Source organism: Pipistrellus hanaki (assembly GCF_964339955.1).
Source record: "Pipistrellus hanaki genome assembly, chromosome: 15".
In the NCBI taxonomy this organism is placed as follows: Eukaryota; Metazoa; Chordata; class Mammalia; order Chiroptera; family Vespertilionidae; genus Pipistrellus; species Pipistrellus hanaki.
The window spans coordinates 29823673-29955226 of NC_140517.1; the positions used below are offsets into that span (position 1 = coordinate 29823673).

The following is a 131554-nucleotide window of genomic DNA, read 5'->3' on the forward strand; positions in this document are numbered from 1 at the left end:
TTTGCCCCATTTCCCACAATAAGAAATGGTAGAATGGGGATTGGAACCCAGGCAGCCTAACTCCAGAGCACTTGATCTCAAATACTCCACTCTATCACATCTCACAGAGGAGGCAGGAAACCCCCACCCTCACCAAAACTTTAGTCTGGAGATGACCAGTGCAGCAGCCATTAACATGTAACGTAAATTAATTTAAATCAAATATCTCATTCCTAAGTCACACTAGCTGCCTTTCAAGTGCTCAATAGCCACAGGTGGCTGGTAACCACGGTACGGACAGCACAGATTTAGAGATTTGCCCAAGTAGCAAAGGTAGGATTGGAATATAACAAGGTTGATTCCAGAATCCATGTTCTGACAACTGCTCTGCTGAATGATGGTATGAAAGTCACTTGTTACTGTGGTTTGGGGTTTTTATAAGTTTACTAGAGGCCAAGTGCATGAAATTCATGAACGAGGGGGAGGGAAGGGTCCCTCAGCCTGGCCTGCACCCTCTCCAATCCAGAACCCCTATGGGATGGGGCCTAAACTTGCAGTCGGACATCCCTCTTGCAATCTGGGACTGCTGGGTCCTAACTGCTCACCTGCCTGCCTGCCTGCCTGATTGTCCCTAACCACTCTAGTTCCCTGCCTGAGCACTCCTAACTGCCTCTGCTTGCCGGCCTAGTCGCCCCCTAACTGCCCCTCTGCAGGCCTGGCTGCCTCCTAACTGCCTCCCTGCTGGCCTAGCCACCCCCTAACTCCTCCCCTGCCAGTCTATCTGATCATCCCTAACCTCTCTACCTGCCTGCCTGATCGCCCCTAACAGCTTCTGCTTGCCAGTCTGATCATCCTTAATTGTCTCTGTTTGCTGGCCTGATTGGCCCCTAACTGCCCCCTGCTGGCCTGGCCATCCCCGAAACAGCTCCTCTGCTGGCCTGATTGCTCCCTAACTCCTCCCCAGCACTTGATCTCGAGTTGTCTTAATGGTTCCGTATGTTCCAGAATTTTTAAGTGATCCATGGACATGATAGTAATAAACCACAAGGAGGAAAAGCATTACTGAGGCACAATGGCAGTTTGGGAAGGGTCTGTTCTTCCTTGAGCCACTCCGCTCTTACAATAAGTGTAAAGGCCCAGAGGTTGGCATGGTGCCCTGTAAACCTGGAGCACTATACCCCTTCCTCCCGAGGACCTGGGCAGAAGTGTAGGACCCTAAGGGGAATCTTCAAGTGCCCCACTTTTCCCTGGCACCGAGCAGGCATCTGGGCACTCACATCACCACCTTTGATGGGAAGACTGCCCTGGCACTTATTGTACGATCGGAGTCGCTCAAGGAATTAGGCAGACGCAGTGAGCAAGAAAGAGGGGAGTTTATTAGTGGGAATGGGGGATGGAGCCACAGCAGGGCGGTTAGGACTCAGCCTCCGCTGTCCTTGCGGTTGGATTTTATGTGTCAAAACCGCAAGGGGCGGAGGCCGGGGGATGCCGCGCTCTAGTCTGATTAGATGGAACTCATTGTCCTTCCACCGAGGCGCCTTGTTATCTGGGCCTGCTGTCTCGCCCTCAGTGCGCTGCCTCCTGTTGAGCCGGTCAGGGGGACTGCAGGCCGCTCCACAAAAGGAGGCTGGGGCCACCTTCTCGTCAGGACTTCCTAGTCCGCCTGAGCCACAGTCCTCTGCTGGCCTGCACTTACGCTTCTGTCTCTACCAAGTCCTTGACTCCCTCTGCTCGTTGACCCTTTTCAAGGTGGAAGTTGGGAAGGAGAACAGGTCCATTTCAAAGACGTCTGTCCAGGCAAGCGGGACCCAGACTGTCCGCAGAGAGAGCCGTGACCTGACTGAGGTAAGCACTCATTGGCCTCTAGAGACTCTTGGTTTGGTTGAAGCTAAAGGACATGCATTGGCTCAAGCTAAGTAAAACCACGTGACACACATCCCAGTGCCGTGATCCTGGGTCCATGGAATTTCTTCGTATAACAGTTTAGCTTTTCTTGGTCATAAATAACAAAACACACATTAAAACTCACTCAAACAAGTCAGATTTCTTTATCCCATAACTAAAAATTCCATAGTGAACCGGAGCGTGGTTTGAACGTGGTGCTGACTCTGCTTCTCAGCTTTCTCTTGGTCTGTGGCCTCTACAGCTTTAGCTCTGTCGTCAGGCTGCCTTTCTCGTGGTGGCAAAGTACTGAAATTTCCCCGTCTCCAATGTGCATTCCCCATTGTCCAAAGCAAACCCCAAATCTTTCCTTTCAGTTACTAAACTAGATCCCCGTGCTGCACTTTGATTGGACCCCCTGAGCCAGTGTTGTGGCCCAGAGGTTGTCTTAAAGGAATCCAGTGTTAGCTTCGGAAGCTGCAGGTGGGAGAGATCCCCCAACCCACACAGCTGCCCACGGCAGGGACAAGGATTTCCCAACCAGTATTTCTTGTTGCAGAAATCCTGCGAATTTACATTTATTTACAAAGAATGTGAATGCCCAGGAAGACGTGCCCTCTGAGACCTGAGGCTTTTATCTGGAATCCTCGGGGTGGATGTAATTTTCACGCCTGAGTTCCGCTGCCTACAAGCATTCCATTGTTAACTGTTGGCATTCACAAACCTTGCCCCTCCCACCTCACCCCTTCCAGGAAGGGGACAGCTTTCAGAATTAGTCATGCTGTCAGCTTCCCACACAAAGGGCAGCCTGTAGCATGAGTGCTATTTTTATCCCCATTGCACAGATGGGGAAACTGAGGCCAGGAAGGGAGACTTGTTTACCCAAGATCACATAGTGAGAAAGTGATGGAGCTAGGATCTGAATCTAGGCTTTCTGGCTCTGACTTCCTTCCCTCTCCATCTGTGGACCTCACAGGTTCCCTCAAAGTGTGATCTACTTAAGGAGAGTTGGGTACCAAGTTCATCTGTTATGAGGCCTGGGATATAGTGACTCTCAAGAATGGTTTTCATTTATTCACTCAACAAGTATTTCCTGAGCATGTACCATGGATCAGACAGACCCTGTGCTCAGTGCTGGGGACACAGAGGGAATAGAACGACCAAGTCCCATGCTCACCAAGCTGGCATTCCAAAGGGGGAGAGAGAGAGACAGTAAACATAATCGGTATGTGTATAATCATATATTATGTCAGGAGGTGATAGATGCCAGTGCTATGAAAAAAATAAAGGGCAGAACAGGATTGGGGGGGGGGGTATATTATAGGTGGAAACTATGGTTAAATAGAGTGACCAAGGAAAACTTCATCAGGAAAGTGATGTTTGAGCAAAGCCCTGAAGAAAGGAGATGAGATGGGATATGGGTACATCTGTGGGAAGAGGAAGTCCCTAGAGGAGGGGTAAGAGCAGAATTCGGAGGCTGGAAGGTAGCTGAGGGGTTGGAGGAACAGCGAGGGGCCAGTGTAGCTGGTGCTGAATGAGCAAGTGAGTGAGAGGCTGAGGCAGAGAAGATGAGCCCAGGGGGGCGACAGACAACCAGCTGGAGGGGACTTATGGGTTGTGGTGAGGACTTTGGCTTTTTACCAGGAATGAGGCACAGCGAAGAGAGCTGAACCAGGAAGGCCCTGACCTGACCCAGCGGTTCACGGGCTACCTCTGGCTGTGTGTGGGAGCAGATTGCAGGGCAGGACAGGAGCAGGGGACCAGGGAGGAGGTGGCTGTAATGTCCAGGAGGCAGGGGATGGAGGCTGGCCCAGGGTGGGGCAGTGGAGGGGCGTGGCAGTGGTTGGTTCTGAAAATATTCTCTGGGGTCTTATTCCCTCTTCCCACCCTGCTGTCTGTTCTTCAAAGTTATGTGGGGCCCTGTTGTCCTTTGTCACCCCCACTCCATTCCCCCCCTCCCCCCCCCCACCCGATGTGAAGGCAGCTTGGAATTCCAACTTTGACCCTTAATTAACTGTGTGACTGCGGCTAAGTGACTGACTCCTATGTGCCACAGCTTCCTCCACGGAGAGAATAATTGCTGCCTAGCAGGCAGTGTGTCCAGCAGTTGTACCCACCAGGATTGTCCTTTGAAAATGAGAGAGAGACTGTGGGCAAATGACTCAGGGATGTGCAGGCCTATGAGCTGGCTCTCAATGGCACAGCACCTCCTTCTTGGACACTGAGGTATGGGAAGGGGGGGGTGTGGGGACGTTAAGATGTCAGAGGTCTGGCTGCCAGCAGGCTGCTGGGTCAGTGCCTCCCATGGCCACAGAGCCAAGCTCTCAAAACTGCAGACTCATCTCACTGCCTCTGCAGCCAGGCAGGAGCCTGCCAACTCTAGGGCCAGCCACAGAGCCCGGGGCCCCTCAGGCCAGGGCTGAGCAGCCAGGAGTGGGAGGCACCCACCACTAGGAAGATGCATAAGGGATCAGGGACTGGCAATTGATCCAAGAAGAGAAAAAGGAAGACATTTTGGGAGGGCAAAAAAGAATACAGGCTTTTGTCTAAAAGGATATATATACTAGAGGCTCAGTACATGAAATTCGTGCATGGGGTGGGGGGTGTCCCTCAACCCAGTCTGCACCCTCTCCAATCTGGGACCCTTAGAGGGATGTTAAACTGCCCATTTAGAGCCAATCATACTGGCAGTCAGACATCCCTCTCACAATCTAGGACTGCTGGCTCCCAACAGTTCACCTGCCTGCCTTCCTGATTGTCCCTAACCACTTCTGCCTGCCAGCCTGATCACCCCTAACCACTCTCATGCCAGCCTGATTGATGTCTAATTGCTCCCCTGCCAGCCTGTTTGCCCCAACTTCCCTCCTCTGCCAGCCTGGCCAACCCTAACTGCCCTCCCCTACAGGGTTGATTGCCTCCAACTGCCCTCCTCTGCTGGCCATTTTGTGGTGGCCATCTTGTGTCCACATAGGGGGCAGGATCTTTGACCACATGGGGGTAGCTATCTTGTGTGTTGGAGTGATGGTCAATCTGCATATTACTCTTTTATTAGATAGGATAGAGGCCTGGTACATGGGTGGGGGCAAACTGGTTTGCCCTGAAGGGTGTCCCGGATCAGGGTGGGGATTCTCTTGGGATGTGGGGCGGCCTGGGAGAGAGACCTGTGGTGATTTGCAGGCTGGCTACGCCTCCTGGCAACCCAAGGGGAGGCCCTGGGATCTGGGATTTATTTATCTTCTACAATTGAAACTTTGTATCCTTGAGTGGAGGCCTAGGCCGGCAAGGGTCTGTGGAGAGCTTGGCTTCCTCTATTGCTGGGGAATCCCAAGCCTCTCAACTTCCCTCTGTGGCTGCAGCTATCTTGGTTGGGGTTGATTTGCATATTCATTCTGATCAGTTGGTGGGTGGGCGTGAGTGGTGGGCATGGGTGGTGGGTGTGGCTTGAGCAGAGTGATGAGTAATTTGCATATTACTCTTTTATAAGGTAAGATATATATATATATATATATATATACACACACACACACACAATAGGAAATATATAATACATACTATATGCATAAACACATTGCCTAAGTTCAATTAAATTGTTCAACTTTTAAAATAATAATTTATTCATTTTTAAAGAGAAAGAAAAGGAGAGAGAAGAGAAACATTGCTCTACGTTGATCAATTGGCTGCCCCCTGCATGTCCTCACCAGCGGTCAAACCAGGAATCAAATCAGCAACTCTTTAGTGCCCAGGACAACACCCAAACAACTGAGCCACACTGGCCACAGCTCTTTATTTAACTTTAAGTTACCCGATCCTAAATTTACTTTTCCTCTAATCTTTTATTGTCATTTTTATCTTGTGGCTTATTATTGATTTTCCCAACTTTCCTTTTAAACGTTTTGAACAACAGAGAAGTTGCATAAAGAGTACAATGAACCCAAATCCCCTGGGCAGATTTAGCAGCTCTTCATGTTTTGCCTCATTTGCTTTATGTCTGTCTGTCTCTATCTGTTTATTACTTCTTCTGAATCTTGCATCTCAGAAATCTCCTGTTCCTCTTTGTGCAGGCATTTCCAAAGACAGTCTTCTCTGTTGTTTGCCTGTCAAAGTCTTTCCAGAGGGAGTCACAAAGCATGACCAATCTTTTTCTTAACTGTGCCTTTTCCCCTGACTGAAACCAGACAATGAATGGGTCCAAGCTGCCTGTCACTATTTGAACCAATTAAGCAGAGACAGGGTTGAATCATATATGAGCATTTTATTTTCTAACTAGAGGCCTGATGCATGAAAATTCAAGCACTTGGAGGTGAGTGGGGGAGGGGAGACGTCTCCTAGTTGATCCTCTCACAATCTGGGAGCCCTCAGGGATGGGAAGCAACCTGGCAATCAGGAGAAGGTTATGCCCCATCACACCTCTGCTGCTGCCACTGCTGGCAGCGCAAGCCTCAGCCGCTCTGGTTACCTGAGTCTCGGTGGGCAGCCGCCATCTGAGGCTTGCCTGTGCCTTGGGCTGGCCCTGGGTGGCTGGGGGGTTGAGGGGACTGGTGAACTTCAGAGGCAGGCATGAGGCAAGGCTGGGCCTACTTGGGAGTGGGCCTGGCCTTGCTGTGTGCCTGCCACCCCACTGGGGCTGAAGGGTCTGGGTGGCACCATCTGTGGCTGTGGGTGCTGCCATCTTTGAGGGCAGGCAGCCAATTAGCATATTCTCTCCTTATTGGCTGTGGGTGCCAACATCTTTGTGATTGCATGTGGGTCAATTAGCATATTCCATCGTTATTAGGTAGGATATTGCAGGCATGGGAGAGCAGCAGGTCATCCACAGAAATTTGCTCTAGCCCTCTCCCCCCATAAACCAGCTATTTATATTGGTTAAAAGGACAAAGGTTACTTAGGTAAAATGGTTACAGGTTACAGGGGATGTGGGCTGGGGGTTGCAAAGGGCAGGCACCTCCGGGACTCCATTGTTTTGGCAACAAGGTTGCTAATCTTTCCATGAAGATAAGCAGTTCTCAGACAAGGAGAATGGACTGCATTTTGAGGTTAACTCCCAGCCAGGTCAGAATGCCCTTTCTTTAATCAGAACAAAACAATCACAGTTAACAATATGATTAATATTTCTCCTAACTATAGCTAGTCCTCACTATACTATTTCTCCCTCCTGCCCCTAACATGACCTGATGACAGTCCTGGCAATCTTTCCTACACAGACTCCACCCTGATCAACTCTCCGGTGTCTGTGCTGTAATGGTGGCCACATGGGTGGAAGGTGGGTCTGAGGTGACGAACCAGGCCTGAGGCCACTGCCACTGTGAGTCTCCCACTTCCTCTCAAGAAGCCTCAAACTAGGGCAAGATGGGGCCTTGGTCATCCCAGGGAGACAGACCTACCCCTCCTAAAACTTCCCCCAAAAGGGGATGGGGTCCAGTTAGGAGAGGTCTTCTAAGAGAAGCTGGGGATGCAGCCTGTTTTGTGGAAATATCCCAATGTTTAAATGTTAGCAACCATTAACTTTCAACACTTTGTGAACTAAAGGAAACATGTAAAATAGTTGGGTTTGGCACTGGAGCTACTAGTTGGAGATCCTTGTCTTAGTGAGTGAGGCAGGCTGGAAGGGGCTACAGGGTCTGCTCCTTGACCCCCATCCCAGATATGCAGCCTTCCCCCTCCTCCTTTCCTGTAATTCCCACTCATACCCAAGACTCCAAGCCATCCCTCCTTCAGTTATGACAAAACTAGTCCAGGCTTGTCAGCACCTGCCCTCACCATCCCACCTCAGCTCCCGCAATGCCACCATGGTGGTTTGTGGAGGGATAAGAGCTCTTTCATTATTTAACAACTACTTCACGAGCACCTGCTATGTGCCAGGCATGGTTCTATAATTTAGATGAAATTCCTTTAGAGCATTAAGGCCTAAGGTTCATGTTTAAAGCAAAATGTGGGGTTTGAGTCTGAGTTGGTGGTCTCACAAAATCGAAGAATGAAGTTGTGGACAAAAACAGCAGAACCAAAGTTTCTTGAGAGAAGCCAGTCCTCGAAAAGGTGCAGCTGGGGGTCAGGCAGTGTCCAGAGCTTCCGTTCCATGTTGTAGCTGGGTGTAGTTCAGCATCCATGCGAATGAAAGTCTGTTAGTCAATGTGTGGACTAATAAGCCACCTGGGTGCAGGGAGCACACCCCACCTCCCCTCGCTTCACATCAGAGAGAAGAGAGAGGAGCACCTGCTTTTTTTGCTAGCTTCTGATTGTTTCTTGTAAAGAATTCTGCCTTAGTAACAATCTTGGAAGCTGTTACTGCAAGCTGCCTGTCTTAGTAACATCCATACATTCTGCCAGCTGGGTTCTCCGGTTTTACTTCCTCCCCATCGTGGTCCCTGTTTCTGTCTACCTAGCTTCTATTTATCTCCTCAGTGTAACTAATGCTTCAAAATGTCACTGGAAAGGAACTGGGACTGAGACGGGTCTGCCCAGCACAGTCTAGAATGTGTGGGTTCTTTTTTTTTTTTTTTTTTAAATATATTTTTATTGATTTTTTACAGAGAGGAAAGGAGAGAGATAGAGAGCTAGAAACGTTGATGAGAGAGAAACACCGACCAGCCACCTCCTGCACACCCCCCACCGGGGATGTGCCCGCAACCAATGTACATGCCCCGGACCGGAATCGAATCTGAGACTTTTCAGTCCACAGACCGACGCTCTACCACTGAGCCAAACAGTTTTGGCATAGAATGTGTGGGTTCTTGACTTTGTGCAGGAAAGATTTCAAGATACGACTCCAGATGATTTTGAGAGTATGTTTATTAAAGCTGGGACAGTGAAATAAAGGAAGGTCTTAGGATGGAGAAAGCAAGAGCACAGCAACCGGAGTAAGCCCAGGCAGAGCTGCTTTTTCACTCACTAAAAGGTTAGGCAGGAGGGTCCTTGGAGATAGGACCAGAGAGTCAGCCAGGGACAAGCTGCTGCTGCCCTCTGCTCCTCTTGTTGCAACTCTAATCGGCACCCTTAGAGCTTAGGAGAAAGAAGGCAAAGGTAAACCCTGAGGAAGGATGGGGAGGGAGGCTCAAGGGGAAGCAAGCACTGGCATCCTTTGTCTTTAGAGGTTTTTTTTGTTGTTGTTGTTGTTTTCTGTTTTCTAATGGTAGGAATTTTAGGAAGGTTTCAGGTTTTAGGTGAGGGTCTCAACAGAATATTCATCAGCTTTCTAGGTGTGTCCTCTGATATACTGGTGAATAAAAATGAGGGTCTTTCTTTTGTCAGTTTCACCTTCAAAGAATGCCGCTGGAAAGGAACCAGAACCAGGGTGGGTCTGCCCCACATGGTCTTGAATGTGTAAACCATTTGTTCCTAAGTGACTTTGGTTAGGAAAGATATTGCGATTTATTATCTGGCTGTAAACTGTGCAGCCATTTTAAAACTATCTGTCTCAGTTTTCCTCATTCCACTTGCCAAGGAATTTTTTTAGCTCCTTACTAATCTCAAAAAGAAAGGCCAATATTCAATAGGTCAGAGTTTGGAGCAAGGAAAGGTTTATTGATTAAGAAGGCCTAGCTCAGGAGGATAGGAGAAATGATTCTTAAATGCATCTTCAGAATCTGCACTCCAGGCATCTTCTATTGTTGAGGGAAGGGAGGAGGGGATAGGCAAAGGGTGGGTGCTCGCCTTACACTGTTAGACAGGGAGGTGTTAAAAGGAATCCAAGGAATAGTGGGACATTCCTCAATCCCTTTGGTCCTTTGATTCCCCTCATTCCCTCTCCTCCACACACACACACACCAAGACACCTCCCCCCACTCACATACACACACACAGAGTCCTCTCTGTTATAATAGCGTAACCCCTCTAATTATTGTGTGAAATGTTTGCTGTATGGAAACGCCCAATACTCTGTAACTTCCAAAACTAATGAACACCCCAATATCTTGATGTAAAAGCTCTGAGTCCTTAAAGTGTAAACGCCCTGCTCCCAGCATAAGGCACACCGTTTGGCTCACAATGATAAGGATACAACTTGTTTTCGGCAGTCTATATAACCCCGGGACCGTCTTCAGTTGTGGTCTCCTGCCTGATAAGAGGAGAACTCCACGTCCCAAAGAGAGATAAGCCCCTGATTGCTCTGCTGTGTGAGCCAGAACCAACTGCAGCTTCCTGCCTGTCTCTGTTTTCATCACTGTCCTTCAGTGTGCACTGCCGGGTGGCTTTTGCTGGAGCCTAGGACCCACTAGGAAACCTACCTAATATAAAAGTAATATGCAAATCAACCCTTACTCCACTACACCCACCAGTCACGCCCACCAGCCAGAATGCAAATAAACCTAACCAAGATGGCTACAGCCACACAGAGGAGGAGGGAAGCTTGGGTTTCCCAGGCAACGAAAGAAGCCAAGCTTTCTGCCTGCCCTTGCTGGCCTAAGCCTCCTTTCAAGGCTACAAAGTTTCAATTATAGAAGGTAAACAAATCCAAACAGAAATAAATCCAAACAAATCCAAGCAAGCAGGAGGCTTGGCTCTGCTCCAGGCTACAAAGTTTCAATTGTTGAAGGTAAATAAATCCCAGACAAGGGCCTTCACTTGGGTCACCAGGGGTTGTGGCTGGCCTGAAAATAGCCAAAGGCCCCTCACCCAGGCCACTGTATGCCCCAAGGGAACCCCCACCCTGATCCAGGACACCATTCTGGGCAAACCAGCTGGTCCCCAGAAAAACCAAGATGGCGGCATAGGTAAACAACTAATCTCCCACCCCATACAACAATTTCAAAACTACAACTAAAAGACAAAATGTCTATCACCCAGAACCATGGGAAAGCTGGCCAAAAGAGAAAGGAGCACAAGCGCTGAAAAGCTTAAAAGCCTAGGTACGGAGGCACATGAATCGGGCTGGTGGCGGATGAGTGGGCACACGGCTTTTCTTCAACCCAAAGGGAAACAAGCTCCCGATCACTCTGAAATCCAGTTTCTGGGGTCACTCGGGGGACCCAGACACCTACGGGGAGAGGCTGGTTTGTTGACCATTGGGTCCAAAAGTGAGGGTGACTTTTTTGCAGAGGTGCGTGCAGCAATCATTGTTTACTACACTGGAGCGCAGGGACTTGGAAACACAGAAAGGCAGAGATGGCTGACGGCAGCCATCGCTGTTTGCCACGCCCTAGACTAGTGATGTCCTAGGACCCCGCCCCACCTTGAGGCCCCGCCCTGCACACTCTACAAACCTGCCCAGACCCCACACAGCTGCTTTTGCATATAAATGGCCTATATTGTGGCAGTTTAACAAAATAAACTGCAGCTCCAGCTCCAAAACTGCCAAATCCCAAGCAAAGAGAAGAAAACTGTAGTTCTAGTGGTAGCTCCTGCTGGGTGGCCTCAGACAGTAGCTGACCTACACCCCATTGGAGATCCAGAAACTAGTGTATATAGTGGTTGGTGTGAGACAACACCAGATTTCAACTACTCTCATAAGGGACACATTCAAAAGACAGACTCAGTGAGCACCAAAGCCCTACGGGAACAAGTCCTCTTCCATAAACATGTCTCCAGCACAGCAATTCTTCTATTATAGACACAGCGGGTCCTCACAGCCAATTGGCCTGGAGGTCAATTCCTCCCAGTGACACCAACAACAATCAAGACTTAACTACAACAAGAGTGTACACACAGTCCACAAAGGGGTAAGAGTGTCTACCTCAGGTAATTGGGGAGGCTGACCCATTGAACCATATAGGACACCCAGGCCCACAAGCTACCCTATCACCTCAGGGAAGCAGTGGAAATGCCGAGAAAAGGAAGGAGATCTCAAACAAAAGAAATGGAGGAGAACAAAAGACTGGATATAGAGTTCAAAACCACAGTTATAAGGTTTTTCAATAATTTCCTAGAAAAGGCCGATAAATTTAATGAGACCCTTGAGGATATGAAAAAGAAACTAAACCAACTAGAAATTAAATATGCACTGACTGAAATAAAAAAATATTATATAGAGACCCAACAGCAGACTAGAAGAACGCAAAAATCAAGTAAAAGATTTGGAATACAAAGAGGCAAAGGACACTCCTCTGGAGAAGTAAGAAGAGAAGAGAATCCAGAAAGTTGAAGATAGTGTAAGAAGCCTCTGGAACAACTTCAAGCATACCAACATCAGAATTATGGGGGTGCCAGAAGAAGAGAGCAAGAGAGTGAAAACCTATTTGAAGAAATAATGATTGAAAACTTTCCCCACCAGGTGAAAGAAATAGACTTACAAGTCCAGGAAGCACACAGAACCCCAAACAAAAGGAATCCAAAGGGGACCACACCAAGACACATCTTAATTAAAATGCCAAGAGCAAAAGACAAAGAGAGAATCTTACAAGCAACAAGAGAAAAAACAGTTACCTACAAGAGAGCACCCATATGATTTTCAGCTGATTTCTCAACAGAAACTATTCAGGCCAGAAGGGAGTGGCAAGAAATATTCAAAGTGATGAATAGCAAGAACCTACAACCAAGATTACTCTACCCAATTCTTAAAGTTATCATTAAGAATTGAAGAGCAGATAAAAAGCTTCACAGATCAGAAAAAGCTAAAGGAGTTCATTACCACCAAACCAGTATTATATAAAATGCTAAAAGGTGTTCTTTAAAAAGAGGAAAAAGAAGAAAAAAGTAAAGATAAAAATTATGAACAAATACACATCTATCAACAAGTGAATCTAAAAGTCAAGTGAATTAAAATTCTGAGGAACAGAATAAACTGGTGAATATAATAGAATCAGGGGCATAGAATGGGGGGGATTGATAATCCTCAGGAGGAAAGGGGTGTCTGTGTGGGGGGTACGGGAAGAGACTGGACAAAAATCATATACCTATGGATGAGGACAGTGGGGGGGGGGGTAGGGGAGGGCAGAGGTGGAGTGGGGACCAGGTGAAGAGGAGATATGGGGGCGAGGCGGGGGGGGGGGGAGGAGAAACAATTGTAATAATCTAAACAATAAAGATTTAGTTAAAAACAAAAACAAAAACAGCTGGCCCCCACCCATGCACCAGGCCTCAATCCTATCCTATCTAATAAAAGAGTAATATACAGATTGACCATCACTCCAATACACAATAACTGCCCCCATGTGGTCAAAGATGGCTGCCCCCATGTGGACACAAGATGGCCACCACAAGATGGCCAACAGGGAAGGGCAGTTGGGAGGCACCAGGCCTGCAAGGGAGGGCAGTTGGAGGCTATCAGCCCTGCAGGGGAGGGCAGTTACTGGTGACCAGGCCGCAGAGGAGGGAAGTTGGGGGCAAACATGTTGGCAGGCGAGCAGTTAGGCATCAATCAGGCTGGCATGGGAGTGGTTAGGGATTGATCAGGCTGGCAGGCAGAAGTGGTTAGGGGCAATCAGGAAGGCAGGCAGGTGAGCAGTTGGGAGCCAGCAGTCCTGGATTGTGAGAGGAATGTCTGACTGCCAGTTTAGGCCCGATCCCAAATGGGCAGGTGGACATCCCTCTAGGGGTCCCAGATTGAAGAGGGTGTAGGCTGGGCTGAGGGACACCCCCCCGCCACCCCTCCATGCATGAATTTTGTGCACAGGGCCTCTAGTAGGTAAATAAACCCTGTGTGATTGCATACTAATTCTGTCTTTTGTGTCATGTGTTCTGGTTTGGTTCAGCTGTCTAGACATTGAAGAATGAGGGGACTGGCCGTTATTGCTGACTCCTGGTCACCTGTGTTTGTCCCACTAAGTCTACACAGATAATCAATTATTTGGGGCTTAATTGTAACAATCTCTCTTAAGAGACTCCTATGAAGTCATTACTTCTGCCTCCCTCCGGGTGACCACGGAAATGGGCGGCACCATCACCTGGGGGCGAATTGGGGCACAGCTGCAGCCCTCTGGGGAGCAGGGCGGCAGAGCGGCCCCGGTCCACGGGGCCAGCGCCGGGCTGAGGTCTCCCTTTGGCCGAGGGGACAGCCAGCGGTAGCGGGCAGCGGCGGCGGAGTGGTGCCCGACAGGCCTGTGGAAGGTCCTTCCCTCGGACCAAGCACTGGTGGGAAGGAGTGTGGTGGGTGCTGTAACCAAGGAGGCATTTGCTTCCAGGAAAATCTCCAGGAAAAGAATTGCGAGCATCAGTGGTCGCTGTTGGATCGGGCTCTGAGGAAAGGGTTGAGAGATTCAACAAGTTAGCATGAGAGTTGGAGATAAAGTTCCTCCAGAATACCGAGGCAGTGAAGTGGTTCTAGGCAACAAGAACGATTTCTTATTTGGAATGTGACATTCTAGGAAGTATGTAGACAGAATAAATCACCATTGAAGCGGCATCATGTGACGCTGCCATTCCACTGAAGTTCTGAAACCTTTCATCACGTGAATAATTTCTGTGTCTCTCTTATAATAAACGGATGATATCCACACTAATGACGTCCAGTGTCTCTTAAAATTTAGTTTCACTGTGCTTACAAACAAAAAAGAAAAAAGAGAAGAGAAAAGAAAACCGTCATTACTTGGTGCATATTTCTCCACCCCTTTGCCGACGTGTGCCCAAGCCTCCAGCGGAATTCTCCTCTTAGTCAGCAGATCAGCAGCGGGCATAGCCCCCGGGCCATCAGAGGAAGCCAGCAGGAAAGCAGAAAGTTAAAAAAGCAAAGAAGTTTCCTCGAATATGTTTTAAAGATAGAAATAATGAACAACATAAACAGACCCAGAGAAAGAGAAGCAGCGATCAGACTCTCAAACCTCAGAGGGAAAGTAAGGGAGGATGGGGGTAAGGGGAAGAGATCAACCAAAGGACTTGTGTGCATACATGTGGGCCTAGCCAGTGGCCATGGACAACGGGGGTTGGCGGGGGGCATATCTAGGGAGGGGTTTGGGATGGGAATGAAATATAGTGGCAACCATACTTTGGTAAAAACTGCTGTTTGAATTTTAACCCTGCTAAGTCTGGCTCCTGCCTGATTAAACATGGAATACTTACCTTAGCTTCCAGGTGGAGACCTGGAGGCTAAGGCAATTTTCCCTTGGCTGGTACCAGGACCACAGGAGATTGATTCCCACTGACTCAGTAGCTTCAGGGATAGAAACTGTAGATAACCGCCGAAACCGGTTTGGCTCAGCGGTAGAGTGTCGGTCTGCGGACTGAAAGGTCCCAGGTTTGATTCCGGTCAAGGGCATGTACATTGGTTGCGGGCACATCCCCGGTAGGGGGTGTGCAAGAGGCAGCTGGTCAATGTTTCTCTCTCATCGACGTTTCTAGCTCTCTATCTCTCTCCCTTCCTCTTTGTAAGAAAAATCAATAAAATATATTAAAAAAAAAAAAAGAAGAAACTGTAGATAACCTTTAGAGTCTAACCGCTGAGCTCTGCTTCTGTGTTATCACTATCGCAAGATAGGGCCACATTCCAATGTCCAGCAGGATGTGACTGGGAACCAACCCTACGGGCTGTTCCCAGTCTTTAGAATTTAGTCTTTAGGATTTAGGAACAAAAGGAAAATTCTTGCGATTTAAACCTTTAAAAGGAATTGCCTACCCCTGAAATGGTGCAGTCATTTGGAGTCCACCTGTGTGTGGTGCTCTTGTGACTGTCCTGGCCAGTTCAATAAATCCTTGCCTGCTTTTTTTAAAATTAATTAATCAGCCTCCGGTTGTCTTATTTTGAACCCAGAGTTCAACCCCACAACAGGGAATGGGGGAATAAGGACAATTATGTGAGACCATAATCAATAATATATATATATATATATATATATATATATATATATATATATATAAAATTATATAAGGAATGGAAAAGGCCAAGGGCAGGTATGGTTTTAAATAGGGTGATTGTAGAAAACAGGCCTCTGTGACCTATCTCCAGCACAGTCAACTTTTCATGGAACCGGTAACTGACAGGGCAGACCGGATGTAGGGAGGAGGGAAGAGGACACAGGAACAAAGAACTGTGTATGTGAACCAGCACCTCGGTGGGAACTCCCCAGAACCCAGGATGAAACACCTGCCTCAGCTGGAGCAGGAAGGGAGGGGTGGGGAGTGGCGGGTGGGGGTGGGGGTAGAGACAACTAGAAAAGGCCTCAGCCCCCCCCCCCCCGACCTTTTTTTAATGGCACAGTCAGAGACAATCAGACATAGACCAAGTGTGAGGAAAACTATTAACCCCACAGTGCTCAGCCAATGAGGAACGGAGGAGGAACTCACACCCAAGGGATAAATAGCCTGTGATCGCTGCTCTGTGTGTGCCTGTTCAACCAGACAGATGCCCGCTCTTGCAAGAATGTTTTAAAAGCCTTGTTTTCACCATACTGTGTCTCTGAATTTGGACAGGTGAGCATTTCTCACAGTGACCAGGGAAGGCCACACGAAAAGGTGGCATTTGAGTCAGGACTTGAAGAATATAAGGGAATAACCCTGGTGACATGTGGAAAGAGGGTTCCAGATGAGGAGCAACTGCTGCAAAAGCCCAGAGGCAGAAACATGCCTGGAGTGTCCCAGGAATAGAAAAAGCCTGGGACAGAGTGACAGTGGTGTTCATTTCAAGGCACTATGTCCTGGAATGGCGTCCAAGTTGAGGCATCTCCACCCTCAGCTTGCCTAGTCTCTAAGATGGGGAACACAAACCAGTAAGCCCCAGGGCCTGATCCTACCATTGGACATGTTTTATTTGGTCTTCAAAGTGTTAAATTTTAAAAGTCAGTTGCCAGTACTTAAAAACCAGGAGATAACATCATAAAAACTAACATTTCCAGCTTCTCTTGGTGGGTGATGACATCAAAGTGTGATAGGCAGTTAGACAGACATGAGCAGAGCAAGAACGATGGGCCAGATACAGAAGGTCACCAGAGTGGAAAGCCCTGGGTGACCAGCGAAGGACAGTTGTAGGATGGGACCTCACCCCCAAGGTGACCTTTCCCCCCCAGCATATCGCTGGTCATTGGGTTTGGCTCCCCTGACCTTTCCTCCATAGAGATAACTTCTAGGTCTCAATTGTATTTCAGCTCCAGGCCCAGCAAAGCAGCAAAACCAGCCACAGCTAGCCTTAGGACCAGCTGCATTGGATAATGAACCCCTGCTCTAGCGTAGGCCAATCAATCAGTGGCCACCTAGACCCTGAAAGGACACACTAGGAAAGCTGATGTCTCTTAAGATTTTCCCCTGGGACTGCCCTAAAAATCTCCATCCTTTAAACCCTGGACCCAGCATGCTCCTCCTCCAGGAGCAAGCTCGCATGCACCTTTTCCTTTCCCTTTCCCCTCCCCCAGCCCTTAGGCACATTACCATTATCTTCTTCACTCCCAAGCTTCAAGGGCCCTTCCTTTGCCCCATAACTTGGTTCCTCAGTCCATTTCTTCCACAAATTACTTATTCTACCTCTGTGATTTTATAAGTAAACTAGAGGCCCAGTGCACAAATTCGTTTACTAGTGGGGTCCCTTGGGATTTGGTCAAAACCGGCTCTCCGACTTCCCCTGAGGGGTCCTAGATTGCAAGAGGGCACAGGCCAGGCCAAGGGATCCTACTAGTGCATGATGAGGGCTGGGGAGAGATAGCGGAGGTTGGCCAGTTGGGGAGGGACCATAGGAGGGCATGTCCAGCCCATCTCACCCAGTCCAAATTGGCCAGACCCCAGCAGCAAGCTAACCTACCGGTCAGTGCATCTACCCTCTGGTGGTCAGTGCATGTTATAGTGAGTGGCTGAGCAGTCTTAGCATAGCATTAGCGTATTATGCTTTGATTGGTTGAATGGACAACCGGATGACCAGAACTTAGCATATTAGGCCTTTTTGTATTATATAGGACTAGAGGCCTAGTGCATGCATGGGTGGGATTCCTTGGCCTGGCCAATGATCAGGGCTGATCAGGGCCATCTCGCTCAGTCCTGATCAGGGTTGATCAGGGATGACCGTCTGGGGGGAGGGACTGCAGGAGGTTGGCTGTGGGAGTGCACTGACCACCAAGGAGCAGCTCCTGCAATGAATATCTGCCCCCTGATGGTCAGTGTGCATCATAGCTGCTGGCTGATTGTCTGGTTGTCTGGTCATAATGGTTGCTTAGGCTTTTATATATATAGACTAGAAGCCCAGTGCACAGATTTGTGCACTGATGGGGTCCCTTGGCATAGCTGCAGGGATCAGGCTGAAACTGGCTCTCTGACATCCCCAAGGGGTCCCAGGTTGCAAAAGGCACAGGCTAGGCTGAGGGACCCCACCGGTACATGATCAAGGCTGGGGAGAGACTGGGGAAGGGCTACAAGAGTGTGACTGGCCTATCTCACCCAGTCCCAATCAGGGCCAATCAGGGCCAGCTGGCTGGAAATGGACTGTGGGAGGTTGGCTGGCCAGGGAGGGACTGCAAGAGGGATCCAGGGCATGTCTTGCCCGTCTTGCCCAGTCCTGATCAACCAGACCCCAGAAGCAAGCTAAATACCGGTCGGAGCCTCTGCTCCCTGGTGGTTAGTGTGTTTCATAGTGACTGGTCAAATAATTGAATGGTTGGAGGGACAATTAGCATATTAGGCATATATATATATATATATATATATACACATACTAGAGACCCAGTGCATGAATTCATGCATGGGTGGGGTCCACTGACCTGTCTCCACGGGGGGCATTGGGCCAGGTCGGCTGGGGGGAGAAGCTGTGGGAGGTCAGCTGGCCCTGTCCCCCAGTGAGGAGCCAATCGGGAGTGATGCTGGCTGGGGGAAGTTGGCCAGCTGGCCCCAATCCCAATTGGGATGGGGGGGTGTGATCAGGGGTGGGGTTGGCCAGGGGGAGGGGGTGCAGACAGTTGGTGTACATTCTACCAGGTCCCCCAAGACCAGGATCTACACATGCGCCCCCAGAGCACCAGTGAGGTGTGTTCTTTCCTGCCCTCCCTCAGTCTCCTCCATGAGCATCAGGGTCACAGGAGTTGTAGTGTGCTTCTTCCACAGAGGGCCCTCCTATAGACTGGGCTCTGGGTTTCTGAGAACTAGGCCTCCGGGCATACCCCGAGCCAGGTCGGCCTTATCTGTCAGCGCAGAGTGGGTGACCCAGGAAGCTGGCTGCAACAGAAGGCGGGAATGTGCTTGTGCACTGGGCCAGACTGTCCTGTTAGTCCCAATCATTGTAAACAGGCAGAGGCAGGGCGGGGTAAGAATGAAGTGCCTGAGGCCGGCCAGGGGCACAGCGCAGGAGGAGGCTGTGGCGGCAGTGTGAGTGCAAGGAGGCGGTGGCTGTGGCACAGGTGGGTGGTCACGCCGTGGGCATGCAAGAGGTGAAGTGCATCCCCCTCATGTGCCCGGGGAGCTCTCTCCACACCCACCTCACAGTAGCATTTGTCAGACTGCCTGTGGGGCTGGGCTGGAGTTGGGGGTGAGGGGCATGGCTGCCCCCAGTGTGGGTTCTTCCAGGCAGGTTTTTCCTCAGTTCTTACCCTCTTTGCTGTGCATTCCTTCCACTTCCTGGCCAGCCCTCCCTTGTGGCAGCTGCATTTGTACAATAACTTGGTGCTCTTGAGGTCTGGAGGAGCATAGAGAGGAACTGAGCCCCTCCCCGATGGGGCTTTAGGCCTCAGGGCAGCTCTTGGGCACCTCAGAATGGGAGAGAGGGGTAGGGGGAACTAATCAGGGGCAGGGCCAGCTGCGAGGAGGGGCCTCAGTGGGTTGCGGGGGTGGTGGCAATGGGGGCCTGGATCACACTGGTTGGCTGCTGCAGTGTGCATCATAGCCATCTGTTATTCCAGTCGTTCTGGCCATTCTGTAGTAATGGTCACTAGACTTATATATTGGGTCGGAAACTAAGTAATTGCGGATTCTTTAAAGAAAATCAAAGACAATTTTTTCATGGAACTAAATAACTTTATTCTGTAATGTATTGCCCATTTTGATGAATGACCTTTTGCCATCTTTCAGGCAGCATCATAATCCCACGTTCAAAAAACTTCTGGTTTTTATTAGCAAAAAACTGAATCAGGTACGATTTGACATCATCATCATTATTGAAATTTTTACCATTCAAGGAGTTTTGTAAAGATCGAAACAAAAAGTAATCAGATGGTGCAAGGTCAGGACTATATGGTGGATGTGGCAAAACATCCCAACCAAGCTCCATTAATTTTTGCCGAGTGACCAAAGATGTGTGTGGCCTTGCATTGTCATGATGGAATACAACACCTTTTCGATTTGTCAATTCGGGCCGCTTTTCTTCAACAGCATTGTTTAATTTCGTTAGTTGTTCAATGTAGACATCAGAATTGATCGTTCGGTTGGGTGGTAAGAGTTCAAAGTAGACAATTCTTTTGTAATCCCACCAAACTGATAACAAAACCTTCTTTTGATGAATATCAGCTTTTGATGTTGTTTGAGTTGGTTCACCTGGCCTGCTCCACGATCTTTTCCGCTTGATATTGTTGTAAACAACCCATTTTTCATCGCCAGTTATCAGTCGTTTTAAAAATGGATCATTTTCATTACGTTTCTTTAGCAAATCGCAGCTGCTGATGCGTTGCGTTAACTGTGATTCTTTCAGTTCGTGAGGAACCCATGTATCGAGTTTTTGAACATAGCCAAGTTGTTTTAAGTGATTTTCAATGCATGTATGTGATACATGAAGCTTCTCTGCAATCTCACGTGTTGTACTGTGACAGTCCGAATTGATTATTGCTTTGATTAGGGCGTCATCAACTTCAACTGGACGACCAGAGCGTTTTTCATCTTTGAGTGAAAAATCACCAGAACGAAATTTGGCAAACTAATTTTGACACTGCCGTTCTTTTAAGGCTTCATCACCATAAACAGCACATAACTTTTTATGAGCTTGCGAAGCGTTTTTCCCTTTGCGGAAATAAAAAAGCAAAATATGACGAAAATGTTCCTTTTGATTTTCCATTTTTCAACGAACGCCAAGCGAAAACTACAAAACAGATCAAAAAACTTTTTTTACTGATTAACAGCTGAATAGCCAACTATCAAATAACAAAATGTGTTTTACATTTGTACTACGTCTGCAAACCTAAAAATTCAACTGAAGCCATATATGTGTGAAACCCGCAATTACTTAGTTGCCGACCCAATATATAGAGATAGATGTTTTCTTATAGTTGAAGTCTTGGCTCTGAATTCTTTCCTAGGCAGAATTCAATCACCGAATTCAAGCACCGAGTGTTAGGATCACAGAAGGAGGGTTACAGAGGTGGAAAGTGGTAAAGAATTGTGAATTTACTAGAAGCCTGTTGCACGATATTCATGCAAGAATAGGTCTTCCTTCCCCTGGCTTCACTCCCAGCTGCCCGGGAGCTGGCATGTCCCTGCACTCTGGCCACCCAAGAGCTGGCACGTCCCCGCCCCTAGACAGCCTGAAGCCAGCAGGTTCTCACTTCTGTCTGGAGCATCACTCCAGTAGCTCCCTCATCTGCCCCTTTCCTCTCATAGCAGGCTTTACACTGCTCTGCGCCAACATATGCAAATTAACCTCCATCTTTGTGTTAATTTGCATACTCATTCTGATTGGCTGTGGGCATAGCAGAGTGATGGTTAATTTGCATGTTTCTCTTTTATCAGGTAAGATTAGATCATCTGGACAACCAGAAGGGCTGAGCTACAAAATACTGCCGGCAGCCAGGGACCAGGAATCAGAGATTTTAAAGGACTCTAGATGGATTTTTCTGGGCAGAGAATTCTCTGGGCAAGTACAGATCCTGGGAAAATCCCAAGGGAAAAGATAATGGTCTTAGCAAGTGGAATGTGGTCTTATTGAAAAGGAGTGTACAGTAATGGAATGTCAGTTGTGAAGTGATCTAAAGTCCAGTTCCCAGGGGAGAGGGTATCCATTCAATTATTTAATCCAACCTGTTATAAATAAGGTGAGCCCACAAACCAAGGGTCCTGGTAGGTCACAAAGGTTAGTCAGGACCCAGACAATAAGGCTCCTGCAGGAGGATGTGTAGCCAATAAGAGTCTGGTAGCATGCACACTGAGTGGGCGATCTGCTTGGGTTTTATCTCTGACACAGGCAATCTGTCCCTCTCTTGATTGGTCAGAGCTTAGATTCACATTCCTTTGTGATTGGCTAACTTAAAGGGAAAAAGGGAGTAGTTGACCTTTGCCATTTCAAAATGGTGGTTGCCTACACTCGCTTCTTTGACAGAAAAGATTACTTGTTTATTCTCACAATTCCCCCCTTTTCTTAGGATGTAACTCTTTTCTTCAAACTCGGCAGCATTAGCTGACTTCATGCTCTGCAGTATTTAGAAGGAGGAGATCATCTTGCTGTTTGGTCAGTGTGGTTTCAATTAACCTTTGGATAAGACTCCTCATACATGAGATGATATAACACCCCACTATGGCAACTCCTAACCCAATTATCAAAGAGATGAATATAGACACCATCATCCCCTTCCATTTTCCAAACCATTGCTCTAGTAAATCAGAGAAAGAATCCTCAATTCTAGGATTCTCAGCGAACTCATTAACTAAAGTTGCCAGTCCCTGTGGGGCCTTAGTAATGGTTTTGTCTGGAGCTGTGTTGTTAGGGATGAGTGTACAACACTGGTCCCCCAACATTACATATACTCCTCCTTTTTCTGCCAGAATCATATCCAAGGCCAACTTATTCTCCCACATCATCCTGCTGGTGGCATCTGGTTGTTTGGCTATACCTCTAACTGCATCTGAGTATAGTTAACAAACCTTTGCTGGTTATAGTAAATATAATTAATCCAATCCACATTTTTGTTGATGGTTGACCACCAGAACAGGACAGATTCAAATCCTGCAGCAATCTAATTTTTAACCTTAAACTCCTTGACACTCCTCCTGAACCCAAAGGAATCTCTGTAAATATGGGAGTTAAAGGAGCCCCCTGGACTCTCTTCTTCCTAGTCTGTTTGTCCATCGTAAAAGGTTATGATATGCCAAAGTGAAAAGGATAGTCAACTGTATTAGAGCGCAAGTTCTGTTCCAATTGCTGGGCAAGACCGAACATAATGGTCCCCGACAATACCACCAGACATCAGCATGGGTATCGACAGTGCAGAATAATACACTTCTGAGGATACTCAGCCATTTAAGCATCTGGATAAATTTTTCATAAACTCTGAATACAATCCACCCTTCCCCCACAAACACCTTGAGAGGCAGGAGATATAGTTCACATCGGGGGCTAGATTGTTTTGGGGGACCCTTGCTCTTTACCTCTGTTGGAAACAACAGGGAGAGAGTCTAACAGGAAGTGTTTCCCCAGGTGGTTTCCTCCTGATCCAGGGCAAACACATATTCCATCCTGTTACTGTCTGAGGTCCATCCGAATGGGAATGGGATCACTTGGCCTCTAGTCTTCCTGCTGCACAAGTGTAACAGTCGCTTTTATTTAGGGTGTGTACAAAATATTCAATCTATTTCACCCAAGGATTTGTTTCCTTATATCCTACTTCTGTTTGTATGCTTGTGGTAGTGGTCTAGGGGATCTTTTCCTGTGACATCTACTCCTAAATGTAGTCCTAGGCAATCTCTTGGCCTAAAGGCTGAAATATCTAAGTCATTTAAGTTACCTATAATCAGTAACTTAACTAGGTAAGCATGATCCTGATGCTTATCTAGTTAAATTATACAAATTTCCTCTGCAATTTGTCAGAGCCCTAAAGCGAATACACAGTTTACAGTTTCTTTGGTGTTCATTTCAAGGGGCTATGTCCTGGAATGGCCATCCAAGGTGAGTTATCTCCACCCAGGGAGGCTGGTGGTACACCCCCAACCCGAGTGGGATGGGTCCAACCTTATTCTGCAGTCCAAACAGCAGTCTCAGAGGTAACATAGTCTCCTGGGAACTCAAGAAGAGGGCGTTGAGCCAGGAGGCCTTCTAATCTGAGAGACATTAAATTAGAAGAGATATCCAGTACATAGTTCTGTACTGTAAATTGTCCTTAGTCTCCATTGTAGGGAGATCTTGAGTCATGCCAGGGCCTATTGGAATCACCTAAAGCCAATTCTAGGTCAAGAAAAAGTTTAACTTCGTTTGTCCTTGGGTGTGGTCAGCAAATGACACTAATTGGATTTCTGCTATCTGTCTCTCTAAGTACATTCATATAAACTTTTCACCCTCTTGTTAGAGAGGCAAAATGTAAATCATTTACTCTTAAGTGTCCTTAGTTTATGGAAGATGGGATTTGCTAGATAGCTCCAAATTGCTGCTTAACCATCTCAGTTTCCTCATTCTACTTGTCTTGGCTTACTAGCCTGTATCATTTATATAACTTCTTTTCAAGAGTTCTCCTTACAAACTTTCCTCAACTTTTATAAACCCTTCCTCACAAATCTTACAACTTTCAGAACCCACTTTCTTTTTCCTTTAAAATGACACCAAAACCATAATTTATTTCCAATTAGTTAGAACTCTTAACCCTTAGAAACCTTAAATTTTAGGTGGCATGTAAGTAATTAACATTCCTCAGATTAGCAATACATTCACAATTTTAAGAGATATTTTAAATAAAATACAAGAATTATTATTCATCAACAAATTCAAATCCATCCTCTAGATCAGTGGTTCTCAACCTTCTTAATGCCTCAACCCTTTAATACAGTTCCTCATGTTATGGTGACCCCCAACCATAACATGATTTTCATTGCTACTTCATAACTGTAATTTTGCTACTGTTATGAATAATAATGTAAATATCTGTGTTTTCCAATGGTCTTAGGCGACCCCTGTGAAAGGGTCATTTGACCCCCAAATGGGTTGTCACCCATAGGTTGAGAACTGCTGCTCTAGATTCTCAATATGAGGCAAACTGAGATTAATATTTCAGTATTCTGGTATTTCAAAATACTTAGATATTTAATTTTTTTTCAGGTGATAAAGATTATTTTATTTTTCCCCCCATTTTTTTGATTATGGTATCACATAATTGTCCTCATCCCCCCAAACCCATCCCAAACCCCTCCCTACATATGCCCTCCATCCCCCCCCCCTCCCCCGTTGTCCATGGCCACTGGCCAGGCCCATATGCATGCACACAAGTCCTTTGGTTGATCTCTTCCCTAATATATATATATATATATATATATATATATATATATATATATATATATATATATATTTACCATTTAACCAAGCAAACTCAAAATTTTAAGTTACTAAAACTTTGGAAGTCACTAAAAGTTTTTGGAAAACTATGTTTAGGCATATATAACTATTATCATGTACACTTAATTTTTTTATATTTATAAAAACTTTGAGATTTTAAAGTTAACCATTATTATCCAAGGCATTTTATTGGCAATTTTGTAACATGGACAACTTACCAGCCTTCTGTGGCTTTAATGTGAAAATTATTTTATTTTATTTTATTTTATTTTATTTTTCTTTATAAAAATGGGAGTGACCCTGCCTCCCCCTCTCCCTCCCTCCATTGCTATCTCTCCAACTTGCTAGAGGGTACTTCTGTAGAACTGCTTCTCCCAGTGTTAGAGGCAAAAATCTGGAAATTGTATGCCCCCCAAACCTGGTAGTCAACTTTGGACCTGGGAGTCAACCTTGGAATGTGGTCCATTCATGGAAAGATTAACAATGTTGTTGCCCAAATAATGGAGTCCCACCCAGCCCACATCACTTACTTCCCAGGCCTATAGTCCCTACTTCCTCATGTAATCTTTGTCCCTATATTCATAAACCAGTGAAGAGTAAACTAAGTCCCCAAAAGATAAAAAGCAAGCAAAGTAAATTAGTAACCTAAATTATATTACAGATAAGAACACTCACTAGCTAAGAATTTCAGGTGGCTGATGCCCTGAGAGGGAAAGAAAGAGGAGTCCTCAAGATTAAGAATTCTTGGCAGCTGCTAGATGTTCCTGCAATCTCTGCCACATGTTCAGCCTTGCCACAAATAGCTGGGCTCCCCCAAAGCGGGACATGCCCCACCTTCAAACAAATTAAACCCAAAAACAAAGAGATACAAAACATCAACGAAACACTCTTATATACAACATTTACAGGTGTACACAACGCACAGATAAGGCTTTTCTTCTGCTCCTTGTCTGTCCAGTCAGGCACCGCAGAATGCCCTGTATAAAGCACCCTCAAAGCGGAGCACTCTTTCTTGTCCCTGCTTTGGAGATTGTCCCCCTTCTCCCTGATCCTCAGCATTCTCCTCAATGGACTGTCTGAGGAATGTATTCCCTAGGCCTAGAATTTTTGTTTCCCATCCTCAGAAAGTCCCTTGTGGCTATTCTATGTGTCCTGAGTGCTCAGTACTCCATACCAGAGATTGCTTGCACTCCCCAAAATTAGCTTCATCCCTCTCTGGACATTGCCCTTGTGGGAGAATAGAACTGCAGATTAGAACTCCACACTCACTTTTTGTCCCAGACACAACCCAGTCACATATATTTGACCTCTGAGGATACCTAACCACCAAGGCAGGACTTATAGTCTCGTTTCCAACCGTGGCTCATGCATGAGGTTATCTGGTTGCACAGTGCTTGCTTGGCCCTTCCCACATTGCCGGCTGACTCTCGATCCAGAGCTTCTAGTTGGACCAGGGAATAATGGCCATCCCTCCTCACTGAGGCTGCTGCAACTTGGCAGTGGGACGAGTCTCCTCAGGAGAGGGGTCCAATGGCCTCCTGTAATGACCAATGGAATCCCAGGTGGGCCCCCCAAATTGTTAGAAAGAAGGTGAGCCCCAAAACCAGGGATCCTGGCAGAACACAAAGGATACTTGGGAGCCTGACAGGAAGGCAAATATCTTTACTTCTGGGGAAGGGTACACACTAGCCCAGGGTCTGGCAGCATGCACACTGAGCAGGCAGTCCGCTCGGGGTTTTATTCCTGATGCACGCTGTCTGTCCCTTACTCTTGATTGGTCAGAGTTTAGGCCCACATTCTTGCAGGGAGGAGTTGACCTTTGCCTAAACTCCCTTCTTTGACAGAGAAGAATTCTTGTTTATCCTCACAGACTGAGCATCAAGGTTGCTGAACCCAGGTCCAGTGTGACCCCACCTGGTGCCGTTCCCACCACCACCTACAACAAAAGCAGCACAGAGGGCAGGTTTTAAGGCTGTCCTGTGTGGCACATCGCATGGCTCTGGGAAGTCCACAGCCTCCCCTCCCCGAAGTGGCAGGACTGGGCCACCTGCCAACTCCTACTCTTCTCCCACAGGTGTGCAATACAGAGGCCACAGGGGGCAGTTCCAGAGCCCAGGAGGCCATATTTAACTGCCCAGGGGTCTCTCTGTCCTCATCTTGCCCAGATGAGGAGCTTGGAATATTGCTGCAGCCTCGCCTCCCCAACCTGAGACAGGCCAGTAAGCCAGTAGGGCAAGGGGAACAGGGAAATTGAGATAGACAGCTGAACAAACTGCAGAGCGATCTCCAGCAGGTACAGAAGGTTACCTCCCTAGACATAGCATCTAGACCTCAGTTGTATTTCAGCTCCAGGCCCAGAAAAGCAGCAAAACCAGGGGGTGACACCAGGACCAGCTACAATGACCCCCTGCCCTGACACTGACTAATGGTTAGAGACCACCGTCCTGGAGGTGCACACCTAGAAAACTGATGGTTTGCTGAAGCTGGTTTGGCTCAGTGGTAGAGCGTCGGACTGTGGACTGAAGGGTCCCGGGTTCGATTCCGGTCAAGGCATGTACATTGGTTGCAGGCACATCCCCGGTGGGGGGTGTGCAGGAGGCAGCTGGTCAATGTTTCTCTCTCATCGATGTTTCTAGCTCTCTATCTCTCTCTCTTCCGCTCTGTAAAAAATCAATAAAATATATTAAAAAAAAAAAAAAAGGAAAGAAAAAGAAAGAAAGAAAACTGATGGTTATTTTACTGAAACCTTCCCTAAAAGAAACAAAGCCAGTGAGAAAGGAATAAAGCCTCAAGACAAAGGACCTTGCACATGCTCTCCCTGTGGGGAGCAGTTCCCATCATTTCCTTTCTCCCTTTCCCCCAACTTTTACTCACACCATGCATCTCCTAAACTCTAAGAAACCCCACAAAACTTGCTACCAGAGGAACAATGGGTAGCAACAGCTCATCCCAGGTTAACCCTGAACCTGATCCCAAGGCCCCCTTTTCTCTGACTTTCCAGAGAGCTAGGGCGGCTGACTCTAGACTCTCCTCCTGTGCTACATCCTTTCATGCTTTACTGTCCTCAGCTTTAATAAATGTTTCCTCATAGTCACCTGGACTCAGGTTTGAAATTTCCCCTGCAAGAAGTCAAGAACCCACACACTACTGGCTGTTCCGAGGCAGACCTGCAGGTCTCCTTTCCAGTATAAACCCATCATCCTGGCCTCTCAGTTTGCACCCAGGAAGGTGGGAACTGGCCCAACAAGAACCTCTTCTGAGTCGGGTGCCTCTGGTTCCCACACCCCAGGCTGCCCATCTGGGGCCTATGAGTGTGTCAGGAGCCTATGGAAACATTCACAGACTTAAATGAAAAGCAATACAATTATTGACCCTGAATATTAAAACCAAAATTAATAAAACGGAATAGATGACCATGGCCTTGCTCTTGTATTTTTATTCAGCATTCCTGAAAAGTTTGTGATATTCAGAAACTATCTGTAGGTTTGGTTTTTCTGATTTTGCAAGGATTCCCTGGATACTGAGAAATTGCAGCCAATCACAACTTCAACAGGTTCTTCAGGGCCAAAGGATTTCAAAAGCAAAATGAAGGAGAACTATTTCAAATGACATTATTCTCTATACAATATATATAGTAAACTGTAAAGTTAAGAAACATTCAAACCTATGGAGAATTTTTGTGAGTTTATTTGAGCCAAACTTTTGACAATTTCTAGAAAGCAAAATCTCAATGAATTGAGATAATGTTCCAGTGAATGGCAGTTTGGCACCTTATCCTATCTAATAAAGAGGAAATATGCTAATTGACCATCACTCCATCACAAAGATGGCTCCACCCACAGCTGAGGCCAAGTTCCCATAAGGAGCCTCAATGAGCAATCAGCAGGGATCTGAGGCTATGCCTCCCCCGCCCCATGGGGTTTTGACAGGGGACTTCAGGCTGCACGCGGCCCCCCACCCCCCAGCAGGGCTTGACAGGGGACCTCAAGGTGCACTTCCTGTCCTGGTGCTGGGCTAGGGCAGTGGCCGGCAAACCGCAGCTCTCGAGCCACGTGACTGAAACTTCATGGCCCATGCGCAGAAGTCGGTTTTCGGCCTGGGCGAGTCTATTTTGAAGAAGTGGTTCTAATGCCGAGCCACACTCAAGGGGCCAAAGAGCCGCATATGGCTCGAGAGCCGCAGTTTGCCAACCACTGGGCTAGGGGACCTCAGGCTGCTACCCCTGCCCCAGTGCCAGGCCGGGGGGCCTCAGACTGCACACCCCACCAGGTGGGGCTTGATGGGACCTCAGGCTGCGCCACCTGCCCCAGCACTGGGCCAGGGGACCTGAGGCTGTGCCCCTCTACCTGGCTGGACTTGATGGGGGACCTTAAGGTGCACCTCCAGTGCTGGGGGAACTCAGGCTGCACCCCTTGTCCAGTGGAGCTTGATGGGGACCTGAGGCTGCACCCCCTCCTGGTGTTGGGCCAGGGGATCTGAGGGTATGCCCCCCTCCCCCACCCCCCCCCCCTGCCCGGCAGGGCTTGACAGGGGACCTCAGGCCATACCCCCCACTCAGCAGGGCTTGACTGGGGATCTCAGGCCATGTCCCCCACCTGGTGGGGCTTGACGGGTACCTCAAGGCATGTCCCCCACCCCAGGCTAGGTTGAGGGACCTCAGGCCACGTCCCCTGTCCTGGTGCCAGACTAGGGGACCTGAGCTATACCCCCTGCTGCTGTAGAGCCTAAGACCATCGGAAACAGATATTTACACTACAATTTATTAACAGTAGCAAAATGACAGTTATTAAGTAGCAACAAAAATAATTTTATGGCCGGGGGTCACCACAACATGAGGAACTGTATTAAAGCATTGCAGCATTAGAAAGGTTGAGAACCACTGGCCTAGGACATAACTATCTGCCATCAATTGCTTTTAGTTAAAAAGTTTTAATTTCATACCATTCTTTGTGATTATTTTAGGTCTCTGAATTTGGAAGGCCACCATGAAGGCCTCCCTGAACTTCCCAGGTTAGCATGTATCTTCTTTTATTCACAAAACATCTATCTATCTATCTATCTATCTATCTATCTATCTATCTATCTATCTACCTACCTACCTACCTATCTATCTATCTTAAGGCTAATATGCAAAGTGTCCCCTTATGAGTTCAACCAGGAGACTGAAAGTTCGATTGATAGTTATGACGTGTGCTGACCACCAGGGGGCGGCATGGAATGAAGGAAGTCCCTGGCTGCAGCTGGGGAAGGAAGGCCCTGGCCAGCAGCCAGAAGGCCCTGATTGGCCCTGATCACTGGCCAGGCCTAGGGACCCTACCTGTGCATGAATTTCATGCACTGGGCCTCTAGTGTATCTATACTAATAAAAGCCTAGGTGGTCCTCATGCCCTTGCATGCAACGTCATCACAAGATGGCCGCCACAAGATGGCTACATGCACAGTGGAGGTGGGGCCTCCCGGCCGCTCTATGTAATGAAGTCTGGGGGTCCTGTAGCTCTGCACGATGTGGTGGAGGAGGCTGGTCCTGGTATCTCTATTGCCTCACATGGAGGAGGCAGGTCTCAGTGGAGGAGGTGGGTCACAGCAGGGGAGGGCAGCTGGAAGCAATCGGACCAACAGGGGAGGGCAGTTGGGGGTGATCAGGCTGGCAGAAAGAAGTGGGTAGGGACAGTCAGGAGCGGTTAGGAGCCAGGGGTTTCAGATTATAAGAGGGATGCTTGACTGCTGGTTTAGGCCTGATCCCAGTCGGACATCCCCTGAGGGGTCCTAGATTGGAAAGGTTCAGGCCCAGCTGAGGGACAACCCCCCATGCATGAATTTCGTGCATAAATGGACACACTTTAATACTGTTACCAGATGTACCTCAGCCCAGCCTGTAGGGTGTGGGTTCTTGATTTCATATGAGTCCAAGTGATTTTGAGGGTATGTTTATTTTGAGGGTATTTTGGGGACAGTGAAACAAAAGAAGGGCTTAAGGTAGAAGAAGCAATAGGAGACAGAGCCTATATGGGGTGGCTTTGGCTCACTGGAACGTCAGAGAAAAAGGGGGCCTTGGAGATAAGATGGGCGGTGGGTAGCCTGGGACAAGCTGCCATTGCTCATTGCTCCCCTGGTTGCAAGTCTTGTGAAACCCTTAGAGTATAAGAGAAAGAGAGCAGAGATACATGCTTCTGTAGGCAGGAATCCTAGGGGAGTTCTCAGGGGAGGGTCTTAACAGAATACAGTGGTGCCTCACACAACGAACTTAATTCGTTCCAGGAGCAAGCTTGTTATGCGAAAAGTTCGTTATGTGAAACGCGTTTTCCCATAACAATACATGTTAAAAAAAATAATTCGTTCTGTAGCATAAAATATGCTAAGATGACATAAAAAAATATGCTAAGATGACATATTTTTATTTAGATACATCTAAAAACATAATTTTTTTTAAAAAAAACACACATTTTTTTAATTTTAAGAGAGACTAAGTAGAGTCTACCGAATCTTGCACATCTTCATCCATTTTCTGCTTTTTGGCCGATGGTTTCATGAAAAACCTGTCCAAAGTTCGCTGTGCGAGGCGTTCGTTATGCGAGGCACCACTGTATTCATTAGCTTTCCAGGTGTGTCCTCGAGTCATCAGAATGTGCATATAGGAAGGTCAGTGTTATTTTCTGGTTACTTCCATTTTTCAAGAACATCATTAAAGAGGGACTGGGACTGAGGCTAGTCTGTCCCAAGATGGTCTAGAATGTGTAAACCATTTTCTCCCAAGTGTCCTAGGGTAAGGAAGATAAAATCTTGTGATTCATTAGCTGGCTGTCAATTGCTCAAATTGTTTGGCCTTGTTTAGTTACTTTGTTTCCTTTATTCTACTTGTCAAGGAAATTCCCTCCCTTCTTAGGATCCTGCCTCAAAGTGACTAAAGTCAAATTGGCCTGGAAGACTCACCAATAGGATGCAAGAGACTGCACTACTTCACTCCTTGCAAACTCTCCCCAGGGTCCTAGTGTGCACACTTTCACCCGTCCACAGGGGGTCTCTAGTCCTACCCTCCCAGCCAAAAGCCCCAGCCCCAGTCCAGCTCACTCTTGGGTATGGCATGTTCCAGTCCAGCCTTGGGAGGAAGCTATGGTTGGCCTGAGTTGGGTACAAGCCTCATAAACATTTGGGTATCCAAATGCAAAATCACAGTGACTAAAGATTCTTGAAACGAAGTTGGCAGAAATTTCTAAATGGTGGTCTTCCCAGGCTAAAACCAGCCCTCAAATGTGTTCTGTTTAGCCTGAATAATTAAAAAAATATATATGTGACCCAACTTTTAATATTAGAACTTCCACATAAAAATTCAGATTTCTGATACCTATTAAAAATAATAGCAATTGGCTAGAACCAGGTACAGCATATCCCTTACTTTATTTTTAGTTAAACTTTTTTTCAAGGTAGCACATTTTTAGGATATATTAGTGAGTGTCTCCTCCCACCCTATCCTGCAGCCTCCTAATCCCCTTCCCCAGAAGCAACAATATTTTATTAATATACAAGTATTCTATCTAATAAAAAGGAATATGCTAATTGACTCCCCCTCCCTCAAAGATGGCAGCAACCACAGCCACAAGATTGCGGTGTCCAGTCCTCTCAGCCCCACAGGAGTGGCAGGCACGTGGCTGCCTCCAGAGAGTCCCCCAGTTCCCTCAGACTCCCAGCTGCCCAGGGCCAGCCCGAGGTGCAGGCAAGCCTCGGATGGTGCTGCCCAGCCACCCAGGGCTGCCCGAGGCTCAGGCAACCAGGGCTGGCTGAGGCTTGCACTGCTGGCAGTGGCAGCAGCAGAGGTGTGATGGGGTGTTGCCTTCCCCTAATCACCAGTCGCCTTCTGCCCCAGAGGGCTCCCGAACTGTGAGAGGGGGCAGGCCGGGCCGAGGAACTCCCCTCCCCCTCCAGTGCATGATTTTTATGCGCTGGGCCTCTAGTTTACATATAAATGATTTTCCCCTCACAAATGGCAGCATACTTCGATACATCTTGCTTTTTCCCCAAGGTATCTGGGAAGTATTTCTCTATCTGTCCATGTGGGCTTGCTCCAGTCTTTTTGGCAGCTGCCTGTTAGACAGAACAATAGTTCTCCTGTTTGCTGAATTGTCCCCATACTTTATAATCTCATGCCTGTCCTGCTGTACTCATTCACGATTCTTGCCTGGCCCCTTTGGCATCTGAGTTTGCAGACGGTGGCATAGATGAAGGACAGAGCATACATCCTCCACCACAGTGCACTCAGGCCTTCTCACTCTCACATGCCTGTAGTTTCCAGATTTCCCAGCAGGGGGAACACCACTCCACTCCCAAGACCACCAAAGGGGTCTTCCCAGGGAAGTTACCATCTTCAACTGTCTATGCAGGAGATGCTGTCTGCCCAGACACAAAGACCCCTTAGCTGGACTGGAATCCCCCTCAGGCCTCCCCTTCCTCTGTTTCTGTCTCCACCCACCCCGATTTCCCACTGTGGCTGAGCCCCGCCCTTCCTGAGTGTCCCCTCCACTTCTTGCAGGCACTGGCCCCTCCTGAATGGGAGTGGGAAGAGGAGCTGTCCTAGTCTAGGGCCTGGGACTGAGAAATGGCCTGAGGGAACCACATAAAGAGACCATATAGCTGGGTGAACATTGCTGCCTCCCTGTCCCTCCCTGCTGAGAAGTGGGGGGTCTGTTCTCCCTGTCCCCAGCAGAGCCTTGACCTCCAAACCCCTTTTCCCTGGCCTGCTCTCCACCCTCTCCCTGGCCTGGCTCCTGCGGCCCTCCGCCCCACCCCTGTGCTGGTATTGGGGGTCGCCTGGAGTCCAGCTGGTGGCCAGCACAGAGCCACCCCTTTTCTGGCCCTGCCCCTCCCCATGACCCCAATCCTCTACCAGCCACTCAAAGGAGCCTTGTTCTCTATCCAGCCCCCAGACAAAAGTCTCTCTGTCTAAAAAGGCGGAATTGGGGGGAGGGGGCCCCCCAACGGGGACCAAGTGGGGGCATGCACAGACCCCAGCCGGAAGGAATGCCATGAGGAGGGGTGGGAGGGGGGAGGGTAAAGGAGCCGAGCACGGTGCAGTTGGGCCTTATCCGGAATGGCAGGCAGCCCCCCACTCCGAGGCCCGCTGTGTAGCCCAGGCTCTCGGTGCCCTTAGGAAGAGCCTGGGCTACGGAGGTTTGGACCTGGTGCTCAGGAGCCAGTTCCCAGTCTCCCTGGGGCACAATGGACACACAGAGGAGGGGTCATGGTTTAGGGCCAAGCAGCCCCACCCCTCCTTGGCCCTACCAGCATCTTCTGTTGACCCTCAAACTAAGTCAACAGCAGCAAGTGGCCTGGAAGAGGACATCAGCTCTCCCATGACTGCGGCCAATGCCTCCTCCAAGCACAGCACACAATCTCAGCAAAAACAACTGGGCTATTACCTCTGCAGAGCCCTCGCCCAGCCCTCCCCGACCCCAGGCCAGCGCTCTGCTGTTGAAGACCCTGCTGCCCTCCCTTCCAGGTCCTTTTCTGAGGGGCAGGAGATGGGAGAAAGCCCCCTCCTCTAATGTCAGGGCTGGGGACGAGTTCCAGCCCAGGGAGCTCCTGCCAGTGGTGCGGTGGTGGCTGGAGCTGTCTCTTTAAGAGCAGGAATGGGATGAGAGTCCCAGTGCTTTAGGCAGTCTGACTTGTTCCCTACCTGCCCAGCCTTGCCCAGGTTTGCCTAGGGCGTGGCAGCTGCAGATAAAGGCAGGACTCAGGCGGAAGTGACCGTCCACACTGCCTGGGGAGCCACGCTGGTGAGAGATGGGGCCCCCTCCCTCCACTGCTCTCTATTACAGACCCTAGAACCTGCCCCCTTCCGGGTCCTTTTCTGGGGCAGGAGCAGGAGATTAGAGAAAGCCCTAGAGCCGTGGTCAGCAAACTGGGGCTCACGAGCCACATGCAGCTCTTTGGCCCCTTGAGTGTGGCTCTTCCACAAAATACCATGGCCTGGGCAAGTCTATTTTGAAGAAGTGCAGTTAGAAGAAGTTTAAGTTTAAAAAATTTGGCTCTCCAAAGAAATTTCAGTCGTTGTACTGTTGCTATTTGGCTCTGTTGACTAATGAGTTTGCTGACCACTGGCCTAGAGCGATCCTCCGATTCTCCCCTGGGGCGGTGAGGAGATAAGGAGATAAGGCCTGCAGGTGTGGTGGGTGTCTGGGTAGATCAGGGGCACCTGGGTGGACCAGCATAGGATTGGGGGCATCTGGGAGAACAGGGGGCGGGGGTATGTGAGCGAATGGAGGGATCTAAGTGGTCATGGGTGGTTGGTGGCATCAGAGCAGAGAGGGTGACTGGCTAAACCCGAATGTCTAGGGAGTGGGGTCCTGTGGATGGAGACAAAGGAGCTGGAGGCTCCCGAGGAGATGTAAGATGGGGGGTTGGGCGGGACATTTCAGGGCCCCGGAGTCATTCCTCATGCTGGGAGGCCTGGCCTCCCCCATAGAGAAGCAGAGGAGAGCGAGGGCAGCTGGCGGAGACAGGAGCTCTGTGTCGGGAGGAGCGGGAAGGGGTGAGCAGGGCCTCCATGGGCAAAGCCGCTTCCTGCCCAAGCCTCACACCAGTAACAGGCAGTTCAGGAGCAGCTCAGGCCTCCTCCAAGGACGCCCGACAGGAAAGGGGGGCAGACCCCCAGGAACCATGGGAGCGCCAAGCACAGCTGAGACCACTCCCGGCTCCCTGAGCTGAGGCGCCGGAGATGCTGGGAGGGAGAGTAATGGAGACTTCGCAGAGGGCGGGAGGCAGAGGATCCCATGGAAAAGGCTAAAGAGCTGAGCCTCAGCGTTGCCGCTGACGGCGTAGTTCACATGGGTTACAGGGCTGCGACAGCAAAGCAGGCTAATCCCAGTGCCGCTTTCGTCAAGCTGCGAAGGTGACATGCACAGAGAGAACAGCGTGCCCACTGCCCTCCGTGAGCCGGGCTCTTACCAGTGCTCGTTAGTCCAGAGGCAGCAAAGCCTCCAGGTCGCTTCCAACAGCAGCAGACCTTCCACGGGCCTGTGCTGCCCACACACGCTCTCCACATCCCCCCAAAACGTTTTGGGTTCCTAGATGCATTAGTAATGCTCCCTAAACTACAGGCCCTCCTCCTGAAATAGAAAGCAGCTCAGGTGGGGCTGCCATGGAGGGACTGAGAAGGAGCGAGATGGGGTGCTCTCTCCGGTCATATGGGCTTTCACCAGGGTGGGAGGACATATGTGTTCCCACCATGACATGCGGAAGGTGACAGATGGCCTCCGAGGTGGTCGGGATTACGCGAGTGAAAACCCAGCAGGGCTGTTGGCAGGGCCGGGCGCAGGTGGGTCAGAGGAAGTGTAAGCTCTTGCTGTCAGAGTTATGGCAACAGATGCGTTGGCTGTGGGGCAGGGGCAGGGCAGGGGATGCACAGAGATCGGGTGCTTACCGCAGGCACAGAGGAGGAGGGAGGGTGGACTAACCCTAGACCCAGAGGGGACAGAAGCAGCCTCTTCTGCTGAGCAGGGCTCCCTGTGGAGGGAGAGTTTGCTGCCAGGAGGAGCTTGGCAGGGTGGAGTAGGAGCAGGGGCTGGGACTGGGGTAGAGGCAGAACCAGGGACGGGGGTGGGATGGGCAGGGGTGGGGCACAAATGGGGGTCAATGGTCAGGATGGCACAAGAGATGGAGCTGGGCTGCAGCCAGCCAGTTCTGCGCTCTCCCCACCACACCCAGCCCTGAGCAGCTTGAGTCTATAAAGTCCAGGCAAGCCAGCAGGTTCCGAGCTGTCTATGGGAGACACTCCTAGGAACTGGCCTCTGGCCACTTGGCTTCTAACACCCCATTTCCCAAAACACCCTGAGGCCCTGAGAATCCTGAGTTAGGGACAGCTGCTGCAAAGCCAACCCTGGTTTAAATTCCACTTCTGACAAGGCACCTATCAGAGCCTCGGTTTCCCAATCTATAAAATGGGGTTAACCACAGGCAGCTTCTCTCTTATTTGGTTGCCAGGGTGACTCACTTCAAGCCTCAAGTCTGTGTCCAGTGAGTGATTATTGCTGCTGCCCATCAGGTCTGAGATCTCACCTAGCCCCCACTTCACTCCCCAGCTCTTGTCTCTCAGCCTTCAATGCCAGCCTTCCCACCCTGGGGTGAGGTGTGTGCCCTGGGCGGGGTGGAGAGAGGAGGGGATTGGGAACCAGAGGCCCTGGTGGCATCCCCGCAGCCCTGCAGCCCTGCTAACGCTGGCCCGCCCCTTCCCCTTCCAGGCCAGCTCCATCATGCAGCAAGTGGCCCTGAGCCTGCTCCTCCTCCTCGCAGGTGAGTGCTGCTCCTGGGCAGGTCTTCCCCCGAGCCCCTCTGCTGAGCCGCAGGCAAGCCTCACAGACCCCCCTGTGGGGTGGGACTGTCAGGACAGCATGTCCTTGAGGGAAGAAGTGCTGTACTGTGATTTTAAGAGAACACAAAACAGGACCTCTCGTAGCAGCAGCTCAACCAGCTAGGAAGTGTCTCATGGATGACTTCAAGGAATGCTCAGCCTCGGGCTGTGTCTTTATGCCTCCCTGACACTTCACTATGCGGGGTAACTGGGAGCTGAGAGGTAATGGAGCAAGTTACCAACGGTGCCTCAGTTTCCCTATCTGTAAAATGAGGACAACAATAGCACTTTGTACAGAGTCAGTGTGAGGATGAAAAGAGTTGGCATTCGGAAAGCACTTAAAACAGTGCTTGCACAGAGTAAGCACGAGGTATTTGTACTTGAAATATAATTTAAAATTATTTATCTCCCTTTAACAAAGGAAGAACAGAGCTTAGGCCCCGAGCTCAGGCAGCCGCTGCTTCTAGCCAGAATTTAATCCTCGTCCTTTGCTTTCATTGTGTTTGTTTTTCTGGCAAGACTGTATTCCATTTAGGATGGAGGTGGAAAGATGATTTTTAAATAGAGTGTATGACGTTTATAATTAGCAAGTTGCCTTAAAGAGGAGTGGTGAGCAAACATCAGAAGAGGTGGGTGGGATGTGGCAGAACAGGGAGATGGGCTCTGAGGATGAAGGGACGGATGCCATCTGTCCTGCGGACAAGAACGTTGCTCCGTTTCTGGAGGAGGCGTGGAGTAGCCAGGGGCCGGAAACATCAGGCCAAAGGGTGGCCGAGAGCTACTCAGGTTAAAACCTATTTCAGGAGGCAAAATGCTGGCCTGGCTCACAGGTGTGGGGCTGAGTGAGGGTCCACACCTCCGAGATGGGACGTGCCAGTTTGGGGCTGGCCCATGCACCCTCGGGAGGCAGGAACTGTCCATCAGGGGGCCTTTCTCCAAGCCCCTGGTCCTGCCAACTTCCTGAGACCAGCACCCATGTCCTCTCCTTCCTGCTTCTCCCACCAGGCCTGCCTGCCCTGGATGCCAACGACCCAGAAGGTAAGTCAGGCTGTGCTCTTCTATCAGCCCTCCACCCCTGCCCCAATTCCCCCGGGAGCCCTGTATCCCAGCTATGCTCCTGGATTTATGTTCTCTTTCTTTCCTTTCAGATAAAGACAGTCCTTTTTACTACGGTAAGAGCTGGTGCCCCTCCCTTTGCTCCTCCTACCCCACCCCTCAGACTGTTTTGTGCCGTGAGTCCCACACAGTGTTGGGTGAGGGTCTGATGTGGGTGGAAAGGGGGCAAGGATAGGGTTGGACTGGGACATTGGCCAGTAGCCACAGTGGATTCGGGGAACAAGACAGGCCAGTGTGGTCCTCGGGAAGATGGGTGGCTGTCCAGCAAGGACAGTTACGAGAAGCAGGAATGGTTCACTGGACGCCATTGTTATGTTCAAATCAATTCTGGGTGGATTTGACTTGAGAAAGCTTCCTAGAGGAGCTGTGCCATTTGATCCAAATCCTCCGTGGCCTCCAGATTCCACATGATCTGCTCCGAGTCCCCCCTCTGTCCTCCCTCCCTGTCACTGCTTCCACTCAGGCCACAGTGGCCTCTCTGCTGGGGCTCAGACTCAGCAGGTGCACTCCCTACCTGCAGATCTTTGTCCCTTCTAATCCCTCTGCCTGGAATACTTCCTCCCACACGCCACATGCTCCCGCCCACATCCCCCCACATCTCTGCTCCAGGGGGCCCCCAGAGGCCTTCCCTGACACACTCCCTGAAGAGCTGCCCTCTGGCTTCCTGCTCCCTGGCTCTGCTCACTTGTGTTCAGACCACGTCTCGCCATCCGGCTCTCCGTTAAGTCTTGTGTCGCTTGCCTGCGTGCTAATAGATATGAGCAGGGGAGGCTGGGCACGTTTGCCGCGCAACTGTACCCAGCGCCAGCGCGGCATCGGTGCCCAGGCGACTTTGTTACGTGGACGGGGACTAGGATGAAGAGGACGCTGGCTGACACCGAGGCCCCCTCTGGGTTTCTCCTAGACTGGCACAGCCTCCGAGTCGGAGGGCTCATCTGTGCAGGGGTCCTGTGCGCCATGGGCATCATCGTCGTTCTGAGTAAGTGAGGAGCCGCCGGAGGAGTGGGGAAGGGCAGGGTCCCCTCTCCTGACCATGCCCCTCTCCCCAACAGGTGGGAAATGCAAATGCAAGTTTGGCCAGAAGCCCAGGTGAGCGGATTCCCAGGGTGCACCTCTCTTAGATACCTTCCAGGGTGAAAGAGCTAAGCCTTGCAGAAAGGCCCGGCCGCTAGGCTTGGCCCTGGAGGTTTCCTGCCACTAAGACTTCCCAGGCTTATTCTTCGGAGCTGAAAATCCCCAAAGGGCCCCAAATCTTGAAATGCTTGGGACCCTGGGGTGGTACAACTCTATGACGGAAAAGTAGCCAGGAAGCTAGGTTAAGGAAAGCTGAGAGTCTTCTAGTCTTGAGGGGGAGGACAGAAGGCAAATACAGATCTCACCACTTTTCTTTTCTTAGCCACCGACCAGGGGACGCCCCACCACTCGTCACTCCAGGTAAGACAGGAACAGATGGGGCTAAGGGGTACACAGGATGTGAGAACGTGTGTGTGTGTGTGTGTGTGTGCGCGCGCGCGCGCGCGCGCGCACTCTGGGGAGAAAAACTGCATCTGGCCTGGTCTCACAAGCTGACCTTATCACCTCTCCCAGGCTCTGCCCATAACTGTTGAGGATGGATCCACAAAAGAACACAGAGGGCCTCTCTCTGTCCCCACGTCCTGGTCTGCATAGGAACCTAACTCCAGGATGGAATTCCCCTCCTGTCCTCAAGACTGCCTTTCCAGACCCCTCCTCACGTCATTGTAAGGTCCTTTTGTTCAGTTTGATCTAAAGTGGTCTTGCCTCCAGCCCAAGCAGCCGAGACTCTGTGTGTCCTGGGGTAGGATTTGTGGCGGGCACGCTCGGGAAGCTGCCACAGGAGCTGGCGGCGGAATCTCTTTGTTGGGAAAAGTCCAAAGGCCTAGTCCCTCGGGCGAATGGCATGGGGTTTGTCCTCTATTGCCATGGCCACGGGGGCCGCATGTGCAATTTAACATTTTCTAGTTCAAATGGGGGACATTTGAGAGTGAAAGGGAGCTGTAACCAGAGGAAATGCTGGGGCACTCAGCTGGACACTGGGATCACCCTACCAGAATGTGAATGCCCAAATAGTAAGACCCCTTACGGCTCACTCACTGCTGTGACTCTAATTCCTAATACCCGGGTGTCTCCGTGAGACTTTTAAGTAATTGGCCATGATAACCCTAATAATATATCATGTGAGAGCCTCCAATGAGCCTCAAACTCCCTTGAGACTCCCCAGAACCCAATAAGACCTCAAAATGCTGTCAAGAGGCACCCCTAAGGTGCATAAAAACCTTCAAAACGCCCAAAAAGAGACCCCCCAGAAAGAGACCCACAATAAACTTGTGCCTAATAATGCCCTTATATCCCTTGAACATCCCCCATAATCATGAACCCACGCTCCTTAGACAACTCCAGAAGCTTACCAGAGTACGCCAACATGCTCCCCTGGGACCTCCCACTCTGCAGCACTGCTCCTGGGCCCCTCCCCCATGTCAATCAGGGTACACCCTCTCCCCTGATCCCACAACAACAGCTGGGGCGGGTGCACCACATTTATTGAGCTCACACACCTTCGCCTTCACCTGTCACTCAGGTGAAGTACCCTGGGCCCCTGCAAAAACTCTCGCTTTTTCTCCCATTTCACTCGCACCAGCAGGGATTGTGTGGGCTTCCGCCTTGGCGGCAGGCATGCGCACAAGCAACAGAGGAAGTTAGCAAGCCTGGCAAGAAAACCTGCCCAGCAACTGATAACATCATGGAGGCAAGCACTAAAAGCGATTGGCCAGATTGAGTTTAGTGAAAGAGGAAAGCCATCTCCTCCTGGGTACTTTCACAGGAAGCTGGAGTAGAAGGGGTGGGTGGAGGGGAGGGGGTTGCTCCCAGACCTCATGGAGCTCTGCACATTACTCCACCACGACTTCTGGAATCCAGTTTTATGTCCCAGTCTGAGCGCCCAGCATTTGCCCCAGCCAAGATTGGAGGGCAGTTCTTGCCTTGAACTTGGCCTGTGGCCAGTATCTCACAGGACCAGCTATAAAACCCCAAGTGGGGCCAAGAGGTCAGTCAAGAGGGTGTCCAGAGGCCTAAGACTCCCCATGCCAGCCCCCTCACCAACCATGTTCAGGATCCCATCCAGTGTCAGGCACTGAGGTCTAACTCATGAAGCTGGTAGATCTGTGTGGGGCCCTTGAAGCAAGCAGCGAAGAGGAAGCGTCTGCCAGCCATGGCGATATGAGCAAAGGCCCGGGGGGCCACCAAGGCTGGGGGCCCCAGCTCCTGCAACGGTTCCAGGAGCCCCTTGTCAGGCACCAGGCGGAAGACCTGGCTGAAGGCGAAGTCACTGCCCAGGATAGCCAGCTGGTCCTTGCCTATGAGCAGTGGTTGGAAGACGTGGGCACCACGCGAAGGAAGCTGCTGCAGCAGGCGGAACATGGAACCATCCCAGCGCATGACCTGTGAAGTGTGGCGGCTGGTTAGGACTGGGATCCAAGAGGGCCTGGCCTGTTGGTAGTCCTCTGGGCTTCAGAGGACTTGAAATGGCTAATAAGTAGAGGCCTGCAGGTCCCTAAACTCTCATAACTTTCTTTATAAATGTCATCACCCAGCTGCTCAGGCCACATTCTTGGCCCTTCTTTCTCCTCCCCCACCTCCCCAACATAGAACCCGTCAGTAGTGGAGTCTGTCAGCTTTACTACTATGCTATATATTGCCCCAATCTCCTCTGGCTGCACTCCACCCAGCCAAGGTCGCCTTTTCCCAGGTCACCTGCTTCCATCCTTGTGCCCTCAGTTTGCTCCCCACAGAGGCACTCTGAACTGAGTCAGAGCAGTGACTTATAAGCTCAGACTCTCCCCCTGAGTCCACCTTTCTCTAAAAGAGAGTGCTGGAGGGTGTGGGCATCAGCCTCGGGGATTCAGAGTGTGCTGCTGTGGTTAAATGTAAGTCCTGGAGGGAGTCAGAGCTATAGAGCCAGAGTGTGGGGTTAGAATCAGAATCTTGGGGCCAGTGTCTATGTTGTGAAATGGCAGTAGTTCAGGGTTAGCAATGCCTTGAGGTGTCACAGGCTTGAAGTCATTGTTGGGGTGGGGTCAGAATTCAAGGATCAACACATTAGATGGGGTTGGAGTTTGAAGATCAGCCTGTGAGCTTGGGGCAGAGTTAGAGGCCAGTGTGCAAAGTGGGGTCAATGCTGAAAGGCCAGCCCAAGTTGGGTGGTCCCCATGGCAAAGACAGCCCTGAGTAGGAGTCAACTGCAGGTCAGAGGTGGCTTGTGGCCTTTGCTGCCACCTCCACCTGGTTGGGCCCAGGCTTACCAGGGAGTCCCCGATGTAGCGAGTCAGGCACAGGAACACATCCCCACTGGCCCGGAAGTGGCGTGTGGCATAGACGTCCTCAGCCTCCGGGATGTCTGTGCGCCTCTCAAAGCGGCCCCCAGACCAGTGGAAGAGCACGGGCCGCTGTGAGGCTGAGGCCAGCAGCAGGTGAGGCCGGCCGTCCAGCTCAAAGGCCTCCGCATCCGTGTCCCGGTGCCAGGCGTGGAGGCTCTGGCGTGGGTAAAAGCCAGGCCCGTCGCGGCACAGCAGGGTGGTGCTGCCAGCCTTGGAGGCATCGGCCACCACGAAGCAGGGCTGCCCATCTAGCCACAGGAGCTCAGCGTCATTAGGCCTCAGCAGACGCTTTGGGGCCAGGGCCTGAGTCGGGGCCAGGCGCAGGCCGGGCCCGGGCCGCGCCCACAGCTGTGAGCCTCCCCACAGGCGGGCCGCCAGCATGAAGAGGCGCAGGCCCAGCACCAGGGGCTTGCAGGACACCACCGAGGGAGCTGTGGGGGAGCCAGGGAGCAAGAGGCAGATCAGGCCAGGTGGGCAGGGCATCCCCACTCTCCACTCCCCAACCCACAGGCAGGAAGATGGGATGGGGGCGCTCACCAGATAGCTCTTCCTCAAGCCGGAAGCGCTGCAGGCTATAGTCCCAGGAAAGAATCAGGCAGCGACCAGCAAAGGGCTGTGCCAGGACCATGTGGGGTTCCCCCTGGTAGGAGAAAGTTTCCACGCCCAGCGCCGACTCCCCAACCGTCTGGAACCGGGACAGCTCTGGGGATGGAAGGAGAAAGTCAGGCAGGCCCGGGAGACCCCAAAGGTCTTCATAGCTGAGCCTCGGTTTGCACATCTCTGAAATGAGGACAATCATAATCTCCATCTCATTGGGACATAGAGTGGGATCTTTTTAATCTATAGCGTACTAATTCAAAACAACATGGGAATGCTTTCTAAGCTTCATAGCATCATCAAACAACTTCTTAGAAACAGCATGTTTATTAATTCACTTAACTTAAAATCCCTATAAGGTACATTCCATTGGTATATCCACCTTACAGATGGGATGCGGAAACTAAGAGACACAGGCAGCCAGTTGTCCAGCAAAATCCATCTTCCCATTTTCCATGAAATAGGATTGGAGGTGGGCACAGTCTGCCCAGCTCGAGGACACAGCACCCAGCGCTCCCTCAGGACCCCTCCTGAAGTAGGTGTGGCCATGTCCAAACCACGTTTCCGTGGAACGAGAGCAGAGTGGTGGCCGCAATGCTTGCCTCAAGTGTATGAAGGTGGCTCACCTGGACCCGGTCTCCTTTCCTTACTCCCAAGAACTGGCAGATGGACCTGCTACAAGTCAGTGCCAACCATGAAAACCGGAACCAGCCAGATGTGCTTGGAGTGCACACTGCAGGCCCTCTGTCTTCTTAAACTCAGGGCGTTTTGAACCTCTGCTACAACTTAGCTTTTATGGTCACAGTGCACCCAGGTTGCCCTGCAGAGTGGTGGTGGAGCTAAGCAGTTGACTCTGGGTTATAATACTTCACTCGATATGCCAGGCCTGTTTCTAAGTGCCAGGCTTGCAGCAATGACCCAAACTAACAAGGATGCCAACCCAAAGAGGGATCTTTTAAAATGTCCATCAAATTATCACTCCCTGCTCAAGACCCAGCATGCTTCCCACAGCCTCAGGGTGAAATCCTTGCTCTCAGTGTCCTATGCAATGAGACTCCTGCACCTTTGACTTCACATGTCCTTCCTTTCACTCACTCTCCCACACCAAACCTGCCTTCCTTTGATCCTCAAGCAGGACAGGCTCTGTGCTGCCTCAGGGCCATTGCACATGCACCCCCCGCTCTGCAATGTCCTTCCCTCTAACCTCATGTAGCCACATCCAGATCTATTGCCATCTCTTTAGAAACCCTTATAGATGCCCATGTAAGGCAGAACCCCCTGTGTTTATCGCAATATGTAACATACATCTCTTTGTGCAATGTTTTATTTAATGTTTGTCTCTCCCTTCCTCCCCCTCAGAACGCGAGGCCAAGGCCCAGGGTTATCTGGGTCAGCACAGTGTGCCCATTGCCTTTCATAGGGCTGGGCACAGAGTGGACCTCGGTGAATGTTTGTTAAATAACTTAGTAAAAAGTAACCTTGCCCTAGCCTGTTTGGCTCAGTGGATAAAGTGTTGGCCTGTGGGCTGAAGGGTCCCAGGTTTGATTGCCGTCAAGGGCACATGCCCAGGTTGCAGGCTTAATCCCCAGTAGGGGGCATGCAGGAGGCAGCCAATCAATGATTCTCTCTCATCACTGTTGTTTCTATCTCCCTCTCCCCTTCCCTTCCCTTCCCTTCATATATATATATATATATATATATATATATATATATATATATCCCTTAAGTTAAATTCTTTTGTTATGAGTCTGGCAAACCCAAAACACATTCACATTTAGCTATGATTTTGATAATAGTAGTTATTATTATATGAATAGCCTTCAGATTTGAACTCAAATCCCATTCCTTCAGGAGTATCTGACTCTGACTCTGGCTCTGGGCTCCCATAGCCCAGCCCTTACCCCTCTGTGCCTCCCCTCCCCTGGCCCAGACCCTGATCATTCAGGCTGTCGTTCTCTGCTTTCCTCTGGACTGTGGGCTCTATGGAGACAAGGCCCAGGGCCATTTCATCACTGCTGTGCTCTCTGCATTGCCCAGTACCCATAACGGCACCAACATATGTTTATGGAAAAGCAAAATGATCATAGGAAGCATTTTAGAAATGGCCATTTTTATAATAACAGTAATAAGGGCCTCCCATCCCAGGCTCTGTGCCAAATGTTATACAGGCGTGGATACATCACTGAATTCTCACAGCAGTCCTGTCACTGTTTATCACCTCCATTTCACAGATGAGGAAACTGAGGCTCAGGGAGGTGATGCTGCTTGCTCAGAGTCTCACAGCCAGGAAACGGCAGGAAGCAGGAAGTGAGGTGCACCCCTCAGCCCAGGGCTCTGACCTCTTCTTCTGGGAACCCCTGCTGTCCCTCCCACCCCTCAGGGAAAGCCCCCACCTATGGTCCTGCACTTGAACGTCTTGGGGTCGAGATGGCCGAGCTGCATGTGGGCCAGGGCGGTGGGCCCGGCACAGGCCCCGGTCCCCACGCTGGCGTTCACGCTGAGGATCCACTGCAGCAGCCAGAGCACACGGCAGTCACACTGGAACGGGTTCCCACGGAGGTCCCTGGGGCAAGAGGCCGGGGAGGGGCTGCGACCCGGCTTCCACCACCGGGAGCCACCCCCCACCCCCTCCCAGGTCAGAGTTCAGGATGGAGCCCACGTGCCTACCAAAAGCGGGCACGGATATCCGCTCCCTCCTCACACATCCCCCCGCCCTGCCCAGCCCCCTTGAGCCTCACACATGAGTCAGGGTCTCCAGGCCTCGGAACAGGAATCTGGGAAGGGTCTCAAGATGGTTATTGGCCAGGCTCCTGGTGGAAGGAGAGAAAGAGGAGGAGCCATCAGCAGCTACGAGGACAGCCTGTGCTCGGGATAATGGAGTGAGGGTGCCTGCCAGGTGGGCAGGGGCAGGGGAGGGAGGCCATGGAGGCACATACAGATGTGTGAGTGAGCGAAGTCCTCGGAGAGCGTTCTTAGAGATGGAGCCAATCTCATTGTCCTCGATGAAGCTGTGGAGGGGAAGGGCGGTAAGGGGGAGACCCTCCTTTTTTGCTGTGACCCCACAGTTTTTAGGGAAACTCACCCCATGGAAGCCAGACACCACTGGAATGTGCTGAGTTCTCCCCAACACTTGGCATAATCCTGGGGGAAGCCTCCTCAGAAGCCTCTTCTCACCGAGGCCCCAGCCTACAGTCCTGGGAGCCAAGAACCTGACCGTGGTCATTGCCAGCCTCACAGTGAGCACTGCCACTGTCCCCCAGCCCCCCACTGTTACCACTCATCCCAGCACCAGCATCAGTACCTCCACGGTCATCCATTGTGACCCATACCCAGCCTCTACCATTGCATCAACCTCAGTACTAATAACTGCATTTATCACCAACACCATACTGTGCCACCACTGTCACTGGTACTGCCACTCAGCACCAACACTGACTTCACCACCTGCCTCCACAACACCATCATTGCCAACTCTAATAAGCTTCACCAACACCAAAATGACTGCCACCATCATCACCAACACTGCCACTATCATCACCAACACTGCCACCATCATGACAAGCATTAGCACTAGCACCAGCATTATCCCCCACACTCACCCGTAGCGCCACTATTGCAACACCTCCACCAGCACCACCAACATTTTCATTACATCAACACCGACACCACCATCCTACCCACAGCCATCACCCACACCAACACCCACAGCAGTACCGGAATTACCAGAGACCTCTGCACTGACAATTATCCTACAGCAACCCCTCAAACTTCATCCTCAGTATCACCAACAGCACCATCACCATTGGGTCCGCCATTTTTATCAGCATCATCCCCACTCCATCATCCTCAATAATGCACTGCTTCCTGTGAGCAGCAGCAGCGGGATCACTACCAACACCAGCATCACCAATACCAGCTTTGTCATGCTGTCATCACCACCATCACCATCACCACAACTGCTACCATCATTACCCAACTCAGAGTTGTTTCCTATTAATTTGAAACATTTCCTGTCTCTGGCTCTGTGAGCTCTCCCTGGGTGAGGTAGGGCCAGAAACAGTCTAGGATTTCCAGGTTTTTTGTGGATCATCAAGCACAGACAAGTGAGGTAAGAAGGCTGAATGCCACACCTGAGCAGGAATCCTGACCCCACTCAAGGGTGCAGGCCCTTTGCCCCTCAAGGGGAGATCCTTATTCAGATATTTCCTCCCCAAGGCAACCAGCCCTCCCTCCCGCTATTCTGGGGGTCTCAGAGGGGCCCCTCCTTCCTTTCCCAGGTCCCCATTCTGGCCTATCCACTGGCCACACTCACAGATATTGCAGGTGGGACAGGCCCGCAAATGCGTCATCCTCAATCATGGAGAAGGAGTTGAATGTGAAGAGGCTGGCAAGGGAGCAAGAAAGAAAATTTTCCAGAATTGCTGCCCCCTATCAGACATTTTAACCTTGACCCCCACCCTCAGCCCACATGGGCATGGCTACACACACACACACACACACACACACACACACGTGATTTAAGTATGTGTGCGGATACAGATGCTTTCACACACACACACACACACGTGATTTAAGTATGTGTGCGGATACAGATGCTTTCACACACACACACACGTGATTTAAGTATGTGTGCGGATACAGATGCTTTCACACACACACACATGACACACACGACACACATGTACCTAGCCCCACATGCATGTGCATGAACACCCACTCCCTTGAGCTAGTTGTCAGCTCTGCTGGGCCCCACTCACAGCAGATGCAGTGACGGCACCTTCAGGAAGCTGCCGGCCTTCAGCTGGGTAACTCCAATCCTGACGAGAGAGCTGGGGACACGGGCAATTGTGGGTGAGGAGATGGTCCACTCCCACCCCAGGCATGCTGCCATGGCCCAGGTGCCTTTCCCCTACAACTTCCGCAGGGAGACAGGCATTTGCTCGCCTCTCTTGGCAAGGATCCTGGTGGCTCCCAGCCCACCCCCTGGCTATCCCTCCTTCCAAGCCCCTAGTGTGATGCTGCCCTTTGGAATTTCCCGTCTACCCCCTTTCATATCCAGCAGCCCCCTTTTGGGCATCCCAACATCCTTTGCTGCCCATCTTCCAAGATCCTGACAGGCCCCTGTTTCCTTGGCACCCTGCCCCCAACCTCTGGGGTACCAGGACTCCCATCCCCACCCTCAGGCCCCACAGGGCCTGGCACTCACAGTGACAGCAGGGTCGGGGAGAAGCTCTCGGGCAGGTCCGGGGAGCCTTCACACAGGGCACTGTCTTTGGAGCAGGAGCAGCTCAGCGGACATTTTCCCTTTGGGGGTCTCCAGGCTGCCCCGGCCCCCAACTCAGCCAGCAGCAGCAGCAGCAAAATGCCTGCCCCTCCCATGCCCCCTCACCCCTGCTGAGGCACCAGCTCCCCTCTGCCACCCAGCTCTGCCCAGGCTTTGGCCACTACATCTCCCGTGCCAGGAAACCCTCCATTCCGCCGGCTGGCACACTGTGCCCTGGCTTCTCTCTCTTCTTTCTGTTCTCTCTTTCAGTCTGTCTTCCCCCTGTATCTCTTTGGAGCCCAATTTTCTGTTTATTTCTATTTCCCGGTCCTTCTTCCTGTCTCTGTCTCTCTCTCTCTCTCTCTCTCTCTCTCTCTCTCTCTCTCTCTCCTTCTGACTCAGTGAGTGAGCCTGTTTCTCACTCTGCTCTGTCTCTATTTCTGTCTTTGTCTTTTTTTCTATCTGTGTCTCTGTCTCTCGGTCTGTTGGCCTTTCTTTCGGTGTGGTGTGGTGTGGTGTGGTGTGGTGTGGTGTGGTGTGGTGTGGTGGTGGTGGTGGTGGTGTGTGTGTGTGTGTTTCCCTCTGTCTGTCTTTATTTCTTGTCTCTCAACCCCCCTTCCCAGATCTCTGTGTTTCTTCCCTCCTCCCACACTCCTTCTCCCTGGGGGTTTGGGAAAGGGACACAATGGGCACCGGGTGTGCCCCAAAAGCCGGGTAAGAATGAGGAGGGGTATCAGAGGCCATAGGAAGAGCAGCTCTGGGGAAGGGACTGGATAGCCCCACGGGAGGGGCGGGGCCACCAAGGGCTGGAGACTCCAGGGCCACGCCCAGGCAGCTCCCCCCCCCCCCCCGCCCCGCCCAGATTCCCCACTCAGGGAATGTGAGGAGGGCGCCACCAGGGTGGGCACCTGATGGCTCTGCAGGTAGGAAGGTGAGGAGAGACCACTGAGGGCTGGGGTCACCCTAGTTACTCCCAGAGGGCCCCCTCCCCAGGCTTCCGGAGGGTGCAGTGGATGCTGTACAAGCTTGGAGGGGCCAGTTCAGGTCCAGCTGCTCCCTCTGGTGGCCATACGTGGCAGGGCGCTACCCTAACCCAACTCAGCTCAAAATTAACCCCTCGAGTGCCCACCTCCTACAGGAGTAGGGAGTTAACCCAGGAAAAAATGATGATGATGCCACCCTTCTTCAGCATTGGCTCTGCACCAGGCCCTGTCCTGAAGGCTGATCCACTAGCTCCTCTGACCTCCTCACAACCTTCCGAGGCTGATACAAGGCACGGTATGTTACAGAGGGACACACGGAGGACAGAAGTCCGGGAATTGGAGGGCTGGATGACCCAGCGAGGGCGGAGGCAGCACTGAGCCCAGGCGCCAGCTCCAGAGCCTCTCCGCATGCTCTTGCATTCTTTCTTTGGAGATCTGAGCTCACTGATAGTGGTCATTTTTATTTGGGCTAAGCTTTTATGCAATTTGATAGATTCTGTCCATTAAATAAGAAACATAAATAAATGGCATTTATTATCAAATCCAAAATAATAGTGATAATGCTTACTGAGCACTTACTGTGTTGTGTGCCTGCATATATATATATATATATATATATATATATATATATATATATATATATAAATTGATTTTTTTACAGAGAGAAAGAGAGAGGGATAGAGAGTTAGAAACATCGATGAGAGAGAATCATTGATTAGCTGCCTCCTGTACACCCCCTACTGGGGATGTGCCTGCAACCAAGGTATATGCCCTTGACCAGAATCGAACCTCGGACCTTTCAGTCCGCAGGCCGATGCTCTATCCACTGAGCCAAACCGGTTTCGGCTGTGTGCCTGTTTATACATAGAATTACTCAGTCCTCACAACTGGGTAATATTACTAATTCCTATTTTACAGATAGGGAAACTGAGGCACGAGGAGTTTAAATGATGTTTCATGGCAAAGGACAGATCTAAACCTAGCCACTCCCTGCCACTGAGTAAACACACAGCTGCTGCACACATCCAGAAAACTCTCCTCCTGCTGCACACATCCGGAAAACTCTGGGAACAGCGGCTAAACGCTCAGGCAGGATCGCATATATCTGGGTTCCAGGCCCAGTTCTGTGTGGATTTAGGCAAATAAATCACTCAGCCTCCCCGATCCTCAGTTTCCCCACTTCTCAAATGGGACAATCATGCACCTACTTCCCAGGTGTGTAGAACATTGAGTGAGATGCCCTAGCCCCGTGGTCAGTGAACTGCAGCTCTCAAGCCAAATGTGGCTCTTTGGACCCTTGAATGTGGCTCTTCCACAAAATATCACAGCCTGGGCAAGTCTATTTTGAAGAAGTGGCATTAGAAGAGGTTTAAGTTTAAAAAATTTGGCTCTCAAAAGAAATTTCAATTGTTGTACTGTTGATGTTTGGCTCTGTTGACTAATGAGCTTGCCAACCATTGCCCTAGCCGGTTTGGCTCAGTGGACCCTTCAGTCCACAGAGCATCGGCCTTTGGACTGAAGGGTCGCGGGTTCAGTTCTGGTCAAGGGCACATGCCTGGGTTGTGGGCTCCATCCCCAGTAGGGTGTGTGCAGGGGGCAGAGGATCAAACTCATCATTGGTATTTCTGTCTCTCTCCCTCTTCCTTCCTCTCTGAAATCAATAAAAATATATTAAAAATGAAAAAGAACGCTGAGTGAAACAATAGAGGCGATGCCATTGTGCAGGGTGACATTGCCTAGTGGTTGGTGGGCTTGGGGTGGGCCTTGGACCCAAGTACATACCTGCACCCAAACAGCTGTGTGATTTGAGCAAGGCCCTTAGGTCTTGGTTACCTCAGCTCTAAAGGAGGGATATTAAAGCTCCTTTCAGGGCCTGTAAAAAGATAAAGGACTTAGAGCCAGGGTACAGAGGGGCATGCACCCCATGCCCAGCCCCGCAAGGACGATGATGATGGTCACTTGCTGTGTGCCAGGCTTTGTCCTAAATGTTTTACACGGACCATTTCTGATAATCATTCCAACCTCCCTATAAGGTGAGTGCTATTGTTATCTCTATTTTACAGAAGGAGAAACTGAGCCACAGAGAGGTTAAGTCATGTGCCCAACAACACACAGCTAAAAAGTGGCTGACCAACTCTAATATGGAGCAGTTGGCCCTATGAGGGGAGGAAGCCAAGGACTGGCTAGAGCTGGCCAGGTGCCCCTCTTCTGGCTCACTCCTTGCTCCCTGTCACCCCTCCCCAGTGCTGCATAAACATCAGGGTTATCATTAACCAGGAGCTGCTAGTGACCTGGGGGTGCAGGCCCAGGAGGAACAGAGGCTAAAGGCCCAGAAAGATGGGGACGAAGGAGCCTTTCGAAGCTCTGCAGGTCCTCTGAGGCTGTGTGCACACATATATGTGTGTGTCAGGGCTATACCTGTGCTGAGTGTGAGCATGCACACTTTCCCCTGATTGTGTCCTGCAGAGCCCGAGTCTGGGCCTGCTTCTGACCTTTGACTGAAAGGGAGGCAGTTTCTGTCCTTAACCACCAGGGGGACCCCCAGAGAATTAGCTCCGCTTTGCTCAGCCTAGGTTTGCTCATCTCTAAAATGGGGTTAAGAAGAAGACAATGGCGGGCCAGAGACTTCTGAGCTTGGTTGGGGTTGCAGTATGACCTCAGTTATTTCTCCGTTTTATAGGATGGGAAGCTGAGGAACAGGGCGGTGATATGGACTGCTCAAGTTCACACAACCAGGAATGGCAGAGTCTACACCTGGCCCCAGATTTGTCACCAGTACCTTGTGAATTTGGCCTGCCCATGAGGATGCCAGCTGTAGTGTCCTCCAGGATATCCTAGAGGACACATGAGCTCGGGGAAGGGGAAGTTCAGGGTTAAATACATCAACTCATATTTGACGATGTCAATGTGTAAACAAAAGCACGTAGGCCTATTGTGTCTGTGATAGTGTGGCCAGCTGTGCGTGTGTGTGTGTGTGTGTGTGTGTGTGTGTGTGTTATGTATAAGAGTGGGTGCTTGTCTGGCTGTGTCCTTGACAGTGTTTTTTCTTCTCTGTGTGCCAATGTAGACGTGTGTGTCTGTGTGCATGTGTATACAACTTTGTGGACGTCACATCTCTGAGAGGGTATAAGTGTGCTGGCTGTGTGCCTGTCTTTGAGTGTATTTCTGTGTGGCACCTGTGCATTGGTGTGTCAGAATGTCTTCTTAGGAGTGTGTATCTTTGTGACCATTTGTAATGGGGATAGTGTGTGGCCGTGTCTTTGATTGTGCCTATGTACAGGTGTACATCTGAATGGATAGGTGTGTGTTGTTTGGGTAAGCAAATGTGTTTGCCTTGGTGTTTTGTGACTGGTGTAAGAGGTGCTGGCTGTGTGTGTGTGTCTTTGGGTTTCTCTATGAGTGTGTTATTCTGTGTGTGTCTGTCTCTGTATGTACATACAACATGTGTGTGTGTGCTTTTTTGCCTGTTTATCTGGGTCTGTGGGTTTCTCTGTGTGTGTGCGCACAGGCACATACCTGAGGGACTAAACAGTCAGCAGCAAACAACACATACACACACTGAAATGTCCCGCAAACAGTCCTGTGCTGCTTGCTGACCGGGGCTCCGAAAAATACTGGAACCAGGGCTCAGTGGGCTCCTCAACACTCAGGCTAGGTGGCTGTAGGCGGCACCTAAGCCCAATTCCCAGGAAACAGCACAGAAAATTATCGACACCCCTCAGCCCAGCTCAGAAGCTGTCTGAGATCGGCCTGAGGCATGTGCGTGTGCGTGTCTGCAATCCAGTCCTCTCTGCCAGGACCTCTTTTCTCCAGCTTTCCGCAACGTGGCTGTCTACTGTTCCTCCATCTGAGCGGAGAGAGTTAACCTAACGGGCCAGGGCGGTCTGGGCTGGGGGCCGCCCCCTGGCCCCCCTCCAGCACCAGCTCCAGTTACAGCTGCTGGTTGGGGAGGGTTTGGCTGGGGTGGGGCTGGGAGGGGAGATCGCTGGGGGCGGTGCATCCAGCTCTGGGCCAGGGGGTCCAAAGTGCTTGCCCGGTCACAGCCAGACTTGGGGGCCTGCGTCCAGCAGGGGACAGCCTGATTGGGGTGAGTGTCCCCTACCCCTCCCCTCCCGGCCTCACCCCTCGCCTAGCTGGGCAGCCTATTTTGGGAGCAGGAGTGGCCAGTCCCTGGCTTCACAGGCAGGCCAGACCTAAGAGAAACGCAGTATGTTTGTTTGGGACGTTCGCTTGTCCCAGGGGTGGGAGTATGGGTGCAACTTCTCCCTTCCTTGCTGTTGCCCCTGCCTGGGGTGGGCCGTGGACATTTATGTGGGTTGTGTCACTGTTTGGGTGCACTGGAGGCCTAGATGAGCAGTAATCTGTGCCTGACCGTGTCTCCAACTAGAAGTGTAGGGTACCGGACTGGTGTGGATCCATTTCAGCCCCACTGTGTGTGTGTGTGTGTGTGTGTGTGTGTGTGTGTGTGTGCCCCTGCCCCTGGCATCTGTCTTTTCCCTCATGTCACTTGCCTGGTGTTGTCCGCTTGTGAAAGATGTCACCCAGAGGCGGGTGGAGGGAATATTTTTCTCATTGTTCCCAGAAGAGGAGAAGGGGTGGCCTTTCCCCAGCAGGATTGTGCCTGACCCCAAGGAGGGGAAGGAAGGCTGTTGCCATGGTGGCCTGTACGAGGCAAATTCCTCCAGCGTGAAGTGGGAGATATTTATACCCAGGGTCAGGCAGAGAGCGGCTGTCAGGGCCAGCGCAGCAGAGCTGGGATATTTCGGACACAGCAAGGCCCTGGTGGGCAGCTGGGCCCTTGGGCATGTTCGTCCCTTGCAGTGTGTCTGTCTGTCCATCTGGGTGGGGTGAGGCCTCCCGCTCTCTGGAGAGGGTGGGAAGCTGCGGCCTGCGGTGGGGAGGCCCGGCCTGCAGGAGATCCCCGTGGGCAGTGTGTGCCTCACCCCCGTCCTTGTGGCCACGTGACCCCATTTTGTGGGTTGATTTGGTGACACTGTGTCCTGTGAAGCAGGGGGTGGCCCTGTTACTCAGGGTGCATGCCAAATGCTTTGGGAATTAAGTCCTTCTCCGACTTAACCCCTTGGGTTCAGGCCCCAGTGGTGGGGGAACGAGGGTGCACACTGCCTAACTCTTGGTGTTCCCCAGGACAATGGCATCTCTCGACCACATCTTGGTTCTCTGTGTGGGTCTCCTTGCCATGGCTAGAGCAGGTGAGTCTGGGAGGCAGCCCACTACCCACCTCAGACCCAGGGTGGCAGGAGTTGGGAAACCCTGCTAGAGAACCAAGCCGGAGACTCACCCTAACCTGAGTCAGTGGGGGCACTGGGACAGTGGGGCCCCACATGGAGTCCAGTAACAGGCTAGGAGTGGGGCGGACGGAGGACGCCCAGGCCAGGCTAAGGGTGGGATGGCGGCTGGCTCCCCAGAGTGACGGAATCAGAGACAACCTGTAATGAGATGGGGAGCTGGAGCAGTCAGGGGCTCCCTGCAGACCCCTCCGGGGCGGTGCAGAGAAGGCAGCTAAGACCCGGAGAGGGCAAGGAGTTTGCTCAGGGCCCAACTGTCCCCCAGCTCTCAGCCCGGGAAGGCAGAGCCCCCGAAGGGCCTTTTTATGCCCCCCTTGTCCAAGGAGCCAGGAAGCACCCAACCCCTGATTTCTCTTTCTCTTTCCAGAAGGTCCACAGGAACATGACCCGTTCACCTACGGTGAGGGAGGACGGAGCATCTGTCTTTGGGAATTGGGGTAGGGGGCTGGGTTTGCCTGTCTTGTCCTCAATCTCCCTCCCTCCCTCTCTCTCTCTCTCTCTCTCTCTCTCTCTCTCTCTCTCTCTCTCTGCCTCTGTCTCTCTATTTGATCCCTCTCTGGTTCTCTGGTTCTCTTTCTCCTTTTACCTCTCAGAATCTGCGGCCCATCCCCTGCTGCTTCCTGCCCTTTCTCCTCTCCCTGTCCCTCTCATCCTCTCACCGTCCTCCCTGCACTGCCCACCTCCTCTTCCTTCGCGCTCCTCTCCCTGATCCATCTCCTCTGTCCTCCCATACCTGCTCCTTTCTGACTGATCTTCTTTCTCCTCTCCTCCTCCTCCTCCTTCCTCCTTGCTCCCTCCTCCCCATTTTGCCCTTCTCCTATCCTTCTTCCTCCCCTCCCTGCCCTCACCCTCCTCCCTGCTGCCCATAGACTATCAATCCCTGAGGATCGGAGGCCTCGTAATCGCCGGGGTCCTCTTCATTCTGGGAATCCTCATCATCCTCAGTGAGTGCCCCACTGCCTCCAGCCGGGTTCTCCGGCTTTACACCCGGGCCCCTCCCGGCCCCGCCCCATTCCGCCCTCAGCCCCGCCCTATCGCCACCTTCTGCCCGCCCCATTCTGCCCCGCCCAGGCACTGCCCCATTTGGCCCCGCCCCCATGCCATCCTCGACCCCGCCCCCAGCACTCCCGCCCTTGGCCCGCCTCCGGTCCACCCTGGCAGCGCCAACTGGAGCCGGAGCGCCCCTGGGTGCCGCCCAGATGGGCTCTCAGCCCTGTCTCCCCTCCCTCCCACAGGCAGAAAGTGCCGCTGCAAATTCAACCAGCAGCAGAGGTAAGGCCCCCCGGCGCTCTCACTCCCGCTCTGCGGGGCTCAGGGCGGCGCCGAGGCCCGTCAGCAAGTCTGCACCAGCACCTGCCGGTGCCACGCCCGAGCCGGGTCCCGGACCCCGCAGTGAACTAACCGCCCTCCTGTCCGGCTGCGCTCCCGGCCGGGGCGGCGGCTGCAGGCGCCAGGGCCCCACAAACACAGTCATGCGCGGCGGGAGCGCCCGGAGGGTGAGGTCACCACCGGTGGCCCAGTTTCCCCGGTCCCGTTGCTAGCTCTTTGATTCGTCGTTAAATAAAAACGAGAAAGTACAAGTACCTTCTCCCTGCGGGAACAATTGCAGATGTCATTATAAATAACAGCCAGAGTTACCGGCGGGTCCCACTGCCGGAGGCCGGTGCCCGCGGAGGCCGGCGCCGCTGTGAACCCATTTCACAGAGGCGAACGCCGAGGCCCGGGCGGTAAATGATCCCCCAGAAGAGGCCACCTCGAGGCCCGCTGCCCCTCTGGCCCTATTCCCCCCCGCCCCCCCGACTCCCAGGCCTTCCCGGGAGGTGCTCTCGGCGCCCGGAGGAACGCTCCTGGCGCCCCCGAATTCTGGCGGAACCTCGGCCGCGGGGCGCCCGGGTCCGTGAAGGAGGCTGCCTCGGCGTGGCCGCCTCCCTCTTCCCTTTCCCAATTCCCCCGCCCTCCATTCCCAGGACTGGGGAGCCTGACGAAGAGGAGGGAACTTTCCGCAGCTCCATCCGCCGTGAGTCGGAAGCCTCCGGGTGTTGGGGTTGCGGGCGGCCCTCTCGGGGCGGGTGGAGGATGGGGCCTGGTCTCAAACCGGAGGGCGGGGGACTGCTCTGCCGCTCCCACTCCCCGGAGCCGGGGTGCCCTAACACCGAACTCCGTGTCCCTCAGGTCTGTCCAGCCGCAGGCGGTAGAAGCACTGGCACCCCGGGACGCAGCCAGGTCCTGCCGCGCCGTCCAAGCCGGCCGGGCGGGGCGGAGGGGGCGAAGGGCCGGGGCGGCGGGCTCTCCTGACGCCCCTTTCACCCCATAGGATGCCCCTGGCGCCCGCCGCCCCCGCCCCCGCCCGCCGCCGCCCGGACCGCTCCACTTCCCAGCCGGACCCCCCTCCGCCCCGCCGCCCCCACTGACAATAAAACGTGTTTTTCTCTCCCGACCGCGTTTGTCGATGTCAGTTCCTCCCGCGCGGCAGCCTCGGCAGGCACCCCCGGGCCCGGCAGGGGGCGCCCCCGCCCTCGGGGAAGGGGCGGGGACCTCTGCGGTGGGCGGGGGCGGGGGCGGGGGCGGCCTGGACGGAGGCGGGCTCTCCGGGCCCCCATTGGCTGCGGCCCCCCCCACAGCAGGGCTCCCCCATCTCCCCCAGACAGCAGTCCATCGGTCTTCCAGCTGCCGCAGCCGTGCCTTCACCGTTTCAGCATCCAGCCTCCCCCTGCTCCAGCCCGGCATGGCGACCCCAACCCAGGCCCCCACCAAGGGTGAGCGTCGCCTGGGGAAAGGGTGCAGGGGGGGGGCTCCGAGGTCTTAGGGCTTCGGAGAGAGGATCTGAGGAGATACCAGCACTGGAAAGGGAGGGGAGAGGGGAAGGGGTGTCCGTCCCTCCCCTGGGCGGAGGCCCCTGCACTGCACCCCTTGGCGCCCCCTGGGCCTCTTGGGCACCGTCCCCCGGCGGCGTCCCTCCTGTGCGAGACCCCTGGTGGGAGAGCGGAGAGAAAGGATGCTCTGACCGGTAGCTATGGCAACCGGGTGGCTGATCCTGCACAGTACAGCATGGTAGTGGACTGCGAAGAGATGGGCTTTGAGGGTGGGAGCTGATGGGTCAGCAGCCACAGAGGTTCTCGCCCTTTTCAGGGTTCCGGAAATGGGTAGGGGGAGGGGTTGTATCCCCCTTTTCCCCAGCGCTAGCTTCTGTGGTGGGAAAGCCTGCCAGGCAGGCTCAGGGGGAAAGGGAGGAAAAGGAGTAGATGGGGGATGGAGGAAGTGAGAGATGGAGCGAGATAGAAAGGATTATAGAGACTGACTGAGCCTGAAAGAGATAGAAAAGGATCGGGAGACAGGAGACCCAGAGTCAGAGACCCGGAAAGACAGATATGAGACTCAGAGCGATTCCAGGAGAGTGAAGGGGAGAGGCAGAGAGAAACAGAGAAATGCAGAGAAAGAGAGATCAGAGACGGGGAGAGAGAGAGGGGATGAGGCAACTGTAGAGAGGGACGCATAGAGAAAGACCCAGGAGGTGAGAGAGAGACCCAAAGGCCAGAGCGGAATGAGGAGGAAGGGCAGCACAGGGTGGGGCCTGATCTGCTGCAGCAGCCCCCCAGGGCGGGAATGGGTGACAGGTCCCTCCTTTCCAGCCCTCGTTCAGGGATCTGGTCTGGACTGGGGGGTGCACTTGGGTGCACATAGTTGCTCCTCCCCACCTCCATCCAACCACAGCGATGTGCATTTCACACCCATTAACCCAGTTATATGCACCCGCTTAAACACTCTCCTAAGCGCCTCCTTTCCTTTCCTGAGCCCGTTTCTCCAGAGGAGCAAGGGAAGAACGGTTTAATTGAGGGCTGGGGGCAGAGGAAGGGTTCCCAGCGCCGAGAGCGGGGCCAGGGGATAAGGCTAGCGGTGCTGAGGAAACCCCACTGCGCTCCAGTCTTTCCCTCCCTGCCCCCTTTCCCGGCAGGCAGGGGCTGCTGCACCGAGCCGTATCTGCAGAATTGGAAGCAGGGCGGGGGTGGAGGGGGGGGGGGGCCTGCAGAGGCTGGAAACCACCCTGGGGAGAGGGGGCTGGGCTGAGCCGGCAGGCCTGGCGGGAGCCCAGGGCTTCTCTTCATGGAGGTGGTTAGCAGGATCGATGATAGTGGGCGGGCCAAGGTGGGAGGACAGACGCCTCAGCCAACCCCTCCCCACTTTTCCCCAGTCACACCATCAGAGGGGACCACAGGTTTTGGGGAACCCCAGGAGGAAAAGTAATGTTGTGTCTTGCAAACTGCTTAGGGAAACTAAATACTGGATTGTTGGGAGGGGAAGGGAAGGGAGAGAAAGGCGAAGTTCTCCCCAGCCTGTCACAGAGCAGGAGGGAGAGTTGGGGGACAATCAGGGGATGCAGGAGACTCACTGGGCCTGGGTCCCTTATTCCTGAGAAGGACCCTCAACTTGGCCAGAAGCCAGCCTTGGGGAGGGGCAACAAAGGGAGGTACAAAGGGAGCAGAGGGAGTCAAGATTGGCTCCAGAGTTAGAAACCCAACCCCTAAGCCCCCATGGAACCCCACCTGCCTGAGGTGCCTGAGCCCACTACCTCTCTTCATCAGATGCCCCAGTTACCATAGCAACCACCTCCTTCCTCTTGTCTCTGGCAACTGGCCAGGAGTGGTGCACATTCCTTTTCCTGCCTCCTGGCTCCACCCTTAGCCCAGCCTAGCCCTGAGGACCCAGACTGCTGGGGTAGCAGGAACCAGAAGAACTTGGAGCACGGAGCAGCCAGGGAAGAACCAGAGAGGATTCTAGGATGGGCACTCACCCAGCGGGTTCCTGCTGGTTTGGGTAGGGATGGTGTATAGAAACATAGGCAACAAAAAGCAGGATAATCCCATTGCTCTACCCAAGACCCCCTTCCCTCTTGGAAGACTGACAGAGAATGGAGAAGGGTGAACTTGCACATGGTGTGAATCAGTGCTCTTCAGGGTCTTGCCTGAGTGCCACCTGTATTAGTCAGTTTAGGCTAGAGCATTCAAGGTAACAAATGGTACCAAAAGTCTCAGTGGCTTCTGACAACCAAGGTTTGTTTCTCACTTATACTACTCATCAATCACAGGTCAGCTGGGGACCTCATTCACCAATGAACTGAGTGGTTACCATCCTGAACATTCATGTCACCAGGTCAAAGTCAACAGGGAGATCTTATCTGGGCTCTTAAGTGCTCCAGCCTGGAAGTGAGGATGACATCTCCGCTCACAGTTCATTGACCAGGATTAGTCACATGACTCCTCCCCCCCACATCAAGGCAGCCATCTCTCCCTGAGCCTAGGAGGGGAGGAACCCTAATGACAACACCTGGCATTGCTGGCACCCCTCCCCCAGCGGTGCCCTAGAATTCTGCCCTAGACACAGCAGACTGTACAGAGAGCTGTTGGAGGAATTCAGGAGCCATCAGAGGGGTTCCTGAATGGAAAGGATGTTCTGAGTTCTCCTGAAGGAGAATATAGTTTGGGACAAGGAGAAAAGAAAATCCACACACATAGATATTTTACCCATACATTAACATTTATGAAATCAGGGTGAGTTTTCGAAAAGATGGGTATGTTTCATGTTGTACAGTTACATTCATATTCATGCATAACCCCCACCCCCGGAAAAGCTGCTACAAAATCAATTATGAATCTTAAAATCGGTAATGCCTTAGAAATAAGTAACATAAACACATTATATATAGCAGAATATAGAGTGTATTATAGGACAGCTCCCTGTGCTGGACTTGGTGGCAGAAGCAAGTGGATGAGAGCAGTAGCTACAGTGGCTGCCTTTCGGAGCTCGGTGACTGAGAGGTCTCAGGGAGTGCTCAGGGGAAGGTGACACACACAGCAGCCCAGCGGTGAGGTTGGAGTCTCTTCGCCCCCAGCCCCGTATACACGAGGGATTATCTATATTTCAGGAAATGAATCCATTTGCAAAAGACCTCCACAAGGGCCTAGGGCCAGGACTGTGCAAGGGAAGGTTATCAACCAATGGATTAAGTGGGAGCTGGAATCCATCCTGTGCTTACTCTTCAAACCTTGAATCTCTATCACCCAGCACAAGGGGTCTCTCTTTATCTGATTTCTACACAGAAACCATTAGGCCAGTGGCCCCCTCTGGATCCTCACATATGTTAAGAAACCTAGTGTTGAAATATTTTTTTCCCTCTCTCTCTTTCTCTGCCTTCCTTCCTACAGTTCCTCAGGAACCTGACCCATTTCACTATGGTGAGTGGCAGATTCTGTGATAAGAGCACCTGGGGATGGATGAAGGTGGCTGCTGATGCCCCTGGGTCACTGCTGAAGTGACTTCAGTTGTGGCTGATATGTGCTGGGCTATTAACCATGGGACCATGTGGGTGCAGCTCACAATGGCTGGGCTCATGGAAGGCAAAATCAAATTGGGGTACCTTCTCTGGGCTCCTTCAGGCTTCACCAGGACTCTGGGCTGGTGCATTGGGGTCACCAGAGTAGCAAACAAGTCTGGGATTTGCCTGGATTTGAATCCTGGCTTATCCACTGACTAGCTGTGTTGCCTTTCTGAATCTTTCTGTAAATAAGGGAAAATAATAGTTCCCATCTAAGAGAACTGTGGGAAAGATTTACTTGGATGATGCCATCAAATCATTCCCACAACATGGAAGCTCAAAGAAGCTACCTGCAGGTCCAGCAGACCTGGTCCCTGTTCTCTCTCCAAACAGCCCTCCTGCTTCTGCCTTCGCTCGCTCACACTGTTCTTGCTTCAAGCCAAGTGCTTGCCCACTTCAGGGTCTGTACACTTGCTCTTCCTCTGACAGAAGTAGTCCTCCTCTAGCTCTTCACACAGCTGGTGAGGCTCCTTTTCCTACCTCAGGCCTCAGCCAATACTGACTGCTCTGCTAGGAGAGGCCCTCCTGAATCCCAGGCAAGAGGAACCACACTACAGCTACACGTGGTCACATGACTCAATTTTTGGTTTTGTTTTGTTTAGTGCTTTAGCACAATAATAAAGTCAACTTTCTGAGGGCAGAGGCCTGGACCACTGCTGATACAGTGTGGGTATCCTAAAAATTAATATTTAAAAAAATATCTACTGCAGTATAATTAGATAAGAATAATTCTTATGTAGGAAAATAAAGGAGAGAATTAGATTACAGTGTTGAGAAGATGATGGGAAGTTCTAAATAGGACAGCCAGAGAAGGTCTTACTGACATTTGAATAAAGCCCAGAAGTTGGTAGGGGAGGGGTATTTGGGGGAAGATCTTTCAGGTAGGGGAAGAGCAAGTGCATGACCCTGAGGTAGGACCATGCCTGACATGCTCCAGGAATAGCAGGGAGACTGGTGTGCCCAGGGGTAGGGGTTGAGGGGAAGTGGAGTGGGGTGAAGTCTGAGAAGGAACAGAGAGCAGATCTCACAGGGCCCAGTGGACTGTGATGAGGACTGGCTTTTATTTGGAGTGCAATAAAAATGGGAGGAGGACCCTGACCTGGCTCAGGTGCTACCCTCTGGCTGGGGGAGGGAGACCGTAGAGAAGGTTGCTTGCTGCAGTAGTGCAGAAGGTGACAATGGTGGACAGGACCAGGGAGCAGGCAGTAGGAGGAGGTCCAGAGGATGGGGTCAGGGAGAGAGAGGACAAGGGGAGCTATGTCATCTTCACACTCCCACTGGGGAGCCTCCAGCACAGCCTGCAGCATCCCTGAATTTTGGGAAGCTGGCTGGGCAATATGAAGACCGGCTGGGGAGGAGGGGGTGCTGAGGTGCTACCTCACTTTGATGTCCCCCATTGTCTTCCCCAGACTACGACACAGTGCAGACTGTGGGCATGACTCTGGCCACCATATTGTTCCTGCTGGGCATCCTCATCATCATCAGTAAGTGTGTCCTCTCTCCTGGAATCCAAAACCCAAAGAGGGCCACCTCCGGTCAGGCCCAGGCACAGCATTCCCCTGCTGGCTCTCAACCAGACCCTCATGTCCTGTCTTCTTCTGTCTGTCTCTCTCCTAACAGGCAAGAAGGTGAAGTGCAGGAAGGCGGACTCCAGGTCTGAGAGGTCTGGCAGCAGAGGGGAGAGTGGGGAGACGGGTGGGAACAGAAGGGCCCAGGGCTAGCCTATGTTCCACATAAACCTGTGGCCATTGAGCCTCTTTTTTTAAAAAAAATTAGACGTTACATAACTTACTAAGTGATCATAGATCTCAAGTCCTTATGCTTTTCTTTCTCATCTTTGCTTCCACAGCCCAACATGCAAGTCCTGTAAGTCGGAGCTTCCCTCCTCAGGTGAGGGTGAGAAAGTGCGTGGTCTGGGAGGAGGACGCGTGGGAGCAGAAAAGGGAGTCATTAAAAGGGGACGTGTACTGTGTGTCCCTAAGAATGGGGCCACCAACGCAATAGATGGACATGAGAGATTCAGTAGGAGCTGAGATCCTGCAGATCAAAACGTTTAACTGCGGCTAGTCAGCGGGATGTCAAATGTCCTAGAGTTCACTATGCCTCCCAGACACAAGTGCACAAGCTTATGAAAGCAAGGATGAACTGATTTCCCAGAGCAGAAAGCCAGAAGCCTGGGAGGAGAGGGTCCCCACAGGGGAAATGGACTTCCGCAATCGGAATGAAGACAGAGCTGAGCACTAGAGAAGCAGAAAGACAGATGTTTTCCAGACTTAATTGTTCAATTTGGAAGTCTAGAATGAAACGAAGGAGAGAAGAGAAAGAACTGAGGGTAGGAAGGGGTGAAGGAAGGAAGGGCTTTTGAATAATAGTATCAAAATGACAAAAGGAGAGAGGTATGGAATGCAGATTTTTAAAAACTGATGTAAGTAGTAGGAGGTGAAACAATGGAAAGGGATAAACAGCAGAGGGGATTGAGGGCGTGGGGGTACAGGAGAGGGGAGAGGGGGGGATGGAGGGATGGAGGGATGGGTGCAGAGGGGAGTAGGAAGGGTACTGCAGGGGGAGAGTGGGTGAGGTGGGTGGAAGGTGTAAAGGGAGCTGGAGAGAGATGTAGGCCGTGGAGGGGGTGAGCATGTAGAGACAGACTGCCTCCTTGGGAGTGTTAATTTTAATTATGTAAAAATATCTTGACCTGTTTTTATTGGACCTGCGTCCTCTCCAGGGATATTTAGAAGAATTAGATGGGAATCTCTCTACCTCTTATAAAGTTCTTGTAACTAAAAAGTGGGCTGTGGGGTACTCAATATTTGGGGGGGATTTGGTGGCAGATTTCAAGTGTTTCATGGGACTTTCTTTAATGAGACTTAAAAGCATGAAGGGGACACCCTGGGGGGGCAGGGAGGCCCCGATGCCTGGGCCGTTCTGAGGGTCTGTGCAGGGCTCTGACCCACTCCAGGTGAGTGACAGGCCCATGGGGGTGGGAACAGGAGAGTCCTGTTGTGCCCCAATGTTCCGGAGGCCAGGTGTGGGGAAGGGCGAGGGTGGGAGCATAAGTGGGAGGTGGAGGCTCCCTTTCTGACAGGGGGGAGCCCCAGAGAAGCCCAAGGGGGGCCAGGGAGTCCCCTTACAGGCACAGGTGTAGCCCCTCGGTGACGGTCCTATAGGGCAGGACAGAGACACACGGGCGCCCTGCATGGACCACACATCCGGGAGCGCCGTCTCAGACGTGTCAGTTCTTGGGGGTCTGCATTCCACGGTGGGGATGCGCTCACTGGCTCTGGAGGGGGGGGGGGGGGTGCTCTGGCTACTGACCTAAACTGTGTCTCCCTCCCTCCAGCCCCAGGAGGTGGCGGTGTGTAAAGCCAGCCTCCCCTCCGCTGCTGTCCCTGCCTGATGTGGGAGCCTGCGGACCGGGTGGAGGTGGTGGGGACCCCAGCTGTGCGCTGCTGGGAGCGCTCCCCGGAATGAGCCGCCCCACCCACCCCGAGGCTGGAGCCGCTGCACCCCGCTGCCCCTCCCCAGGCCTTGGCAATGACGACCCCCCACAGAGCCCATCTGCATCCCACCTACGGGGGCTCGGGCCTCCAGGCCCTGGAGCCCGAGAGCCCGCCCCCTGCCCCGCAGAGCTCCCGGTACTGCCCCCCCCTCCCCCCTCCCCTCCTCGTCTCCTCCCCAGAGATCCGTCCTCCTGCGCCCTCGGTGTCTGTGTCCTGAGCTGAATAAATGTGCATTTGGTTTCCCCCTGTTCTGTCTGTGTGCTCTCATCTGTGGGGACCAAATGGGGGAGGAGCAAAGCTGAACCGGGGGAGCCCTCGCCCAAGTCCCCAAGCGGTCCCTCCTTCTTCCTCTTCCCCAGCGGCCTCCTCCTCTTGCTAGGATTCCCTTCCCCTCCCTCAGCCCCCCCTGGGCTGTGCCCTGTCCGCCTCCTCCTCTAGAGACACTAATAGGTGCCTCCCTTCTCGCCCGCCCCGTCCCCAAAGGAGCCCCAGCCAACCAGACCTCCTAGGCCCAGGCCTGGTGGGTGGCAGTCCCCGTCTGGCTTCTCGCCCCTCTCCCCCTCCCCGTCACCCGTAGTGTCTCCCCCTCCAGCTCCCACCCCAGGCTCTGAAGCCAGGAAACCCAAGAGGAAATGACTGAGCCCGTCTGGGTCCCCGCCCGCCGCCCGCCGCCCGCAGGCTCTCTCCTGGCCACACCCTCCGCCTGCAGCAGCACCGCTGCCCTCTCTCCACGAGGCTGCCGGCTCCGATCCCGCTCAGACGTAAGTCTCTCCTCCGACCCTCCGCCACCCTCTCCCCTCTGCCCAGGGCCCGGGCCCAGGTGAGTAAAGACTGGTCTTAGCGGATCCTCTCTGCCACCATCCACGCTTAGCTCCCCGGCCTGCTCTGCCTTACAGGGGTCCTGGGCTGCTCCGCCCCTCTTCCTCCTGCCTCAGCTTTTCTCTCCCTCTCGGACCATCCCTCCCAGATCTGCCCAGCATCTTGTTCTGTCGTCCCTGCAGGGAGGTCCTGACACCACTCACTTTTTCCTCTGAGGTCAGGAGCACATTACTCACTCTTCCTCTTTCCCTTCCTGACTGACTCCTGGGCTGGGAGACAGCCCCAGAGGGAGGGAAGGGGCCCCAGGATCTACCCCTGTGCCCAGGCCCTTCTGGGTGCCCAGCAGGGTCAGTCCCTGGGGGCCGGTGCTTCTCTGCCTCAGTGGTGTCTGTGTACAGTGGCTGCTACCTGAAGCCCAGTTTTCTCTGATGTGCCTTGTTTTCTTTGGGGACCTACGGAAGGAAGAAGGGGGTGGCTGCTAGGGCCCCCACTTCTGAGACTTTCCTGTTAGCCCTGGTAGGGGGTCCTTGAAACCAGAAGTACCTGCTCAGGGTGGGGAAGGGGCTGTAGGGATCCCTGGGGCCGCCCTGGGCCTGCCTCACGGCCATCATGGCTGACCCCAGCTCCTGCGCACCCTACAGATGTCGCCCTCCGGTCGCCTGTACCTCCTCACCATTGTGGGCCTGGTTCTCCCGGCCAGAGGTAAGGCCCAGCCCTTGTCTCCACACTGCTCCGGAGCCCCCAGCCTACCCCGAGGGCCCTGCTGGGTGGGCAGCTAGCGGGTTTGGATGCCTTGTCCTGGGTCCTCACTCCCTACCGAGCTGGCACCAGGAGTGGGGGTCCCCATGAAGGGGCCAAGATTGCATTCCTTTTGGACACCTCAGACCTGGGTGGCCGCCTCCAAGTCTGGCCAGAGCCTGTCCTGCTGAGCAGCCTCCATTTCACTTCCCAGAAGAACTGAGTTTGATTTGGCGAGGAGGTGGGTGTCAGTTTTCTACTCAGCAGCCAGGAGCCCTGGGCTCCCAGCAGAGCAGCTTGCTGGATGCCCGGTGATACACAGTTAGGCAAAGGGGGTGAGCCAGGGCCAGTCCAGGAGCTGGAGATGTCTCCCCTTTGCCTGCGAAGGCTTCTGAAGGCAGCAGCTATGGTGGCATTGGCAGGTGCGTTCTGCATGGCAGTGTGTGGGAGCGGGCCTTCAGCTTTATCGTATTATCTTATACATGTTGCCCTGCCCATTTCACAGTGAAGAAATAGACGCAGCAAAGGGAAGTGCCTGGGCTAGAGGCTTGTGAGTGGAGGCGCTGGGCCCAGTCACGCTGCTGTCCCAGAACCAGAACACACTCACTGACTGCCACAGCTCTCTTGGACACAATGGTTCCTGTGCCTTTCTTCAGTCATGCAACAAGTATTCACTGAGCAGCTACTATGTGCCAGATCTTATTGCATGCACTGTGGAAACAGCAGGGTACAAAACAGGGGCTCACATTCTATTTGGGAAAGACAGAAACCCATTGGTAAATTACACAGAATGCTGGAAGGTGATTCCTGTTAGGGAGAAAAATAGAGCGCAGGAATGAGGGTTGTTTGAATAAGGTGTTCAGGGAAGACCTTACTAGGAGGTGACATTTGGGCAGACACTTGCCGGAGATGAGGGAGTGAGCCAAGCAGGTACCTGGGGGAATGAGAGAGTCTGAGGAACAGCAGGTAGGCCAGGTGGCTGGGTTGGGTGAACAGGGGCAAGAGTGGGACAAGGAGAGGTTAGAGTAGTGACAGTAGGGCCAGGGCGAGGCACTGACAGCATGCTAAGCAGTGGGGGAGACTCTACCCTCATCTCATTTCACACTCTCTAAGGCCTGAGATGTAGACTCAGTCATCCCCACCTTGCAGTTGAGGCTCAGAGTGGGTGACACAGCAAGGGAGAGATGAGGCCCTGGCTGACTCGAGTGCCTGGGTTCACCCAAATCTCCCATCCCACAAAGATGGGGGAAGGGTGTTGGGCATTAGAATTTCTTAAAACACTTCTAAGATCATGCATTGATACCACCAAAGCTGATCAATCAAAGAGCTGTCTACTGAAGGACCTCCTGAATCACACTCCCAAAGGCTTCAGAAGGGAGGGCAAGTGGGGGTGTTGGTGAGAGGAGGACCAGAGCCTGTCTTCTCATCCTTGATTTCTCAGGACAGGAATTGGAGGAGGCCACATCCATTCCTCTAGCAGACTCAACCACTGTGAACATTCATGCCCTGACTCAAACCCCAGGTGAGGAAAGAGGGACAGATCTGGCAAGATCCTGTCATTGTAAGTAACAATGGCAATACAATTCTCAAGCTGGACCAAACAGGTATTTTTGAATTTGTGTAACTGGAAAATCCAGGATAGACCTTCAGGTATGGCTTGATCTAGGTTCTCAAATGATGCTATCAGGAGCCTGTCTTCATCTCTTGGTTCTGTTTTCTCTGTGTTGGCTTCATTCTCAGGCAGATCATCTATTATAGTGCCAAAATGGCATTTAGATACCTGGGACTTCCATCCTACCTGCTAAGAATCCAGAGGGAAGAGAATTTTCCCTTCCTCAATCTAGCAAATGTCCCAGAACTGAGTGTCATTGATCAAGCCCATGTCACATGCCCACACGTGAGCTGATCATTGTGGCCACAGACACAGATTAGCCAGACCTGGGCCTCATATTCAACCTCCAACCGGGCTGGTGCCAGCCTCCCCAATCCCCACCCCCCTGAATTAAATAGGCTGAGAGCTGGGGAAGGATGGTTCCCCAAAGGAAGTCCCAGGGCTCTTACCAGAGGTGGTTGGATGCTGTGAAGGGGAATGGGAATCGGTGGGAGGGCAGGGCCTGAGACAGGGAAGATACTGCCATTGCATTTAGGCAACAAGGAAATGGCTGGATTAATTAAGTCATTTCCATGACATCAAAATTGAGTTGCTATGGAAATACTCCTGTACCTCCATTCATGGACCTTCTCACCTCTTTTCTCTTCTCTCCCTGTTTCTGGACTTCAGATGCAGTTCACCCAGAACTCCAGTCCACCCCTCAGACTTCAACCCTGCAGGCCGGTGGTGAGTGGGGCAGTGATATGGGGGGAGGTAGGCCTGGGATCAACATTGTTTCCCCACTTCCCCTGACACTCTGGGTCTTTGGTTACCCATTTCAGCCCTCCCAACTCTCAGCCCCCCAGTTTGATTTATGGTTGGACAGCCAGCCAACTCATTCACTTCTTTAAAAATAATCTTTTGGACTCTTGAAAAATAACATGCATGTAGAAAAGTACAAAAAACATAAATGTACAATTTAGCAAATTATTCTGAATTGAACCCCTATGTAACCACCACTAAGTCAATGAATAGTTTTGCAAACACCCCAGAAACTCCCTATGTGCCAACCCCATTCGCTTCTTCCTTTAATCTCTTTATCTTTTTCCATTTTTAAAATATTTCAAATCATTTTTGAACTTTTCCTTGGAGTCTAACATAATTCAAAAAGTGGTCCCCAATATTTTCCATTAATGTTTAATGATACAGATGTATGCAAATACATTCTTCTTGGAAGTAATAACAATGTGGTAGGCAAGACGAAATCCCTTTGCTCATTCCCCATCCTTGCTGTCTCTCCCATCTTGGGGAGGCCCCCACTGTTAGCATTAGGTTGGGAATAGATCCCCAATGAGATTGTATCACGTGAGTGTAAACTGGAGAAAATATGCTGACTGGGAGGTATATTTGTATGGGCTTAAGGATGTTGTATGATTGTTTTTCTGCAACTGGCCTTTTCCCCCCCATGAAATAATGTTTGGAAGTTCTTCCCACATTCCCATATAGACACTGATCTTGTTCTTTTCACTGCTGTGTTCTCCTGTGTACAGTTAATGAATTGATGCACATCTTTTTAAAATATGTATTTTTACTGATTTTTAGAGAGAGAGGAAGGGAGAGGGAGAGAGAGAAACATTGATGTGAGAGCATAACATCAATTGGCTGTCTCCTGCATGCCCACAACTGGGAATCAGGCCCCAGCAACCGGGATTTGTGGCCTGACTGGGAATTGAACCGGTGACCTTTTGGTACATGGGATGACACCCAACCAACTGAGCCACACAGGCCAGGCCTCTCTGCACATCTTGATGAGCACCTTGGTCACTTCAGGTTTTTCTGCTACACACAGTGTCACAATGAGCAATCTTGTCCCTTTCCCTTTGATCAAATACAGTACTTATGTGACTGTTTGGGTTTAAATATTTTATACTTGTTCACTTGTTCAACCTTCACACAAACCCTCTAAGGTAGAAATGATTCTTATCCCCACTTTAGAGATAGGGACATGGAAGCTCATAGTAACTTGCCCAAATTGTCACTGCATGTCGGTGACATGGCTGGGATCAGGGTCCAGGAACCTGGCTCTAGAGCCCAGGTTTGCCCACAACACAATGGGGCTAAGGACATGAACACTAACATTTGTTTTCAAAGCCATTTGGAAGTGGCTGCACTGATTTGCCTGCCACCAGCAGTCCACGAGCCCCCCTGTCCCACTCCCACCGTGCCACTGGCTTAGGAGTATCATTGATTTGTGCCAGTGGGAAGAGGGCCCCTTGCAGTTCTATGGATCCATGCTGCTCACTCACTCGTCTCTTGCCCTCTCCTCCCTGCTCTTCTGACTTCAGTAGGAACACTGAACCAGATGACCCAGACGCAGCAACTGAAGGGAGAGACTGTGCCTCTTACCACAGACCCGGGGACGGATGAGAGCAGCACGGAAGGTAGAGCCTCGCACTAGAACAGCAACATGCAAGTTTTGTTTAATTATCTTCTAGGTCAGCTTTTCCCCAAGGGTATTTCTCAGAGCACCCGTTTGGGGAGTTCTTAATACATCTTCCAAATTTTTTATTTTATTTGCCCAGCCTGTGTGGCTCAGTGGGATTTGCTGTCAAAGGTGTTTGCAAAACTCTGAGATAAAGTTAATCACGTTTCCTTCTGGCAGGATATTTTAGAGTCTCAAAAACCTTGTTTGCAGCAAGTGTTCCCAAGACGGGCATCTAATTTGGGATATTTTCCAAGCCTAATAGACTCAGGATCCTCTTTTGTTCAGGTTTTTTCACAGGTCTGGGGCCGGGAAATGTGGCCAAGGTGTTTCTCTTCTGTATGTCTTCTTGTTAGAGCAGGAGCTTTTCAGGTGTAAATTACAGAAAACCCAACTAAAATCAAAGCTTGCTGGCTGTGCATGTGCTGTGAAGTCCAGAGGCACCACTTTCAGGCATGGTTGGATCAAGGAGCTAAAGTCATCATGACCGACTTGCTCCTTCTCTCTGTTGTCTTCATTCTCAAGTGGCTTTCTCCCTCTTGGTGGCAAAGATGGTCCCATAGTTCTAAGTTTAGGGACCAAATTCAGCAGCTAGAGCACATCTCTTTCTCATCATCTGCACCCCAAGGTCTAGAATTGACTTTCATTGGTGCAACTGGGGCCACATGCCCATGTCTGACCAATGAGAACCTGGGAAAGGGGCTGGGTCAGGCCCAAGTTTTGTGCCTGCATCCTGGGGCTGAAGAACCTGGTCAGCCTTGTCTGAATTGCGTAGACCAAGAGTCAGGGAAGAGGTGGTTCCCCTCAATACCAGTGAGCAGCAATGTGACCAGAGATGGGGAAGGGGCTGAGACCAGGTGAAAGTGGCCTGTGTGATGCTCCATATTTGAGGAGCAGCCTCTCTTGGGCCACTCCTCTGCTGAGATACAGCCACAGTGTGCGTTTTGGGCACTGGGCAAGAGCCCCACCTTGAAGGCCCTGCCGTCCCCTATAACAGACTTTGTAAGCGTTAGTTTTCCAGTGATGGCAGTAAACTACCGCAGTCGGACAGAATCTGTCTATTTTATGACTGATGGAAATGAAGGGTCTTGGGGAAGGGAACATCCCCAAGTGGGGTGTAGCAACTCCGCCCACACTTCCCAATTGAGAAGTCACCTCCATGTGCCTCATTCACTTGCTCTGAGCCCTTACTCCTGGTTATGTGTGACTGAAATTCCGCTGAGCCTCAGGGCCGCCCAGATCCCGAGCACAGAAGCCCCCAGTGCCTCTCTGCCACCATCTTTGTTTCTCTTGTACGGGAGCTTGTCTCCCCCTTGGTTCCCGTCATCTGCCAGTTCAGAGCTGCCCAAGCTTCACCTAGCTTCCACTGAGAACCTCTTCTTGGAATTTCCAAGATCCCAGGAAAAGGCAAGACTGGGTCACGTGCTCCCCCTTGTGGCCTGGGTTACCATGGCGAACAAGATAGACTAGGGAAGCCTGAGCACCTCCTCCCCCAAAGAAAGGGGAAGCTGTTCTCAAAAGCCAGGAGGAGTGCGTGCCAAGTAGATGGTAACAGCCAACATTTGCCGGGACTTTGCTCAGTGCTGGACCCTGTGCTAAGCTTTCATGTATTCACTCAATGCTCACAACCACATCGTAACCCCCTTTTACAGGGAGGGAACGAGGCTCAGAGAGGTTACTCTGCTAGCCCTGGGCCACAGCACAAGTGGCAGAACTAGACTCTGAGCAGGCTCTGGAGGGTCATGGTGCCTCAGCACCACATGCCACCCAGGCTGTCCTTTACATTTTCTGTCCCTGCTATTAATCTCACCTACCTCTGGGCAAGGCTTTCCCAAACATGTCAGCATCCTTGGCTGATGGTTCATGTTTGGGGAGTGAGGAGCTTGGATTGGCCTGGGGAGCTCAGGGCTCCATGAGACAGCTTTTTTGCCTATTGACGTCATCCTGGGACATCAGACAGTTCCATTTCACTGGAACCCTTGTCATGCCAGAGGGGCAGGTCAAGAGGAGGATCCTCTGGTATTTTTGGCCTGGGAGCAGAGGCAATATTCAAAATGTTTTATAACAAGTGCCTCCAGGTCCTGGGGGCACCCAGCCTGGTTATGACAGATGTTATCCTTTACTTCCTGGGTCTGGGGCCATCCACAAAGTCCTAGGAGAGGGGTCAGGAGGTTGGGGGAATTTCAACATATTCATTATTCACTGGCTTCAGGGGTCGGAGTGGGGACACTGTGCCTGCCCACTACATGTGTAGGTGTGGGAAGGGGTTTCTCACAAAGACACGTGCAGTGATGCCCCTTGTTTCCCTCCATGCTCGCTCCTGCCTGCCACCATCTTTGGCCGCGCTCTCAGCTGATCCCACCAAAGGCACCACACTCTCCAAGCAATCTCCAGACAAAGACTTCACGGCAGACCCTGCCCACCAGTCCTCTGGTCAGTAACTCCCCAGATTGGAAACAGGCTATTTCCTACTCACTGTGTGTTCTAGCACCTGGAATACTGCCTCAGTAAATGTGGTGGGTGAATACACAACTTCAAGGCTGGCAGAGGGAGGGTACGGGAGAGAGGCCCAATATATGATGAATGAATACATAAATGAATGTTGCATGAAAGCCACCCCAAAACTCAGTGACTCAAAATGACAACCATTTTTTTTTAGTTTTTGAGAAACTTGAGTATGCAATTTGGAAGTTTAATCTGGGCTCAGCTGGGTGGTTCTCCTGCTCTCACCTGGACTTAAGCATCTGAGATCATTCTGGGGGGTCAGCAAGGAGCTCTGTTTCTAGAGGCGCCATGATTCTTCCCCTTGTTCTATCTTCCACTTCCTGACCAGCCAGCCCCAATGAGCAGATGGAAATGATATGCCCATGCAACACATTCATTCATTCATTCAAAAGATATTCACCTATGTGCCAGGCACTGTGCCAGGATACAGCAGTGAATAAAGTAACAAAAATCTTTGCCCTTATAGAACAGGCATTCTAGTGCAGGAGAGAGAGACATAAATAATAGCCATATTAATTATATGTCATGTGGTTTTAAAGTTGTTACCAAGAAAATAAAACAAGGTTAAGTTGAGAGCGTGACTGGGATCATTTTGTAAAGGGCATTGAAGCCTCTTGAGGAGTTGAAGGGGAAGCCATGAGGATATCCGGGGAAGCACTCTGGGCAGAGGGGGCAGCCAGTGCCGAGGCCTGCAGTGATCTGGCAGGCCATGAGCAGGGATGGAGCAAATGATGAGGGAAGTTTGAGGAGGTAAAGTTAGGGAGGTGATGGGAGTCAGATTGTGTGCCACCTGAGAGATTTAGGTTTTGCTCTAAGTGCACCAACACTGGGACACAGGTGTCCCCTCTCCCTGACCCTGTCATTCACTGTTCACTTCACAATGTTTTGCTGAACTTCAACTTGCTTCCTGTCTGTCCCTTGCAGATTCAAGTGAGGATGATCCCTTCTCCTACGGTAAGTTACCCAGGGAGGATTCAAGGGGGAGGACGGGTTAAGGCCTTCTTACCACACTCCTCCACTTTTCTCTCTGCAGATGTGTACACTCTCCGGAAACGGGGGCTGTTGGTTGCAGCTGTGCTGTTCATCACAGGCATTGTGATCCTCACCAGTGAGAATGGGCATTTGGTGGGAGGGGCACCAAGACTGGGAGGGAGGAGGCCTTGGGGTGCACTATAACCCAGGTTGGGGGTAGGTTCATGAAGGCCCCTGGGCAAGGCAATTTTAAATGAGGCATATCCCTTAGTTTTATAGCCATACAAACCACCACAGACTTCAGTGACTTAAAATGGCAGCCATATACTTAGCTTTCAATTCTGCAATTTGGAAATGTAGGCTGGGCCCAGCTGGGTGGTTCTTCTGGTTGCTGCTGTGTTTATTCATGTATCTGAGGTCAGCTGCAGGTCAGCAGGGACCTTTGTTTCTGTTGGCACCTTGGTTCTTCCCCTCATTGGCCTTGGCTTGTTCATGTGGTGGTAGCAGGATAACCAGATGGTGCAGTACCCAAGACTAATAGCAATAGGGAGCTGTAATTACACTGGCATGAAGGGTCAAGAGAGAGAACTGTCAGAGAGGTTTGTAGCCACTGCATCATTGTAACCCAGCCAGGAGGGAGCAGGATGGAGGGGACCAGATACATAAACCTCTCTCTCCGATCCTGCTCTCTCCTGCAGTGCCTCTCTGCCAATGCTGAAGTAGAGGGCGAGGGGCTGGGACTTTGGCGTTTCCAGCCAGCTGGCTCCCAGGGCCCAGCATCACATGGGGAAGGGAGCAGGAGACTAACAAGCAGAATAACTACTTTTGAAAAAGCTTTTAAAATGCTGCACATTAAATAAAACACTAAGGCCACCAATTTGCAAGCTCTCGGTTAAACCACGTAACCTACACCAGTTTTATAACCCCTCTTATCCAACTTTCTCATCAGGAGAATGGGCATAGCCATATAGTTTTTACTTAAGGTAGGAGGCAGAACACTGGCAGTAATAAAAAGAGATTAGCACGTTAACATGTGTCTGAACCTCATTGAATCAGGGGTCAAGCAACATGTGTTTGTTGATCCTGACTTTGTGCCTAGCCTATTCTCTCCCCTGTGGGAAAAGTGGGGCTCAGAGAGTTGGACTGGATCCAGGTCTGTGTGAGGACAGAGCCTGAATGTTAGTTCTGGGGCCATAAATTGTTCCAGAGACAAATATTTTGGGCACCCACCTGTGCCATAATGCTGGTCTTTCTCTGGGGAGCTCAGAACTCACAATGGGATGACAACAAACAAGCAGTAGGTCAATGCCTGGCACATGGTAGGTAAATGCACTAATGAGCAGAGTAAATACAGAGAAAGGTAACAACGACGAGGAAAATAAAGCCATATGATGTGACTGAGAGGGAAAGGGAGAGTTGCTCTCTCTCAAGAGGTGAAATCAGAACTGATTCCTGAGGCTGAGAAGGATGATTAAAAAAGCCAAAGAGGTGAAATCAGAACTGATTCCTGAGGCTGAGAAGGATGATTAAAAAAGCCAAAGAGGTGAAATCAGAACTGATCCCCGAGGCTGAGAAGGATGATTAAAAAAGCCAGAGGCAGCGGGAGGAGCCCCAGGTGCAGTAGTGAGCTGAGCATGTGGCAGTAACTGTGGAAAGAGACTGAACAGGCCAGGAACCTGGGAAGTAAGGGTGGTGGCCAGGAGCTCCCTTTGTCTTCTAAAAATCCCTCTCATTCACTGTGGTCCAGCCTCCTGGCCTCCCTGCTGCTCCTTAAGCCCACCTGTTCCTTCCTATCCCAGGGCCTTTGCAATGACTCTTCACTCTGTGGAATACCTTCCTCCAGATGTCCAAGTGGCTCCCCTATCACCGCCTTCAGGCCTTCTGCCTCCTTTCCTGGCTTTTTCTTTATAGCATGCATCACCTTCTGACTTATCACCGCCTGCACACTTGTCTTGGTTTTGCGTTGTTGTTTTTTTAATCCTCATCTGAGGATATGGTGGTTGTTTTTTTTAATTGATGAGAGAGAGAGAGAAAAAGAGAGAGAGAGAGAGAGAGAGAGAGAGAGAGAGAGAGAGAATAGATGTGAGAGAGAAATATCAATTGGTTGCCTCCCATACATGCCCCAACTAGAGAGAGAGAGAGAGAGAGAGAGAGAGAGAGAGAGAGAATAGATGTGAGAGAGAAATATCAATTGGTTGCCTCCCATACATGCCCCAACTAGAGATCGAACCCACAACCTATGTATGTGCCCTGAACAGGGATCCAACCTGCCATCTTTTGGTGCACTGGTTGACATTCCAATCAACTGAGCCAGCTGGTCAGGGCTAGGCTATTGATCTTATTCCTGTCTCCCCCACTAGAAAGCCAGCTCTACTAGAGCAAGTATTCTAGTCATTTTGTTCCTGGCCGCATTCCCAGGGCTAGGTCAGTGCCTGGCACATAGTCGGTACACAGTAAACATTTGTGGAATGAATAACACACAAGTTTCCAAAATGCTCCTCTATGTGTGGTAGAAGATCCTCCCTTGGGCCCTGCTTTTCTATCTGCTTCTTATCACTTGCTCAGAGCTCCTTGGTGCTTCTTGAGGAGCAAGGTTGATGGGCCTTGTCCTCCAGCATCCAAAGTGTGCGCGCGCACACACATGCACACACACACACACACACACAGAAATCAATATTGTTCCAACTTGTGATTGGATCATTTTCTTCATCCACAGGTGGCAAGTGTAGGCAGTTGCCCCGATTTTGCCGGAATCATAACAGGTGAGTCCATCAGAAATGGGGGCTGATGACGAAGCTGCCACCAGCTTACCATGCCCACCTGCTCCCTCCCCTCACAGAGCCTACAAAGTCACAAAAGCCCAACCTGAGAGGGAAGACCCAGATGGAGCCAGAGCCGATGGCCGGAACCTCCTACCTTCCCAACCCTGACTGCCTTGAGGGCTGTCCAGCTCGCCAGGCACTGCCCCCACATTGACCATTCTGTTCAGAAAAAAGTAAAGCACTGCAATCCTTGTCTCTTAATCTCTGGTCATTCATGACTGGGAGTGGAAGAAAGTGGCAGGAGCTGGGGACAGGCTGCCTGAGGATTAGTGAGGAGGTCACACTGAAAAAACAAGATAAGAGATATAGTGGATGAAGCTAGACTGGGATGAAGCAGGGGAGATGGGGAAAGGGCTGCAGGGGTTCTGGTCAGTGCTGGATTCTACCTACGACAACTTGAGACCATCGGCCTGGTCTAAGTGCAGAGCCTGGTGTCCAATGTCAGCTTACCCCTAACATTAGTAGGTAGCCTTGGTAACTGGGCTAGCACAGGGGAGGTCCCAGCCCCTTGGTGGCCGCCTTTTCTTCACAGTCTGGGTCCCTCCAGCATGCACACATGAATGTAGGCCTTACATGAGTGTGGACACCCAGCCTGCATATCCGAGCTTCATCCACATCACCAGCCACAGATTGGGCTGCCTCTCGATTTAAGAGAGTGCCCACCAAGAAGACAACAGAGACCTTGGAGGGGGCTTAGAGAAGTTTGGATGGGAACTGGGTCGCAGGTTCCCAGAGCATCGTTAAGTATAGCATAGGCTCCAGTGGACACTTCCTGAAGGCTCCTTGGTTCTTCAGCCTGTGAGGAGGGGCTCAACCAGACCAGGCCAGAGCAGGTCCTCTTTAGTACAGGGCTTGGGGCAGAAGCCTCTACCCAGGTTTAAGGGTCACTCTGCCAAAGTAAAGGGATAAGGTCCTGTTCACAGGTGGTTGCATAAGAGTATTTCACAAACTTCAGGTCACAGCCTATTCATGGATTACAAAATCAGTTTAGTGGGCTGTGAGTAACTTAAACGAAGTAATCCTATATAATGAAGAGCTAATATGCTAATGGTTGTGATGCCCTCATGTTGCGCGTGTGGCAGGGCGGAGCCACCACATTGCTCTGGAGACACGGCCTGGGAAGAAGGGAGGCCCCAGGAGGAGGCAGCACCATCCTGTGGGGGAGGTAGGGAGGCAGGGAGGGCAGGGGTGAGAGCCTGTAGTGCCCCCCTCACCAGTCCTTCACCACCCCCTGCTCGTACTCAGCACATCAACCGCCCACCTGCCAGGGGAAGGAGCACAGCCAGGAATCCGGGCTTAAAACTACGCAGTAGGCTTCCACGCTCTTCTCTAGTACCATGACAGGGTGGAGCTGCAGCGATGCTCCAGAGATTGGAGGGAAGCCCAGAGATTGGGGAGGCACCTGGAGGACGCGGAACCAGCCCGAGGTGACTCACGAGACTGAGGGTGGGGCCTGAAGCAGCCAGAGAAGGCCGAAGGGGGCAGGGGTGGGGCCAGGTGGGCTTGAGCTCTGGGTGGAGAGGTTAGGGTGTCAAGGCAGGGCTGCCAGCAGGTGGACCAGGTACGCGCGGGTGGGTGGGGCTGCATGATTTTGTGCACTGGTTCACTGGTAAGATAGAAAAGGAAATATCAGTGTATCAAATAATATAGCCATATATATATATATATATATATATATATATATATATATATATATATCTCCTCTTCTCAGTTTTTGCCACAAGTTCATCCTACCTGCATTATTATTTACTTTTAATAAATCAAATCACTTTAAATCTTAAGTACATTTATTTTAAAAACACTAGCATGTATGGAAAAAATACTGCTTCATATAAAAAGAACATAGCCAGAAAGAAAAACCTAATGAAAACAAACACATAGCTGAAATAGGTTTGGCTCAGTGGATAGAGCGTCAGCCTGCTGACTGAAAGGTCCCAGATTCGATTCCTGTCAAGGATATGTACCTTGGTTGTGGGCACATCCCGAGTAGGGGGTGTGCAGAAGGCAGCTGATTGATCTTTCTAACTATCTATCCCTCTCTCTCCCTCTCTGTAAAAAATCAATAAAATATATTTTATAAAAAGAAAGAAAACAAACACATATATGTGATATGTATCATAAATATGTGACATTCTGTATTATGTATATATATACACATAAATTATGAATAACACATATTATATATGTGATGGACATTGTATGTGATATACATATAGGGAGAATACTAAAAGTATTTTTGATTGGCAGCTACCAGCAACAGAACAGATGCCTAATCAGGAGGGAATATCACTCATATACATATTATATGTATATTACATATGTACACATATACATACATATGGTCAACTCTCTTTTTAACTTAAGTACATTATTTTAAAAGTTACAGTCATATATGGAAAATCACTACGGCTTGATATAAATAGAAGATAGCTATAAAGATAAACCCAGTGGAAAGTAAGAAGCAAAAAGATTAAGTGCATTCTAGCTGGAAACCGACTTGTTGGCGAGGGCTCTGAGCCAGGAGCCAGAGCTGCTCAGTTGGAGGGACCATCAATTGTCTGCTCAAACACACTGCAGAGTTCGGGAGGCCAAGACCGCCCCCACTTCTGACACCAGCTGCGTTTGTCCCCAAGGCCACCCTTAGGGTCAAAGATCCACTCAAAGGACTCATAGATCTCACCGAGAGCTGTTATACCTCAGTTGCAATTTATTACAGTGACAGAAACCAGATGAGTATTTGCCAAGAAAAGAGACACATGGGCAGAGACCAGGAATGTTCCAAGCACAAAGCTTCCAATTGTCCTCTCCCAGTAGGGTCGTGGACAGTGCTACCCACTGGCAACAATGTGTGACAGCTTCCATGAGGTACTGCCAACCAGGGAAGCTCCTGCAAGCCTTGGGTCCAGAGCTTTCATGGGAGCTCAGTCACAAAGACCTCAGAGACCATCCCCACGGTCACCTAGTTTCCAATCCCTTTGGAGGCTGAGCTGGTACCTGTGGCCCAAAGACCGCCCCCCCCCCCCCCTCCGCCGGTCAATCCCATGGTTAGAAAAAGCCCCAGGTAAAGAAAGATGCTCTTTAGAGGCAGGACATTCCAGGGGCATGCCTTCCCAGAGATGAGGGCAAAAGTCAGACCTCTCTTTGGGTAAGATTAATTCTTTACCACACAGAGCCTCCCTCATATCATTTGATGCATTAAAAGATATTCAAAAGTTGTACACTCTCTCATGATGGGATTCAATGTGACTTAGTATTATTCAGGGCCTAAACCATTTCTTGTGCCACCACTGGAGCACAGCCTGGCCTCGAGCATTCACCAGCCTCCAGGGCAGATCAAAGGCAGCGCTGACCCACTGCATGGGGGACTGGGGATGGGCACTCTGGGTCCACTCACTGCTCCTTCCATCTTCCCTGGGATGAGATGAAAAGCTAATCCTGTTTCTCATAGGGGTTCTGGATGCAGCTCCAGCTCTGCTAATTAGAGGCCCCCCTATGAGATTTAGAAGGCCAAAGAGAAGGTCTTTTTGCCTAATTGGCTATATTATGCTGCCGTGTTTGTGCAAGTGATGAGGTTTTCAGTGACACCAGTCCAGTATCCAGTCACTAACGGATGGGACTAAAATGCAGTTTCACACACACACACAAACACACACACACACACACACACACCCCATCTAAATGGTCAATAAACACACAAGAAGATGCTCAGTATTATTAATCATCAGGAAAAATAAATGAAAATCAGAATGAGACACCGCCACACACAGAATAGCTAAGATGAAAAAGACTAACAATACCAAGTTGAAAGAGGATATGGATCAAGTGGAATTTTTATAGATTGCTGAAAATTGTTACAATAACTTTAGAAAACTATCAGTTTCTTTAAAAGATAAATGTAAACTTACCATATGACCCAGCCATTCAATTTGTAGATATTCATCCAAGAGAAAGGAAACCAGATGTCCACACAGAGACTCATACATGAATGTTTGTAGCAACAATATCTGAAATAGCAAAAAACTGAAAACAACCCTAAAAGGCCATCTGTATAGGTGAGGGAATACCAGCTGTGGCATTTGTGTGCAGAGAACTGCTCAGCAATGAAAAGGGGGAGCACTGGTGCACATGACACATGAACAAACCTCAGAAGCTTTATCCTGAGTGAAAGGAGCCAGATACAGGAGTCAGACTGTATAATTCCACCTTCATGAAGTCCTAGAATGAGCAGAAGTAAGCAACGGTGATAGAAGTCAGAATAATAGTTGCCTCCTCCTGGCCAGGTTGGTGAGTTGGTTGAAGCATCATCAAGTACACCAAAAGGTTGTGGGTTCAATTTCCAGTCAGGGCATATAGGGGAGGCAAACAATAGTTATTTCTTTTTCACATCGATGTTTCTCTCTCTCTTCCTTCTCTCTCTTCAAAATCAATTAAAAAAATAACATCCTCAGGTGATGATTAAAAAAAAAAAAAAAGAAAAAAAAAATTAACAGTTGCCTCTACTATTATGTTGCCTCTACTGTGGGGATAAGGGTTGACTGAGAAGGGCATAAGGGAACATTCTTGAAGAATTGAAATGTTCGGTATCCTGATAGTGGTGCAGATTATAGGAATATATATTGTTCAGAACTGATTGAAGTGTACCCTTAAGATCTGTGTACTTTGTAAATAATGCTGCAATGAACATAGGGATTCATATAATATTTCAAATTAGCATTTTGGGTTTCTTAGGATATATTCCCAAAAGTTAAAACACTAGGTCATAAGGTAGTTCCAATTTTAATTTTTTGAGGTATTATAGAATTGTACACCTGAAACCTGCATAATTGTATTAACCAATGTCACCCCAGTAAATTCAATAAGAAGGAAAGAAAGATCTGTGTACTTCACTATATGTGAGTTATATCTCAAAGCAAACCACAACAGAATTGAAAACAAAGGGGAAATTATGTCCTGGTTGGTGAAGACTTTCTGATCCTGAGTCAGAGACAGAGCAAGAGGATCCTGAAGATGCCATGTGCAGTGGGGCCGCCTGATTGGGGTATAGGGAGGTGCTCCCTATATGGATCAGTTTGGTCATTATGAAATAACAAGGCACCTGTTGCAGGACTATTCCTTCAAGACTTCTGGTGGGCTTCCCTCCTGCCCTCGCACCTCTCCCACTGCGGTGGGCAGAGCAGGGCGTGCCCCGCCCCTCCAGCCCGCCCCACCAGGCCTGCTACCACTTCCACCACCATCTCCAGCGGGTGCTGCCACCACCACAGCGCGCCTCGCCCCACAAGCTCGACCAGCTGAACCTGCCGCTGCCGCTGCCTCACCTGCTACCAGCACCCTCTGCCACCTGCCCCGCCCACCTGACCCGCTGTGCCCGCTGCCCCTGCTGCCTCCCGCTGCTGCTTCCACGGCTGCACTGCTACGCACCTCACCCTGCCCCGCCTTGCACGCGCTGCTAACACGTTTTCCCGAAAATAAGACAGTGTCTTATATTAATTTGTGCTCCCAAAGATGCGCTAGGTCTTATTTTCAGGGGATGTCTTATTTTTCCATGAAGAAGAATACGGTACACATTTATTGTTAAATGAAAATAAAGGAAACTTATTACCTGTATACAGTACAGTAGTACGGTAGTTGTCAACACAAACCAGACAAACTGTGAATCCTACAGTATCAAGAATTTACTCATTTATTCAATGACAATCATGTCATCATCTTCTGGAACATCATCATAACAATCCAATTCCTGAATTTCCTGGTGAATTTCTTATGACTCCATTTCTTTCAGAATCAGTGGACCAAATCTCTCATGTTTAGCAATAGTACTGTCTTTAAATGAGTACTTCTTGTCAAGGTAGCCTGCTAGCAGTGCGTTTGCAATGCAACTGTCAGTGATTTTCTCCCATGAATTCTTCACCCAAGTCACAACTTCTTGTAGTTTAGGTTTCACAAAGTTTCCACGCTGATTTTTCTCCATTCTATTTTCAATGTAGTCATTAATTTCCATGCGCAAATTGTCTTTGAATGGCTTGTTTATTGCAATATCAAGAGTCTGGAGATAGGCTGTCATTCCTGTGGGAATCATTATCTGATCTATTTTTCTTTCGTGAAGAAATGTCTTCATGTCTTTAGCGCGGTGAGTGCTGGCTGCATCCCAGACTAGCAGACCTCTTTGGTTCCCTTGCATAACAAGTGACAGTATTAAATTGACCCACTTCCTTATAACTGCTTGTGTAGCCCAGGCTTTTTCAGTTTCAAGAATAAAAATGCCCAAAACACATTCAATCTTTTCCTTCTTGCCCTTAGAAATGATTAAAGGTGGGATTTTAGTGCCATTCAGATGAATTGCCAAAATACAGGAAACATGTGCACCTTTGTAAGCAGTGGAGGGAATGTACACTAAGAAAGCACCCCACTGTTCAATTGTTGTTTGAGATGATTGGCCCATAAACACTGCAGTTTCATCCATAGCAATCATGTTGGAAAGATTGTATTTAGAGAAGTCAGCACCATCAATAAAGGACTTGAATGCAAGTGCTCGCTTAATAACTTGAGTATCTTCCAACCTAAACAATGTTGTAGATCTTCTTAAAGACAGTTCACTTCGCTGAAGGAAATTATACAGCCAGTGTTGTGATGCTTTGAAGTCTTTGGGGGCTATGTCAAACTGTGGTGCCATTGCAAGGGCAAATTCTTGAATCTGAGCCCTATTCACAACCAAAGCCTTTGCTCTCCTGTCAACAACCCATTCACAGATCAGGTCTTCCAGCTCGGAAAATAATGGTTGCCGACCTGATCCACACTTGCGCTTTTTAGCATTTCCCTTGTCCACTTATTCAATGAGGTTACCATATTCTGCTCGCCATTTTTGGACCAATCGGATACTCAACATCTTCTCTTTGCAGAAAGCAGTAAGATTTTGGCCCCAAGAGTCTTCCACGATTCCTTTCTTGTACTCCACGGAGTAGGTTTTTCTTTTTGCACTCATTTCTAGGGGTAAAAAAAAGGAATTGGGGTATCAAGGTTGGGGGAGGGAGATCACTTAAAATTCCACAGCGGTGATCAGAGGGGGGAATCAAAATGGCACAGAAGAATCAGAGGGGGGATTACCATTTTAGTAACCCCTTTTGATCCTCCTGTGTCTTTTTGATTGCCCCCTCTGATCCTCCTGTGTCATTTTAAGTGATCCCCCTCCCCCCACCCCTGTGCCACTGAACACCTTCACCAGATATCCCCCTACCCCTTTATCAGACATTTACCCCCTGGGGCCTGCCTGGGGACTGTCACTGGGCTTGCTGGGGCCTGGATCTGGGCTGGAGCAGGATCTACCACTGACTGAGAACCTTCAGTCATCATGAGGGTGGCCATGAGCATCAGGTAGTGTCACCAGAGACAGACCAGCACTCACCACCTTCGTGTCCTGTCCGCTCTAATCCTCCTGTTCTTCTACAGGCATCTGCGAAAGCCTCCTCCTCTCTCCTGCCCCGTGCTCACTGCTCACTCCAACCTCTGCTCCGCCTCCACACAGCAGTGAAGTCAGGACTCCACGTAACATCACTGGTTGCTAGACACCAGTCGGGCGCGGCCCTAGCGACCAGTTTATGGTAAATTAATTTTCATTCTGAGACAGAGCCTAGGAGGGGGCCTTATTTTCAGGGGGATGCCTTATATTTCACTCAGAAGGAAACCTGTAAGTAGGTCTTATTTTTGGAGGATGTTTTATTTTCGGGGAAACACGGTAGTGCTTTCCACTTTCCCTCCCTCTTCCTTTTATGCTATCTTCAGTTTTCACTCCTCCCTCCCTCAGCATATCAAATTAACCACCATCTTTGTTGGGTTAATTTGCATACTCTGATAGAGCTGGTGGGCGTGGATTATGTAGCAGAGTGATGGTTAATTTGCATATTACTCTATTATTAGGTTAGAAAACATATAAGCTGGATTTTGCCACCTGTTCCAGACATGCAGCTCCTAAAACCTTTCTAATTTCCTAGGCGATAAGAGTGCCAGGAGCATCTTTTGTAATATTTGTCCTTTGACCCCAATTCCTGATGCAGAAACCTTAAATCCCTCGGAATTTCCTGGGTCATAGGAGTGTCTTTTGTTGTAACAATGTTTCATGGGCTCCAGGATGGGGGCTGGAGCCGTGATTAGAAGTTTAAAACTTTTAGCCCCATTCTCTATCATCCAGCAGGGAGAGAGGGGCTGGAAAGTGAGTTAACAACCAATCATGCCTGCATCATGAAGCCTCCATAAAACCCCAATGGTATGAGGTTCAGAGAGTTCCTTGTACTGGGAGGGTGACAACAAAACTCCGTGGGGACAGAAGCTCCTGTGCTTGGGATCCTTTCAGACCTCATGCTATGCATCTCTTCATCTTGCTGCTCATCTGTATTTTTTTTTTTATCATTTTTGCTATCCTATGTAATAAAAAGCTAACATGCAAATGGTCATCATGCCCTCACGCCGTCATGCTGTCATGTCATTACGGCTCAGACACTCAATGCTGGGGAGAGAGAAATGGGGCCAGTCAGACACAAATGAGCTTGTGAGAGAGGAATGGGGGCCAACTAGGTTGTGGCCTAGGAGAGGAACAAGGCTCCCATCCTGCAGTCCCGGGCACCAACAGCTGTGCCTGCTCCTGCAGCCTGAGAGAGGGACAAGCCACCCACCCCACAGTCCTGGGTGCCTGTGGCTGTGGCCTGGGCAAAGCCAGCCCGGGTCCTGGATGCTTGCAACCAGCCAGAGGAGGGAATCCTGGGTCCTGGGTGTGGGTAAGGCAGATGGGGTTAGGGGCAATCAGGCCAGTAGGGGAGCAGTTAGGGGTGATCAAGCCAGTAGGAGAGCAGTTAGGGGCGATTAGGCAGGCAGGCAGAAGTGGTTAGGAGCCATCAGATAGGCAGGCAGAGGGGTTAGGGGCGATCAGGCAGGCAGGCAGGCAGGCAAGCAGTTAGGAGCCAGTGGTCCCGAGTTGTGAGAGGCAGTCAGACATCCCCTGAGGGGTCCTGGATTGAAGAGGGTGCAGGCCGAGCTGAGGGACCCCTGCCCCTGTGCACAAATTTCATGCACTGGGCCTCTATTATATATAAAAAAGCCTAAGCAACTGTCCAACCATTTGACTATTCGACCGTTCAACCGGTAGCTATGACACACACTAACTACCAGGACACTCAATGCACTTTCATGGAAATGTGAAATGGACTTACGAATCTTATGAATCTCAGGGGGAAAGGAGGGGGGTGGGAAGAGATTAACCAAAGATCTTCTATGCATACTGGAAGCCTGGTGCACAGATTCATGCACTGGTGGGGTCCCTCAGCCTAGCCTGCGGGGATTGGGCCGAAACCAGTAGTCCAACATTCTCTGAAGGGTCCCAGATTGTGAGAGGGTGCAGATCAGACCAAGGGACCCCACTGATGCACAAATTCATGCACCGGGCCTCTAGTTATACCTTGAGTTATACAGAGACCATTATTATGATCTCTGAACACATAATAATCTGGCCACTCGTGTGTGTGTGTGTGTGTGTGTGTGTGTGTGTGTTTATTAGTGGTCCAGTGCATGAATTCGTGCATGGATGGGGTCTGGCTAGCCTGGCCAGCAGGAGGGGACATAGGTGGTTGGCTTGCCTGCCTGCTGGTCTAACTCCTGGTAGAGGGGACAATTTGCATATTAGCCTTTTATTATATAGAATATATACTGAGTGGCAGATTAATATGCGTTCAGAGATCATAATAATCTTGCCACTCAGTGTATAATAAACTGGTAAATGTAAGCATTTTCCTGATTCTGTGAGCTATTCCAGCAAATAGCTAAATCCAAATGGGGGAAGTCATGGGAACCTCCAATTTGTAAACAACTTGGACAGAAGTTATGGGTAACCTCGGGACCTGGTAGCAATTGACATCTAAAGTGGAGGGGAGTAGTCTTGTGTGAGCCCTTAACCTGTGGGGTCTGTACTAACTCAAGTTAGTGTTGGATTTAATTTAATTGTAAGACACCCAGCTGGTGTCACAGAGAATTCTTGGTGTGGGGAAAAGAATCCCCTAAACAAAGGAGGTCGCTCTCTTGGTTGCTCTTGGTGTGTTGTATTTGACTCTTAGCTTGTGAGGCTCCTGCTTCCTGTATTCGTCATGGGCCCTTTGAACCCCACCCACACAATAGACTAATGGACTATAACTAGCCTGATGCTGAACTGGATCTAGCTGCTACATGGAACGGAAACTCTAGACACTGGCTTTGCTTCCAGCTCTACTGAAACCCCAGCTACACTTCTATAACTGGATTAAGAGAAATGGGTCTTTGGAAACCCAAGGATGCAATTCCACACAAATAAAACCCACTCATCCTCCTGTGAGAGTCTCAGAAAATTATTTTCCTTGCGATATCATAAGGACTCCACCCCCAGAACTCAGAAGGGAAAGGGACACCTCAATTTCCCCAATAACAATGCCACATTCCAGGGGGAAAAAAGAGGAAAGAGGAAAAGCAAAAGGTGGGGCTTGGCTGCGTAGTTCAGCTGGTTAGAGCATCATCATGATGCTCCATGGTTGCAGTTTCAGTCTCTGGTCAGGGAACGTATAAGAAGCAACTGATGAATGCATAAACAAGTGGAACAATCAATCTCTCTCTCTCTCTCTCTCTCTCTCTCTCTCTCTCTCTCTCTCTCTCTCTCTCAAAATCAATCAATAGCCCTATCTTGTTTGGATCACTGGATAAGAGTTTTGGCCTGCAGACTGTAGGGTCCCAGGTTTGATTCTGGTCAAGGGCACATGCTCGGGTTGTGGGCTCAATCCCTGGTAGGGAGTGTGCAGAAGGCAGCCAATCAATGGTCCTGTTTCATCATTGATGTCTCTATTTCTCTTTCCCTCTCTCTTTCTGAAATCAATAAACATATATTAAAAAAATAAAAATCAATCAATAAATAAAAATTTTGTAAAAGAAAATGATGGGAGAAAGGAGCCACTAGGTGACTCAGTTCCTTTTAGAGAGTTTCTAAGATCCCCTCCCAAAGACTGCTACTTGCTTCTGATTATCCACCTCTCTCTGCAAAAGGAAACTGAGAAATGGAGTCTTTTAGCTGAATCCAGGACATCCTGAGTGCCATCAGGGAGAATAATGCTGGAGTCTGTTGAAACCTCCAGGGACAGAACACTGAATCTCAGTCTTGGGGAAGCATTAGAGATCTCTTCAGCCGTGCCCCCAGTGCGCTCCGAAGGCTGTCATCCGCTGCCCAGACCCCTCTGGCACAGGACAGTCTTTATGTGAAGTTTTGAACTGTAGCCTCTTCCTTCACTCTTACATCAGGGGAGAGATTCTTGCCAAGAGCTAATGGAGTGGCTCCTGTAATGTAGCCAGCCTCCTGAGTACAATGACAAGGTTCTTATTCTGGAAGAATTAAAGCCAAATTACATTAACTGAAAGAAGTCTGATTACTCATCCGAAGCTAGATTGTGCTTTTCTTGGAGTATTGGGAGGGATCTTCAATGCTTGCTTCAGTAAGGTGTGTTTGCTTTAAGGAGGTTGATGAGTCAATGTACTTCAGCTCCTGCTCATGGGAGATTAAACAGGATCTGAAACATCAAACATCTTCTAAGTTGGCTTTGTAATGTGTCCACTTGTCTAGGTTAATCTACGTTTTCCAGAACTCTTCTTCCCATGTTTCTCTGCTTATGGTTAGGGAGGGCACAGAGATGTTCTCTTGGGAGATTTTCTGGGTGGAAGTTGGAGCAGCAGCCTTTTGTGGCTTCCACATAAGATAGCAAGTAGGCCTGCAACTGCTATACTTCCCCTTAGAGCCTCCTTCAGTCTCTCCCATTCCTGGGCCAGGTGTGCGCTTAGCCCCGTCATGAGGGGCCCTGGTTTCAGCAGGACACCTGTACCACCAAGGTAAAAGGCAAAGAGAATAATATGGGGTTCAATCTATACTGATGGACTCCAGCCTGTGCTTGTGGGTTCCAGTTTGCTCTTGATCTCCCCAACCTTACATCATCTTCCCCTCTGCACTGCCTGTCCCATGGACATCAAGTACAAGGATAAGCTCAGAGTTAGCCTTACAGAGACAGCTTAACCAGCTTCCACAGTTGTGAAAGGTCAAATTCCTGTAACAAATTGTGTGTGTGAGTGTGTGTGTGGTTCTGCTTTGCTAACACAGAATTCGGTCTCAGAGTGGCTCCAGAAGAATCTTAAGGATGAGTTCTGGGTGTCTTTTTTAATTGGTTCCCTGATCTAACTGGATTTAAAGTATTATAATTAATGACCCAGTTTCCAGTAGTAAAGGGGACAGATAGTTCATGGCCTAAAGTGGGGAAACAGTTATTCAGATCATTACCAGTAGTTTTCTGTATGAGGTTCCTATAGAAGGCAAAGCTCTGAGTGGCCAAATATTTGCTTCTATAGAACAATTGAGTGAAAATTAAGAGTGTGATGGGGTTGGTTGGTTGCTTCTAAGTGTGGTGAAAACTTAGGGAAAGAAAATGGTGAGCTCAAAGCTTTAAACTTCCAGCTCAGGATATGTATGAGGGACTTGAAAACTTCCGTGACTGCTCTAAAAGAAACTGCTTTCCCATGGCCACATGGGAGAGAGTTCTGCAAAGCAAACACAAAGTCAAATCCTGTGGGTGACTGAATTACAGCACAAATGCAACTTCCAGTCTCACAGGATCTCTTTTTAAAGTTGTGGCATTGCTTGGAAAGGAATGGGATCCTAAAAGTTGGAACAGAGACATATGAGAAGATTCTAATAAGCCTGGGACCCAAAACCCCTCAATTCTTCTGAGTCTCTTTTGATCACAGAAGCAAACTGCACTCCTGGCTGAAGAGGGTGGTTTTCTCTTGCCTAAAGAAATGCAATGGCCTTCCCTAAGGTAGCTGCCTAGCAAGGCCCTGCAGATACTTCTCAGGACCTATTCCCATCATCCCTTCTTGCTTCTAAGACCTATAATTAGGCTCAAATCTCAACAGAATCCAAGGGGGGGGGGGCGGCGGTACAAAATATGACCCACACAGAGATGCAATGTAATATCAAAACAATTGCCAATTTCTCTTTATGTAAACATAAAACTGGAAAATATATGTGGAAATAGATGTTAAAAGTGTGGAATTAGGCAAAAGAATATAAAGTTAGATCAAGCCAAATTTATTGATATTGCCTCACTAAGCAGAGATTCTTGATTCAATGTTTGAGCTTTAGGGGTTAAAAATAGCTTTGACAGTTTGTGTGGTTGACTGATATGTGGACCCAAAGGCGACCTATACTAGGTTGAAATGTCAGAAGTTCTTGGTATATTGTAGAGCATGCTAGCTTTTCCTATAAAAAGCTAGAGAGTAAATGTTCCAGGTTTTACAGGCCAGTGCCAGTTAAAATTATTCAACTTACCCATCGTAGCAAAAAAGCAGCCAGACAACTTATAAATAAATGAGCATGGCTGTGTTCCAATGAAAGTTTACAAACACTAAAATTTGAATTTCATGACAAATTTTTATATGTCACAAATATTCTTCTTCTTTTGATTTTATTTCATTTTCAAAATGTAAAAACCATTTTTAGACTGCAGGCCATACAAAAACAGCTTATAGGTGGTTATGTGCTGACCCCTGACTTAGAGGAATCTCTCTAAAGGCTTAGAACGCGGGGTACAGACACTATGCTAAATAAAGTAAGCCAGACACAGAAAGACAAATACTGAATGATATCACTCATAAGTGGAGTCTAAAAATATCAAACTCATAAAGCAAAGAGTAGATAGGTGGTGGTTGCCAGGGACTTGGGGGTAGATGGGAAAAGTGGAAGGATGTTGGTCAAAGGGCACAAAATTCAGTTATAGAAGATAAATAAGTTCTGAAGTTCTAATGTACAGCGCAGTGACTATGGTTAATAATACTGTATATATACAGAAATACTGAAATTTGCTAAGAGAGTAGATCTTAGGTGTTCTCACTACAAGGAAGAAAAAGGATAATTGTGTGAGGTGATGGAAGTGTTATTAGCTTGACTTGGTAATCATTTCACAATGTATGCGTATAGCAAAGCACCATGTTGTATACCTTATTTATATACATATTTTATTTGTCAATTAAACTTCAATAAAGCTGAGGGCAAAAAACACAGGCTGAGGGATATCAGAACACCAAGTACCTTTGTCATTTAAGATTGCTTATCCACATACACTGGTAGGGTCAAGGGGATGCAGGAGTTTTTCCCTGTGGTGAGAACACTTTAGACCTTCTATCTAATAGATAGTCACTATTATTAACTACCATGTAGCTATCAGAAATAAATTCATGAGGGGAGGTCCTGGCAGCCCTTTGTGGTGGCTCTTTTTTGTAGGTCAGAAATGCTAGTGGAATTGTCCACCATTTAACTGGGAACTCTAAGTGCAATAAGTATAATGAGATCCAGAGGTGATAGGGATGTGGTGGCACTTATATGTCCAAGATAAGGTGGGCATGGTTACTGCTAGTTAAGTCAAAACAGTATTAAGAATAGAGGTCTTTGACATTCATTAATTTATCATGGTAATCTCTTAGAAATGAAATAGATGGGGAGTCTACTAAAGTACTTTGGGGTCTATTGAAGACTGACAACTTCCAGGACAAGGGTTGGCTGGTAAATTTTGGTTAATTTCAGTTAGCTTTGGCTCTTAGCACAGTAGCAGCTACTCACCTCCCAAACCCAGCCTTATGGCAGGCAGCTGTGAATGTGAATGTATATAAGTATAACCAATGGACACAAAACTTTGGGGAGGGAGGGTATGTATTGGAGTGGGAGGGTGCAATGGTAAGATATATACACATATAATAATTTAATTAAAAAAAAGAATAGCATATATATTCTTCTCAAGGACAAACAGACATTTTCCAGGATATATCATATATAAGGTCACAAATTAAGACTCATTATATATTAAAAATAGATACCCTAAAAAGTACCTTCTCTGACCACAATGAGATGAAGTTAGAAATCAATCACAGAAGTAAAACTAAAGAATTAAAAAAAATTTGGAAATTAAAGAATACAATAAAAAAAATGAATGGATCAGCCGGGACCGGTTTGGATCAGTGGATAGAGCGTCGGCCTACGGACTGAAAGGTCCCAGGTTCGATTCCGGTCAAGGGCATGTACCTTGGTTGCGGGCACATTCCCAGTGGGGGGTGTGCAAGAGGCAGCTGGTCGGTGTTTCTCTCTCATTGACGTTTCTAACTCTCTGTCCCTCTCAATTCCTCTCTGTGTAAAATCAATAAAATATATTAAAAAAATGAATGGATCAAAAAAAGAGCACAAGGAAACTACAAAATAACTACAGATGAGTGAAAATAAAAGCACAAGATACCAAAACTTATGGGATGCAGCAACAGTAGTGCTAGAGGGAAATTTATAGCTACAAATGTTTACATTAAAAGTAAGAAAGATGGCAAACCAACAACCTAACTTTACAAATATTTTAACTTTAAAATTAAGATACTATAGAGAGAAGAACAAACTAAACCCTGTTTGTTCCTGCTCTCGGCTGACATCCATTGTAACTCCTAATTTCAAAGCTAGCAGAAGAAAGAAAAAAATGAAGACTAGAGTAGAGATTAACAAACTAGATAATAGAAAAAAAAATAGGGAAAAATCAGTGAAACAAAAAAAATGGTTCTTTGAAAAGATTAATAAAATTGCCTTTAATGAAGAAAAAAAGAGAAGATTCAAATTTAAAAAATTAAAGTGAAAGGGAGAACATTATTACCAATTCTACACAATTAAAATGATTATAGAAGTACTTTGAACAATTATACACCAACAAATTGAATAATCTATATGAAATGGGCAAATGCCTTAAAACACAAAACCCAGCAAGACTAAATCATGAAGAAACTCTGAATAGACCTATAATAGTATGGAGATTGAATCAGGAATAAAAAATCTCTTCCCCCCAAAAAAGTTCTAGACCTGATAGTTTCACTGGTGAATCCTACTGTTAACAGAAGAAATCCCCAACTCTAAAGAAAAGTTTAAAACATGTTCTTAAGTCAAGTGTTGAGGGTCATACCCAGAAGCAAAATCTCAAAGGACTGAGAAAATGCTCTGAGGAATAGCAATTTTACAGTTTATTTTACACATTAAAATGTGTAAGGGGACGATACAGGGAAGACGTGAAATCCATTGGTGGAAGATTAAGAAGGCAGGGGAAAGTAAAGTGGGGACATCCCTAGGATTTCATAACAAGTGAAATGGAGAGATACTTTTTTTATTTTTTTTATTTTTTGCATTGGTGGGTGCCGATACCCTGTGCCGATGTCTGGTGGTGTTATGGGGGACCCTGACTTGTGGCCTTGCCCAGTAAATGGAGTGGAACTTGTGCTCTGATACAATTGGCTATCCCTTTCACGTTGACATATAGGAAACTTTTTTCAATGGACAGGCAGACTAGGAAGAGGAGAGAGAGTCTAGGGGTTCCTTTGATCCCCGTATACACACAGACCCCATTAGGGTTCCAGGGGGAGTGCCAAGGAGTTTAAGGCTAGAGACCAGATTGCCGCGGGGTTTGAGTCTGTCCTGTGCTGGTGGCCCACTGGGAGAATTAATCAGCCGGCACTCAAGAGGATATTCAGAAAAGCAGCCGTTATTACAGATTGCACTAGAGCCTTGCTCAGGGAAGTCAGTCTCCAAATCCTGAGTGATGATGGATGAAGCTTTCCTTTTATACCCTTAGTCTCTTTGTTCCCCAAATATGGATCTGGCTTCTGGACTTTTCATGGGCTTTGCAGCCCCCCTCATGAGTTGGGATGGGGGAAGTGAGATCACACTCAGAGGCTTGCCAGCACTGGTGCCAGCGCCTCCAAATTGTATATAGTTCATAGTTTATGGCCTCTGTAAAATGGGAGTATTCCAGGAAACAGGTCCTGCAAAGCAGGACAGGCATCAAAGATAAGAATGGAGTTTGATAAGAACGGAGTTTATCGGCAAGGAAGAGTGTGTATCAGAAGGCAGGAAACTGGCACAGATTCAGATAGCTAGCCCCCACAAGTCTTATTTTCTCTTTAATCTTTCTTTCACTCTGAAATCAATAAAAATATATTTAAAATATACTCACTGATTGGCTCCCCCTTGTACCCCCATGCTGGGGACCATGCCCACAACCCAGGCATGTGCCCTTGGCCAGAATCGAACCTGGGACCCCTCAGTCCACAAGCTGATGCTCTATCCACTGAGCCAAATCAGCTAAGGCAATAAAAAAATCCTTTCTAATAAAGAGGAATATGCTAATTGACCCTCACACCATCACAAACAATGGTGGTGCCCACAGCCAATAAGGAAGAAATATGCTAATTGACTGCCCCACCCTCAAAGATGGTGGCACCCACAGCCAATAAGGAGGAAATATGCTAATTGGCTGCCATGCCCTCAGAGATGGTGGTGCCCACAACCACAAGATGGTGGTGTCCAGTCCCCTCAGACCCACCGAAGGGGGGTCGGGGCAGGCATGGGGCAAGGTCTTCATGGGCCCAGCCACTCTGCACACCTGCCTCTGGAGTCTCCCAAGACCCATCAGCCCCTCTGCTGCTGAGGGCCAGCCCAAGGCACAGGTAACCAGGGCCAGCCAAGGATTGCGCTGCTGGCAATGGCAGCAGCAGAGGTGTGATGGGGCATCGCCTTCCCCTGATCACTGGGTTGCCTCCCTTGAGGGCTCCCGGACTGTGAGAGGGAGCAGGCCAGGCTGAGGGGCCCCCCTCCAGTGCATGAATTTTCATGCACCAGGCCTCTAAAAAAAATAAAAAATAAAAAAAAACAAATATATATATATATATATATATATATATATATATATATATATATATATATATATTCTCTTTGTATTTTGGTTTTAGAATTTGATTATGATCTGTCTTGAATGGATTTCTTTGGCTTTAACCTATTTTGGGTTTTACTGAACTTCTTGAGTCTGTGAGTTTATGTTTTCTTGCCAAACTTAGAAGGTTTTCAGCCATTATTTCTTCATTCATTAAAAAATTATTTTTTCAGCACTGTGCTCTTACCCTTCTGGGACACAAATATTAGAATGCTTGCTGTCATCTTAAAGGTTTCTAAAGCTCTATTCATTTTTAAAAGTCTTTTTTCCTTCCACAGTACAGATTGGATAATTTCTGATTATATACCTTTAAGTTTACTGACTCCCTTCTATCATGTCCATATTGAGTCCATCAGTGAATTTTTTATTTTAGTTATGTTGTGTTTTTTTAGTGAAATATTTCCCTTTTTATATATTCTATTTCTTTGATGATATCTTTTAGTTTAATATTTGTTTCAAGAATTTTTATAATTGCTCTTTAAGTACTTTTACAAAAGCTTATTTAAAATATTTTTCAAATGTTAGAAATAAAGTGAGCCTCCCAAGTTAGGGGTCCTAGTAGAACACAAAACATACTAGGGAGCCAGGCAAGACAAACATATTTTTTATTTTAATTTTTTATTGATTAAGGTATTACCCTGTTTCCCTGAAAATAAGACAGTGTCTTATATTAATTTTTGCTCCCAAAGATGCGCTAGGTCTTATTTTCAGGGGATGTCTTATTTTTCCATGAAGAAGAATATGGTACACATTTATTGTTAAATGAAAATAAAGGAAATTTATTACCTGTATACAGTACGGTAAATTAATTTTCATTCTGAGACAGAGCCTAGGGGGGCCTTATTTTGGGGGGATGCCTTATATTTCACTCAGAAGGAAACCTGTAAGTAGGTCTTATTTTCAGAGGATGTCTTATTTTCAGGGAAACACGGTACATATGTGTCCTTATCTCCCCAAGGCAAGCATCTTTACTTCTATGTAGAAGGGTGCACACATGGTCTGGACGGATGCACACACCGAGCAGGCAGGATGCATGTGACCTGTTCTTTGCTTTTGATTGGAGCTCAGGCCCACAGTCTTTAGTGATTGGCTAATTCAAAGGGAGGGGTTGGCCTTTGCCATTCAAGATGGCAGCCCCCAGGGAAGCTGCAAGCCATGCGGCCAACATGGTGGTTGTAAGTCACACAGTCCAACATGACAGCTATCTAAATTGTTCTTTGACAGAAAAGATGACTTGTTTATTCTCACAACCCCCCCCCCGCCCCCTTTTCTTTATTTAAACACTTTTCTTCAAACTCGGTTGACATCCATTGACTTTCCTGCTCTGCAGTGTCTAGGAGAAGACTAATTTGCTATTTGGTCAATGTGGTTTCAATTGACCCTTGGATAAGACATGGGATGATGTGATTTCCTATCACTGTAACTCCTAACCAAAAGGGTGAAGTGGACACCATCACTCTAGTGCATCAGATAGAGGACCCTTGATCCCAGGCTCCAGCTCACTCGTCACTAAAGCTGCAGATGCCTTAGGTCCTCAGTGATGGTACCTGTACTGTTTTGTCAGGGATGAATGTACAGCAGTGGCCAAAACATTAAACATGTTCCTCCTTTTTCTGCCAGAATCATATCCAAGGCCAACCTACTCTCCCAGATCATCCTGCTGTTGGCATCTAGATGTTTACTATCCTTTTAGCTACGTCTCAAGTGTAGTTAATGAGCCTTTGCTGGTTCTAGAAAATATAATTAATCTACCACATTCTTGTTCACAGTAGGCCACCAGCACAGTACAGACTCAAACCCTGCAGCAACCTGATCTTTAGCCTTCAACTCCTTGGCACTTCTCCTGGAACCCCAATGGGATCTGTGTGTATATGGGGATCAAAGATGCCCCTAGACTTTCTCTTCCTCTTCCTAGTCTGCCTGTCCATTGAAAATGGTTTCCGATATGCCAACGTGAAAAGGATAGCCAATTGTATCAGAGCACAAGTTCCACTCCATTTGCTGGGCAAGGCCACAAGTCATGGTCCCCCATAACACCACCAGACATTGGCACAGGGTATCGGCAGTGAGCACAATGGGCTTCTGAGGATACTCATTCGTTTACACATCTGTATACATTTCTCATAAACTTTGAGCACTGTTCCCAACATTTCTCATAAACTTTGAGCACTGTTCCCAACATTTCTCATAAACTTTGAGCACTGTTCCTACCCATCTTGAGAAGCTGGAAGTATAATTTATGTTGGAGGGCCAGATCATTTTTTTTGCGGGGGGGGGGGGGGGGAAGGGAGGTGGGTCCTAGCTCTTTACCTTTGTTGGGTGGGCACAACAGGGTGAGAGTCTAATAGGAAGTGTTTCCCCAGGTGGTTTCCTCCTGGTAAAAGGCAAACACACATTCCATCCTATTACTGTCTGAGGTCCATCCAAATGGGAATGAGACCACTTGGGCCTCTAGCCTTCCTGCCGTGCAAGCGTAACAATCACTTTTATTCAGGGCATGTGCAGAATATTTAATCCATTCCACCCAGGCATTCGTTCCCTTATCTGCTACTTCTCTTTGCATGGTGATGGCAGTGGCCTAGGGGATCTTGTCCTGTGACATCTACACCTAAATCTAGTCCTAGCCAATCTTTTGACCTAAAGACGGAAATATCCAAGTCATTCAAGTTATCTATAACCTATAACTTAACTGGGTAAGCATGATCCAGATCGTAGACATTTCTCCAGCCCACATTGTAAGCCCCTGCAATTTGCCAGATTTTTTTAAGCAAATAGATCCCGGTACATGGTGGGATATTAAGACAGCTCACAGTTTTTAGCATCAGTTTCAAGGGGATAGGTCCTGGTATGGCTGTTAAAATTGAGGTGCGTCAGCCCTTACCTCGCTCTGCACTCCGAACAGCAGTCTCTGTGGTAAGCAAGACAGGTAAGGTCCTTCCCAGGAGGGTTCCAACTTGCTTCCTTTCTAAATCTTAATTAGAACAAACGTAGTCTTCTGGTTGATGGCAATGAACCAGAAACTCAAGAGGGCCTTGGGTCAGGAGGCCTTCTAACCTGAGAAAGATTAAAGTAGAAGAGATACCCAGTATATAGTTCTTAAGAAATTGGTCCCTCGTTTCCATTGTAGGAAGATCTTGAGACATTCCAGGGCCTATTGGAATCACCTACAGCCAACTCTAGGTAAAAACAACAACAACAAAAAACCGAACCAAACAAAACAAAAAAACTTTCCTTAAAATTCAAACCTTAGGAAGGTTGTCAAGCTTGATTTTACCAAAAGATTATATATTAAAGTGTATTAGACAGGAACATAGACCAGCAAACTTCAGTTCCTATAATTAAAATATGGTCTTTTTATTAAATACCTGATGAATGTAACATAATTATTTTACTAGAAAAAAACTGACCAAAATAAGGCTTATTTTATAACTTCATTTGTCCTCAGGTGTGGACAACAAGTGACACTAATTGGATTTCTCCTAGCAGTCTTCCTGAGAACTTTGGCATAAGTTATTTATCCTCTGTTTAACATTATGTTTTTGCCTTTCTTATTTTTATGTACATAGACATTTTGAGCCTCTTTTAACAGCTTTTCTGTACTTCTCTCCTTCCAGTTCTCTACCTTTGCAGTTTTATTGAGATGTCAGGCCAACAATTAGTGACAAAATGTAATTTTTAATATTTCTTGGCCAAAAAGGTCCTCAGGATCGGATCAGAATACTTTCTCATTTGATCTTTTAGTCTTTGGTAAAATTTGGAAGGCCTTTCTTCTTTGCCCTGATGACTACTGAATTAGGTTCTGAGAACAGGGAACTTCTCCCCTAATCCTGTTAATTATTAGTTCCCTGAGAGATCTCTCATGTATCTCCTATGGGCCTTGTTGTTAAGGTCCCACTGGGGCTCCTGGGTTTGGAAATCTTACACCTGCTGGAAGCACACCAGGCCAGACAGGTGCTCCCTTTCCCAGATAGCCATAGCCAACTTTAAATCACCCCTCCTTCTGAGCCATGTGGGCCTTCTAACAGTTTTTAACTTTTTTACTGCTCCAACTCCTTTCACAGCCTAGAAAAGCTGGTTTCTGATGGCACAGTGATCTCATGGCGGTTGGAGCCTTATCAAGATAACTCTCCTCCCAAGGGGGAGGCTGGGATTGTCAATCACCATTTTGGCTCTTCCCTCAGATTGTCCTGGGTCACATAGGGAGGGGAAGTCAGGGCAAGGGTCTCATTCCTGTCTGCCCTTGTTCTCTTTTAGATTTTTACTGAAAAGCTTTATCTAAATTCTTCATTCTAGTTACATCTATTTATTATATCTTAACAACTTTGAGATTTTTAAAGCCAATTATTACCTAAAGCATTTTCTTGACTAACTTTGTAACAGAGATAACTCAATGTGAAAGTACCATTTTATTTGAATTATGCTGTTAACTATGATTGCCCTTTCTGATTAAAGAAAGGGCATGCTAATCTGGCTGGGGGTCCTATGCCTCCAGGACCACCCTTGCAATGAGGTCCATTCTCATTCAAGAACCACCCATTCTCTTGATGCCATGTCCCCCAGGTCAGCCTCCACTGGCCTGCACATGTTTGTGACATCACAAGCAGGCATGGGCCACCTGCTTCCCATCCTGGTCTGGTACCATTCTGGTCCCATCCTGGTTAATACCAACGCTGACAACTGGATGTTTAGTGGGTGTGATGCTGGGTTTGTTTTTTTGTTTTGTTTTGTTTGTGTGTGAGTGGATGTTTTGTGTGTGTGTGTGTGCGCACACACACGCGCGCGCGCGCGCGCGTGCGCACGCGCAAATTTCTCCACCCTGTTGAGTTCTGCAAGCACCCAAATACCACCTCCCATTCTGCCACTTTGGAAACCTCTTTTTTTTTTTTTTTCTTTCCTCTCCCACTTTGCCTCAGGTGGAGAAGATAATGGTTTGTTAACCACAAGCAGTCTTGGAACTGGCTGGCCTTTGTTTTAAACTCCCCTGGATTGCAACCTTTACAAATTTTACACTTTTAAATTAACCTTAGAATCTTAAAGTTTTAACTCAGCACAGCAAAATCATAAATCAGGGAAGAGCAAATTGAAGTCCCTAAAAATTAGCCACAATTGCATCACAGACATACAGACAGAAATTTCACTAGCTAAGAGTTTCTGGTGGGCAAACACCCTGCCAGGGAGAACAGGATGAATCACCAAGAGTAAGGATTCTTAGCAGCTTCTGGGATGTTCCTGCAATCAAATTAAACAAACAAACAAACAAAAACCAGACATAAAATGTCAACACACTCTCATACAGGCACGCACAACACTAAAAGTTTACACCAAGAGCAATGTCTCTGTTCCTGGTTCAGGAGCTTGTCTCCTCAGAACCTCGGCATTCTCCCAATGGACTGTTTCAGGGGAATGTATTCCCTAGGCCAGGGGTCGGCAACCTTTAAGACATAAAGAGCCACTTGGACCCGTTTTCGAAGGAAAAAAAAAACCTGGGAGCCGCAAAACCATTGCGACATTTAAAACAAATATAACACTGCATATACTGTTTCTTACCTTAATGCTATATACCGGATTGTGCAGTTAGCTGTCAACCTGAAGAAAAAAAGGATTTTTTCACTTAACAATGTAAAATATATTTTTGCAAATTAATAGCTAATTAAAATATTTAATTTACCTGGTTAATGGGATTTTTGCTCCTGAACCTCAGTGCACAGTGTCTGCACACCAGGGCTGTAAGACGTTACCTTCATTTTCACACAGGCTTGCAAGTTGTCATCTGTGAGGCATAATTGATGTTTGTTTTTAATATAGTTCATGTTGGAGAAGACCTGCTCACATACATATGTGGAGCCGAAGATCGACAGGACTCCAAATGCATACTTTTTCATGTTTATATAAGTGTTGGGGATGGCATTCCATGTTTCGAACACAAGTTTGTCCTGTTTGGGAAGGTTTTCAATATCACTCCATTTATGATTCTGAGCCAGAATGGCCTTCTGACGGGCAACATCCTCAAGAGTAGCGGCCAAGCATTTGAACTTGGACACCCATATATCTTTGTCGGCTATATCGGCCAGTTCCATCTCAAGATCAGGTTGACTTACACCTGCAAATGCAATCATATTCAATAGAGATGGATCGATCGCCAGGGGAGTGACAGGGAAGGATAATGTGTTTTTTTCCTCTCTGAACTCACAGAATCGTTTCCCAAACGAACTTTGCATTGTGGTGATTGCAGACTTCAAATATTCCAAATTTATCATATCATGACTTTGTTTGAACTCTCTCAAAGAGGGAAAGTGAGACAGTGTACCTCTCTGTAAATCTTTGACAAACACTGTCAACTTGCGCTCGAATGCCAAAACCTCCTCCAGCATGTGCAGGGCTGTGCTTCCTTTCCCCTGAAGGGTTGTATTTAGTGTGTTTAGATGTGCTGTCATGTCTACCATAAAATGTAATTTTTCCAGCCACTCTGGTTGTTCCAGCTCAGGAAAGGTGAACTCTTTGCTGGCCAGGAAAGTTTTTACTTCTTCCAAACATGCGACAAAGCTTTTTAGCACCTCGCCTCTGGACAGCCACCGGACCTTGTTGTGGAGCAGGAGGTCAGAATATATGCTATCCACCTCATCCAATAGCAAACGGAACTGGCAGTGGTTTAAACCCTCTGCCATTATCTTATTAACAATCTGAATGACCACATCCATCACTTTTGTGCATTCCGGGGGAAATGTTTGAGCACACAATGCCTCTTGGTGCAGGATGCAATGAAATGACAGCAGCGTTCTACCCAGAGCCTTCTGCAGTAGAGCCACAAAGCCCTTCTGTGCTCCTCTCATGCCCGGTGCCCCATCAGTAGCCACTGAGACCAGGTGGTTGGTGTTTATTTTTTCAGCACTTAAATAGTCCAGGACAGCCTTACAGATCCTCACCCCTTGTTTGGCCGTAGTCCGGGGAGGAGGCAGCGCTGCCACCGGCACTGTAGAGCAAGTCCCCGTGCAGCGCCGGGGAAGATGACAGGGGCGGCGGGGTCGGGAGCCACCGGCAGCACCGCATCCTTGCAGCTGGGCCGCGCAGCCAGGATGTTGTCGATGCTGAACATGCAGGTGGGCATCCCCGAACCCGGGCGGGGCTGGGACCCAGACGGACGGGGGCGCTCGGAGGAGGAGAAGCGCCTCAGCGGGTGGGGGGGTCTGGAGCCGGAGCAAACCGAAAGCGCCTGTGAGCGCGGCTGCTCCCTCCCCACCCCGCCCCTGCGCCCGCCTCAACAAGTCACCTTTTTAAAAAAAAAACCAATTCATCAGGCCCCCAATATTTTGTAAATTAATTAGTGAGCCATGCATGCCATAAAAATAATTCATCAGGCCCCCCAATATTCCGTAAATTAAATTAAGTAAATTAAATTTAAAAATGTAAATAATAATTTAATTAATTTATTTATTTAAAAAATTTTATGTAATAGCCACAAATTTCCTACAGTGTACATCTTACAAAAGGACCTGTCTCCCATGCTTAACCAACAACAAAAATTAGTATGAGAGGTAAGTGATACAGCTCCCCGCCCGCCCCCTGCTGTCGGCCCTGCTGGGAGCCGCAGCAAAGGTTCAAAAGAGCCGCATGCGGCTCCGGAGCCGCAGGTTGCCGACCCCTGCCCTAGGCCTAGAATTTTTGTCCCCATCCTCGGTAGGTCCCTTGTGACTGTGTACTCAAGTCCTCATGTTGGAGTACTCTCTAAGATCTGCTTAATCCCTCTCTGGCCACTTCCCTCACAGGAGAACGGAACCACATATCAGAACTCCGTACTTGCTTTATGTTCAAGACACACCCATCACATACACCCCACCTCTGAGGATACCCAATCACCAAAGTAGTACTCAGTCCATTTCCTACCTCGGCTCATGCATGAGGTTACCTGATTGCCATGGGCCTTGCTTGGGCCCTTCCTGCCTTGCTGGCTGACTCTCGATCCCAAGCTCATAGTCAGCCCAGGGGTAATTGGCTGCCCCTCATCACCAAGGCTGCTGCAATGTGGCAGTGTGGTATATGTCCTCAGGAGAGGGTCCAATTTCCCTGTGGTGACAAAGGGTGTGTCCCTGACACACCCACAAATTGTTAGAAATAAGGTGAGCCCCCCAAGTCAGAGGTCCTGGTAGAACACAAAACATACTTGGGAGCCAGGCAGCAAGGCAAACTTCTTTGCTTCTATGTAGAAGGGTGTGCACACATGGTCTGGAAGTACCTGCACACCAAGCAGGTGGTCTGCTCAGGATTTATAATCCCTGACACATGTAATCTGTCTCTTGCTCTTGATTAGAGCTCAGGCGCACAGTCTTTCATGATTGGTTAATTCACAGGGAGGGGTTGACCTTTGCCTTTCAAGATGGCAGCCCCCAGGGTCTAATAGACTTACTCCCAGGGGAGCTGCAAGCCAGGCAGCCAACATGGTGGCTGCCAAGTCATGTAGTCCAACATGGCGGCTGTCTAAACTGTTCTTTGACAGAAAAGATGACTTATTTATTCTCACACATATAATTTCAACATTTGTACTATTGTAAAAAATATCTATTGATTGTGATTTCCCATGAGAGTTAAGATTTGGTGAATTATTCATTTGCCAAGTATTTTTAATTGTATCCTGCACAGTATGAATATTATATTATGACACTCTGAGTCTTATTTAAATGCTATGAAGATTGCTGATATTTTCTTCTTTTAGCAGTCAATTGACCTAGGTAAATTCATTTTGCATATTCCTATCTGCCTTCTGTAATCTGTGGTTCCAATGTCAGTTCAGTTTTTGAAGCATTTGCAATGCTATTCTAATCTGTCTCACTTATTGTCACCTAGTTGTCAGTCTGGGCAGAAGTCTAACCAATAGTTCAGTTCTCAAAGTCTTTGCTATGTTAATTAAGGCCAGATGAGCCCAGGAGGTTTTTGACCTTAACTTTCCCAAGCCCTTTACTTTTGGTACCTTCTTGGTACTTTCTGATCTTCTGAGCTCCCCTTTAGATCCTCCAGCTATAAACTGGCCACTTCTATGATTGTACGAGGTCTAAGACCACAAGATAAGGCAACAGGGGGAAGAGGGAAGAGCAATAAGGATTGGCAGTGCCCTCTGGAGCCAGGGCTTCACTGAATGAAGAGAAAGGTCTCTTTTGGTCACAGTTTTGGCTTCTACTGTCCGCTCCTCTGCCAGGTACTGTTGCTGTCATGATGTAACCACAAAGGAAAGTAGGCAAATGGGAAAATGGGCAGTTCACAGATATGTAAAAGGGCTGGGACTTTAAAGGGCTGAATGACATGCAAGGGCTGGAATTACCTGGGGAAATAGCAAAATGAGTGCCAGATGGGCAGTTAACAGGTAAGCAAGCTGGAGGTCTGCAGAGGCCTGCAAAGGTATGCAAAAAGGGCTGGGGTCTTCAAAGGGCTGACCATTTTGGTTTTGGTAACAAATCTTTGTTAATCTTTCCAAGATAATAGGGAGCTCCAAATGGGGAGGAAAGGCTGCATCTCTAGGTCAGCTCCCAGGTCCCCAGTGCGGCTGTCAGCCAGGATAAACTGTGCCTTATTTAATCAGTATAAAACAATCATGGTTAACAGAGTATGATTAATGTTCTTTTAAATATATATTTATTGATATTTTACAGAGAGGAAGGGAGAGGGATAGAGAGCTAGAAACATCGATAAGAGAGAAACATTGACCAGCTGCCTCTTGGGGATGTGCCCGCAACCAATGCACATGCCCTTGACCAGAATCGAACCTGGGACCTTTCATTCTACAGATTGATGCTCTATCCACTGATTCAAACCCGTTTTGGCCGATTAATATTTTTTACACTTGCTAGTTCCCTAACATTCCATTTCTGCCCCTTTTCAATGGCTCACTGTGGGCTTGCCTGCAAGAGAGAAAGAAGAGAAACAAAAATTTCCCACTCTCTCTAAGGTGTAGGAATTCCCTTTCCTGCTTCTGGACTCAAGTTTCTCCTAGATTTCTCTCTGTCTGCACCACAACGCTCCCTTCCGAGTTCTGGACTGTGTTGAGTTCAGGTCAGAAGATACAGGGAAAAAATGAAATTGTAAACTCACCATTGATTAAAATTTCACTAAATATCCATGACCCAGTGAGGTGGTTGCTGAGGGCAAAGAGAATATGGAATGACATCTTAGTGCATACTTAGACACCATTTGACAGCTATAACAAAACTAGGGGCCTGGTGCACAAAATTCATGCACTGGGGGTGGGTTCCTCAGCCCAGCCTGTTCTCTCTCACATACTGGGAGCCATCAGGGGATGTCCTACTGAGGCAACTGGGCTGATCAGGGGAAGGCACCAGCCCCATCACCCCACTGCTGCAGCCACTGCCAGTCACTGCAGCCAACAAGGCGTTTTCATCAACACAGACTCCAATCCCTTCACCATGAAAAAATGACAACTTTCTTTAGGCATTTTCAAGATGTGTCTTTCATAGGATATGCATTATTTCTTCTTCTTCTTCTTCTTCTTCTTCTTCTTCTTCTTCTTCTTCTTCTTCTTCTTTCTTCTTCTTCTTTTCCTCAGCTGAGGATATGTTTCTTCCCTCCTCCTCCTCCTCCTCCTCCTCCTCCTCCTCCTCCTCCTCCTCCTCCTCCTCCTCCTCCTCCTTCTTCTTCTTCTTCTTCTTCTTCTTCTTCTTCTTCTTCTTCTTCTTCTTTTCCTCAGCTGAGGATATGTTTCCATTGACTTTTACAGAATGTGTAAGAGAAAGGGAAAGGCAGAGAGCAACATCAAAGTGAGAGGAACACTTTGATTGGTTGCCTCCTGCATGAGCCCTGACCTGGGCCCCAGCCAGGGAGAAGCCTGCAACCTAGGTATATGCCCTTGGTCAGAATTGAACCCGGACCCTGTGGTCAGCAAGCCTAGGCGTTGTCCAGCCAAACTGGGTAGGGCAGGATATGACATTTCTTAGCCCTCCAGCAGTGGACCTTCCTTTTTTTCTCAAGAAGTGTGGTGGAAAAAAACCCTAAATCATCTTTTTGGATTCTTATACCCAAGTTACTAATAATACTACCGGTGGCAAACAGGGAGATTAGCCAATGAGGGTCAGAAAAGGTATTTTCTCTGTAGTTTTAACCATGGATCTTCCTGAGTGACCCCAAAAGCTAATAAGGACTGAAGTTCCCTGGGGTGTATTAGGGTGTTATATGGGATTTAGCTAAGAGATGGAGAGATGGAGGCTTCCTCTGAGCAGCTGTTTTGGCCTCCTGGTCTGCTTTGTTATTTCTCTGTATTACAGGATTGCTCCCTACATAGTGTCCTTTGTAGAGTATGACTTTTAAAGAAGGCTAGAAGAGGGGAGAGAGGTTCCTAAACACCAAGCAGGAAGGCCTGTGAGGCTTTCAGTGATAGTGTCAAGGACTGGGAACGAACCATAGAAATAAAGTCAGTCTAGGTTTCAACTTAAGGACATAAGCAACAAGAGAGAGCCTGGGAGGGATTACTTTAGCTTACTAGGAGAGAAGGGGTCCCTTTGGACATCAGGAGTAACCAGGCCCTGACTCAGTGGATAAACTTTTTTTAGAACTTTCACAAACATTTCTACCCATTCAAAAATAACCAGCTTTAGTCTAAAAGTAAACAACCAGCATTTCTTAGGTTGACATTTATCAACACACTTTAAGCACACTCTTACTTTCAAGAAAATATACACTCAACAAAGTACAAGAGACTTTCTGTAATAAAAACTAAGAGCAGGCAAATTAAAACATGTCTAGCAATCAATGTTTCAATATTTTATGCTATTTTAAAATATTTAGATGTTTATGCAGCAATGCTCCAAAGCCTTTAAGTGACCAAAGACTTTGGAAAATTATGTGTAGGCCTATGAGGTTGGAGAAAAGGGCGAGGGGGGGGGGGGGAGTGAAGGGGGGAGGTGCGAGGAAGCAAGTCCAGCAGCCTGTTCCCAGGCCTCAAGCCACTTTGATTCAAAATTGCCACATTTTCCCTTAGAGATAACATGCTACGGTTTGGGAGGCAACGAGTTCAGCTTCTGATAGTAGCACTGTAAAGCATGTGCAGTAAAGAAAGTTGTTCTTAGGGAAAGGTGGGGTGGGTGTTGGTGAGCAGGCACTGAGGTCAGAGCAGTTTTCAGAGCATTAAAGGGGTGAGAATGTTGGCCTTGGGATCTAAAGGCTCAGTGAGTGGTCCTTTGCTCAGTGGGAGAAGACTAAAGTTGGGAACGCAGAGGTGAAAGTATCCAGCGAGCCCAAGAAAGAAGACCATTTCTTGTTTAGAGGAGGGGATAGTCATGGAGATAAGATGTTTACAGTTCAAGGAATGGCTCGGCCTTGCGGGGTGAGAGTGAAACTGAGATAGGTGACTGTGGTTTGGGACAGCGGGCTTTATGAGGGGATGCATGGTAGCCCTGGCTGGGCACCAAGATAGAATGAGAAAAGAGTGAATGGAGGTATTTAGTAAGATGCAGTGTAGGGGTGAGGTAGCTAACGGCTGTGAGATTAACCCGTCAACCCCCATAATAGAGACTGAGGAGTGGACAAGGGTCCCAGCGAATACAGAGAGGGCAGAATAAGTGGCCCCAGTGTCAATTAAAAGGGGGATCGGCTTACCTGCCACCACAGTCGTTACTCGAGGCTCTGCCCTGGTGATGTGAGACTGTGGGGCCCTGTCAGGGTATGGGCAGCTTCTTTGATGGGAAGTCCCAGGAGGGATCCAGAGGGTGGCCTTGCTATACTGGTTGAAGTCTGACCCAGAGGGGCCAGACTACAGTCTGAGTTCCAGTGCCTTTCCCTTCCGCACCTTGGGCAGGGCCCAGGCCGGGGTCTCGGGTTTGAGCAGGACTTGGCTCAGTGCCCTAATTTTTTGCATTTGAAGCATGGGCCTGGAGGAGGCTTAGCTCCTGACTTACCCTTGGTTAGGGGTTCATGAGAGTGGTGGCTAGGAGCTGGAAGGCCTCCTTCTGGGCCTCAGCCTTGGCCTGATCTCACCTTTGTTTTTGGACTTGGGTCTCCTCATCTCTATTATTAAAGACCTTAAAGGCCAGGTTAATGAGGTCTTTTTGAGGGGTTTGTGAACCTCTGTCTATTTTTTGAAATTTATGGTGTGTGTCAGGGGCTGATTGGGATATAAAGTGGGTGTTCAGAAGAAGGGCTCCCTCTGGGGAGGTAGGGTCTAAGGTGGTCAATTTCCGTAAGGCCTCTGTGAGGCGGGAGAGGAGGAGAGTTGGGTTTTCATTGGGGCCTTGAGTGATTTTATTAAGTTTGTCATAATTGACCACAATACCCTCAGTTCCTACTGCCTCCCTTGTGTGTGCGTGTGTGTGTGTGTGTGTGTGTGTGTGTGTGTGTGTGTGTGAGAGAGAGAGAGAGAGAGAGAGAAATGGATGTGGGTATAGAAGAGGCTGTTGCGGAGGGTGGTCTTTGGGTGGCCCGAGAACAAGTATTAGGTGGGAAAAGGCTGTTTTGGAGCTTGTATTCTTGTGGTGTTCGGCTGTCTCTTGGCTTGCTAATAAACACTCACAGCACGACCCTCAGCTGCTCTCTCTTTCTGCTTCGGGACAAGGCTCAGAATCCGCCTATCTATTCTTCTGCCATTTTGTCTCTCAGAGCTTGTATTCTTGGGATTTGGGCTCTCAGGGGCTGGGGAGAAAGTGGTTACTGGTTAGGAAGGTCTGGATTTGGGGAATCTACTGCAGATTAGGGAGGAGATATGTAAGGGGGTGGAGGTCAGTGGTCTCCTGGGTCAAAAGTAGATTCAGAATTAGAAGTGTTAGGGGTATGATGTTTTGTATGAAGGAGAAAGATCTGATGGATAGTGAAAGATCAGTCAGGAGCAAAAACCAGAATTATAGGCTTTACTAGGGGCAAAACCTGCCTGTCTCGCCCTATTTTGCAAGGGGGAGAACAGCAACCCGTGCAGAGTGGAGCACCCCTTTTGTGGGGAGGAATGGGAAGGAATGGGGGCTTAGCGTACTTGGTGTGCACTGATTGGTGGCTTATGTATGGTGCATATAAGGTACATAGTTAGTCACTCAGGTACTTAGGGACAAGGGCTTAGGGTATTTGGCAGGTGCTGATTGATTAGTCAATGTATATGTCCATACAAGGCGCCTGGTTAGGTTCTCTGGCATTTCCAGGCTGCAGGTTACATCATACTCTGCCCCCCAGTTGGGGGAAGGGAGGATCTATCAGGAAGAGCTGGACTGAGAGAGAGGATTGGGACTGAAGGAAGAAAAAGGGCTGGATGTAGAGAATCTGTGACCATTTTCCACTGCAGTGACAGCAATTATCTAAATTGCTCAGTGTGTTAAAATTGAAAGTGCTGTTTTCAGGCCATTGAGATTTATTATCTAGTGTATGTTGTGGCCAAACAGTGTTACAAAATAAAATGAGGTGATTGGGCATGATCTCCCCCCGAAAGTGTGCAGAGGGAGTGTGGCGTGGCCCATGAGAGAGGAAGGGTGAGTGACAGACCACAAACCCAAAGGTGACTGTTTAGGGCAAGCATCCCTTCTGCTAAACAAATCACCATGAGAAATGAGAGGTTACTCTCTGGACTGGGCATCCCCAATCCAGAAGGTCCCAAAGCCAAATGGCTGAGGAGTCTTCTGGCCTAGCGCTAGGACTTTTGGGACGAGAGACTTTGAAGAAGTCGATGAGAGGGAGTGGGCAGAAGACCCGGGCGAGGGGAAATGTGGAACATAACTTACCTTGGCCGGTGTGGGATGGAGAGTCAGCAATGGAGAAGGAGAGATTCCTTGGCTGACTGGAAGCTGGGGATCCCGCAGGGAGGGAGGCCTGATCAAGCAAGGCTGGCAATTGAGTCACCTGAGTAGGATTTGGAGTTAAGCCCAGGTCGAGCTGCCACTGCCTACTGCTCTCGGAGTAGCAAACTCGGGGTGACCAAAGACAGGGCGATTGCTCCCCATCCGCGTGGAACCCTCCTGGGTTTCGGCACCAAATGTTAGGGTTGAAGAAGGAGGAAAACATGAGGCCAGAATGATGAGGGATTACGAATTTATTCAGTCATCTGCACACCAGGTGCTGAGCCTGGATGGTTCCAGCACCCCAGTGACGGAGTCAGCGGTTTCTAAAGGACTTTTGGTGGCTTTTGGGGGGTGGAGAACTTTCTCTGTGCAGGTTTGGATTAAGGGAAGTCCGAGGGGAGAGAGAATGGTCTTAGCAAGTGGACTGTGGTCTAGACATGTGGAATGTCCACTGTGAAGTGGCCTACAGGTCAGTTCCCAGGGGAGGGGGCATTGATTCAATTGTTCAATTTAACCTAACACATACGAGCTCCTTACTTCACTGCTTTTAAATAAAATCAGTCCCAGTGTGCCAGCAAAGTGCTTTTTGCTCATTATGGTGCCGTCTGACCTACAAGAGGTTGAATTTTATTTATTTTTATTTATTTTTAAAATATATTTTATTGATTTTGTACAGAGAGGAAGGGAGAGAGATAGAGAGTTAGAAACATCGATGAGAGAGAGTCATCGATCAGCTGCCTCTTGCACACCCCCCACAGGGGATATGCTCGCAACCAAGGTACATGCCCTTGACCGGAATCAAACCTGGGACCTTTCAGTCCCCAAGCCGACGCTCTACCCATTGAGCCAAACCAGTTTCGGCAAGAGGTTGAATTTTAAAGTGCAAGTTTTCATCATTAATGAGAAGCACACCAGGAAGAGACGAAGATGTCCTCTCTCCCCTATAGCTGTGTACCTGTATCATCAGTCTAATTTACGGAGTCTGATGGGAGAAGCTGGGAGAGTGGGCATTTACCAGGACATCTCCTATGCAGCATGGAAGCAGCCTTGTATGACTTGCTCTGGCATGAAAACCAAATGACCCCCTCCCCGCCGCCACCACCACAGGCCCTGCTGGCTCGCATCTTCCAGCCTCCTTCACTCTGCTGCCACTTGCTCTCTACTCCAGCTACATGGCTCAGACTCACCATTCCCTTTCTTGATACAGGGCTTTTGCACATGCTCTTCCTTCTCCCTGAAGTACTTTCCCTGCATTAAAAAAAAAAAAAAATCTAGTTAAATCCTCTCATCATTTCTGTTCCCAGAGAAGCCTTCTTAGACTCTCAATAGTATATGTTATCGTAGATTCCTGTACCTTTCCTTGATAGCATTTATCATCTTTACTTTTGTATTTGTGATTATTTCAGTAAGTTATGGCCCCTCTCCCTTTGGAACATAAGCTCCATCAGGCAGGGCAGGAACCAGGTCTTGGTCACTGTTGACGCGTAGTATGCTCATGAATGCTTAACAACTGGCTACAGGGTAAGCGGGAGAGGGGACTAGCTAATTTACAGCATTTGCTGATTTCCTTGTTGTAAATCTCCTACCGTGGCTGATTTCAAGCCACCAATGTGATTTAGACTGAAATTCCTAAAATTTAACAATGGACTCTTGCTGGCTTGTATGAGCTGGCTCCCACTCACTGTATGAGCTGGCTGCAGCCAATCAATACCCCAGCACCCCACACAAATTTGCTGAATGGATAAATAGATGAATGAAACTAGTTCCACAGAATTAGCTTCCCCCACCTGTGCCTATCCATGGCACACTATCCATCTATCGGCTACAGGTTTTTTTTGTTTTGTTTTGTTTTTGTTTTTTTAAAAAGCAAAACAATGATGATTTCATCAGGACAAATGTGTTCAGTGTAAAGGGTTATTCTATAGGTACAACCTTCCCACTTTTTTTTTTTCCCCCTGACTTTAACATATCCTCTCCTGGTCGCATTAGAGTTTTGCATTCTGATCAGTGACTCATGAGATCAGTGCAGTAGGTCTTGGCAAACATTTCATTTTTAATGAAATCAAGTAGAAAAAAAGGGTGTCAGAGTTTGTCTCAGGTGATAGGAAGTGTTGTTTTATGGAACTCGTTGTGATCATGTGTTCATCCTGAGTTGTGACATAAGGTGACCTTCTTGGAGTCAGGAAATTTTGAAAACCACTGTGGTTGATAGCAATGCTTTTTAAAAAATTAATGAATTTTATTTTTTAGAGCACTTTTAGATTATTAGCAAAATTGAGTGGAAAGTACAGAGAGTCCTCATATATTCCCTGTGCCCACACAGGCACAACTCTTCCATTACTAACATCTCACACCAGAGAGGTTACAGTGGATGAACCAACATGGACACATCATTCTCACACAAAGCCCATAGTTTTCATTAGGGTTCACTGTTGGTGTCTTACATTCTACTGGTTTAGACAAATGTATAATGACATGCATTATGACAGTATTGTACAGAGTAGATGCACTGACCTAAAAATCTTCTGTGCTCTGTCTGTTCATCCCTCCCTCATCTGGCAACCACTGATCTTTTGTGTCTTGTTAGTTTTGCCTTTTCCAGACTATCATATAGTTGTGAAATAGGAATTTTAGGGAACTATAGGCAGAATTAGGGAATTTTTAGAATTGGGAGTCCAGGGAAAAACACAGGGCTACAGACTGGGAGAAGTTACATTTCTATAAGACAGAAAAGCTGGGAGAAGGTACATTTCCATAAGACAAATGAACTGGGATTAGTCAAAAAGTCTATAGTTACAAAATAAAGAAGGAGGAAGAAAACCAAGAAGGAAGAGGAGGACAAGGAGGGAGAAGGGCCTCAGGAGTTACCAATTCAAAAGGGAATATTGACCAATCAGAGCGGATATCAGGACACAGAGACTTGCAGCCTTTATAAAGCGTGAAAACAGGAAGTTGGAGGGACTCTTTCTCCCTTCTCACAGGGGAATCTGAACTGTGAGATTCTTTCCTCTTTCCCACATGGAGTCTGTACTTGTTCTTCAATAAATGTCCACCTTTGCACATTGTGCGCAGAGAACAGTTGACTGTGCCACTGGATTGCCCTAGCGGGAAGGAGACAAAAGCTCTGGACTGCTCTGAACCCCACTTCCATCTGCACTGAACCCCAGTTCTGGGCTCATTGGGGGAGAGCCTAGACTGTTTGGTAGCTGGCGAAACTCGAGGGCACCTTTCTCTCAGAGGTGCTTGCAACCAAGGAACACTGAGACTCAGGAACCTCATAGGGCGGGGCTGATGGAAGCCAAGGCTGTAGTCTCTACCCTGAAACTCCGCCCCATCCAAGCTGAGCACAGAGACTTTTGCAATTTTCCAAGTCTAGTCAAATAAGGCTGTCTCTTGGCATTGACACAGCTGATCCTCACAGCCAATTGGCCTGGAGGTCAGTTCCTCCCAGTGATACCAACAACAATCAGACTTAACTACAACAAGGCTGTATGCACAGTTCACAAAAGGGGGCACCAAGAGTGTCTACCTCAGGTAACCGGGAGACTGACCTACTGAACCATATAGGGCACCTTTGCACACAAAGCCACCCTACCAACTCAGGGAAGCTGCAAAAATGCTGAGACAAGGAAACAGATAACAAACGAAAGAAATGGAGGACAAAAAGCACCTGGACATAGAGTTCAAAACTACACTTATAAGGTTTTTCAAGAATCTCCTAGAAAAGGCTGATAAAATAAATGAGACCTATGAGGATATGAAAAGGGATCAACTAGAAATAATAAGGGATCAACTAGAAATAAAGAATACATTGTCTGAAATAAAAAATATTATACAGAGTCCTAAAAACAGAATGGAAGATCACAAGAATCAAGTCAAAGATTTGGAACATAAAGAGCCAGAAGGCACTCCTCCTCAGAAGCAAGAAGACAAGAGAATCCAGAAAGTTGAAGATAATGTAAGAAACCTCTGGGACAACTTCAAGCGAACCAACATCAGAATTATGGGGGCCCCAGAAGAAGAGAGAGAGCAAGATACCAAAAACATACTGAAAGAAATAGTGACAGAAAACTTCCCCCACCTGGTGAAAGAATTAGACTTACAAGTCCAGGAAGTGCACAGAACCCCAAACAAAAGGAACCCAAAGAGGACCACACCAAGACACATCATAATTAAAATGCCAAGAGCAAAAGACAAAGAGAGAATCTTACAAGCAGCAAGAGAAAAACAGCTAGTTACCTATAAAAGAGTACCCATACGATTGTCAGCTGATTTCTCAACAGAAACCATGCAGGCCAGACGGGAATGGCAAGAAATATTCAAGGTGATGAATAGCAAGAACCTACAGCCAAAAATACTCTACCCAGCAAAGCTATCATTCAGAATTGAAGGCCAGATAAAGAGCTTCACTAATAATAATAATAAAAAAAAACTAAAGGAGTTCATCACCACCAAACCAGAATTATATGAATTGCTGAAGGGGGTTCTTTAGGAAGAGGAAGAAAGTAAAGATAAAAATTATGAACAACAAATACGTAACTATCAACAAGTGAATCCAAAAACCAAAGGAATTAAGAAATCTGATGAACAATATTAACTGGTGAGTATAATAGAGGTATGGAAGTGGAGTGAACTGACAATTCTCAGGGAAAAGGGGAGTGGGGAGGGGGGTGCGGGAAGAGACTGAACATAACTGTGCACCTATGGATGAGGACAATTGGGGGTGGGGAAAGGGCAGAGGGTGGGGTGGGAACCTGGTGGAGGGGAGCAATGGAGGGGGAAAAATGAGGAACATTTGTAATAATATGAACAATAAAGATTTATTTTTAAAAAATCAAAATAAATAAATGTTCACCTTTGCTATGCCACCTTCCATCAGTGGATTCATTCTTCAATCCAAGAAAGAATTGGGGGAACCATCCTGCCCAGGGGAACACCCTGTGTTCCAGTCCAAACATCCCCCATCAGTTGGAATCATACAGTATCTTGCTTTTCAGATTGGCTTCTTTCACTTAATAATATGCATTTAAGTATTTTTGTGGCTTGATAGCCTTTTTCTTTGTTAGCACTGCATAATATTCCATTGTCTGCATGGACCATAGGTTACCAACCTGAAAACAGACACAGTGGGTCCAAGGCTGCCTGCCTCTCCTTGAGCCAAATTAAGCAGAGATCAGTTGAATAGCATACGAGCATTTATTCCAATAATGCCGCAGTATGGGGAGAGCAGTCGGTCATCCTGGGAATTCTGCTGTGACACCCCCCCCTGCCCCCTCACCAGTTGGCTAGTTGTATACTCACAAGGGAGAAGATAACTCCATGCAGCTGCGAGCTGCAAGTGTAACGTGGAAAGGGGAGGGTTGGGTCTGCAGTCCAGCCTTCAGAAGCTCAAAATCGGATGACAAGGTGCCTAATCTCCTGTGATGTTACAAACAGCTCAGCCCATTCCTGGGACCAGAGAATGGTCAGCGTTCCTGACCCACAGGGGTTCAGGGTCCGGGCACAGCAACCAAATGAAAGCATGTCCTGTCCTTGGTCTGTTCTCAAAATGAATTTCTTGATCCTGCAACCTAGGCATGTGCACAGGTCAATGCTCTATCCACTGAGCCAAACCAGCAAGGGTGGCTCTATTCTTATTTCATGCCCTTCCCCACTATCATTTCTCCGAGAATTATCTCATATCTATGAGATTAGTTTAACATGGAAAGTATCTTGTTGTTAAACTATATTAGTCCTGGCCTATTATATTTTCCCTTTGGCTCTGAATTCCTTCAGGGGAAAGAGGCATTGGATCTCTTCTGTAACTGCTTCCTGCTGATGGGGGCAGAGTCTTGAAGTCCTCCCTGTCTGACAGGTGAAGGAGGGAGTCTAAAAGGGGAAAGCGATTCCAGTTTCATTGATTCAATTATAAACCCAAACCACTGAGTCTTATTTTTAGGACACAGTGATGCAGATGGCTTCTACAGTGAGGCCCACACTGTGTGAGTAAAGCAATTAGTTAAGCGGGGACAGAGGATACATGCTATGAAACAGAACACAAAACATGAAGATTAATATAGGTACACAGTAAATCATAAACCAGTGGAGAAGATTTCCAGACATAAGGCTTCTGCTGGAATAAGATCACAGTGACAGCCTGATAGATTGTCAGTAGTGAGAACATTGTCTGCAGTTAGAACATTCCTGATGTCATCAGTGCTGAGGTCTGTATGTCATACACAGACAACCTGAAAACAAAACTCTGAAGACAATTAATTGCATTTGGAATTCATTACCTACAATTGGGTATTATGGTTTCCAGTGAAACACATTTTTTTTCTCCCTAAGATTACCCTCATTTTCATCAAAGAGCCAAACCAAGACTAATTTATTTACGGTATTAAGTTGAGTTCCAGGTTAGCCTGATTGTTTGCATAAACACAACAGGAATAGCAATTGATCATATAGGCTTTTTAAATCTGCTTTTCCAGAATCTCACAAGGAAGTTTTCTCTCAGGGCCTCACAGTTGCCACCAGGCTTTTCCTGCAGTACCTGCATGTTTGGGTAAATTCCACAAGTTTTTGAGGTCCCTACAGGTGTCTTGAGGTTCCTTCTTGCCATCTTCTAGGAAAGCAGCCTTCATTCCTTACCTGGAAAGACCGCCATGAACCATGTGACCAAGCAAGGTACCATGCTTTTATCCAACAGGCTTATTGGCTTCAAAGTCTATCTTTATTCTTAGAGCTTTCTGGTGACATCCAGAGTCCTGGCACGTCTCTTTAGACATGACATTCCAGCAAAGTCTTGGTTAATAAAATCACAATTGGAAACTGACTTATGTCCTTTTATGAAGAAATCAGATTTTTATTCTATTTATGCAAATAAACACCTTGCCATGAGAGCAATAATACTCATTAAGAGTTTCCAGATTATGGAGGGATCAGGTAGGAAGAAAAATATAAATGCCTCAATAATGCTTATGAAAGTATAATTTATCAAATTGCTTTAAGAAAAGAAACAACTTTCCTTATGTCTGGAAAATAAGAAGGTTAAAAATCAGCAATACTTTTTAAATTATAAAAACTATAATTGTTCTTAGTTCATTCAGCCCTATAATCAAATTCAGTTTCTTTTGATTTTTCTTGCCAATATTTATATAAATTCAGATACTCTATAGAGTTCCAATAGTTTTCATCCAGTTCGAGGGGATGGTCTGAAAGATATGTAATATCTTCTCAGAGATATGTAATATAAAATAAATCAGAGTTCTTTTCATGGATCTTTCAGAGGATGTAATATCTTGCAAATGTATCAGAGTAAAACAATGACTGTCTGTAAATGACAAAAAAAACAACAACCCCACAAAACTTAAAATGACACAGTTATAGATTTATTTACAATGTAGTTTACATGGAATCCTGTCCTTTTTGCAAAACACAGCATTCCAGAATAACAATCAGAATTCAAAATAAAAGTACTATATCAGAGATTTTTAGATTCTTAGAGATTTTTTATATAATCTCTGGAGCATCCATTTTAATAATATGTATATAAAAATAGAATATAATTATTATTTCCTTATTTGACAGAATTTCCCATATACCTTAAGTATAAATCTTCCCTTCATAAGGAAAGAAAGCAAATCCTTGAGGCATTCCAGGGCCCATAGGAATGACCTAAAGCTAATGCTAGGTCAAGAAGAAGTTTCTTAGAATTTAAATCCTGCGAAGGTAATCAAATACATTAGACCAAAAGATTATATATTATTATTATTGTTAGACAGTATATAAATAATTTATTCATTTAAAGTGACAACCAAAAATATTAAATACAACATAGGCTAGTAAAACTTCAATTCTTATGATTAAGAAGATGGGCTTTTTAGTAATCAAGTTCTTGATTAACATAACATAACATAACATAACATAACAAAACTATTTCAATAATATATAAAACCTTTGCTTCCTAGGCAAATACAGACAAAACTTTCCCCCTTTTAACAGACTGGAAAAGAACCAAACAAATTCTGTATTAGTTTACTTTGGATTCATTTATCTAATTAGATTTTTTATTCAGTATGCCTATAATTATAGGTATTCCTTTTAAGATTTCTTTTCACAGCCCTTCTATAACTTTCACAAACCTTCTTGCCCATTCAGAAATAACCAGCTTTAGAATAACCACTTTCTTTTTTCCTTTAATATGCATCTCCATACCTCATGCCTTCTATTACCCAACCCATACAACTTCTTTCCACTTAGAATTCTTAACCCTTAGAAACAATTTTTAGGTGACAAGTAAGTAATTAACATTCCTCAGATGAGCAATACTTTCACATTTTTAAGAGACATATTTCACATAAAATGTAAGACATATCCATTAACACATTCTCCATCTTCTCTGCAATAAGAAGCCCAAAGTAGGCAAACTCAGATCAATTAATATTTCAGTATCTAGGTATTTCAAAATACCTAGACATTTAATACTTTTTATTTAACTCAGCAAGACTCCAATGTTTTAAGTTACCTAAGTTATTAAAGACTTGAGAAAATACAATGTTTAAGTAAATACAATCATATTGTAAAACTTTACCAAAACCCTTCCTTTTAGTTATATCTATCATTATGTCTTAACAACTCTATGAGATTTTGAAATCAATTATTACCTAAGGCATTTTCTTGGCAAATTTTGTAACAGGGATAATATGACCTTGACTACTTTTAGAAGGCTGGAGAAAAGGTGAGTGGGAGGGTGTTTAAAAGATTTGTTTCCTTATGATGCAACAACATTAAGTCTTGCATATAAAAAGAAATCTTATTCCATTAAAAAAAAAGAAAGAAACAAAAACAACCTCCAAAGTAAAATATATGAGCCCTCTCAAAAAGAAGGGACTGGGCCACTACCTTTAGATTCTCATCTCACACAAACCTGCATAGCAAATGACCCTGATAAGGTCTGAGGCACAAAGCCAAACAGCAGAGACGGAGACAGCCTCCCTGTGTTCATAAGATTGTGAAGAGCAAAACCAAGTCCCCAAAAGTTAAGAAAGCAGCGGGAATCCCCAGCCAAGGGGGATGCACCCCCATCTTTAAACCAAACAACAAAGAGACACAAAGCAACAATCAACAGAGACACTCTATGTACAATATTTACAGTTACACACAACCCATAGACACGAGCTTCACACCATGTCCTTGTCTGTCCAGCCACAGAAACCTCAGAATGCCCTGCATTAAAAAACAAACAACAACCACACACACACTCACACTGAAACAGAGCAATGTCTCTCTCATCCCAGCGTGGATCAGACTAAGGGCTCAGAGACCAGGCAAGGACCGCTGGATGAGGCTTGACCAAACAAGGGGCAGTAAATGCCTCCCGTGCCTTGCAAAGAAGACCAGCCAAGGCAGCAAATGCTTCTCGTGTCATACAAAAAATGCTTGATTCAACTTAACTGGAAGGAGGGGGATTGCTGGAACTGAGAGGACTCCACAGGAAAATTCCTGGCAGCACTTCAAGTAAAAAAAAAAAAAAAAAAAAAAAAAAGTGCCGGTTTCAGCCCCAGAAACCCCAGGCCAGGCAGCCAGCGGGATCTCCGGTACTTACCTGGAAAGAAATCCCACTGGGGTCCTATCAAGGCTGCCAAGTTTGAAACCAGACACAATGGGTCCAAGGCTGCCTGCCTCTCCTTGAGCCAAATTAAGCAGAGACGGGGTTGAATCACATATGAGCATTTATTCCAATAATGCCGCAGCATGGGGGGAGCAGTCGTCACCCTGGGAATTCTGCTCTGACTCCCCCCACCCCCCGTCCCCTTACCAGTTGGCTGGTTGTATACACCCGAGGGAGAAGATAACTGTGCAGCTGCGAGCTGCAAGTGTAACATGGAAAGGGGAGGAGGGTCTGCAGTCCGGCCTTCAGAAACTCAAAGTCCGATGACAAGGTGCCTAATCTCCTGTGATGTTACAAACAGCTCAGCCCATTCCTGGGACCAGAGCATGGTCAGCGTTCCTGAGAAAAATGCCCGGAGGTGGTCAGGGTCTGAGCACAGCAACCAAATGAAAGCATGTCCTGTCTTTGGTCTGTTCTCAAAATGTATTTCTTTTCTGAGTAATGGACCCATCGAGGCATCTTATCTTTTACTAGAGGCCCATTGCACGAGTCTGTGCATGGGTAGGGTCCCTCGGTCTGGCCAGCAATTGGGTTAGATTGGGGCTGGCCTGCTGGGGAGAGGGCCTACTGGAGATTGGCTGGTTGAGGGAGGTTGACTGTGGGAGCACACTGACCACTAGGAAGCAGCTCCTGTTTTGAGCAGGAGGTGGTCATCTGGACATAATGGTTGCTTAGGCATTAATAGATATGAGGCCCAGTGCATGAATTCATGCACCAGTAGGGTCCCTCAGCCTGGCCTACTGGATCAGGCCAAAACTGGCTCTACAGCATCCCCCAAGGGATCCCACATTGCATGAGGGTGCAGGCCAGGCTGAGGGACCCCTCTGCTGCATGATCAGGGCTGGGGAGGGACGCCGGAGGTTGGCCAGCTGGGGAGGGACGGGGGAAGGCTCCAGGGCATGTCCGGACCTTCTCACTCAGTCCTTATTGGCCCCACCCCAGCAGCAAGCTAGCCTACCGGTTGGAGCTTTTCCCCCTGGTGGTCAGTGCAGGTCATAGCAAGTAGTTAAATGGCCTTAGTATATCATTTGCATACTATGCTTTGATTGGTTGAATGGCCAACCAGTCAACCAGACACATAGTATATTAGGCTTTTATTATAATATATAATATTATATATTATATACTATATCTATATATAATCTATATATAGATATAGTGTATATATATAGATATAATATCCTATATAATAAAAGAGTAATATGCAAATTGACACTACCTTTGTTATGCCCACCAGCCATGCCCACAAGCCAATCAGGGGTAAATATGCAAATAAACCCAACCAAGATGGCTACAGCCACAGAGAGCAGGAGGAGGCTTGGATTTCCCCTGGCAATGGAGGAAGCCAAGCTTTCTGCCTGCCCTTTCCAGCCTAAGCCTCCACTTAAGGCCTCAAAGTTTCAATTATAGAAGAAAATAAATACTAACAGAAATGGCTGCCACCACAGAGCAAGCAGGAGGCTTGGCTCTTCTCCAGGATACAAAGTTTCAATTGTAGAAGATACATAAATCCCAGATATCAGGGTCTCCTGCTTGGGTCACCAGGGGGCGTGGCCAGCCTGCAAACTATCACAGGTCCCTTGCCCAGGCCGCCCCAATCTCCAAGGAAATCCTCACTTTAATCTGGGACACCCTTCAGGACAAACCAGCTGGCCCCCACCCATGCACCAGGCCTCTATCCTATCTAATAATAGAGTAATATGCATATTGACCATTACTCCAACACACAAGATGGCTACCCCCATGTGGTCAAAGATGGCTGCCCTCATGTGGACACAAGATGGCCACAATAGGATGGCTAGAAGGAGAGGGCAGTTGGAAGGGACCAGGCCTGCAAGGGAGGGCTGTTGGGGGCAAACAAGCCCGCAGGGGAGGGCAGCTAGGGGTGACCAGGCTGGAAGAGTTATAAAGTTACATAGACCTAGGCAAGAAAGCAGGTATTACTCCATCATTACTTTTGTTGACATAAATGACATCTGTAAAAGTTTATGTACCTGGGAAGGATGCAATTAGAGCTCAGATGATAATACTGGTTCACCAGACACCAAGACAAATGTATTGAGACTGATCTCAATTTATATATTTTTTTAAATAAATCTTTATTGTTCAGATTATTACAGGTGTTCCTCTTTCCCCCATGGCTCCCCTCCACCTGATCTCCAACGCCACCCCATGCCCTTACCCCATTCCCCTGTCTTCATCCATATGTGTAAGATTCTTGTCCAATCTCTTCCCTCACCCCCTGAGAATTGTTAGTCCAATCCCTTTATATGTCCCTGATTCTATTATATTCACTAGTCCATTTTGTTCTTCAGATTTTTTATTCACTTCATTTTTAGGTTCGCTTGTTGGTAGGTATGTATTTTATGTCTTTTTGTTGTTCATAATTTTTACCTTTACTTTTTTTCTTCTTCTTCTCCTTAAAAAATACCCTTCAGCATTTCATGTAATTCTGGTTTGGTGTTGATGAACTCCTTTAAAGTTTTCTTGTCTGTGAAGCTCTTTATCTGACTTTCAATTCTGAATGATAGCTTTGCTGGGTTGAGTAATCTTGGTTGTAGGTTCTTGTTGTTCATCATTTTGAATATTTCTTGCCACTCCCTTCTGGCCTGCATAGTTTCTGTTGAGAAATCAGCTGACAGTCATATGGGTACTCCTTTGTAGATAACTAGCTGTTTTTCTCTTGCTGCTTGTAAGATTCTCTCTTTGTCTTTTGCTCTTGGCATTTTAATTATGATGTTTCTTGGTGTGTCCCTCCTTGGATTCCTCTTGTTTGGGGTCCTGTGAGCTTCCTGAACTTGTAAGTCTATTTCTTTTACCAGGTAGGGAAAGTTTTCTGTCATTATTTATTCCATTAACCCTTCAATATCCTGCTCGCTCTCCTCTGGCACCCCAAAAATCCGGATGTTGCTACAGTTTAAGCCGTCCTGGAGGCTCCTTACACTGTCCTCACACTTTTGGATTCTTCTTTCTTTCTGCCTCTCTGGTTGGGTGATTTTTTCTTCCTTATATTCCAGATCTTTGGTTTGATTCTTGGGGTACATTGATCTATAGTTGAGTTTCTGTATATTCTTTATTTCAGAGATTATATGCTTAATTTCTGACTGGTCCTTTTCCATTTTTTTGGTATTCTCTTTAAGGTCCTTGAAGGTCTCACCAAGCTTCTTGGAGGTCTCATCAAGTTTCTCAAAGGTTTTTAGAAGATTCTTGAGTAATCTTATAAATGTGATTCTGAACTGTGTCATCCATTAGTTTATTCTCCTCCATCTCTCCCATTGTGTCATGCTTCTGTGTTTCTTCATTTTGGCCATCTCTCTGTGTTGATAGAGTGGCTTTATGTGGTTGTTGACCTATAGGGGTCGTAGCTCAGCTTCCCCAATCACCTGAAGTGGTCGCTTTTGCTATATCCCTTTGTAGGCTTAGTGCACAGTCTTGGTGTAATTAATCCTTGATTGCTGTTGGAACTGGAGGAGTTGACCTGCAGGCCAATTGTATGTGAGGATCCGCTGTGTCTATAAAGGAAGAACTGCTGCGCTGGAGACATGTTTGTTTCAGTGGGGCTTTGGTGCTCACTGAGAAGGTTTCCCTAATGTGTCACTTATGTGTGTAAGGGATTGAAACTGAGCACTAAAACTCTGGTTTTTGGGTCTCAACGAAGTGCCGTTTAGCTACTGTCTGAGGCCAGTACTGTCGCAGAAGCTACAGTGTGAAGCTTCTGTCCTCCTTGGATCTGTTTGCCCCAGGTTGCAATTTTGCTAAACTGCAACAGAGAGGGCCATTCATATGCAAAGTCCGTAGCTTGGAGCTTGGATGTGTTGTGAGGGGCGGAGTCTCAGGGCGGAGTCTCAGGGTGTCACTAGGCTGGGGCATGGCCAACAGCAATGGTGGCCCTGCTGCCTCTCAGACGGGGTCCTGCGTCTCCCGGCTCTCGCACCACAGCACAGTAAACATTCTCAGCTCGCAAGCAAGCCAGCCTCACTTTCTGACTCGATGGCAGACAGTCTAGCCTCTCCCCAGAAACTGGATTTCAGTGAGATCAGGCGCTTGTCTCTCTTCGGATTGAAGAAAGCACTGCCCTCTGGGCGCCAGGATCCTCCACCAGCCCATATCGCGTCCTCACCCCTCCTACCTCAGTTTTTCAGCGCTTGTGCCCTGGATTCTCCTCTTTCTCTTTCAGTCTAGATCAGTGTTTCCCAACCTTCTCTCATGATGAGAATCACCTGGTGGAGTTGTTAAAACACAGATTCCTGAATCCCAACTAAGAAGTGCTAAACTAGAATTTTTGGGAACATATAGGTAAAATTGTATACTTAACTAGTGCTCTAAGACAGATTTTATATACAGAGCACTAAGTTAGGTATGCAATTTTACCTATATGTTCTCAAAAATTCTAGTTTAGCACTTCTTAGTTGGGATTCAGGAATCTGTGTTTTAACAACTCCACCAGGTGATTCTCATCATGAGAGAAGGTTGGGAAACACTGGTCTAGAATTAGGGGTGTCGAACTCAATCAGAGAAGGGGCCAAAATCTAAAATCCAGCCTAAATCGGGGGCCGAATGGTTTACTGAACAGTCATAAACTGACAATGTCATAAACTGACAGCGGAGTGCAGTGATGACAGCGCGGTGCGGGCCACATTGCAAGGCCTGGCGGGCTGGATTTGGCCTGCGGGCTTTGTGTTTGACACATGTGGTCTAGATGAAGGGCTTCCTCTCAGCCAGCTTTCGTTTGGTTTTGGGGAGATAGACGTTTGTTTTATAGTTTTTCCTTGGACTTGTTGTGCCCCACGGCTGTTTAGGTGTTTTACCCAGCGCCTCCATCTTCTTCCATGATCTCAATATATTAAATATATAGCAATAATGTGCAAAAATAGCTATTACACATATAACTAATTAGAGTTTTTAAATGGCAGAGAGTCAAACTAGTTCTTGGATATTTCATTATTAAGGGGTATCTGAGAGAGAGAGAGAGAGAGAGAGAGAGAGAGAGAGAGAGAGAGAGAGAGAGAAGGAGAGAGAGAGAGAGAGAGAGAGGGAGACTAGAGGCCCAGTGCATGAAAATTCATACACTGGAGGAAATGCCTCAGCTCGGCCTGCCCCCTCTCACAGTCTGGGAACCCTCAGGGGTGGGAGGCGACCCAGCCATCAGGGGAAGGCAACCCCCCATCACACCTCTGCTGCTGCCACTGCCAGCAGCACAAGCCTTGGCTGGGCCTGGTTACCTGGGCTTTGGGCAGCCATGGGCAGCTGGGCAGCCACCATCTGAGGCTTGCCTGTGCCTTGGGCCGGCCCTGGGTGGCTGGGGTTGCTTAGGTCAGGTCCAGCTGCACCATGTGCCTGCACCCCTCTGGCTGGGCTGAAAGGACTGTGGGACTCCGGCAGGGCTGAGGGGACTGGGTGCCACCTTATTGTGGCTATGGTTGCCACCATCTTTGTGATTGTATGATGGTCAATTTGCATATTCCCTCTTTATTAGATAGGAGAGCCTTGTTTCATCCTCCAGTTTCCTAGGGTCTGAAAGGAAACTTTCAGTTAGTAAGGTGAATAATTAGTAAACAACTGTGGCTCTATTCTTACTATGTGCCCTTCCCCACTATCAAATCCATTCACTTACCAAAGGACATCTTGGTTGCCTTTAAGCTTCGGTAGCTATGAATAAAGCTTTTATAAACATCAATGTGTAGGTTTTGTTGTGGAAATACGTTTTCACCTCCTTTGGATAAATACCAAGAGGTGTGATTGCTGGATTGTATGATAAGAGATGTTTTGTTTAGAAAGCAATTGGAAAACTGTCTTTCAAAATGGCTGTGCCATTTTGCATTCCCATCAGTAATGAATGGAGGTTCCTGTGGCTCCAGATCCGTGGCATTTTTTATTCTGGACATTCTGGTAGGTGTGTAATGGTATCTCACGATTGTTTTAACTTGCATTTCCCTGACGACATATGATATGGAGCATCTTTTCAAACGCTTATGTGCCATCTGTGTATTTTCTTTGGCGAAGTGTCATTTCAGGCTTTTTGACCATTTGGGGGGTTTCTTTTTAGAGACAGTGGAAAGGGTGATGGAGGGAGGGAGAGAGAGGGGAAGAGAGAGAGAGAGAGAGAGAGAGAGAGAGAGAGAGAGAGAGAGAGACATTGATGTGAGAGAAATACATCGATTGCCTCCCACATGCAAGATGGAACCTGCAACCGAGGTACATGCCCTTGACTGGAAATCGACCTGGCGACCTTTTGGTGTGCAGACCAACACTTTTATCACTGAGCATGCCAGGGCATTGCCCATTTTATAATTGGATAACAAGGGTTTTTTTGTCTAGTAATTTTGTTTTATTTATAATGGTGTCTGTTGTGTGCCTGTTGAACAGAGGAGGAGGGGACTGAGGCAGAGAGGTACTAGCACCTTGGGAAGAACAGCACAGCCAAATGAGGTCCCTGGCACCCTGGGTGGGACTCTGGGCTGCTGGCCTTGAGCTCTCTGAGCACCTGTTCTGTGCCAGGGTTTGTGCTGGGCACAGGCGACAGTTGTGACCACAAACAGGCTGACAAACATGAAAGTTTCAGAGGAAGGAAGTGCAACAGGGTGGTGTGATTAGGAGGGGCTGTGGGAGCGGGGGTGGGAGGGGATTGGTTGGCGTGGTCAGGGAGGGCTGCTCTGAGGAGGGTTTATTTGGGTGAAACCTGAGAGCTAAGGAGCCAGCTTGCAAAGTTCCCGGGGAAGGGTGTTCCAGGAAAAGGGTGTTCAAGGCAGAGGGAACAGCAAGCATAAAGGTCTGTGTAGGAACAAGCTTGGTATGTATGAAGAACAGAAAGAGGAAGTGAGAATGAGGTGGGAGAGTGAGAGAGGGAAGAGAGAGGAAACTTTAGAGGGGGGAGAAGGAGGGGGAGAATCCAGGCCCCAGAAAGCCCAGAAAGCCCAGGCTAGGTCTACTGTCAACCCCTCCTCCTGGCTCTAGAGAAGTCCACCTCTTTCCCCCCACCTCTTCTTCCCCTTCCCCCTGCCTTCCCTTTCTCCTCTCAGGCCATGCCTGCACTCCCCACTTCCACTGCAAGGTCTGCAGTACAGCCCCAGATCCCCTATTGCTACCCAGGTGCCTTCCCAGAAGGAAGATGGTGCTCTCTCTAAAGTCTCCACCTGAAGGCATTCACTCACTCACTCATTCATTCTTTTCTTTTTTTAAAATATATTTTATTGATTTTTCACAGAGAGGAAGAGAGAGGGATAGAGAGTTAAAAACATCGATGAGAGAGAAACATTGATCAGCTGCCTCTTGCACACCCCTGACTGGGGATGTGCCCGCAACCAAGGTACATGCCCTTGCCTGGAATCGAACCCGGGACCTTTCAGTCCGCAGGCCGGCACTCTATCCACTGAGCCAAATCGGTCCCGGCCACTCATTCATTCTTGAAGTTATTCACTCATCTATCAAATATTGATTTGCCTCAGGTATTTTGCCCTTATAGTTTCCTCTTCTTGGAACACTGTCTTTTACCCCTCAGGTCTCTGCTTCCAACGTTGACATTTTAAAAAATATATTTTTAAAATATATTTTATTGATTTTTTTACAGAGAGGAAGGGAGAGGGATTGAGAGTTAGAATCATTGACGAGAGAGAAACATTGATCAGCTGCCTCCTGCACACTCCTACTGGGGATGTGCCCACAACCAAGGTATATGCCCTTGACCGTAATTGAACCTTGGACTTGTGAGTCCGCAGGTTGATGCTCTATCCACTGAGCCAAACCGTTTAGGGCCCAATGTTGACTTTTCCAAGATGCCTTTCCTGACCATCCCCAGCAAATTAACCCCTATCACCCTTAGCAGCTGAGCTGCTCCTGCTGATAAAACAGGGTAGGTGAGTGCTCCTGGGGTTTCTTTCTCTATATATCTGAGCTATATTGACATGGTGGGCATTCATTTCTCTTTCTCCATTTTCTTTGGGAACCATCCTCTCTTCTCTTAGATTTTCATGGACCCAACGCCATTTTCCAGCTTCGGAAATCAGCAGGCCATCCAGGTAAAGCCAATGAGAAACAGTCCCAGGACTTGTGCTGGAACTCCTGAGTTTTTGGGACACTGAGTTTTTGTTCTGCCATGGCTACTTATCTGGTAGGCTATGAAGCTGGGACTGCTGATGATATGGCAAAAGGCTAATTCGTTTTGTAATATCTGATTCCCTCTGAGGGAACTTTACTCAAGCAGAAAAGTGAAACCCAGATGGGAAAATATAACCTACTAGAGGCCCGATGCACGGAATTCGTGCATGAGGGGTGGGGGCGTGGGGTGTATGTCCCTCAGCCCAGCTTTCCCCTCTCCAATCTGGGACCCCTTGAGGGATGTCTGACTTCCTGTTTAGGACTGATCCCACCAAAACGGGCAGTCTGACATCCCTCTCATAATCCAGGACTGCTGGCTCCCAATCACTTGCCTGCCTGCCTGCCTGATTGCCCTTAATCGCTTCTGCCTGCCAGACTGATCACCCCCTAACCACTCCCCTGCCAGCCTAATCAATGCCTAACTTCTCCCCTGCTGGCCTGATTGCCCCTAACTGTCCTCCCTTACTGGCCTGGTCTCCCCTAACTGCCCTCCCCTGCAGGCCTTGTCCCCCCCACCTATCCTCCCCTGCAGCCTGGTCCACCCCAACTTTCCTCCCCTGCCAGCCTTATTCTCCACCCTCCCCGCCAACTGTCCTCCCCTGCAGGCCTGGCCCCTCTCAACTGCCCTCCCCTGTCAGCCTTGTCCCTCCCAACTGCCCTCCCCTGCAGGCCTGGTCACCCCCAACTGCCCTCCTCTGACATCCTGGTCACTCATAACTGTCCTCTTCTGCAGGCCTGATTGCCCACAACTTCCCTCTCCTGCCGGCCATCTTGTGGTGGCCATCTTGTGTCCATATGGTGGCAGCCATTTTTGACCACATGGGGGTGGCCATCTTGTGTGTTGGAGTGATGGTCAATTTGCATATTACTCTTTTATTAGATAGGATTGTTCCTTTTTCTGCAGTCTGAGCTAGCAAGATTTGTTGCCTGTTTGCTCACATGTTACAGAGTCCATAAATCACAAGACAATACACAACTCCCGGAGAGGACTGTCAGTGCTGGGCCTGGTCTCATGACCCCATCCCCACACACGGGGCTTTTTGCAAAGTCTTGAAAGGTCTGAAAGCCCAATTCCATATTTGGGGGACAAAGAAGCCAAAAAGATATAAAGGAAAAGCTTCCATTAAATTGTTTTGCTCAGAATTTGAGAGAAACCTCATCTGAGTCTGCCAGCATAATAAAGCTGTGTAACTCCATTTCTCTAAGCCAGCATTTTTCAACCGCTGTTCCGCGGCACACTAGTGTGCCACGAGATGTTGCCTGGTGTGCCCTAGGTGCAGACAAGACAAGAATTTTATAATTTTTCACTATTTTGTTTACTTAATATTTCATAATAAAGTAATTATAAAATACTTTCTTTGTGTTTATTTGATTCCTATTCAAGAGAATTACTTTATATATAGTCAATATAGGCACAGAGTTAAATTTTTTAACATTTTCTAATGGTGGTGTGCCTCGTGATTTTTTTCATGAAACAAGTGTGCCTTTGCCCAAAAAAGGTTGAAAAACACTGCTCTAAGCGTTGCATGGTTTTCCTCCAGTCTTCTATAACACTGGGACAGAGAGAACCTGCCTGGAAATGAACTCGGTATTGAGGAAAGCAGAAAAGAGAGAAGGAGCGGGGCATATTTCTCAGTGTGTATGAACAGTTGGCTTCAGCCATACGGGAGATCCAAACTCCTGGACTTTTCTGTTACAAGAAGCAATAAATACCCCTGTGCTTAAGCTAGTTTGGCTTTCAGTCATTTTTTATAAAAGGCCTGATTGAAAATAAAGCCTCAAAGATATGCAGGCAGTCAAACTTAGGTACTTTCCCCTTGAGGGATGTGGGCAGATGCTTCCCTCACTCAGAAGCCATGCCCACCCCATGAGCCTAAGAGGCCTGTGTGGGGTTCCTGCAACCTGAGGCAGAAAAGCATAATCAAAGTGCCAGGCTGGCAGCACGCCTACAGAAGCAGCCCAGCAACTAGCAGTGACACTGGCAATCTGCTCTACTGATAAGCAAATCCAGGCAGAGCCCTGATTTTATTCACTTGCTTATTAGCTCTGTCCCTGTGCTCAGCAAAAGGGGTCTCAGCCAGTCATAACTCCCTCGCCTCCTTATTAGTGTTTGGTTCTAGAAAGGGCTGTGCCTCCCTCTTGACAAAGATGTGATGAGAAGTCACAGTGGTTAGCAGGAAGCTTCTGGGGGAAAAATGTTTTTGTTCTTAAAAAATACAGTAGACTCCCTTATCTGAGGTTTTAGTTTTCATGATTTCAGTTACCCACAGCCCAAAAGTATTAAATGGAAATTTCCAGAAATAAGCAATTTTTAAGGTTTAAATTACAGCCCATTCTGAGTAACATGATGAAATCTTACGCTGTCCTGCCCCATCCTGTCTGAGACATAATTCATCCCTTTTTCCAGAATATCCAGCTGCACATGCTCCTCACCTTCAGTGACTTAGTAGCTGTCTCTGCTACCAGATGGACTGGGTGGTCTCACAGAGCTTGTGTTCAAGTAACCCTTATACTACTTAACAATGGCCCCAGACCACAAGGGGGTGATGCTGGCAATTCAGGTATGCCAAAGAGAAGTCATAAAGGGCTTGTTTGTCAGAATGACCATTTTAGCTAAGCCCCCGATGCCTGAGTCATTCACCTCACTTCATCTTCTCATGTAGATATTTTATCATTTCACATAACAAGAAAGGTGAGTACGGTGCAGTGAAATACTGTGAGAGAGACCACATTCACCTTTTATTACAGTATACTATTTTAATTATTCTATTTTATTATTAGTTACTAGAGGCCCGGTGAATGAAATCTGTGCATGAGGGAAGGGCAGTCCCCTCAGCCCAGCCTGAATTCTCTCCAATCCAGGACCCCTCAGGGGATGTCCAACTGCTGGTTTAGGCCAGGATCAGGCCTAAACTGGCAGTCAGACATCCCTCTTGTAATCTAGGACTGCTAACCACTCATCTGCCTGCCTGCTTGATCCCCCCAACTTTCCCCCTTACCAGCCTGATCACCCCTAACCACCTATGCCTGCTGGCCTGATTGCCCCTAACTGCCCCTTCCCTTGCTGGTCTGGTTATGCCTCATTGCCCCCCCCCCCCCACTTGCCTGGTTGCCCCCAATTGCCCCCCTGCTGGCCTGGTCATCCCCAACTGCTCCCCCACTGGCCTGGTCACCCCCAACTGCCCCTCCCCACCAGCCTGGTTGTCCTCAACTGCCCCTCCCCGACAGCCTGGTCACCCCCAACTGCCCCCTTCTGCTGGCCTGGTTGCCCCATGCAGCCTGTTGTTCAGTCATTTGGTCATACCTCACAAACTCCCCTGCTGGCCTGGTCACCCCACCCCACACAGCCTGCTGTTTGGTCATTACTGTTACTGTGATGGTGTCCCAGATAATTTGCATATTCCTCTATTTTATAGATTGTTTTACTCTGCTTAATTTATAAACTAAACATCACCATAGTTATGTATGATAGGAAAAAATACCGTATATGTAGGGTTTGATATTTTCCTTGGTTTCAGACATCCACTGGGGGTTTTGAAAGTACTAATGTGGCTAAAGGGCACTGCTGTAATGCAAGGGAAAGAACTCCCCTTTTCTGTCTCCCACAGAAGGTGTGGCAGTGCCCACGGACATTCACTGACATGGAACTTGATTCTCTCAAACTCCTAGTCTAAAGCAGAATTATAACCTCATAACAGTGTCTGTGTTTTGTTTGCCCCTCCATCAAATTGGGAGAAGAGAGGGTGGTAATAACATTCTTCTGGCTTCACAAAGAAAAATTTCACAAATATTTATCCTTCTCATAATCCACATACTAAGTTAAGTGTTAGTCCCAGGGTAATAAATTGCTAAGTAAGACAACAAATCAGAATTATAGATTTCTAAGGTTAAAATTTCCTTTCACAAAATGTTCCAATGATCTCTGAGGTCCCTGTGGTCTACAAAGAATATTTGTGCCACTTGGGGTGCTCTCTTAAAAAAAAGACCAAAGCTGGTTTGGATCATTGGCTAAAGGATCCGCCCACTTTTGTAGGTTCCCTAGACCCAAGAGGGAACCAATCAATGTGTGTGTGTCACTCTCTACCTCCCCTTCCTTCCTCTGTTCCACTCTCTAGAAATCAATGGAAAAAATATCCTTGGGTTAGGAGATATATATATATATATATATATATATATATATATATATATATATATATATATATATATATATAGTATATATGATGACCAGAGGAAAGAGGGGGTAAGGGCTGGGTGGAGGTGGGCTAGAGAGACAAAATGGGCACATCTGTAATAGTGTCAACAATAAAGGTTTATATAAACATATATACACATATCTATATATTATACACATATACATATACACATATACTATCTATCTATATATCTATACTAGTAAAAGGGTAATATGCTAATTAGACCAGGCATCTTCAGGATGACCTTCTGGATATCCTTCTAGACAAAGCCATGTGGCAGGGCCGAGGCATAGGCAGTTAGGGGTGATCAGGCTGGCAGGGAAGAGCAGTTAGGGGGATAAGGCCAACAGGGGAGAGCAGTTAGGGCAATCACAACA

The 131554-nt window shown here is 48.4% G+C and overlaps 5 protein-coding genes across 28 annotated transcripts; 4 read left to right on the forward strand and 1 right to left on the reverse strand.

Annotated features, from left to right (window-relative positions):
• Positions 1 to 1397: 1397 nt before the first annotated feature.
• Positions 1398 to 41257, forward strand: FXYD3 (FXYD domain containing ion transport regulator 3). 14 transcript variants are annotated; one of them, XM_084905094.1, is made up of 10 exons: positions 18367 to 19031; positions 29831 to 29878; positions 36842 to 36902; positions 37099 to 37150; positions 38214 to 38246; positions 38357 to 38380; positions 39229 to 39303; positions 39377 to 39413; positions 39721 to 39758; positions 39912 to 41257. In XM_084905094.1, exons 4-10 carry the CDS (start codon positions 37111 to 37113, stop codon positions 39929 to 39931), a joined length of 267 nt encoding a protein of 88 aa, XP_084761220.1. In that variant the 5' UTR covers positions 18367 to 19031; positions 29831 to 29878; positions 36842 to 36902; positions 37099 to 37110; the 3' UTR covers positions 39932 to 41257. The 14 variants fall into 14 exon arrangements, with proteins under 14 accessions (XP_084761223.1, XP_084761217.1, XP_084761229.1 ...); XM_084905100.1 differs by having other exon boundaries at positions 18370 to 19031; positions 36842 to 36986; XM_084905097.1 differs by lacking the exons at positions 18367 to 19031; positions 29831 to 29878; positions 36842 to 36902 and adding exons at positions 1398 to 1728; positions 1777 to 1824.
• LGI4 (leucine rich repeat LGI family member 4) lies at positions 23368 to 49967 on the reverse strand. 3 transcript variants are annotated; one of them, XM_084905085.1, is made up of 9 exons: positions 48519 to 49967; positions 48070 to 48141; positions 47625 to 47696; positions 46249 to 46320; positions 46051 to 46122; positions 45706 to 45875; positions 43253 to 43417; positions 42641 to 43146; positions 23368 to 23646 (listed from the first exon to the last, which is right to left on the reverse strand). In XM_084905085.1, the coding sequence occupies exons 1-9, from the start codon at positions 48689 to 48691 to the stop codon at positions 23611 to 23613; spliced, it is 1338 nt and encodes a 445-aa protein (XP_084761211.1). In that variant the 5' UTR covers positions 48692 to 49967; the 3' UTR covers positions 23368 to 23610. The 3 variants fall into 3 exon arrangements, with proteins under 3 accessions (XP_084761211.1, XP_084761209.1, XP_084761210.1); XM_084905083.1 differs by lacking the exon at positions 23368 to 23646 and adding an exon at positions 41102 to 41780; XM_084905084.1 differs by lacking the exons at positions 23368 to 23646; positions 46249 to 46320 and adding an exon at positions 41102 to 41780.
• A 3149-nt stretch (positions 49968 to 53116) lies between these two features.
• FXYD1 (FXYD domain containing ion transport regulator 1) lies at positions 53117 to 57301 on the forward strand. Of its 2 annotated transcripts, none has more exons than XM_084905109.1 (8): positions 53117 to 53645; positions 54704 to 54768; positions 55232 to 55264; positions 55734 to 55808; positions 56100 to 56136; positions 56832 to 56881; positions 57037 to 57087; positions 57179 to 57301. In XM_084905109.1, the coding sequence occupies exons 2-7, from the start codon at positions 54708 to 54710 to the stop codon at positions 57057 to 57059; spliced, it is 279 nt and encodes a 92-aa protein (XP_084761235.1). In that variant the 5' UTR covers positions 53117 to 53645; positions 54704 to 54707; the 3' UTR covers positions 57060 to 57087; positions 57179 to 57301. The 2 variants fall into 2 exon arrangements, with proteins under 2 accessions (XP_084761235.1, XP_084761236.1); XM_084905110.1 differs by having other exon boundaries at positions 53609 to 53765.
• FXYD7 (FXYD domain containing ion transport regulator 7) lies at positions 57302 to 64982 on the forward strand. Of its 4 annotated transcripts, none has more exons than XM_084905106.1 (6): positions 57302 to 57406; positions 57509 to 57620; positions 62644 to 62718; positions 62855 to 62897; positions 63084 to 63124; positions 64575 to 64982. In XM_084905106.1, the coding sequence occupies exons 1-6, from the start codon at positions 57314 to 57316 to the stop codon at positions 64595 to 64597; spliced, it is 387 nt and encodes a 128-aa protein (XP_084761232.1). In that variant the 5' UTR covers positions 57302 to 57313; the 3' UTR covers positions 64598 to 64982. The 4 variants fall into 4 exon arrangements, with proteins under 4 accessions (XP_084761232.1, XP_084761234.1, XP_084761233.1 ...); XM_084905107.1 differs by lacking the exon at positions 57302 to 57406 and adding an exon at positions 61065 to 61094 and having other exon boundaries at positions 57418 to 57620; XM_084905105.1 differs by lacking the exon at positions 57302 to 57406 and adding an exon at positions 61065 to 61094 and having other exon boundaries at positions 62855 to 62888.
• A 191-nt stretch (positions 64983 to 65173) lies between these two features.
• Positions 65174 to 76864, forward strand: FXYD5 (FXYD domain containing ion transport regulator 5). Of its 5 annotated transcripts, none has more exons than XM_084905086.1 (10): positions 65174 to 65495; positions 66195 to 66255; positions 67733 to 67813; positions 68573 to 68629; positions 70228 to 70323; positions 72717 to 72797; positions 73794 to 73823; positions 73903 to 73977; positions 76558 to 76603; positions 76681 to 76864. In XM_084905086.1, exons 1-10 carry the CDS (start codon positions 65367 to 65369, stop codon positions 76769 to 76771), a joined length of 747 nt encoding a protein of 248 aa, XP_084761212.1. In that variant the 5' UTR covers positions 65174 to 65366; the 3' UTR covers positions 76772 to 76864. The 5 variants fall into 5 exon arrangements, with proteins under 5 accessions (XP_084761212.1, XP_084761215.1, XP_084761213.1 ...); XM_084905087.1 differs by having other exon boundaries at positions 65406 to 65554; XM_084905090.1 differs by having other exon boundaries at positions 65412 to 65554; positions 66177 to 66255.
• The last annotated feature ends 54690 nt before the right edge of the window (positions 76865 to 131554 follow it).

Bases quoted from the DNA above. Each gene is read 5' to 3' on its own strand.
- FXYD3 (XM_084905091.1), top strand. From the start codon at position 1,465: ATGCCGCGCTCTAGTCTGATTAGATGGAACTCATTGTCCTTCCACCGA. The intron at 1,825-37,098 runs GTAAGCACTCAT...TTCCCCTTCCAG, and splicing joins AGAGCCGTGACCTGACTGAG to GCCAGCTCCATCATGCAGCA. The intron at 38,247-38,356 runs GTAAGTCAGGCT...CTTTCCTTTCAG, and splicing joins GGATGCCAACGACCCAGAAG to ATAAAGACAGTCCTTTTTAC.
- LGI4 (XM_084905083.1), bottom strand. From the start codon at position 48,691: ATGGGAGGGGCAGGCATTTTGCTGCTGCTGCTGCTGGCTGAGTTGGGG. The intron at 46,123-46,248 runs GTATGTGCCTCC...TCCTTCCACCAG, and splicing joins CTTCGCTCACTCACACATCT to GAGCCTGGCCAATAACCATC. The intron at 43,147-43,252 runs GTGAGCGCCCCC...GCTCCCCCACAG, and splicing joins GCTTGAGGAAGAGCTATCTG to CTCCCTCGGTGGTGTCCTGC.
- FXYD1 (XM_084905109.1), top strand. From the start codon at position 54,708: ATGGCATCTCTCGACCACATCTTGGTTCTCTGTGTGGGTCTCCTTGCC. The intron at 55,809-56,099 runs GTGAGTGCCCCA...TCCCTCCCACAG, and splicing joins GGGAATCCTCATCATCCTCA to GCAGAAAGTGCCGCTGCAAA. The intron at 56,137-56,831 runs GTAAGGCCCCCC...CTCCATTCCCAG, and splicing joins AAATTCAACCAGCAGCAGAG to GACTGGGGAGCCTGACGAAG.
- FXYD7 (XM_084905106.1), top strand. From the start codon at position 57,314: ATGTCAGTTCCTCCCGCGCGGCAGCCTCGGCAGGCACCCCCGGGCCCG. The intron at 57,407-57,508 runs GTGGGCGGGGGC...CATCTCCCCCAG, and splicing joins AAGGGGCGGGGACCTCTGCG to ACAGCAGTCCATCGGTCTTC. The intron at 62,719-62,854 runs GTAAGTGTGTCC...CTCTCCTAACAG, and splicing joins GGGCATCCTCATCATCATCA to GCAAGAAGGTGAAGTGCAGG.
- FXYD5 (XM_084905086.1), top strand. From the start codon at position 65,367: ATGACTGAGCCCGTCTGGGTCCCCGCCCGCCGCCCGCCGCCCGCAGGC. The intron at 67,814-68,572 runs GTGAGGAAAGAG...TCTGGACTTCAG, and splicing joins TGCCCTGACTCAAACCCCAG to ATGCAGTTCACCCAGAACTC. The intron at 70,324-72,716 runs GTAGAGCCTCGC...CCGCGCTCTCAG, and splicing joins GGATGAGAGCAGCACGGAAG to CTGATCCCACCAAAGGCACC.